Source organism: Lonchura striata, chromosome 1A (assembly GCF_050655825.1).
Source record: "Lonchura striata isolate lonStrDom1 chromosome 1A, ASM5065582v1, whole genome shotgun sequence".
Taxonomy (NCBI): domain Eukaryota; kingdom Metazoa; phylum Chordata; class Aves; order Passeriformes; family Estrildidae; genus Lonchura; species Lonchura striata.
In genome coordinates, this window is record NC_140741.1 from 34,842,373 (window position 1) to 34,962,429 (window position 120,057).

The window sequence follows — 120,057 nt, forward strand, 5'->3', positions numbered from 1 at the left end:
GACTTCCCTCCATGGCCTAGTCCACTCCAATTTTTGAAGAAATTGCAGGGAGGTACATGTGGAATGCTCTGAAACATCAAATATCCTTCTACTCTAAGGTCAGAATCACAATACGTATGGCCTTTTCTGGACTACCTGCTTTGGTGCTTTACAACATTCCTCTTTCCTACGTACAAAAATGATGGGATTGCTCCTTGCCAATGCAACAAAGGTCAATAAGACAGTCAGACTTTGTTCACACACCTCACCTCTCTGTCTTTCTCTCTTTAAACTTTTAATCCACTTTAGGTCTCCTAGAGTCTTTGACATAAATCTTGCCCCTGGGGTCAACTACTTTGTGCTTCTGGGTGCAATGAAAGTGATGGATTGGAGTTGAATTCTTGAAATTAAGCAGAGAAGACTTGGGGGATATGCCTTTTCTGAGCATCTATATATACACTCAAGATGACACCACACATTTGAATCTTGGCAGCCTGGAGTTTTGCACCTTCCCTTGTGCCTGGAGTATATCTTTCACCTGACCTTCATCCTGGAAAGAAGGAGCAATGCAGCAAATTTAAAACTGGTGGCATTTTCTTTTCTCCCCTTTTTCAAATGAATCAGCTTTTACATCTGCAGTGCTTGCGTGTCTGTTTCCGTGTGCATCAGGGGGTGTTTGTGTGACTTGACAACTGTGTAATTGACAACTGCTTCCAAAAACACAGACAAATAGAGAGCTACACAGGGGAAGAGCTGGCAACATGGCTTATAAAATTATTTTAACCCACCCAAACTGAATTTGTGCATTTGCATCTGGCAGATGGGACATAATAACATAACTTATCCTCACAGCCTGTCTGGGCACTCATAAGATGCGAATCCTCAGTAAAAAAAAAAAAAAATCCACAAACAAACAAACAAAAAACCAACCAAACAAAAAACCACCAGAACAAAAAACCCGCCCTAAACTAAGCAGCCTATTTCCAGGAATAAAAGCCGCTACCAGGTTAATTTTCTTTCTCTTCCTCCTTCCCTTGCTACAGTGCATGCCATTGCATGCTGTCCTGGCTCTGCTCCTCACCACCCACAAACCAAAAGATTAAATTCATTTGCTTTGGTTCCCCATGAATCTGTTTGAATTATCAGGCAACTTCAGTTACCCCTTCTGCATTATTTTTCACTGGAGTTTTGAGTTGCTAGAGCAACAAAAAATCTTTAGTTCATTTCTTTCTATATCCCCTTGTTGCTTGCAGGGTCAGACAAAGGGAACCTCCAGCCCCACCAAACAGAAACTACTCTCAAAATTACATATGCCCAAGGCATGAACATCCCGGCACACTCAGGTATTATAACTGGATCAGCCAAGATGCCAATAAGACAAAGCAGACTTCTGGCTTGTTCATTCAGGTGAAAAAAATAGATGGTTCTAAAAAAAAATCTATATTGATCTGTGGACATTCTTGACAGTAATTAAGTATGAAATACTTCCGATTCCTCTTATAAAGTCTGTTAATTTTTTTCAGTAGCAGGAAGGCATATCCCTCCCTGCATTTCAAGCAGCAGCAGTCCCAGAACAACAAGGAGGTATTTATGTGCATGTAAAAGATCTCCCAGTGTATTATAGGGAATGACATTTCAAACACTAAATTCTTTATATCCAAAGTAAATCAAAAATTACTCTAAACTACACCATGTTTTCAGATCTGCCCCAGTTGTCACAGCACTGGGGCCCTCTAACTCAAGCCAGGGCATCTCCACTCAGTTTCATTCCTGTTCTGCACTGTCCCAAGGCATTCATGCAAATGACATTTACTCACGGGTATACTTCTGTAAATCAAATGTCTCTGATATATCCATTCAATATTCCAGTCAAAAATAAATTATCTGTGCTAACTACACTCGCCTGAAGAAATGCAGAGAGCAAGAAGAGAAAGTTCATTTTCTAACTGTGGTGGCTGTTTATGAAACAGCAGTTACTTCACTGTGTTATAGCGGGCACATGTTATATTGGGCAAACACCTTTACTGCACAAATCCCAGGGTAACAATTGGCTGCACATTTTTAGCACAGCTCTCCATGCAGCATCAGTGGCAACTGTGCTCCTTGACAGAGAACTTGTAAATCTTCTTAAGAAGTGAAAATGCTTCACCAGGTCACTTAAAGAATATGCAGGAAGTCATTCAAGCATGACTGCTGGTCATAGAAGAATTTTGCATTGGAGCATCGTCCTTGCATGTCACTGCCCTAATTTATTCTAAGGACTGGGTGTGACCTCCTTTAGAGGATGCAAGAGCTTTCCCTTCAAAATGGACTTAAACTGAGAGCAAACACCCTCAGCAGAGTACGGCTGTACTTCAAAGTAGCAGAACTATGGCAAGCAGTAAACTAAAAGCCTGACTCCTATATCTCTTCTTTTCTTTGCCATAGGAAAGCTTTTCCATACAGAAATAGTCAAGAATGGAAGTTGTCCCTATCTCTGAAGACATTCTTCTTCCTAGCATCTAACAGACAGAGAAAACAACTGATATGAAAAGATGTGAAGAGTTCAAGGAAAGAAGCAGCCAATAGCAGAACCAGAAACATATCCTAAGTTTGTAATACTCTCTAAAAGAGACAGAAAACAAACTTCTGCCTGTAGTCTCCTTCTTTGGCAATGAAGTTCAAAGAAATTCTTAGATGTTATAGTTTGCAAACTATGTGTGCTCACAAATTTGGGTGCTAAAGAATCTCCTTTTAAAGCAACATAATCACAGTTAAGCAATTGTAACCTTAACCATGCACTGTATTTACACATATTTATAGCATATTAGATTGGACCTAATAGCTAGGCAGAGGACTCTAGCAGGGATGCAACAATTTTCTGCAAAGTCATTTGCAATATCAAATTAAGCCAATCTACACCTTTCCCAAGTGACAGCTGGGAGTTTTCTCAGTCAAGAACCTGAGAATTAATCACAACTTACTGAGCAAATAAGAATTCATGGCACTAATGGAACTGTAAGGGAAGAGATGAGAGTGTGTGATTGGGTTTTAGCAGGTATGGGCAGAGATCAGCCCTGTGGTAATAGAGTGAACTTAGATCAGCTTCAACTTCTGGTAAACTTGACCATAAGGAAAAAAAAAGGCAGAACTCCACTCCAAAGGAGATTAATTGGATGTAAAATGGGTGGTTTAGGATGACTAAGAGAATTGTTTTCTTGTTTTGATTCATCTTTAATTAGGTGAAAGACAAATATTGCATCACCTGCTGTTAGGGCTCAACACCAGGCAATCAGCAATATAAAGTTCAATGTTATTTACATTTGTTTTCTCTACCCCTCACTCCAAAAGCTATTCTGTTCTTCACACTCATTAATTAGTCACTTACAGAACTGGTTTTGGTTTATTAAAATGAAAATAAAATTTCTCCCTATATTCTTTACACAAAATCCTATTAAAATTTTAGGCTTTACCCAACCCAGTATTATTTGGTATCGCTCAATGTCATCAACATCATCAGTGCATTGACTCTCAAGTTGGCTTATTGCTCCAGTAACATGAGAGGAAAGAGGTATTCACCATCATTACTCATGAGATACAGGATGCATTCTCTGCTCTGTCTGTAGCAGCCTATTTCAGACATGAAGTACCTAAGATGCACATAAAATTAATCATTTTACCCTGAGATGCAGAGCCCAGAGTTAATCGAAGCTCTGTGTCCAAAAACCAAATGGCAAATTCCACTCAGGCAAAATTCCCTAAGTGGGAATAAAATTATTTTACATTTATCTCCTAAGGCATATATTTTACAAGGAAATAAAACAAAGACAGTAAAACAGTTTCCCCTGGACTGATGCCAGCAGTCTGGCAGAGAATCTCTTGGTATATTTTGGATATGGATAGGAAATCTTTAATGTTATTAGAGAGAAAATTATTACCCAGAAATGTTCCAGAGAAAAGGTTAGTAGAAACAGCTTGGAAAATATTTTCTTGGGTGTGATAGAGGATGTCTTCATCATGGTCACTGAAATAAGGAAAAGGATGGTGTTTAGACTTGATTTTATTAAGAAATAAGACATTTCAGGAGCTTGTTGTAGAAAACAATCTTGGATTGTGAAGTAAAAGGTTATTTCTGCTCAAGTAAAATCAAAAAATAAAAACAAAGGTCTGCAGCTAAATTTTTTAAATAAAAAGTTTTCACAAGTCAAAGAAATTTCATAGTGAAATCAAACAGATGAAGGCACACAAAAACACTTGAAAGTGGTCTTTCTTCAGATCAAAGAACCTAACATGATCCAGAGTGTGTATTTCTCAGTGAATGAAAACCTTGAACAAAGATCTGCATGATTCACTGGAATATTAAGGAAATATGTATGAGAATAAGGAGGATATTAAAAATAAGAACAGAATCAAAGAAAAATCACAGACATCTATATACTGGATGCCAAGCTAGGCAAAGTTTGCTATGGATATAACCAAAAATAATCAAGCTGAATTCAGCTTTCTGAAGGAGGGCGAGGAGAAAATTTTCCCAGCTGTATAAATAAATTATTATAGAAGAGGGACACAAGAATGCTAAAAAGCTAAAGCACAATATAATGGTGGTGTAGTCCAAAGCTAAATGTACTTTGGTTAGCGTCCAAGATGGATGATGTAGAAAACTAGAGAAAAATGAAACCAGATAATGAAAATGCATGTTTAAAACTAGAAATTGTCACTAATGCAAAGGAGAAAAAGCATAATAAACATAGGGCAGATAGTGAGATAATTTGCTCAGAATTGGTACTGAATTTGTAAATTCCACAGCAAGTATTTTAGCAAATCCTTCTGCATAACTGAAAGTAAAAAATGAGATATCTATATTTAGGAAAGTTATGTGAGCAATTTCAGTCTAAACACCAACCTAGCAAGCTGGAGAATAGACACTGAAGGAAGGAATGACTAAAAGCATAGAGGTAGCTGAGGTGAATTCCAACATATTTGCTATGGAGACTTATTAAGAGATTGATTTGGGAGCCTTCTTTGATGGTCTTTGGCCAAACTAAGTAATCTCATGTATATATATTTTAGTAAATATTTTATGTTCTTCTGTAAATACGTAAACACTAGTTCAGCTGGAAAACTTAGAGATTAATAAAGGCATACATTCAAAGTATCACAGCATGTGACTGGTTTTAATTGTTCTTCTTTATGGTATAGTCTATTAAAAGAGTGAGGAAGCAAGGTATAACACATGGGAAGAGCAGAGGCTTGTCCCTTCTCTTGGAGGCAAATAGATTTACCTGAAGGTCAGCAGCTTTGAGAGACTGCTGTGAGTGACAGGCCAAGGAATGAGAGAGAAAATAGGCAGGGCTGGGAGCTGGAGCTCAAGATAAGAATCTCAAATATTCCTGTAAGGACAGGAGTGGACAGGGAGGTGTCAGAGGGGACAGAAGGAGTTTTCAGCCAGCCAGAGACAGCTGGCCAGTTTCCTGCAACTCAGAAGTCATTGAGCTAACTGAGGGTAAACACAAAAGGATAAAGTTTTCCACAAGAGCCAAGTGGGCACCAGGTAAATATCAGGCAACACTTTTTTACTAATGTCCCTTGCCTGTGTACATTGTATTTTCTCTGTTTTGGGAGTTAATTATTCATACTCTAATTAAAGCTTATTTTTTAAGTTCAAAATTTTGGGGAATTTTGCAACAAATATGTCATACCTAACTGATTTTAAAGATGTAGGTGACTCAGGGTCTTGTCAAGTCAGGGAGGAAAATGGCATAAGCAGTAAATGAAAATTGGTAGAGTGGAAGGGAGGGGTATTTGGCAAAAAAGAAGTAACCAGTGCAGTTCATCAGGAGTCAAAATTTACATTAGTGACTATAAAACACTGCATGCTCATGAAACCATCCCTGGCACAACACTGAAAATATCAAGGCAGGGACAGTTCAAGTATTATACATAAAGACATAATTAAAGGAGTATAAAATATAAAGTAATTAAATAATATAAAACAAATTAGCAATATCAATTCTGAACACATAGGAAAAATCACATTAAGTTAGGAGTTCTTCATTTTGAAACAGCAGAGAAAGATAATCTGGTTTTGAACTCAAGGCTAACTCAGTAACACATGGGATGCAACGACAGTAATGTAAAAGTGTCTTCCTGATGTTTTAAAAGAGTGGTTTCTAGCAGAACAGCAAAACTGCTGATATCTGTCTCATACAAGGCACTACTAAACACTTGCCAAAATACAGAGAACTTGTCTGATCATCTGTATTAAACAATCATAGAATCAAAGAGTGCCCTGGGATGGAAAGAACCTGGAAGATCATCTAGTCCAAATCCTGCCATGGGCAAGAACATCTAACAGACCAGGCTGCTCAATGCCCCATCCAACCTGACCTCACAAAGATAATATGAGGTCAAACAGCAAGAGAACAGGAGGAAAAATATAGGGCTCTGTGAGAAGAATCAAAGTAAGCATAGCAAATTGAAGCCTGAGAGGGAAATTTATTACTTTCTATAAATACATGAGTCAAGTAAATAAGCATTACAAAAAAACTCAGCAAAGGGATAAAAGCAAGTCAGAAGTGAGGGTTATGTCCAGAGTGTTCCCACTAACACATTTACAGAAATCAGGAGGTTTCTAACAGAGCAAAAAAATGTAATTTGGCTCCTCTTTAATTGATTCAACATCTTCCCTGTCTCACTGTAGGAGATAACATGGAATTATGCAGCAGGTGCTAAATTATATCTACATGAAAGTCTGAGGAAAGTAAAAGTGTCTTGGCTTAATGGTATAATTTTCCAAATATCAGCAACATTGAAGAACAATGGTAAACAAAAGGCTCCATAATAGCAATGAACATGACTATGTGGAAAAGAAATACAGCTAAATTTTCATACTCTCTTAGCTGCTTTCCCAAGTATTTTTGCTTTAATAAGAACATTATCCATGACCAAATCTATTAGGTATCAGATGTAGTACCAAGAGCAGTTATAAAATCCTGTAGTTTGCCACTTTTTCATTCTCAGATTCTTGATTAGCAGAACATCCCCAAGTTCATGTCCTCCAAAGGCAAGACACATTCCTCAGCTGGGTTTTGGCTTGCAGTTGGAAGTATATTTAAAAAAAAAAAAAAAACGGCTATGAAAAATCAGTTCTTTTACTGCATGCATGAGAGGATGAGGAAAAGAATTTACCACATGAAACAGATGGTTGTCAAGCTGCTTAATCAACTACTACAAAGTCATGAGATATTATGAAGGGGGAAATATAAGAAAAGTTATCCCAAATGGCCAGGACTGCTATTTAATGCTGAAATAAGAGATTAGTTACTATCTTGAGCACATATACATTTCATTGCACTTTAAAATATGCCTTGTAAATTCCACATACAGCATTATGGCCTAACAGTATTCAATAAAATAATGGTGTGTTATCATCTTTGGGCTGTCAAATCTGAATCTGCAGCATCAAACAGTACCACAAGCTTCACCTAAATTATGGACTGTAAAACAAACCATGATTGATTCCCTAATTTCCATTTTAATGGCACTACAAATGGTAATATTTACACCCTTTTTGGCATTACAGCTCATTTTGGCACCACACAGACTGATAAATAGTATTTTATGCCCATTACCAAGGACATAGATTGTTTACAATTTACTTATTCTTGACAGTTTAGATTTACATGTAGTAGGCAGAGAATAAATTTATCTTAAACCTAATATCTATTTTCTGCTGGAATTCCATCTCCAAAATGGTACTTGGATCACAAAAGTAAATAACCAAGGAAGAAAAAGTAGATTACATTTTTAGGGGTCCAATTCTGCTGTTTGCTGAAGCAGAAATAGCACCAAATCCTACAAGAGAAGATTTATATACAAAATAGAAGACAACAATGAACTTCTGTTAATGTTTACTTCTGAATGTCTATTTTTACTACTTTGTGGAGACAGAGGATCCAAAAGAGATATGGGCACACGGAACAAAAGGGCAATGCTTCTGAATTTTTTAATTAGTGATACTGACTTTGATCTAAGTTTTCAAGACAGCTCTTTTACAAAGTGAGTAAATTAAATATTACATAAGCCAGAAACTGTGATGGTGAAGAAAGGAGGATTCAATGGCAAGGACTCTTCCAAGGGTTTCTTTGTCAAACGAGAACTCAACCTAGAACAACCAACTATGCAAATCTAGGCGTTGCTTTAATATCTCTTATGCTCTAGGTACTAAAGGCTTAGAGATTCATAGAACGTACTGAGCTGGAAGGGACGCATTGGGACAATTCAGTCCAACTCCTGGCCCTGCACAGAACACCCCAAGAATGACACCATCTGCCTGAAAGCATCATCCAAACACTTTTTGAGCTGTCAGGCTGGTGCTCTGACTGGAGGCCGTCCCCACTTCCCTGGGGAGCTGTTCCAGTGCCCAACAACCCTCTGAGTGAAGAAACGTTTTCTAATATCCAATCCAAACCTCCCTGACAGAACTTCAGGCCATTTCCTTGTGTCCTGTCACTGATCACCAGAGAGAAGAGATTAGTGCCAGCCTCTTCCCTTCCCCTTGTGAGGATATTGAAGACCACAATGAGGTCTCCTCTCAGTCTCCTCCAGCCTGAACAAATCAAGTGACCACAGCCACTCTTCATACAGCTTCCTCTCAAGGGGAACCCTCATGGCCCTTGTCTGGGTGTTTTCCAACAGTTTAATGTCTTTTTTATATTGTAGCACCCAAATCTGCCCCCAGCACTGGAGGTGAGGCTGTCCCAGCTCAGAGCGGAGCAGGACAATCCCCTCCCTTGCCCAGCTGGAGATGCTGTGCCTGATGCACCCCAGGACAGGGCTGGCCCTCCTGGCTGCCAGGGCACTGCTGGCTGACATTCAGCTTGCCAGGACCTTCAGGTGCCTTTCCACAGTGTTGCTCTCCAGCCTCTCATTCTCCAGTGTTACATACAACAACAGCAAGGTGCAGAATCCAGGACTTGCCCTTGCAAAAAGGTTAAAGTAAGCAGCTGAGCACCATGCTAAAGATGATTATTCACATAACAAAAACAAAAACAAACAAATAAACAAAAAAGGCAAAATCTCGGGTTTTTTCCCTTTTTCCAATCATAACCATTACTATAAAGATGCAATAGCTTAAAGGCTACTCAAATGGAACTGAAAACCTTCCAGTCTAATGTTTTTGTTTTCTTGTTCCATTGTGCTTTTCTAAATTAGCCTCCTTAAAAGCTGTTCTTAGACTGGTCATGTCTCACTGAAAAATGCTTCTCTGTGTGACATGATCTTCATGGTTAATGCCTTTTTCTTCTTCTGTATTTTCTTAGGGAAGATGACCATAAATGGTATTAAGAAGAGTAATTTTCCATTATTTCTCCATAGAAATTATTAGTTTATTTTTATACATTAAAATGTCCTTGATTTAGAATTACAATGGAGAAAAGATATTCAAGCACTTGGTTCTTCATGTAAAGTTTTAATAAGAATTTAATAAGAGTCCCTGAACTCATTAGGAAACAAATAAAAACAATTCTAGCTACAGTATGAAGGTCCCTTGCATTGCTTTGACTATCAAACAAATACCTTCAGGTTTATAGAACAGCCAGTAACACATAAGGGTTTTCCATATTGCTGCATGATTGAAATATCAGAACATCTGAAAGGGAGAAAAATAACATGACAAATAAAGATAAAAAGGAGCCTGTTATCTAGAACCAGTATACTGTATATAGGGGATTCAAAATGTGGAGCAATAACAGCTTCTGGGAGGCTTGCATGCTGAAGTACTGCACAGGCACCTGTTAATCTTCATAACACCCACCAGGCAAGAGGGCAAAGACAGCTATTACCATTTGACAGATGAGAAAAATTGAGTCCTACCTTGCTGATGACTCTGTGATGGGAAAGAGACAGAGTGGGTGTAGACTAAGGACCAGAAGACCTATGTGCCCTATTGTGCCTCATAGCAAGTCCATGAAATAGATAATTAGCAGCCAGGCTGTAATAGCACTGACAATGAATGGTTCTGCCTGTGCTGTAACTGGACTTTCTCATATTATTTAGCTCCCATAGCAATCCCTGTAGGACCTTTAAAAATAGACTTTGTTGAGGAAAGTGGGAATGCCTGTAGGCTGATCCAAAATCCTTTAGAGGGTACATTGCCTGAAGTCTGCCTTCAGCTAATCCATCAAACCTGTTATTTTCTCCTGAAAAATAAACATGCATTACCAGCAGGGTTGGTCAAACCTAGGTAAGTGTGGCACCCAAATTTTACCTGTCCACTCAAATCATGGTATGTTGAAGCTGACGCAACTGCATTAGTGGGCTCCAAAGAGCACAGCCTGCCCACATTTGAACAGCTGAACTCAGCTGAATGTTTTCAGCTATTTGGCTCAAGCAACATTGCTTTCACTCCCCTTTCACTCCCCTGGCTATTACCAGCCTGAGACTGTGTGGAAGATGATGTTGTGCTATGCCCTGGTATTGCTACTAAGGCACGTCTTCAGAGACTTACCCCACTGAGACATAGGAAGAGTAAATTTATTACCAAAAAAAAAAAAAAAAAAAAAAAAAAAACCACACAACCAACCAACCAACCAACCAACCAAAAACCCAAAAGCCCAAACCCAAAAATATTTTCCCCAAACTCCCTAAAACAAAGAAGATATTTTCTCCTCTGTAAAGGTAATCAGAAGAAATCCCAGCTCTGTGAAAGAAAGTAAAATTACAAGCTCTCTCAAGGTAACATAGGAACCCTCATCAATTCTTGGACTAGATGATTTTTAGAAGCTCCTTCCAAACCTAACTATTCTCTGATCCTGTGAAAGAAACAGGTATACATATTTACACAACACTGCCCAGCTCAAATCCCTGTAAAGAATGCTTTGCCTTGCAGAACTGTCTGCCCTACTGATATCAAGGGAGAGAAAGAAAGCAAATGAGAATAAAACAACAATGAAAAATTTAGAATGGCCTATTAATTTAGTAAAGCCATAAAAGCTGTCATTTTTTCTGAATCGTTGGACATATAGGATTTGGTTAAGTTCTTATTCTTATGATTGTTTTTAGAGCATCAGTTGCATCTGGTGTAGGCTCCCCAACACTTTCTTTGTCTAAATTCATTACTATGAATGAGGTGTTGCTCTGTGTATATTGTCAAAAATGCATATAAAGCTTGAAGTATCAGTATGGAACATTTGGCTTTATTGCTTTGGCTTTGCTCACTGTTCTCTAACTACTCTGAAGTGCTGGGCCTTGGCAGGTTTGCCACAACTGTTTATCACTGAAGTATACAATAGTACTTTTAACTTCTCTGCTTTCAGTATATTCACATTTATGGCATTTGTAAAATACTATAATTCAATTGAAAATGGGATTTTATTGTTCAGAACAGACAGAATTTACCTCACATGAAACTAGAATTTGTACAAGTCTGTGAGTATCTGATTTTTGTGCTTTTGTTTCTCCTTTTTTCTTTTTGTTTTCCTTTTAACATTATAGCTATTGTTAGGGAATAGAATTAGGAAGCTATGTAACTGGGCAACATATTTATCAGGTGTTACATTAGAAATAGTGTGTTTGTGTTTGAAAGCATTGCATTAATCTATCTGTCCTATCTTTTAAAACTAGCAGCAAGTATTAGCACCACGGACTGGCTGGTTTTTCTGATATGTGACATCTCCAGAAGTGGAAATTGCTTTTTCTTGGTTTTGTTGCATGCAAACTTTGAGCCTCTATTGCCCTGGCCCGCAGTGGTGGACGATTCACATATGTCCCTTACCTCCTTTTGTTTTCATTTAAGACACTGATCTGAACCATTTAATACATCTTTACTTTAGACAACCCCTTGGGTGCAAAGTCCTTTGGGGGCCAATTCTGGGGACTGGAGCCCACCACACTACCTATTTTCCTTCTGCATGCAGCTCCCTGCTGAGGGCAGCAGCCCTGCCCACCTGAGGGCACGTTGGGCTGCAGCCTCCCGGTCTGCTGTGCTGGTGGGACAGACAGATGGACAACATCTGCAGCAAGTCAGCACGGGGGCCATGAGAGGAGCATGGCAGCATTACCTTCTGCTGTCCTGTGCATCAAGTAGCTGCACATAATAAGAGAATCAGGATGCAAACCAGATACAAAAAGAGGCAGTAACATCCAGAATCTCTTACCTGCCAGCTCTGAGAATGAAGAGTGTGAAGGAAGGGCATATATTCCCCAGGATATAATCAGTGAAGGTGTACATGTCAACAGTGGTTAAAATCAGCAGAAATACATTTTCCTTTTCCATTTCTTATATTGATTCTTATTGCTTAAACAGTGAAAATTTCCATTTTCTACAGTTTGAAGAAATACATTGTAAAAATTGACCTGCCCATGGGAGTAACTCTCTGCTGTTAAAGGGTTTTTTCCTTTGGTTGTTAGTAGCTACAGTTCTTTAAAAGTATCAAAAATAAAAAGTTCTCATTATAACATTAGCAAAAAAATATGGAACATGTACCACTGTACTTTGGACAGGCACCCGAGACATTGCTCATTCCATCACTGTTATTCAGTGAATATGATTCAGAAAATCAGTGGAAATGAGTTTTTCCCCTTTCCAGAGTAATTTATGTCTTGGAAGTGGGCTTTTCTGCTTCTCCATGAAACAGTAAAACTCCCAAAATAACCAGATAACTTGCTTTCTATCACACCTCAGAACCCACTGAGAGTTCCCACTGGGCCTACCATAAATTAATTTAAAATTGAAAAATTTTCTTGTTGACCCATAATTTACATTGCAATGTGTGAAAAGCTAGAAATCCCGGAGGGCAAAGCCATATCTCCTGTCAGTTTCGATACATTCTCACTGATCTTGTGAGTCTCTGGGATTTGACACTGCATGCCTGAAGGTAAACAGAAGGAAAAAAATAAAATTAAAACAAAACAAAACAAAAAAAAAACTCACAAAAAAACCCCAACAAACTAAAAAATCCCAAACAAACAAACAAAACAAACCAAATAAAAACAGGCAAATTTCATTATGTCTGCAACATAGGTACAGCGATGTCTCTTCTATAGGAATTTTGGATTTTCACAGACACCAAGCAGACACATCAGACTTTGGATAAGCCTTTCTGCCCAGCACCAGAAAAATCCCTCTATGAGAAATTTGAGAATATTAGAGGCAGTATATGTGTATTAGAACAAGGAATTTAAATGGCCTCTACTCTCTCACTCCTGCACTTTAGCAGATGAACAACAATAGAACTAACTCCTTATAATAACAAGTAGATGGAGTTTTAGATCTTCATTTCCCCCATTCTCCACATAATTTTATCATAAATGAAGCCAAAGTGACAATGATGGACATGGAAGAGAAAAACTGACATGCCATGGTTACCAACAGCACAGGTTGTCCCTACTGCTTCATCCACATAGTTCAGAGGTGGAATGCAGTAACCACTTTTCTAACATAGGAGTCTATTCCATCTTTTTTCCTCTATGTTTAGATGTCTCAAAAGCACTGCTGATCAGGTCCTGGTGAGAAAGGCTTGTCTTACACAAAAACTTGCACTTAGAAGGCAGTTTTCAGGCCACCAAAAGATTTTAAATAGCATTTAAGCACAGGAATTGACAGGATGCTGTGGTAACGGCTTTTTGTTAGAGAAGTATATATTTCAGGAGTTCTGCACAGGACAGTAATTGGCTCTGAATCATTCAATATTTTCATTGCTGGTCTACAGTCATACAGGGTATAATTGTTGATAGAGAGTACTGATGCTGCACTGCACTGGGGAAGAGATCTGTGATGATGGAGAAAGGAAGACTCATATGCAGTCATGTGAATCATTTATCAAGATATAGCCCTGAAACCAAACACTTTTGACAGAGAAAAAAAATGAGATCCTGCATGCAACTGTTTCATGTTCATACTTGCTTATAATTTTTATGTAATTAATTTTGCATTGAAAAAAAATGGCTTCTTTCAAAATAAATTCTTCATTAACTTGGTCTAATTTCTCTAAATATCTGTAAATGTTTAAGGGAATGGTGTTATTACCATTCCTTTTCATCCACTAGCTCAGGCACTTGCTCATTGCTTGAGAGACCAGGGATCAAACCTTTCTGCCTGAAGGGATCTGAACTCACATCTGCCACACACCAATAAAGTACTAGCAGTCTGTTAGTGCTGCTATGCTTGGTGTAAACTATTTAAAATTCAGTGAACCATCATGTGAAGGAGTGAATTATTTCACTACCTAGCTGGATCTGCTGGGCACTCTCATAGGATGTTGGGCATTTTAATTCCAGTCCCTGCTCCAGTGAGCCTTTCTGTATTAATATGAAACAACATATGACCAACAAGACAGAGGAAGGAAACTTCAGAGTAGAATGATGCTATTTATACTATCATGGTTTGTATTTAGGGCAGCTTCCTAGATATACTGGTTCAAATCTGCACAAGTATAACAGAGAAATGAACATGAGCCTTGGTCTTGCTAAGGATTTTGCTAGCCCTTAGAAATTGGATAAAATAAATCAATGGTTAAAATATAATTAATTCTAGCTTCTCATTTTATTATTTGTCATTTAAGTGTCTGAAAATCAAATATTCTGTTATGTCCAATGTAATGCTTCAGTAAACACATGACTATTTCTCACTTGTTTTCTAATTTGGCATAGACAAAACAAACCAAAAAAGAAAATTTGTTTGAACTAAATGAATTTTCATTGATTACTTTATTCATCTGGTGAAGAGAAAATAAATGTTCAATGATCTTTAATTGGATTAATTTTTGGGTGCAAAATCCTTAGTGACGGATTCAATTGTCACCTAAAAACTTTATCAAGCCTTTAATGTGCATTTACTGAAGTCTGAATAATTGCTTTGGTGGTGACTGAAAACTTAATAGGTGATTTTAATTACTGAGAGGACAATCAATCTATGTTCCCTGCAGCTATAACTGTGCAAATTTCTATTTAGTGCCCATTTGCTGCATTTTCTCTTTGGGTAAAGGAAAATTGACTAGCATGAGTTTTTCCTCTACTGGTAAAAATACCTATATTTCATTTTGGTATTTACTTCGATTTGTCTTACATAAGCAAGAAGAGTACCTAAATGCAGTGCATTATCCAATACCAGTTTAAGGAATAACATTTGGCAATAGCTCTGTATTTGCTTGTTCCAAGCTTTGTTTTGAACAAGCAGGTTCACTGGCTGGGTGGCTTCTTGCATAGTTGATTTTTGCAACCAGATAATCTAACATCAAAAGGGTGTTGCTCACTGTGACCTATCTGGGCAGGCAGAGGCAGGGAGATGACTGTTTTTTCAGTTGTAGATTCTGAAAAGCTTATCCCCTTTACCAACTAGTCATCTACAGCTGAGGATGCCAACAGGAAAAGGATGGGAAGGCTGGAAGTCATCATAAATCTCTGACAAAATGATACGTGCTGTATGACTGTAAAGCAAATATAAACTGAAAGTTTTATTTTTTCAGTTCTATTCCAAGTCACTCTGGTGTAAATGAAATCAGAGCCCAAGATAACCCAACTCTTTCCCTACATCATACTCTTGTTACCACTTATTCTTTCATCTCCCTATTCTGCAACCACTTTCATAAATGCCTGAGTTCACTGTGACCACTCTTGCCTAAATTCCCTTTTTTGGTAATCCTCAGCTAAACCAGGATCAAAAGATCATACAACTAACTCCCTTTGAAGTACTATCTTACTGGCTGGAAATAACGTATCCAAATCTGCTGTCTAAGCTGATTTCTGGTAGTTATTTGACATGTTCATTTTTTGTAAGATCGTGTAGCCTTTAGACCACCAACCAATTCATTTAATCTGAGCAAGTTTCACTGTTCCCACTGTAGTTAATGAGGGAGAGTAGCAGTGAAAGTCTTTCCATTTGGACACTTTCTCTGGGCTATGATCATAAAGAGAATCTAGCTGATTTGCTTAGACCTTTAGAAATAGGCTTCATTAATTCAAATGCCATATGGAAGCTCAACTTGTATTAGTTATTTAATCAGAATTATGGTTTAGAAATTTTGCCATTCTTCAGGCTTCATGATCTGGCCATTTTTACATTCCTATGTATTAATGAAAATATTTCACTAATACCTGGCATGGCTGCATTTAAATTATATGCATTTGATTTTAGGGATAACAATATTTTAAACAATTCCAAAGGCCATAATTTATTCTTTCTCTCTAGGGGATTACTTGTGCAGTAATGAATGAATGAAGTATAAAATGAACACAAGGATGTTTAATTTTTCCATACTGGGAAATCTCTATTGCCAATTTTATATGTCTTGCACCTCTATTTTTATCAAACCAACACATAAAATCTGTTGAAAGGCAAAAATAGATCAAAGGCCATTTTGGCTTAGGAGTCTCATCAGCACATTTCTGGCTTCATTTTATTATATAGAATGTTTTGACAAGCAGGACAATGCAAAATCCTATTAAAAGTTTTGTGGAGTTTTAAGTGTTACCAAAGTTAGTCCTGGCATCACTAAGATTCATTCCTTGTTGGTACTATTTGCCTTTACAAGGAATGATTACTTAAAAATACTTCCATAGTAAAAAAAATGCAGTTACTGATGTTCATTTCTTGTGAACAGAAGAAGAGAAAAAAATTATGAAGAATCAAGAAAAATATGCAAAAAATTATTCTGCAGATTCTGACCTTTCTGCATTAACGGACAACTTTTTGGAGGATACTTTATATACTGCACTAGCACACACTTTTTCATTTGTATTCTTACTGGCTGTAATATCATGGTTTTTCCAGTTGCATCTCACTGATTTTCATTTCAAGGTCTTGCAGCTGAGCTTATTTGAGAGTAAGAGAGGAGGAAAGAGAAAAGACTGTGTAGAAAAAAAATCGGCCTGTGAGAAAGTGCAGGAACATAATCTGAAAATATAATCCAAGCTGTCACCATGATTAATATTTCTGACCTTACTCTCATCTTCTACTCATCAAGGCTCCTTTTGCCCGTGGTCTTGAAGCTAGCAATAGCACTTACTGTTTATTTACTTCTCCTCCAGGGCTTTCACCCTTTTGCTCCATTGTTTCAAAATTTAACTGTGCTCTTTCTTTGCTTTTATACTCTCTCCCTTTCCCTTTCCATTACCCACAGGCTATCCTGGCAAATTTGTTATCAACTCCATCCACCTGAGAGAGGAAGGGGGATTGAGTAAACCACTCCCTGTCACCAGAGGCTCTCTGCTCAGCTCAGCCTCAGGTGATGATTTCCTCCTTATGCACAAACCCCACACCACTTTCCCAGACATCGTTTCTGCAGAAGGCCCTGAAAGTCTCACCCTGCTCTGAGTAAATCATCCAAAATACACTCAAGACTAAACACAAAGCTGAACAGACACTTGGGGGAGGGGGTTAAATCTAATTTATCTGATTTTTATCTAATTATTTCTACTTTGGTAAATAAGGAAGATTATAGAGAAAGGAAGATTCCAAGCAAATGTAAGTAAGTTGCAGATCTGCTCTACAGATAAAACCCAAATCAGCTTTATGGAAAAACAATAGCAAAGTTCAGACCTGCTCTAAGCACAGCACAAGAATATAGAATAGCTTGACTGACAGAATATTTCCTAATGCAAATTTTTAAGTTTGATCAGTTGTAGCATTTATGTTAGAATGGTATGTCAGAGTTTTGACATAAAGGCGTCTCAACTGATTATTGCATTCCAAACAGCAGAGTGGAGAAATGCCATCTGAAGGAATTACTTTTAAAATTTACTACTTTTACTAGTTTTCTTAAGTTATTTCAATATTTAAAGCATGAAACTCAGCAATATGCCAGTCTGTCCCCCATCAGCTGTTGTACTCTAGAATAATTTCTGATCAAGCATGCTACTACACAGCGAAAAATGTGAATGATCTAAAAATTTCATCTACTTGAATCCATAATTAGTAAGTAAGGAATTAATCTCTTAAAGTAATTCAACCTATAGATACACATAAACACTTATCAGAATTCACTATTGCTGCCAATTGCTACGGGGACTAGGAAAAAAAAAAACAGTGGAACAACATAGATAAAGGACAGAAATGATGATAAAAATAAACTTCTGTTCATACTGTGTGCTTCACACAATCAATTTTTGCTTTATCTCTGAGAGATTTTCTTCTTGAAAAATCTGAATTGTAGCAAGTGCTAGTTTATGTCCTACAGCTGAATCAGCTGTGTCACCAATTCATCACATCTGGACGACTGTTCATATCATTTATTTGCTTGCTAAAGTAGCTAAAACCCAAGTTTTTACTTGAAGGGATTATCTACAGATGTTCCCTCTGATACAAAACCTGTATGTGTTCCCAGGAGCCATCTCATGACTTAAACAGGGCCATATCGAAAGCTGTGCATTGAAATCTGAGTGCTCAGCCATAGGCTGTCATGTCATTCTGGCTGGAAGAAAATGCTACCAGCTGTGCTGAATAAGACTCCAACTGAATACTAAGTAATAGAAGAAAACAGGAATTGGATTTTCCTTTTTTGTTGCTTTGGGTTTGGTTTTGGAATTGATTTTTTTTTAATAGAAGTCCAGCCAAAATAAATTTCTTATATTTCCCTATATTAAAGAGCTTTCCTTGACACTAGAACAACAAATAACTTGACTGATTCCACAATGTAGTATTTTCTTTGTGTTCCAGGAAGATACTCTATTCCGTGAAATCATGGCACAGTTCATACAGCACATCCATCTCTCTCCATACTTCTGTGACCCAGTGGGTACACTGAACTCAGCCCTAGCTGGCATCCCCTGACAGGGTGGGAGCCAGCAGAAGATATTGTCTGCAGTGCCATTTCTGTTACAGAGCTTTAAGTCAGGGAGAAAAAATTAGGCATAGGATTCTATTTGAGTAGCTCAAGTCTTTCAGTGTGGCTCCATGTTAGGCTGGATGAGGGGAATCAGAGAAGCTGTTTTCCAGCCCTCCTCATGTAACTGCCCAAATTCTTGCCTAGTTAATGGAGAAAAAATTTAGCCAATCTGCCTTGCTGACATGGTGCTTAGGGACATGATTTTGTGGTGGAGCTAAGATTGTTAGGTATATGGTTGGACTTGATTATCTTAAAGATCATTTCCAACCTAAATGAGTCTGTGATTCTGTGAAAAGGATCTCTCTTCTCCAATGAGTTACACAACAGAAGAGAACAAGTTTTTTTGCTTAGATTTGCAAACTACCACACTCAATAAGAGTACAAGGTAATTCAAATGGAAATACTAGACCTTCATCTGCCCAGCATCCCATTTGAAGGTCTTTCTTACAAAGATAACTGGAAAAGATCAAAGGGGATGATGGTAGCACAGACACATTAATTGAAGTCTCCCCAAAGAAAGAATACCTCTGATCAGGCTGAGGAAAATTGTGTCCATGTGTCTCCAGTTCCACATGGCCTTCACCTCTGAGGCACAGGATTCCCAGGGTGGGAGCAATCATTCCCTGTATCCCTCAGGAGGCACCACTAGACAGGGAGGATCCCATGCCATGACAGCAAAATTCCAGAGAGAAGGGGGTCAAACTCAGTACTAGGGAATGTGTATACGGTTACAAAAACCTTCAAATGTTTTTAGAAATAATAATTAAAAAAAAAAAAAAACACAAAAAAAACCCACCAAAAAACCTTTTTCTTTAAAAGCAAGAATAATCTTTATAAAGGAAGGGAAATCTCCTTTCAACTTCTCCATCCCTCTCCAATTGAGTCTTAAACCAGCATTGTTTTAACTCAGCTGGCCTTCCTTTGCCCTGGCATTGCCATGCTTTTCAGTGTACATTAAAGGATGAGAGAAATATAAAGTGTAGGAGAAAGGAACTTCAGCCTGTAAAATCTGCCTGGCAGAAACACCTAGAGACAAATTTTCGGAAAGTAGAAGAGTACCTGTGGTACATCTGAGCTAGAAGAAGAGAAAAGAAGTTGTTAATGGTTTGCTTCACACTAGTGCTGACACCTCTGGCCAAAACAGAGCTGAAGGGGTGCCTCTTCTTTAGCAGGTTACCCATCTTTTCGCTATGAGTATGCAGCTACATGCATGCTTGGTTATAAATGGATGGTCATGTTTTGATTCCTTTGCAGTTTTTCATTCTTGACCTCTTGACTAGTTATTTGAAACAAATATGTTTATGGTTGTCATAACTCCCAGAAGCAAAATATCCTCTGACATCTAAAATTTTTTAGAACTCACAGAGCAGGAAATGGCAGTGGTTCACACTTTCTGACTAAACTACAATGAATGAAAGAGTAATAATCCTTTAAAAAGTGCAAAGATCAAGTGTACACACTACAGAAGTGAAAACTCTCTCTATTAATATGATATTCAATTTCCTTTCTCCTTTGGTTAGCTGAAATTATCACCCACTTAGCTTTCATGTTCAGATAAATAAAAATCCAGCTATTCACCTTGCGGTATCAAGGGAGATCTGCAGGCCAATGAAAACTGACAAAGAAGAAGAAGAAAAGAGAAGAAAAAAGTCTAAATGGCCTTTAATAGGACTAAAAAAAGTATTTATGAGTGAAGAAGCTTTTGAGCTGCTTTCATTCAGCATGACAAGACAATTGGGAACTTTAAATTTCAGCTGCCTTTGGATTATAGCCCTTGGCTCTGCTATCATGTAACATGGGGTAGTCTTATGCCAGTAGGGTTAAAAATGTCAGTTCAATCACTTGTGCCCTAATGATTTCTGATGTATAATCTATAGGCCTAAAATGCTCCATACTGCACACTTCTTCCCCTATTCTTTGCTTTCTCCTCAGAGGGTGGGTACTTGGGGGGTAGAGGGGGGAGAGGGTGGAATTATACAGATAGGCTGGCAGATAAAAAGAAGAAAACTTAAGGGGTATTAAAACAAATCACAGTGGTTTTATGGAGCAATTTCCCTCTTTTTCTTATGGAATTATAAATCTCACATAATAGTTAAATAGTAAAGTGAAGCCAAAGAATCAAAATTGCACAGAATATATTAAAATTCTGATCTGAAGGCAGTAAAGGCACACATGAATGCACATTGATTTCAGGTTAAATGAAACAAAAAATCAAGCGACAAAGACATTTCGAGAACTTCCAGATTTGAAATGCTCCTTCAAACTTCCTCAAACTCTTCAGTCCCATGCACATTCAGCTCATGGATGTTGTGGAAAAAAGTGTCCCTTAGATGATGTGTTTTTTTTTCTGAGAAGGTTATGAGATCTGCTTTTCTGTTCTGCTACAGATGGTGGAAATATTGGTCATTCCTCTCCTGGCAAAACAAATCCAGCAGAATGCCATCACCCTTTCTTGCTTCTTTAATATGATGATGAAGAATCTTCATAAAGGTTTCTTCTGCCACTTAGATTATAGCTTTACTGCCATAACCCAAATCCAATAATTTTGTGAATCTAACATTGTTCTTCATTCTCCTATCTGTTAATCAGAAAAGGATTTAATAAACCCCTAGATTTTTTAATCATGCTATTTTATTAATATCATACAAAAAGTATTCTTGTGAGATTTGGGTGACTTTTCTTCACTGAATAATATGAGCAGAGGAGATAAGTGGTATCAAGCAGTTTGTATTGGGTTCTAGAAGATGAACTTTTCAGTTTCTTCAAGTAAAGAGTTGAATTTCAGCTAATTCATTGGAAACAGGTATTCCAACCAGTAGCTAACTAAATCAATAGTTGAGCAAAACCAGTTTGACAACAGCTGAATAAAATACTTATGCTCCCTCAGTAATGATAAATTCAGCTTTGTCTTTATTGCCAATGTAAGAAGTACTTGGAAGCAAAACATTGAAGGGGAGAGCTGACTGAACAGAGTATTTAATCCAGCATGAATTAGTAGATTATTGTATTTTTTAGGTTTTTTGCAAGGAAAAAAATTTCTTTTTTTCAATTCAATTGGAATGGAATCACTCACTTTCTCTTCTCCATTAAATACAAAAAAAAAAAAAAATCACATAGAAGGTATTATTTAATGGGTTTATAGCACTAAAAAATTAGGATCTTTTTTAAAAATTACCAAGGGATAAAAAACACTGGTCAGGCATAAGGGGAGTGAAGTCCAGAACAAGCACATCAGGGGGAAGGAACATAGTCTGTGAGGATTTGAAGAAGATATGTGTAGCATAAGACTGAAGTGAGGTATTGTGGGATTGTATAAATTCCTGAGCATTTTGCAAATAGTCTGAGAAAGGACAGAAATGGCATGATATCTGAAGAAGAAGCAATTACCAAAAGCTGTACAAATGTAAGGAAAACCAAGACAAAGACATCAATGTTTTCAATGGGTTGATGATCTTATTACAGACTCTAATTTGTGTTTTTGTTAGAATAACTTGGCCACTCATTTCAGTATTTTCAAGGTCTGTGAAGATATAACTTTGTTACAATTTAGCTATGACAAATTGCTACTTTCCTCACATTATACATTGCTATCTACTAATACAAGAGAAAATGCAGGTTCTTTAATTTTTTAAAAGGCATTCCATATGACTAATTTATTTTATTATTTATCACAAAATGTAAGAACCTCTTCTGCAGTGCCACTGTTTAATTGGGTACCCCAAAAGCCATACCTGTCTATTGACCCATAGTAATCCCTTGTGAAATTTTCAGAAGGAACAATTTCTCTGCTGAGGTACTGGTATGAGACAGATGATCACGCAGATGATGGGAGTTAGAAAATAATTATAAGTTAAACTTTACCTTGAATGCAATTCCTCTAAGTCTCTTCTGATTTCCTTTCTTTCCCCAGCTTTACCTGACACTCGAGCAGTATGGTTATGTATATCGATGTACACTTTTAAAGCTCAGGGAAGTCATGAAACTCTCCTCTAGCTGAAGTGGGCATTGGATCAGGATTCACATGGGTCAGCATAACATCACCAAGGGATTATTCTCTTATATGGTGGCTTCCACCTCATGATCTGCCAAGAAAAATGAAGAATAGCACTTATGGGGTAAAGTTTTCCCTGCAAAGGAGATTAATACTTCTATAAAACATGGTGCTAATAACACCAAGGTTGTGCATTCAGTCCCTGTCTGAGCCATTTCCTTAAGAGCTGGCTTGATGATTCTTGTGGGTCCCTTCCATCTCAAAATATTCTGTGAATCTGTGAATCTGCTGAAGCTTTATTTTTAATGGAGACAGCACGTGTAATCCAGCATAAATAACATGGAGAAAATGTATTTAAAACACTCCGTTAACAGTCTTTCCCCTCTTTTGCAAAGGTTTTTTGTATGTCTCTACAGAAAAGTGGAAATGGAAAATACCCAAAGTGCTTAATGGTACTGGGAAGGAGCTAGGACTGACTGGTAGCTGCACACAGTATCTGTGCATAAAAGAGGCTGAAGGCTGGCAGCTATAGGAATGGCATCCTATAAGCCATAAATGTTTCTATTCTATTTTTTTTTTTTCACATGGTTCCTTATTCTCAAGACAGTTGTGTACTCATTCTACTGGGAGTGCATGATGCTCTCTGTCAATTCTAGAACTGGCCCAACTCGCTGTCCCAAAAGAATGGGCAGTACAAACAGATAGATGAAGTGCCTGGCCAGAAATCACCAGAAGGCTGGTCATGGGATTCAGGTTCTCTCAATCCTACACCACTGCCCAATATATTGTACTGTTTTGCCTTTCAACATTTATGCTCCCAAATCTTCAACCTTTTTAAAAAAATGCTGTTTATCTAACAAATTACCACAGTGTAGGCTGCACGATCCTTAGTGCCTTTACATACACTTCCCTCTAGTGTTAAAAGGTAGCAACTCAACATGTTCCCAGGAGCTATTAGCTTGCCTTTGATTGTCCAACTGTAAACATCAAATTCCTCTCTGCAGTAAAATAACATCAAGATAAATAGCACCTTAAGTATTACAGGAAAAAAAAAAAAACAACAAACCTATCATATTCTGTCCTTCAAGAGATAGTGCAAGTCATGAGAAGAATCACAAAGTCAAGGTAAAAGATTCATAGCCATAACATATTCATTAAATTATGTCAGGTGTTTGTGCTCTACAGCTGTGTGTTAATATTGGACCTGACTTTCAATCATTACCTTAGACAGTACTGCTGATATTAGGAGTATTACAAAGTAGAATATGTTTTTTGTCTGGATATGTGAAAGGACATACTGACAAGTAGTGCCCTTCAGCATAATAACTGTGTCAAGCCAAATTAAGAGAGCATGCTCTGAAAGTCTCTTATTCTAGCCATGGTCAAGGAAGTCACTGAGTTTATTAAGCCATATATTGGCTTAAAATTTGGAATACTGTAGGATAGTTATGCTAAATTATAAACATGAAGAAAAAAAATCCTTGTTAACTAGACCACACATTTAGAGAAATTTGAATATTGTGAATAGAGCCGTTAAGATAAAGGAGAATCCATCTGAAAGCAGACAAATCTTCTTGTGGGTTAAAAAAAAATCATTCAACAAGAACAAAATTTTCACAATATACATTAAACAAAAGAAGTCTTTTTGCCTGAACAAGTGGGTATATTTTGGCTGGTCAATTCCTGAAGCCATTTCTACTTGGTAATCATATTTCAATTAACTAGCAAGAGAAAGGTATCATCTTAGCTACACTAAACACTATCCTGATGCAGCTTGTCCTATCTTTTAATGTGTTAATAATAAAGAAAAAATAGTTCTAGATAAACCCTTTAAAACTGTTCATGGGTGCCTTTAGAAGCAATAGGAAGGCTCCTGAAACTTGCCACAGTAACATTAGCATGAATTTTTCCAATGTTCTCTTGCTCCTTCCTAAGTAATCATTTTCAGCACCTATTTGGATCCCCCATCATCCTTCATCCCTGCAGACGAAGGTGTGGATGCAAATGACTGCAAGCTGTTACTGCTCTCGTGCTTGCTCCAATTACCTCAGTGAGGGTAAACATTCAAAGGAGACCAAAAACACAAGAGATTTAGCTTCCCTATTCACAGGGCTGTGCTATGTTGTATTCAGGAACCTGAACAAAACAGGTGACTAACACGGTCACAGAAAATGTCTTCTGGGATTAATTTAATGAATAAAGCTGTGACCCTGAAATTCTCCCTGCTTGGATGTGCTTGCTCCAGCTTTAACATTTTGGTAAGTCACATACATAAGATTTATTTGGTTCACAGTTGCAATTGGGCAATGAAACACACAGGACCAAGCTCCAAGTTCAGATGATTTAACCCCTGAAAAGCTGAAATAAGTAACAGCTTAATACATATGTTCTGAAGAAAGACTGACTAAACTTTCTTGGACTGCTAAACTTTTGCAAAAAATTGAATTCAGAGAAGCTGAGTCTGGTAGGATTTAATTAAGCAAATATTTTTTTTTATAAAAATGAGGGAAGAGAGTTGAAATATTCCTTTTTAAGAATTCCTGAGTTAAACATCTTAACACTAACATGCGTCACAGTTGGATGCCTTTAAAAAAATAAAGCCAAAAGCTGAAACCTTATTATCTCCCTGTCCCTTTTCCAGATTTTTCCTTTAATCTCAGAGCCAAAATGACATCCTGAGCTGTAACTATACCACTCCTCCTGTTTCTCACTTTCTTCCTTTCATGTGGCCCTCTAGACTTCTTTTGGTATCTCCAAACAGGTAGTCTGCCGTTTTCTTTGCGTGAATCAAAAAAGAAAAAGTTTCTCTTGAATACTGCAATTGAAGAATGGTGGTTAGAGAAAGGTGGTAGAACTAGAAAGACTCATAAGAGACATTTATACTTGCATATGCATATTTATACATGAAAGTGGAAAGGAACTAGTTGACTAACATAGGAGCTGAAGGAACATGAAGATGTTCCCTTCTAAGCCACTTTTATAAATGATGTCTGAAAATGCTGCTATCATATCATAGCTTGCTCTCCTTATTCAAATTGTGTGGCATTTTACTTCTTGAGTAATTATCTTCAGAGAGGTATAACTTAGATTGAAGCACTCAGCAATATGACCCAAAGCAAAACTTAGTGACCCACTGCACATACACATTGACAATCTGCCAAGAAATCTCCGACAAGTAAATCTCCTGCACAGTTGAAGTCTCTAATTTTAAGTTTAGTAATTAATAAAAAACAATTTGTGTGGGATTAATGCATGATACCCAAAGGCCTTTAACAGTTGTGTATTGAATCCTTGCTCCCCACCCTTTGCTCTGTGTAGCAAATAGAGTGAAAGAGCTCCAGGAGATGATTCCTGTGTCCTGTCTTCTTATGAGAGTTGGATAAAATTACTTTCTAGATGTTAACATTTCTCTACACTGCATATAAAAATATTTAAGGGTAAAAAATTCAGATATGCAGTCTAATTGTTAGATGGCTACTTTAGGGCCAGTGAATCCTTTCATTAGCTCTGGAAGGACAGTAGCTATCTCAGACAGGGCAGAGACTACTCAGAAAGGCAACATGCCTTCCCTGAGATGTATCAGTGAGTTTGAACATTGTACAAATGGTCAGTCTATCTGGGGAGTTAAGTCACAAGACACCTCATAAATCCCAATAAACAAATAAATAATGAAATTATAAATTAAACTGACAATTTGAATGCTTTTTGATGGCTAGGGTTGCCATCTAGTTAACTTACTCTTTTTTGCATGTGGGTTTGGGATTAGGGATAAACTATTGGTTTTTAACAATCTAAAAATGAGTTTGAATAGAAACAAATATAGAAAACAAACTTCACTATACTCTGATTGTGACGTGAGTAAGAAAGCTGATAATACAATTTTCTTCTCTGTTCATCTGAACTGAGGAGCAGAGAGTGTTGCCCTGTTAATATAATTACTATTCAGATCTTCTTTTCCAGTTAACCATGAAAGTTGTGGCCTTCACTGTAACTGCCTGACTTTTATGTGATATACTCTGAATTTTTAATTTGTGAACTGCTGAATATAATTGAGGTCATCAAAACTCCAAAATACATTTGATGCATCTCAGAAAAGCTGTTTTTTTATCTTTTTTTTTTTTAATTACATTCAGTAGAGGTTCAGAGAAGTTAGCTGTCATTCCATTTTTATCAAACTTGTTCAGATCATGTCTACAGCTGCATTTTGCTTAAGACATTAGTATGCCAAAAGTAAGGGATGCATCTGTGTAACAGAGTATAAAAGTAGGTCAGTATACAAAGACATCCTCTCAGTGACAGTTTTATGTCTTAAAGCAGTAGAGCATCCCAGGCTACTTGTGTTTTGAATTCTAATATTGAATTTTCAAGTAAAGATATGAAATTAATGTATGGTCCTTTAGCATTCTGTTTTATTCATTGAAATCTGTCCATGGAAATTTCAGTTCTAGGTAATATCTCTCCTAAAAGGTCAAATTTAGCAGAGTCAATGAATTGTCTTATTCCTTCTTTCCTCTTAAGCAAAGTTCTTGCACACTGGCATTGTCCTGAGTCATGCTCTGCCTACAATAGCCAAAGCTGAAAAAGTTTAAGTATCTCTGCAAAAATTGTCAGAGGTATAATTGTTAGGCTGTGGTATTCACAGTTAGGCAGTTAGTGAGTAGCTTAATATTAACTATTGTAAACTCATATGGATGTTTGAAAAGGAAATATAAGTTCCAAGTCAATTAATCTGTTTCTAAAGCCTGAAATAGCTTCAGCAATACAAACACTTAAAACCAGGGACTAATGGACAACCAAATGGTTAGTTCTTTTTAAAGACTGATGGGTTTGATTTCACTCTTCTTTTTTTTTTCCCCCATAAAATTTGGAATGCAATCTCTTCGCAATACCTATGGCTTATTTGGAAGCATTACTAAGGGACTAGATTTTGAATTTGTTGACTGAAATTATTCATTTTAATTATACATTATGCTAACCAAGCCTGTTGGTATTGTTCTTGTTTTCTGCCTGTGACCAAATTTTTTTCATGTTGAATAATGAATAATGAATGACAGGCACAAGTCCAAGATTTTAATCACTAGCAGAAAAATAACACTGAAATATTTGAGGGAATCTCAGCCATTTGCACACAATAAACTCTATTCATAGTGATATTTATGCATAAAGGACCACATGGACCCCACAAAAAAGCCACAGACTTAGCACCTCATATTATTGGAAAACTGCAGTCTCAGCTACTTCTTAGGAAAAATATGGTTATTGACATATTTAGGGAGTGTTAGTCTTCTTGGCCAATGCTACCTTTTGGATATTTTCAGACCAGTGAATAGTATGAATGAAAATATCAGTAGCAGAGTATCATTCTTTTTCTTTCAAACCTCTAATTTAAAAGAGGTTTTCTTCCACAGTATGAGAAAACTAAAACCTCAAGAAGAAATTATTGTCATTTTAATGGTTATTTCTTACATTGCACCTGGGTCATGCAACTAGAATGATCTGTTCTCATTCATTATCTGTAGTACAGTAAGTTCTCAAGGCTTGGAATAGAGCATGAGGCCAGGGAGCAAGGCATAGCACAGAAACAGAAGACAACTGTTCCACTATAGAGCTTACAATATAGAAAGGAATGTAATTGTAAAAATATCCTCTATGAAGTATGATACAGTCAGGCTTGGTAAAATGAAATAATGAAAACTCTTGGCAGCTCAGACAACATAAAATCATGGAGACATCAAGTTTTGAGTTCTGTGTTCTATGATACACAAATATCTTTCGATTTCCCGTATTAAAATCAGTGGTCAGATATTCCCCTACTGAGAATCTTAAAACTCTAATGCATATAAATTTTACTCAAAAAACCAAAACAAATAAAGAAATAGACAAACTCAAAAGTTGTTGCCCTGTTTTTTGGGAGTTTTAAAGTTCTTCTAAAAGTTCCTATGCCTTCTGATATTTACATATTTCAATTGAGTTTTCTCATGCATGTTCATGTAAATAATGATTGTTTTGTATTCTTGTTTGTGGGTGGAGAGAATTGATGGACTGTTGGTTTGACGTGTAGTTGGAGAGGTGGCAGTTTCACCCTCCAATCCACTGTCATTTCTGCTATTGTATGTATAGTGGAGTCAGGAAATAAAGTTTGTTTTTTGGGTTGTTTTTCTTTCCTTTTACATCCAGCCTGCTTCTGTGAGTTATTTCCTGCCACAGCGTGACAAAAAAAAAACATTAATAAACCATACTACAGGCCATAATGTGTTATTTTTCACAAAAAGAAATGTAAAAAGGTGGACTCTCTATTACTGGCACAATGATGCCACAGAAAACTGAGTCCAGCTATGAGCAGTCAACATGAAAAAAATGTCTAGAAAATATTTTAGGTAAGCGAATGTGTTTAAATTTACACTGATAATCATTTGTACTGTCAAGACACAAGAAATTCCTTTGTGAATTACACAGAGGGAAACATACCATGCCTTATATAGTGACCTCCTCAGATTGAGAGAGTGCAATGAAATAAATGCATATAAGAGAAGATCAGGAGGGCAGGAAGGCAGCAAGTTGTTTCTTTTCAGAAGAGAAGGAATAGGCAAACATGTTGTGAAATCCTAGTGGCTCAGCTTGGCTGCCTGAGAAATGGAGGAACAGGCTCTGGAATAACCTTCCTAAAAAATGCATTGAACTCTGATACCACAAGAGATGAAATTGGAAAAATATTAAAAAGCAGAGGCCAATAGTAAAAAGTTTTGTTGCCTGGTAGTCATTGATGAGAACATACTCTGGTAAATTGAAAGTCTATAAATTCCAAATGTACTTTTCCTGCAGAATCATGTACATCCTATGCTGAATCAGACAATGATAACTGATCGATAGAATAAAGGCAGCAAAGTAATTAGGTTGTTTGCAAATTTGAGTTTCTTCTGAAAATGGAAGAAGGCAGTCAATATGAGGAGAGTCTGAACAGTCTAGAATTTGGGCAGCGCCATCTGAGGCTGAAAGATTTCTTTCTGAATATTTTGCTGAGAATGCTCTTGGGTGAAGAATTACAGAAAACCAACACTGGAAGGGACCTTGGATGGTCATTTAATTTTCCTTCTGTCATGTTTGATGGCAGGTTTCACAATATCTTGTTCCTTGTAGACATTGGTATAATCTGTTCTTTAAAACCCTCAACAAACAGTGATTTCACAAACTCCTTACACATTTTATTGTGTTCTTAACTCTCCTGTGTGTTAGAAGATTTTGCTGAGTATCCATCCCAAATTTTCTTTGGTCCAGCTCAAGTTTCTCAGATTTTCTTCCAGCTGCAGTATGTATGAGGACAGTTTATTTACTTCCCTTTAAAAATCTTTTAAAAACTTTGATATTATAGCTGTGTCTCCTGAGTTAGTCACTGCTCCATATTAAACAAATCTACCTCCTTCATTCTTTGCCCACAAATTTTGTTTTCCTTATTTTTCTGATGTTTGGCTCTAAAATTCAATCTACCTTGTCCATATTTGTCTTGACATGCAATACTCCACATGGACATGATATTTCCTTAGAGGTGCTATTTCCTACTGGCTATAATGAAAGAAATGCTAAATAAGATCTACCCTTCTTCTTATTTATGCATCTTACTGAAAATCTCTGATTCTTTTCCTGTCTTGATTTTGTGCTAGCCATTATTCCTATGCATAAATAGTATTTTCCACTTCTTCCTGTTTAGCAGCCTACTATTTTTTTAAGAACGTATTCTGAATTTATTGATATCTTGTGGAATTCTAGACCTCAACTCAAAAGTAGAGGACCTTCCCAGATTGAATTCATCTGCAGATTTAATAGAATACTACAATTCCCACTTCCAGGACTTTAAAATATTGAATGGACTCATGACAAAGTTTCATAGTACTCTACTCAGTGTGAAACTTGCCAGTCTGACAGTTAAGTACTGATAGCTGCTCTCGATGACCTAAATAATTTTATTTTACTACAATTGTCAGAGTCCTGCCATTAGAGAAAGAATTAATAAGCAAATCCATTGAGGAAAATACTAGCCCAAAATTTTGAAGATACGAGAATAAAGTTTTAACAAGGAACATGAAATTTTACTTATAATGTTCTGTAATTCTCATTTTACCTCCCTAAGGTGTATTATTTACATTACAGTTAATACACAGCATTTTTAAATACAATGTCTGAAATGCTGTTAAGTAACCATAAATTTTATGCATTTGTGCATTTTTATGCATATGATAACCAGATATTTTTTACTATTGGCCTTTTCTTTGCTGAGAACAATGGCCAATGACTCTCCTGTTAGTGTCCTCTCTGTCACATGTGTCCCCTGCACCCCAGACTGCAGTTCTGACTGGTCATTTGGAAGGCTGCAATAAGTTTATGCAGTAGGAATGTAACATTTTGTAGAGAGTGATTTCTACATAGCCACAGTCTTTACCTGGCTCTCTAACTCATATGGGAATCTCTCTGCCTTGTTACAGTTTGACAAATTGAAGGATGCAAAATGAATGGACACAAAAATGGTGGACATAAAAAAGCATGAGTAAAGTCTTTCAGTGCCAGTTGAGAACATTCAGCCTAGAAGGCACTACTTTCCACAGGCTCCAAAGTGGAGTGCTCAGTACCCCTCTCCTCCCCAGCATAACAGCCCACTCAGAGCATCAGAACTTTGAACCTCAAAACTTTATGCTCAGAAAAGGCCCACAGGAAAATGCAACTCAGATAAATGTGGGGTTTTGAGCATGTATTATACTTCTGTGAGGTTTTTGTTTCCCCTAGGAGAGAGGATGGCTGAACATAGCTGACCAGGATTCAGGTTAATCTATTACAAGTCCTACCCAACTACTCTTTCCTTCATATGGCTTCCTTTGCTGCAGCATCTGACAACCAGATATCCTTTTTTAAGTGTATCTGTCTGACTACTCCTCCCAGACAAATACTGTTGCTCCCACTAAGAGATGGGAACTGAAATAACTATCTGGAAATGGGCTTAGGAAATGCAATGCTGAAAGTTCCAAAGCTCTTGCAAGGTGCCTAAATCTCAGACAGGAATTTGCTGCCCAGAAATGCCTGAGAATTGCATGGGGAAGTCAAGCATGTCCAAATATTATTGACAATATTTCATTAAACTGAACAGCGTATCTTAGGAGCTACCTAAGATAGCTATTAGGAAATTCTAAAAAGAAAGGTTTAGATAAACTCCATCTCCAACTTTCTTTCACCAGGCTCATGGTAAAGACACAAAGCCCCTTCAAAATAAAGTATCTATGTCAGAAAAGCATTTTGCATCTGGAGTTTCAAGAGACAATCTTGTGCATAAGACAAGGGAGAGATGTATTTAATATCCTCCTCAACAAAGGCACCTTTGGTTTGGGATGAGTGCCTGCTAGAGCAGGACTGGACAGCAGTAGCTTGGGAAAATTACCAACTGAAATCTGAACTTCTGAGAACTTACCTAAAAGTTTTGTGGCTCACACCATTAGACTAATACAGGTGTTTCTGGATTTATGTGAGTTTCTTAATGCTGAGCAGCACAACCAGAGTGGATTGAAGTGGGTGTTGTAAGGCCAGCAGTAGTCCACCACCCTGGCTGATGTTTTTTATACCAGATAGCTTTTTCTGGGCAGACTGTAAGAGCAGTGACACATCCAGCACCTTCCATGTCAGCACTGAAACAGGCAGGGTCCTGGGCTGTGTAGCACCAAGCTGTGCACCAGAGATGGAGAGAATGAGGAATTTTCACAGGTCTCATTTAATAAGATTGCTCTCTGTTAATGGGGTTAGTTTGCTTACAGATGCTTTTGAAGACCAATTAACTAAATAACAAAAGGTTCATATATGAAACATAAAGGTGAATAATATCAGTACAGTTCATGCAGCACCAATTAATGTGAACACAGCATCCACAATGCATGGCTTAACACTGGCACACCTCTGAAAACTCACGTTGGTTATCTATCTCCAGGTAATTCTCCTTAATTATCAATATAAAGTACAGTGAGATATATGAAAGTACTTCTAATGTCCAAATAGATTCTTGGTGGCTAGGTGAAGGTTAAAACTGTTGGTTAATTCCCTCAATTTAATACTGTTAGCAGATGCATTTATAGTTTTAAAACCCCTTTTATGATGTCTAAGTAATTGCATCAATTTGGCAACCATCTACTGAATTTTACACAGTTTTAACAGAATGCCTACAGTTGAAAACAATTCTTGTCAATGCTTACATAAATTGGCTCATTTAAGCTGCTTTTTTTGGTATAAGGGGGCAATTTGAACAATTACTCTGCATGGAAAACAGCTTTTGTCACTGCTAAATTGAGCCACTTGAACTGTTATTTATATGTGTTATAAAATTTTATTTACTGCCAAAGGAATTTTCCTGCAATTGAATTTTCATTGTGATTCTTAGATTTTGTTTAGACTGAAATGGTTAATTTATTGACTTCCATTATGCACTCACAGTTGGCAAAAAAGTGATCAAAACCTGACTTACTAAAGTACAATTAGTCTCCATCTAGCATTACTGAGGTTAAAAAAAAAAAAAACACTTTATTCACTTGTAGTATTAAAAGGACTTTTATTGAAAGATAAGAGATAAGAGACACTGATTGAGTTTTCATCATCTTCCATCTCAAAGCTCAGCTTCTCTCAGAATTTTGTAGCTGCTTCTATTACACAGCATATCCTTATACGCCAAAGTAAGTGTAGATGCAGCACCTAACCCCAGAAAAGATGCAAAATGTTCAGTGCTGATTAGCAAGTAGTTGGTCCATGAGAAAAAACAGCCCCAGCACTACTGACATCAGTTATGCCACTGATATCTCCCAGTTTCATGAATTCAAGTGGTTGCCAGAAGAGCCAACTTTGGTGAGTTTAGGCTTATTTGACCAGATAAAGATGTGACACAAGCTGTGTTTCCTGCTCTGCCCTTTCAGCCTGATTTATGGGTTGGTAGAGAGCTCACCTGAGATGAATGATTTGACCTCTGACCGCTTGCAAAGTCCAGTCCTCTGACAGAAGGAATCAGCTCATGTAACTCACAGAGGGGTTGTACATGGGGGTTATCCACATTAGGAATGGACATTTGTCTGTTGAGCAGTTATTTTTGCCTGAGCTCAGGGCTGCTGATGAATTGATAATTCACAAAGTGAAAGGTCTTAATGAAGAGAGGGACTGCAGTGGCTGTTTGACATTTTAAAATACCAACTAGTCTCCACCACTGCAATGCAAAATGATCTTACTTTGGCCAGTGGAGTTGGGATTTCCTTGCCATTTCAGCAACCTCATCCCCACTATAACAAGGATTTTGTTGCTTTTTCTGGATGATGATGGGACAAAAGTTTGGTGTGCCTTGGGCTAGTGAGTGAATTTAGTGGGACATCTCTATTTCCCCTTCAATCTGATTTTCTCTGATTCTTCAGATTATTCTACTTCCATCTTCTGTATCACACCCTGTCTTTCAACTTTTCCTCAGTTGTAGGAGTGCATTACCCACTCTGCCCTGGGTGTGCTGAAAGCCCTAGCACACACATACTCCACCTCCTCTGCTTCTGGTTGCGGTGCCTCCGTTTGTTTCTTGCAGACCTGCGGTCTGTTTCGTTGGTTTTCTGATCACACACACAATATTTTCACTCATCCTATAGGTGCAGCTGGTGGAGGGTATTGTCAAGGTCTTTTGTCCTCATCTTCTTGAGGCTGTTGTCTCAGGATTCCACTACAAATTAACTACAGATCTCTGTTTGTTTTCTTGGTATGAATGATTCTCTTGTGCTAATGGCAGAACTGCCGCAGGCCAAGAATCTTTTGTGTTTACTCAACAGCAGTGGTAGCAAACAGCTATTATTCAGGACAATTTTACATTTCTTTAATGCCATTATTTCTTTTGCTTCCAGAATTCCAAATGGCTTTTTATTTTGCTTCCAAGAACTTCTTGACCTTCTTTTGACTTCTTTTTTTGTTGTTGATTTTACAACTCTGGCATCAGGAAAATCAGATGCCATCTCTTCCTTTTAGTTTAAATGGTTACACCTTTTTCCCCAGCATGTGCCTATGCACACTCACTAGTAGGCATTCAGAGACAGGTGGTTATATATACAACAATCTAATTACTTGCTCGGCACATCTGGGCATTTAAAAATTAGTCAGAATTATATAAGTGAGTTGTTTTTTTGTTAAATCTCTGTTTACTAACAGTTCAGACCTCAGTCTTTAGCTCTGTTACTCATTTAAGAAAATGTTCTCTTTATAGTCATCCACACAAGCCACCCAACACCACAGAGGGAAGCTAGTCAAAATGGTAAACCAATGCATTAATTCTGAGTACTTAAAATGTTTTGCTTTTTGTTAATGAGTTTTAGACTTCTTTCCAATTTGATTGAAATATGGTGAATATTTGGAGATCCTTCCTATACATCACAAGTCTGCTGTCTATCTGCAGATATTGTTCAGATTCTCAGTGCAGCATACATACAGATCCTCTAAAAATAGGATCCTGTCCTGTAATGCAAAGACTGAACCATGATATCCCTGAGCAAGTGAGGGATGTATGGGTACTCTTGACATTAGCCACTTTGGAGTGCTTAGTTTTGTAGCTTAACACTACCCAGAGTATTTCTTTGTCTTTTATGATTAGATCTAATGTAGATAAGACTCTTGAGGTGTTTTTATTATGAGATGCTATGGTTATTTAAAATTCCTAAATCTTTTGTGGCTTGTATATTTGTAGCAGGTGCACAATTTTCAATCTTGGCAACTGAGCATGGAGCCCTTGTCAGAGTCATGAGACTGCATTTCAAAAACTATAGATAGCTGAGAGATGGGAAATGAAGGACTTTGATTATTGAGTGGTTTCTCTGCAAGCATTTTGCTTTGGAGCATCTATATTCGACAGCCACTTTAGTCAAACAGGTAATCTAAGAATATATTTAAAATTCAGATAGGCACTGAAAAGCCCAAAGTACAGGACAAAAAATGTTACAGTAATAGAAGTCCTCTCTCTGTCCTTTTCATGGTATCCTTAAATGGTAAATGTTTTTACATCTGCATGAATTTATTTTAATTAAATGTATTCATAAATAGAATACTGAGATTACACATTTTATTGCAAATACAATCTGTCAGCAAACAGCATCTGGAAGAGATGGTGCTCTGTCAGCTAAAGCAGATAAAGGACCGTGAGCCCACCTCTGTTCTCTGATGATGATCCTCGTGGACCCTTATTTCTCAGAGTTACAGGATTGATCTCTGATCATAGAGTCACCCTCAGTGTTTCCTGTAACAAATTTATGATACTCACTCCATGAGTATCCGAGAGATACTCGGCTCCAAGAGACCGACCATCTATAAGCATCCAACAGCAGAGGTAGGAAGGCTATTCTTCCTTCATTGCCCACTAGAAATATCTTCATGGCAAATAAAAGAAGATGCAGATCTATGCCAACAAAAAACTAATGCAGGCATCATTTGTGGGCCTACTTGCATTTTCATATCATGGGCACCTGTTAAAGCATAGGATAATTCTGAATTATAAATTTGAACAAATGAAAGGGTGGCACAAAAGAAGGTTGGGCTGTGTGCCAGTGCCATCACCGACTGCCATACTGCACACAGCCACCTGCCATGTTTGATGGGCTTCTTTTAAGCTGTGCCAGAAGCAAACTTGTTTTCAATATTTTTAAAATATTCTTTCATGCAATAATTTCCTTTTACTGACTGCTTTAAATTATCTACAAAATGTAGAGCAAAACACTGAAGGTCATTAATTCTGAAGCACAAATACTTCAGTGAGATTTTTCCTCTGTTTACAGATCTGAGACAAAGTCAGTTCACACATCAGTGGCTATAGATACTCACCTTGGTGCCTGGTGTGATCAAAAGTGCACATTATCACAAGTCATGCAAACTGAGGTCTCTGAACCCTACTGCCCTGCAAGGATAGCATACCACATATGCACAAGTATGGGAGAAGGGAAGAAAAGCATAAACATGGATCCAGCTGGAATACGGCAGGGTTTTTTCACAGATACTAAGAAACCACTAGTGACATAAGGGTTTCAGAGCTTACTTTGGAAATAAAATAACTGCAGCTTTTGGTAGGTATACTTAATTAGCACAAGGTGACACAGGCCATTTTCCAGGAGACATCTAGGCACACCAACTGTTTCACATTACACTGAATCTAAGACAAAGTTGTTTAGACTCAGTGTTCCACTCCTGCATTAAGACAAAACAAGGCCCTTTTTGAAATCTGACTACTTTTCAGCAGTTCCTTTCTTCCCAAGACAGTGAGTTTGTTACTTTGTTAACCTCTCCTAAACCCTTTCAGATTCAGATTTTATTTAGCTGCCCAGCTTTTTGGAATTTGTTTCTTAACAAAAAAAAAAAAAAAAAAAAAAGTAACAAAAATACACCATACATCCAGACCTTGAAAAGACTGCCAAATATTTTTGAAAACATACACAGACTAATTAAATTAAAACCAAATACTTAGAGAAGGGATGGGAGCTCTCATGTTGTTGTCAGTGTCAGGAGAGATGAAACATAATCCTTAAATTTGTCATGCATTTTAAGGAAGAGCACTTCTTAACACTTACAATGCTTGGCTCTTAGTCCGTTATTAATCTTTTGTTATCCACCTGGAGTGCTGATTACTTGTAACATTACATTATTTCTTAAATAATTTCAGCTTCTCTGTCTCAGAACATATTCTTAAACAAAAAGAATCAGAAAAAAGCAAAACTGGGGACACTGAGGACACTAGGAACATGTGAGAGTGGTTATGTGTGGTTGTGTTGTCTCCAACCTTGAAGTCTGGTACGGTGCAACTTAATGCTAGAGTGAAATGCAAGAGTATGTGCTGTAACTTTGATATGCATCACTGCTTAGGCCCTGCATTGCAGAGCTACTGACCACATGAAAATGCTGAACTCAGCTACAGATCCAGTATTTATGAAAACTCAGCTAGAGAATGCATTGTTATTCCTAGATATCTAGGCACATCCTTGGGGAAATGGCATTTTTTTATATTCTTTGTTCATCTGGTGAGCTGCCAATTAAGCTTCTGGCTCCTATTAGCAATTGCTAAGTGGGATATGTGATGTTTCTCATGGAAAAGATTGCAGCAAATACAGACTGAACAGAGTGGTTCCTTCCCTCAAGTTTTACATTCTGCTAGAAGCCACAGATTTGCAATCATCTATTTCTGTTGTCTTTCATTAAAGGCACAAAAAAGACATCGTGGAACAAAACTTTTTTTGGGCAATAACAGAGGGCACAGCAAAGACAAGCTGAGGGGTTTGAAGGGGTTCAGTCCAATGCTGGCACCAGCATTATCAGAGGCACATCAGTTTCTTAATGTTTACAAAATTACACAGCTTCCATGCAGAGAGTTGTCATTTCCATTTCAGAGATGGAGAACACCCACACAGTGAACCTTAGTTGCATTCCACCCTACCCTGAGCATATGTCCAAACTAAGCTCATCTTAAAGTCAGGCAACTGTCCTTTTATACGTAGTGCAAGCTGTGCAGGAAACGTGCCCAACTGCTTTAAATGCACAACAGACAGGACAAGACAGCTCTGAACACCTCCAGAGAGCAATGTAGAGAGCCTAAATTAGGAGTTTGCATCTCTCAACTTCTCAGTGTATGCAGAGACTCAAAGGGCCACTTGTCCCTGCACAGCTGAGCAGGCAGCCAGCTTGAGCCGATCAATAGCCAGCACTTAGCACGGGCTCTCAGCCCTGCTCTTGCCATCTGAAGCCCAGCAGTGCTGCTGCCTGGCTTCCTGCACAGCTCTCTACTCTGCAGGGACCCCTGCCAAGCAAGAGCCAGCCCTGAATCTGGGCTGTCCACAGCCTGGAATGGTTGCTGCTCGCAAGCTCCCTGGTCCAGGAAGGGTAGCCAAGCACCAGAAGAGAGGGGATTCATTTGGGAACACTCCACCATTTCCCTGCTCAGTCCATACCACTATAAAGCTGGGGAACATAAGATTTGTACTGGGAGAATGGTAGCCCAGACAAAATCTGGTTTTTACCTAGAGGATTATGTTTGTATTAGAAGATGGCAAAGTCATGTAATATTTTTGTGTTATTTCTACTTTTGTCAGACAGGTATCACATGCATAAACAATCCTATGGGTGGGTAGGACTGACTGGCAAGCAGAGGCATCAAGAAGCATTTCACATCTACTTGTTTCTGCCCGATAGTTTAATAATATTCCTCAACATGCAGCATGATTGCATTAGGTGAACATTTGCAGTCTGGGACTCTGTGTCTAAATAAGTTTTTTTCTTTGTCTCTGCTGTGGTACAGCAAGACCAAAAAGGGCAAACAAATCTAAGGACAATTGAGAAACTTGGCTTTACAATCAACAGTAGATGAGATAAAGGTCCTCTCTTGCAGGACTCCAGATTTTACTATATCAGCAGCTATTATAAAACTAGTGAGTGGAGACATGCTTTTCCTGTTCCGAAAATTGTGGTTCTACTACTGATGTGATTATCCCAATAAATGGACACAAAAAGGAAACCAATACTTTTCCCCAGACTTCCACTGAATTGTGTTCTTCCCTTTACAATAGAGCAGAAAGCAATTTGGCTCTTTCAGAGGCTGCATTGGCTTTGTTTTCTTTTTTTACACACAGCCACAGAAAAATGTCAAGTTTTAGTAGAAGATGCTCTCTGTTTAACTTGTAGCTATAATGTTTCTCTGGCAATATTTCCTGAATGCAATAGAGCATTTGACTTGGTTTTTTAGAAGCTCCACTGAAGAGGGAATTGAAAAGAAAGTCACTTTGATTAAGCCAACTGTCATTTTCTTATGATTACTGCTGTTAAAGAGAAAAAAAATCATCCAGCTGTGATTATCACAGAGGAGCAAGGATGGATAACCAGCCACTGCTTAAAAAGCAAAGATACAAAATAAAATTTTCTGGGCATCTTCAGCATCAGGTGAAAAGGAATCTGGTTGCTTTTCACAGGAAAATCAGTGTATTTTAATTTGAGGGGATTATATCTGTATCTATTGATTGATCAATTGATAGATAGATATTTAGAAGTCTACAGCATGGCAAAAACTTACCAAAGAACATGACTAACTTATCCAATGATATAAAAATGCATTTATAACTACTTTATTATTATAATAAGACTGGAGAACTTAATTTATCCTTGTAGTTCTGTAATGGTATTAGTTTACATAATTAATGGAAAACCTGTGAACTTTGGTGTGTACATTTTTGAAATCAGATTTCTCCCTTTTTGGAACATTAACTCAGTGTTGCTGAGTTAATGTTAAGAAGGCAGAAAAGTTACTTACTTATAGGACTTTAAAATAAAATATGATGTCTGTTGCATTGCATCAACTGGCATTGCCAGTTAATCTCAGCCAAAATTAACAGTGGTATATACTGTATTTTGTGTATTAGAGCTCAAGTTTTTGGAAACCTGAAAGGCTCAAGTCCTATCTTCTAAACTTAATTGTTCTATAAAATATTAGATTATATTAATTAATTGTAAAGAGCAGCTTAGCTCAATACCTACAGACTGAAGTACAGATTAAAGAAAAAAGGGGCATGGTGATACTTCAATAAAAGTCAAAATTCCAGCAGTATTTCTGACAATGACAGACTAGCTGATTTTATATCATAGTCTGAGTACTGGACATACCCACCAGGAGGATTGTTTTTCCTTCCTTGTTAATTAGCTGTGGAAGACAGGAAACATATTTTTATATACATGGAAGACTAACTGAAGATGTTTCCCAGATGGAAGCTTCTCAAATTCCCTGATGTCTCTTAGTTACTGGCAACTTGTCCATTTTCAATTTTAGAACAATTTCATGTCTTCCCACTCACAGCAAAGAACTGATCTAATTTTTACACAGATTATTAAAGATGTTGTGGATTAAATCCTTGCTTTATTGAAGTCAGCAGACATTTTGCCAGTGATTTAAGCAGAGTCAGGATATTACCTGGCTGTCTATAATGCCTGGAGCTTTACAGAAAAACTAAAGTTGTTAATTTCTCCCACAAGAGATAAATTTGCTGCCCCACTCAACAGTATAGGCCTTTGAACCATACAGTAGCTTTTGAGATAAAACCTCCCATGACAGGAGAGAGACCTACAGGTTTTTAAGTGCCCTCACACACATACCATAAGTTTGTGGAACTTAACCTTATAAGGCTTCGCTGAACTTAAGGAAATCACCAAAAATTAAAGAGTTAGTTAAAATATAATAATTTCAGTTAAATATGAAAAAGTTGGAAGATTCTAAGTTTTTGGGTTGTGGATTACAAATATTTTCAAGGGTTATTTGATCACAGTATAATGCTATGTTTATGATATTCCCATTATTATTCCTAAAAATATATTTTTGACTCCTACCCTGATTAAAGCATAAGGAGATAGAAAAACTCTTGATCTGTAGGGGAAATCATCAAGTAGGGCAGTTGGAAAATGGTTGACTGAAGCAACAAAAGAAATCACTCCAAAGACAGCTGGGATCTCATCACAGTCTACAATTTCCTCACGAGGGGAAGAGAAGGAGCAGGCACTGATCTCTTCTCTGTGGTAATCAGTGGCAGGACCTGAGGGAATGGCCTGAAGTCCTGTCAGGAAGGTTTAGGTTGGATCTTAGAAAAAAGGTTCTCCACCCAGAGGGTGGCTGTGCACTGGAACAGCTCTCCAGGGAAGTGGTCACAGCACCAGCCTGACAGAGCTCAGGAAGTGTTTGGAAAATGCTCTCAGCATATGGTGTGACTATTTGGCACGGTGCTGTGCAGGGCAGGAGTTGGACTGGATGATCCTTGTGGGGCTCTTTCAACTCAACATATTCTGTTATTTTGTGATTCTTCAGTCTGTTAATTAGACTGAATATCTCCAGCAAGATCACTGGGAAAAAACTTGCTGAGACACTGAGACCAGGCTCCTATGACCAGGTAACCTTCAAGAATGAATGTAAGTTAGTATTTCCCTCTATGTTGAAAATACCTGTGAAGCTGGCTCAGGGTGCCTATTGATGCTCAAGCCCATATAGGCAGATAACAGAGTGCTAATGTCATCTGTCAGTATCAGGACGAAAGCCTGCTTGGAATGGTCACAGGACACATTTATCAGTACTGGAACGGCTGTTCAGCCCAGCTAGCATCTTACATGTTCCATGGCCATAGTGACTGTGCTGTGTCTCAGAAGCTGCTGGTGCTGCACATGAACAGATAAATCACCCTGTTCATTCCATCTGTGTGGGCAGACAGTTGTTGCTGTGCCATATGTTCAAAGACTCTGGCTGGATTTTACTGTGCATGTCATCTAACCAGCCTGTGCACATATAGTACCTCTCTGGGATGATGGAGACCTCTCTGGAAGTACTGCCCCCATGTTCTCCAAGATCCTGAATGTAGTCTATTCAGAGAATTTGCAGCTCTCCGGGGTAGAAAGCTGAATTTTAAAAAAGCAATGGAATTTAACAGAAAAAGAAATCTTTGCCCAATTTCTTATATAGTTTTATCATGATACAATTAAGCAGAAGGAAGGTTGTAGCTTGAATATAACATTGATTTAGTCTGCAAAATAGCAATAAACAAGATACCAAACAGTTTTATTTGCATTTACCCAACACATGCCAGAGATATCTAAATTACAGCTTTGTCTGAAATGGCATGAGCAGAGACAGTACTGATCCATCCCAAACCTGTGGGGTCTTTCGTCCTGCTGCACCTGAAGTGCCAGCAGGTCTGCCTCGTGCTTACTCTGTGAAGTCTGTCTCACAATCAGTGACGTACTACACCAAACTTGTGTGTCTCTGTCACACTGAAAACAAAGTCACTCTATTGAAAGCTGTTCCCTTCCTTTGGGTACTGCATGATCCTTGTTCATGTTGCAAGGCACAATTTCATTTTATAAAGGTATTACCTAAAAGCCACCATTCTAATATTATGTATTAAAAGAAAAAATCTAGTGTTTTCAAGGAAGAGTGAAGAACTAAGAAAGTCCCTTCTTTCCCTGCATTTATCCAATTCAGTTACGATAGGAACAGAATTTCCATGGAGCAAACAGCATTCTCAGTAGCTGTATATTTCTCAGTAATATATTCTCAGTAGTAGTATATTTCTCAGTAGCTCCCAAACTATGGAGTGATGGTTGCTGTTCTTTTCAGTGAAGAGGCTGCATTTCAGCAAATTCACTGCTATGACCAATAATGAACATAGAATTCACTCTAACACACAGCCAAGCAGGTTCCAGGAAAGCCTACAGGAAAAGAAAAAAGAAATAAAGAAAGCAGCCCCAAGTCTTATCAGTGATTTATCTTGGTTTAAATAGATTTATCTTGTTGCAATCCCTTGAATTCAGCTCAGGGTCTGTCACACACACAAAGACAATAGAAAATATCACTATTACTCTCAGGGGAGAATGATGAAGGAACATCAGCTGGTGGCAAGCAGAACATGTGAATGATTCTGGATAACCAATATATCTTTCTGTCACTTAACCCTCCTAGACTGCAAATATATAGCTGTAGTACCCAGCCTGAATGCTTACTCCATTATCAAAAGCAGGATGAAGTTTGCTTTGAGCAACTACTGTATTCTGGCACCAATATGTATCTATCCCAAAATACCTTCGTTTATTTTTCCTCTCCTGAAAAGAGAATGGGGAGCACATTGCATTGCTTATTGTTTTTGGCATAGTGCATTTCTGAGGGAATTTCTTCCAATTAAGTTTTACATTATATTTTTTAAATATTCAGCTTAAAAAAGAGATTAAAAAAGAAAAACAAGTAATAAAATTAGCAGTGTGCTTCATTTCTATGTAACTGCAAAAGAATAAACATTGAGTTTTCTTTAATTCACTGTCTCTACATGTAACCTCAGCTAAAGCAATCTCATGGTAAAAAATTATTGTTGGTACATACATATCCCCCTATCACCCCAAAGCTATCTATTTCAGCAACATCTAGGCTAGCAGTTTAATAAACACAGCAGGATACAAATGTCTGAAAGTGTCAAAGAAAAGAAATTTCTCCCAGAGACAGAAAGGAATTCTTGGCTATATCAACTCCATGTTATATGTATATTAAAAGGATCATCACTTGTTGCAAAAGAGATGGAGCTGTTAGGTTTCCTAATGTCCTGTTTCAAAAGAAGACAATGTAAGCAGGAAAGGGATCCCTTGACATCTGAAAGTGACTTTAAAAATAGCTTTATATCATAAGATGAAATCTTTAAAAATAGCTTTATTTCATAATATGATCTCATATACCTTAATATGAAAGCAAAAAAATTGCTTATTTGCTAAACACAAGGCAGAAGACAAATTTGCAAAATATAAAGCCACAAATGTGCAGAAATGAAAGTAAATGAGCATTTATCTGTAATAGTTTTCCCATACTTGAGTAAGGAATTTAGCAAGTTATCAAATGCTGATGGGTTTTTACCAAAACAGCCCTTCACACTGTGCTGTGAAAAGCTCAAACTTCAGACCAAAGCTCATTAACACATTATATCATATATTTAAATAAAAAGTGCATCAGCTATCTTACTATACAGGCATGTGTACATGTGTGTGTGCGTACCTACACATGTATATTGTACATATATTCTGCCACTTTTGATTAAGAGCAGATACAACAGTGAGCCAACTATTTTACAACAACTTTCAAGGTGAGCTGTTCCTGGCTTTGAGGAACAAGGAGTCAACAAAGTGGTTTTCCTCAGTTCTCCTCCCTTTCCCTCCATTCTGTTCATATACAGACTCTGCTCAATATCACTATCTTCAGAGGAACCCACCATGCATCTCACTTCATCAAGGAGGCCACCTCTTGCCAGCTGCCTCTCTCTCAGGAGATAGCTGATAGTTCCATTCCCAGAAGGAAGGGAAAAGACCTAGGATTAATTACTCTCCAGCTAAGTGCAGAAAACAGATTTTCCATTACACATTTATCATATCACAGCATTCCAAAAAGTCTAACATCTTGCACTTTAAATGGAAAGCCAGGGACTTTGTTCCAAGAAGCCAGAATTTAATTTCAGATGCATCAGAGCAGAGACAGTAGAGAGGGACTATAAGAAGGAAGGTGGAAGTAGAGAAAGGTAACTGCATTATTTTTCAGCTGAATTTGGGTGCAATATGGTAGGACCAAAATGAGAGCTTTACTCGTGTTTTGCTCAAGTGGATCTCCTAACTCTTTGTAAAAGTCACAGCAGGATTGAGTCTTGTGGGTAATCTAAAGCCAGTGTACTATTTTCATTGAAAGTAGTAGGAATCTTCCTGCTGATCTGCATGGGCTTGGGCTGCTGCCTCAGCAGCCCAGCTCTGCCTCACTGCTTCTGTCAGCCTGAAGCCTGGCAGGCAGAGGTTAACCAAGGAGGCAGTAAACCAACTCTCTCCTAGCTCAGCAGCTCACAGACTGCTAACTAACACAGCAGCAAGGCTGTGACCTGCTGCAGTGCAGGGCTGCAGCCCGTCCCAGCACCTGCACTGCGAGGAGATCAACTCTGGCAGCGAAGTGGCACGAAGAGATGGGCTAAGGAGCTTCCTCAGCTGCTACAGCTCGACTGCCACCAAGAGCACCTCAGTTGGTGAGAGGCCAGGAAGAGGCAGCCCCATGTACTCCAGCAGTAATGGAGTGCCACGGGAGGAGGGGGAGGCAGCAGTAAGAGAAGCAGACAAATGAGCATCATTAGGGAGCAGCACAAACAAAGGAAGCCAGATGAAAGGGATGCGGGAAACAGCCACAGAAATCTTCACCTCCTTTGTGTATCATATTCATTTGCATGGTTGTTATTTTTGTGAGGAGATTTTTTTTTTTCCTGAGGACTAATCTGTCAGTTTTCATTAGCCCCTGGACCAGCAAGCCTCAGTCAGCAATGATGACCTCCAACTCTCCTCCCCAAAAGATGCCATTCCCACTTCAGGTTTCACACAGCATGTTTTGCTTTTTGCAATGTTTGGTAGTGCGGATTGGCTGCACTTGATGCAAAATAAGGGACTTGAGCCTCAGCGTATCTGTGACTCCACTGACTTCACTGATTTATACCAGCTCAGCATCCGGCATTAAAGTTTATTGCACTGAAAACTAATGACAAAAATTTTACAGTGCCCATTAAAACCCTCTGTTTAAGACTTAAAGTACAGCGATTAAATGCCATTAAAAATATCCACAAAAATTATTAATACTTTTTGTTCTGTGCAGTGTGAAAATATCTCTTGCTGTTCCCTCATCCTTCATCTCATCTTAAAGACATTGATTTATTAGTTCACAGCTCAAGTAAATTGAGAAATTCTGATGCTGAGATTTCTTACATGTGACTTTGGAGTCTCCTTTCTCAAATGTATTGCACAGTTATTTTGACAGTTATGCCAGATTTAATTAGCAATCAGTTTCCCAACAGTTTGACTACTGCAGCATTATTTTGTTTGTGTTTTCTTCTTTTATGTTTAGTTCAACATAGACTGAACTACAACTTTGTTTTGTAAGGCAGTGTGGCAGCTTGACTTTCTTTTCAATGAAAATCAATTAATACATACCAGTCAGAAAATTAGTAGAAAAACAAAGTTCTTATGAATTATAATCACTCTCTTCAATAAAACTTGCCTTGTTTCTCAATTCTTTTAATTTGTTGGTTTATGCTTATAGAAGTCTATAAAGCCACTCATAAAATATTTCCACATGATCATATAACCATAAAGGAAAAAAAGAGGCTTCAGTGACCTTACTACAATGTGATTTCAAAGAAATGCTCCAAGCAATGAAACTGCAAATTTGTATGGGATTAATTGCTAATTTCACTAGCAATATCTTTTAAATATAAGTCATAAGTGTATTCCATTCGCTTTCTACATTCCTACATTTCCAAAGCACAGGATTTTCAGAGAGAATGGTTGGTGCTAGCATGGTAGATCTTTCTGAGTAGTCTTTATTAAATATTGCTTTCTTGAAGCGCTAAAGGTATCATTCTACCCCCACTTACAGGCCATTCAGCTCTGATTTTTGTGTAATTGATGCAAATGAAGCATGCAATAGTATTTTGTCAAATGCATGAAAAACAGCTTTAGGGATTCCTAGTTATTGGAGAAATGTGAATGAAGAGAATCTGAGAAGTTAAAGAAGGTTAAGAACACATTAGATTATTTCATTCTTCCACTGATCAAAATGCCTTCTAATTCCTCTTCTGCCTCCAAGCCTGAATGGGTCCTGCACCTGGGAAAGAAAAAACCCAGGTTACCAGTACTGACTGGGAACAACCTACTGGAAAGCAGCTCTGCAGAGAGGGATCTGGAGGTTGGACAGCAAACTGCCAATGCCACAGCGATGTGTCCTTGTAGCCAAGGTGGCCAATGGAATCCCAGGGTGCATTGACAGATATCAAGGGAGATGATCCTGCCTCTTTACTCAGCCCTGGTGAGGCCACAGTGTTCAAGCCTGGGCTTCTCAGGACAAGAGAAATGGAGCCCCTGGAGTGGGTCCAGCAGAGAGCAACAAAGATAATTAAGGGACTGGGGCATGTCTATTAAGAGGAAAGGCTGAGGTAGCTGAGCCTGTTCAGTCTCTAGAAGAGAGAGCTGAGAGGAGGCCTCATCAAATGCCTGTAAATATCTGAAGGGAGGTTGCCAAGGGAATGGAGCCAGGTTCTTCTCAGTAGTGCTGAGCAACAGGACAAGAGGCAAAGGGCAGAAACTGATGCACAGAAAGTTCCACTTGACTATGAGGAAGAACTTTACTGCGTGGGTGACCAAACACCAGAACAGGTTGATGAGAGACGCTGTGGAGTCTCCCTAACTGAAGACATTCAAGAAGTGTTCAAACACAAATCTCATGCAATGTGGTCTGGGATGTCCCTGCTTGAGCAGGGAGATTGGACCAGATGATCCACTGTGGTCCCTTCCAACGTGACCCATGCTGTGTGATATGCTAACTTAACTTTTCACAGATAAAATACCTCGACTTTCAAGACCATGCAGCAAACAGACCAAGGAGATTAGCAGCAATATGAATGGTATGTAGAGTAAGTCATGTGCATTTGCTGATGGTCATGGGCAAAACATAAAGGACTTCTGGATGTTAGGCACCTATGAAGTTATCACTATACTAACTAAAATAGTATCTTCAAACAGAGGTATTTTGTATTCTATCAATTTTTTTTTTTTTTTGGCACTCAGTGCATGTACAAAAAAGATAGCTGCTAACCCAGAGGCTGAAACTCACAACTAATAACATTTCAGAAGTCCAATACAGGCTGGGTCATAAACACTGAAAAAATCTCAGAATGCAGAGAAGACTGTGCAGAATCAAAGAAATAGGGTCTGAGGTGATAAAAAAGTTAAAAGGCTCACTACCTGGTATAGCTGGCTTCCTCACAAGCAAAACTAACAAAATCAAACTCTCAAGTCCTGAAAATAGAAGACAGCCCTCCTGAGAATTTTATATGAAGAGCATATTCTCTTCCATTTCATTTCATGGGAGACTTGCTCTACAGTGACAGTAATTCATCTTTCTGAAAGTTGATGCAATTTTTCAAGACAAATGAAACTTTTGACCAACCAATTTCTCCACTCTTCAGGAGGTCCTCAAGAAAACCAGTGGAGTTTCTGTATAGCACAAGGGGATAAATCATCTAATAAATAGGTGCATGATAAAAATTGTTTCCTTCACTCAGCATGGAAGCTGAGGTTGTAGAAACTTGAAAGTTGTCTTAATGTGGCAGGCATCAGATTAACAGTCAGACGCAGAGTGCTCAGGGCATTTTCCAGCTGCTGCATACCAAGAAAATGGGCAGAGTGATAGTTTGGGAGCTCAACTCTGGGGTGCTGAGGAATGATCCAAGATGGCAAGTACTGAAGGCTGTCAGATGTAGAGTGGTATTACAGGCTCTTAATTAATCTGATCTTAAAGCTGAATTAAGTGGCACAATGTATAATAAATATCAAAAGTAACATGGAATATCTTGATAGATTCTTTCTGGAGCAGTTAAAGATCTCCATGCACCATAAATATACCAAAAATGCTCACAGATAATACACATTAATTTCTACAGAAGAGAGGCCATGTACCTCTTTCTTCCTTGTGACTGATGACCTCTCCTTCCAAATATCTGGTTAATTTTGACCTTAATCAAGTGGGCAGGTAGCCAGCTACCCATCTGCATGTACAACTACATGTAAAATACATGGATATACAATTTTATATCCCATCAAAGTTGCTGCATGTGTGTTTGGGGTTGCAAATGGATCAAGACCTAGGGTGAGGGTTTAGATTAAAGGGCCTAAGCCTTCAAAATACAATTTACAGCTTTCTAGGGACTGAAAAGGGCGACTGTTTTCCTAAAAGTCTCATTTTTGCTATTCTTTAAATACTACACTTACATATTATCCAACAGATGTCAAGAAATCCTCCTTGTCTATGTCTGATATGCATTCAACCACTCCATGCATTAATACATGCATACATATATATATATATATATGTGTGTATATATATATATATGTGTGTATATATATATATATATATATATATATATATATAATATATATACACATGTCTATGCTGTGTTCTGAACTATAGAGGCATCAGATCACCCCTTTTTTAGCCAGAAAGTTGCCTTTCTGGATACAGAAGCACAAGTTTACTCTGTGAGATCTACTCATCCATATAGTTTCTGTGTCTATATGCCAGCAGAAAGGGGAAGCTGACACACTGTATCTCACCACTAGACTTCACCTGCCAAAAATAAAGAAAAAAATACAGCTATTTGGGTGTTTTAAAGCACTCCATTGAAGTCCTAATGTTATAAACTTTGGGAAGAAAAAAGAGATGAAGGAAGGTACAAGATGCTGCATAAATGGTCTTGGCTGCTTTAGGATTTACTCCAGTCTCTTTTTCAGACTACAGGACACTTTCTCCATAGCATAAAAGGAGGATAGTCTTACTTATGTAATGGTGTGAACATTACAAGGAACAGGCTGTTCAAAAACATGGGAGATCTTTTATTATTGGATCTTTGCAACACAGTTTTTGATCCAGTGTGGCTGTACCATGCTACCTCCAAATCAAGTGACATGCTGCAAACTTGGATTTCTTGTCCTTTAATTGGTAAATAACTTTAAATACCAGCAGTGCACATGTCTGGTTTTACATTGAGGGATGGATTAGGGAAATATATTGACTTGCTTTCCACTGTAGTGAAAATACTTTCCCTGAAATCTATAGATAACAATGAGCAAAGAGTCAGGCAATGCTGCTTAAGAAATGCACTTACTTCAAGTGCACTTATCTGTAAATAACTTACCCTGACAAAATATACTGCCTATATAGATGCATAATGGTGCTTCAGTTTTTGAAACTCAAAGGTAGACAAGCTACCCTCCTTGGGGATCATTTTGCAAAATTATATGCACTAGGTGCAATCTGGTCCAACTCGACAAAAAACAAAAGCATTTTCTAAATTACTACCTTTGAGTCCCAGGAACAAATTGCCTCCATTAGCAAGGATTAGGGCTTCAAAGATTACAGAGAAATCACTTGCTTATTTCTTCAACTCAGTGGAGTTTTGATTCCATCACAGGATGTGCTGGTAACGTGAAAAGCCCATGAAAAGTAGACCCATCTAGTGCAGCAGCTCTCAAACCAAAATATTAAAAGGGTGGACACCTTGTCTACATTATCATGGCCCTGGAGAGATATTGGGAAAATCTATACAGATGGATAACCTTTCTCCATGTTTTATTTCAGTGCAAATCCAAATGCTTCTGCTGGCTGACAGTCATCTCTAGAGGGACCAAGGTCACCAGCACATCCCAGCAGCAGCTGGACAAAGTCTGTTCCATGGGATGTCACAGGACTGCCTGTCCACTCTGTTAAAAGCTGTGCTTCTTCAAAATTTCTCAGACACAGTATATGATCCTATATTTCATCACAATGAGTGCACTTCCAGGTGCAAGGAGGGAGGATTACCTAATCATGTCACAAAGAGTCTGGCACCCAACAGGTCCTAGAGAAACTGTACAGCAGGGCAGTAGTCTTCCTTAGCTTGCTCCCTCCTTTTTAAGTAGAGAGCAAAGACTTAGAGATGGCTGCCAGGAGCTGCACATCTCCTGTCCTTTTTCATTTCCAAGCCATCAGGCCTGCAAGGCTCAGGAAGCATTGAGCCTTGAGGAGGGTGATGGCCAACCCCCTCAGTTGCCACAGCCCCATGGTGGCATCAGCTTCCTGCCCTTCCTCAGGAGCTGGTGAAGACCTGCTCAGCAGTCACACCTGAAAAGGCAAGAGGCAATACTGAAAGGGACAGAAAAATATAACCACACAGGTAGAGAAAAGGTTGGGATAAATGAGGGGCTTGGACACTGTCCAAGCATGCAGCACTCAAGGGCTGCCATTGTCTTCTGCTTGGCTCTGTCCCAGCTCTTTGCAGAACTGGGACCTGGTGAAGGGACTATCCCTGATGGTAGCACACCATAAACTCTTGTTTTCTCACATTGCCCATACACGTTGGACTGCATTTCCTCTTCAGCTTTTCTTGTTAGTCCAGTTCCAGATTCCCTTTTATTCTTGGGGTCCTGTATGTGATGCTGCAATGAAGACAGTGTTCTCAAGAAATGGGATATGATGCTTTCTTTCAAGATTATTTTAAGCACTGAGAAGACTCTTTGGATTATGCCCATTTTACCAGGAAGCAAAGTGTAGAGAGACTGGAAATAAACAGCAGCTCCTGAAAAGGGTTACAGCCAGGATGGACTGTCAGGTCACTTGAGTTGCAGAAGTAAAATGCCTGTCGTGGCAAGGGGCCAACCGAGAAAGGCAGAGCTTGCTGCTTTTGAGGGTAACACCATTGCCAGTATGTTACAAGTAATCTGGAAAGGCTTCTGCTGAAAGCATCCAATCTGCAGTCTGTCGTGGAGTCCTTGTATCTGCTGAGGGAACAGACTATGACTCCTCACAGATTTCTCATTCCTTCTGCAGTGGAGGAAAACAAAAGTAGTTTACCCTGTCCCTGAGGCTTCTAGATGACTGTATCTTCTGAGAGCCTGGAATACCGTGTTCTTTTAGTTTACTAGTGATGGGTAGTTCACAATGACATGAATCATTTGATTTGCATAGTGCAACACCATCTCTTGCCAGGGATAAAATTTGATCATATCATATTTGATGTCACCTGATGATTGTTCTTATTCATTGCTCCGCAGATCTCAAATCCATCCTTCTCCAGAAGTAAGGAGGATGTAAGGACACCTCATACTTACTTGATTTCAATACCTTGTCCTTCACCAACCACTCTGTGCTGTTGACCTCTAGATCTAGACTGGATTCACAAGCACTCCCCATAAAAGAGTATGTCTGTTTCTTAGGTCCCAAGCATAAACAGATAATGAAGACATACTAGGGCTCCAGCCAGAGTACCCTGGGATCTTTAAAGGGAAATGTACAAATGTGTCCTGCTCTTTGAAGGCATTTGAGTAAGACAAATCCATAGGAACAAATGCTGCACAGGTGTACTGTATAGATAGATAGTAACTGACTCCAAGGCATGAACTGGCTTGGAAACCACAGTGCAGAAAACAGCCAGAAGCCAGCCCTTCTCCCAAACCCCACTCCCTTACAGGCTTCCAAGTGATGATAGTGTGGTCTGAGTCAGGCAGTGTTTGCTAAGCTGGCCCTTTCAGATCACAGTGTGCATGACACTGACCAGGCTGGGGCACAGCCAGAGGCAAAAGAGGCTTGCTGGAGACTTGAGCCAAAAGAACAGTCTGTTCTGTTGCACAAACTTTAAAATTTTGGGGTCACTATACACAATTCTTGTATATATTCCATCACTTGCTCAAAAGTCTTGTGACAGCTGCTATGTACACACTGTGCTAAAGCACAGAACAGAGGCATTCAATTTAACATGCTGCTCAGGTGACTGAAAAAACAACATCTTACAAAATAGCTTATTCAGGAACAAATTATCTATGTGTCACTGCTCCCTGCAATAAATGTTGAAGTTTTATAGTGCATTTTTTAAAAACTTGACTTTGAGGTTTTCTTTAAGTATCATTTAACTAAAATTTTATGTTCATGATTGTCTCCTACAATATACAATGCAAATGGAGAAGAAATATGGGGGGAATTACATTGCTAGCAGAAAAAAACTCACAAATAAAATGTGCTGGAAGTAAAACAGATGGCTGGCACCTGGTGGTCCTTTATAACCCTGGGTGACAGAACTATTCCTATACTTGGAGAAGGAAATAAAGGAAGTGAAACTTGTATCCCTGTTACACTTGTGCTGCTTTAGGGTTGTTGACATTGTAGAGTGTGGGATTTCTAGCAGTGCCTTAACTGAAGGTCACTCCTAGCTCCTCAGCTGTCCACATCCCCCAGTGCTGCTCTTTTCCCAGAGCCTGGAGGATGCTGTGCATGTAGATCAGACTACCAGCACCACACATGCTGGGTGGGCACAGTAGGGTACTCACCACCTCCCAGGCAGAGCCAGAGCACAACATCAGCCTCTGCTGCTCTGTCTTGCAGTCACCTTCTTGGAATGCTGAGAAGCAGAAAGCAGTGTGCTCACTCCTTGTCTCTGCATGCCCTCCCTGCTTCTGAAACACCGAGTGTGGATCCATGCAAGGCACTGCATTAGGTGTTGCTGCCTGAGCAAGTGACATTCCCTGACAGAGGCTCCCTCGCTGGCATATTTGTGACCTCTCCAAACAATTTTGGTGCAATGATGTGTCCAGTGGTCTACATATCTGTAACCCTTCCTAGCAATATAGTCTCAGAAATAAGATGTCACAGCCATCAGTCATCAACAATTCATCTTTCCCATAAAGCTATTGGATGTGACAGTAAACAGGCACCTTCAGCCAAGTCCATTCTGAAAAATTACTTGAGGGCAAACTGTTGAAAAACAGACAGACTATTGCAAACGGGAACAGTGAGACCTGGGCTGATTTGCCTTAGGTATGGATACAAGGTCACATAGTAGGACAATTGAGGAAAAACATCAGCATATGGTGCATAACAGGAAAATTTTAATAACAAAATTGCTAATTTTCACCTCTTACTCCCAAAGATTAATTTGGCCTATCTGGAACCTGACCTCTTCCCTCCACGGGTTGTTCTTAGGTTGCATTGGTACTTGATGATACCTCACACAGGAAGGTTTCTTCACTGGTCACCTCCCAAAGAAATACCACACTGAGCAAAGCAAGGGAAGGATTGGAGCCAGCACTGCTTTTCTTACCAACAGCAATAAACTTGCAAAGAATTCGTGCCCACTCCCACAAACCTTCTGCAGCAAGGGGTGAGAGAAGGGGTTCAGATTAAGGAGTGATTCAGTGAGGTGGAGTTCTTATGCCAGAAGCATGAATTTCCATGCCAGGATAGTTCTGAAGGATGAGGCACTACCACCAAAAAGCATGACAACAGGGAAGATATTGAGATCACTGGTGCAGAAGTAGCTCTTCTCATGTGTTGTATGCATAGTGAGTACAATTCCAGTGTATTTTACAATGGCTCTACTACTTCAAAAGTCCATGAGCAACAAGAGCATTTGAAATTCACCACCTTTGCCACTGAGTGCTGTTTTTACACCATACAAATTGCCACTAGATGGATTACATGTCAGGTTTTGGAAGGTTATATGCATCATCCCCTTTCAAAAGCATCCACCACTTATTTATGCACTGAGCACTCAGCACTTAGTCAAATTATTTTCATGTTACCACAGAACAATGAGCCCCTGTAGCCACATTTCTACAGGAAAGACTGCAACTATTATCAGCAAGTGCCATAACGTTTACCATGTCTGCGGTAGCATTCCTGTAACACTCAAGAAAGATTTTATCAAGTCTATGCTGTATGCTCTTAGCAGCTTATCAGAGCCACTAGCCTAAAAGTATTCTCAAACAGAAGTGACAAAAAAAGTTCCTATTTCTGTAGTTCATGTACTTAAGTGCAAGAACTGCACACATGACTTACAGCCCTTTCAATACTATAGCAATCAATTGATTTACAGCATCTTTAGAACACCATGCCTGAACTTCTCCCTCTGAGATCTGCAAGTGTCCTTGAAACACTTGGCCATTGAGTGTCTGTCTACTGGTTCTTGATATGAACTTTCCATTTGTAATAAAATTTCCATACTCACAGAAAAGTTCCCATCAGAGTGCTTTTTAAGTGAAGCACTTGGAAGAAGGTATCTGTAGGATCTTAGGAAAACATCAAAATTTAAAAAGTGAATTGCTTCTTTAGTTTGTTTCCAAAGGACTACTCCTACTTCAGATCCCAGCTATTTTATGCTGTATACTTGAAAATTCTAAAGGTTCAGGAATGGACAGAGTATTCCAAAAACACCATTTCATTTACAGTAACAATGGTTAGGAAATCCACGAGTTTGGGGGTTAATAACGTCAGAGAAGATGCACAGGATCTCACCTGCTCTCTATTTCACTCTCTGTTTAAGAAAGAAAAATACCCACTACAATTCCAGACTCTTTCCTTTCCCAATAAAGAAGGACAAGATTGTCTAGAATATTTTATTTTTCAATTCCAAAAGAATATTCAAATGAATAATTCATATTAGTGACTGGAAAAACTAAGTAACTACAGATACATAACTTCATAAATAACTTTTCTCCAGAGTATGTGAAAGTGTTCTGAATATCAGCATTTTTTTCAAATAAGAAGCACTTAATTATAGTTTTAATTAATTGATTTAATTGATAGAATGTACTTAACTACATGTGTTCAGAGGGAAGACAATCTGTATAATTATATGCTACATTCACAAAGACCAGTCATTTGTTTCCACTGCACAATTTATTCAGTTTCAAATTAGAAAAAAAGTACTATGTATTTGACAATTTGCATGCATAAACTCAAAACACTTCAGCTCAAAAAATTATTGATTTCTTCCAGTCTTGTATTAAGGCGTTCAGGAATTTCACCTAGGCAGACAAATGTCAGGATTAAAAAAAAAAAAAAGAATCAAAACAGACAGACAAGTTACAAGTCAGATTTACTTCTGTTAACAAATATGACCACAGTGAGTCCTGGTAGTAGACAGTTGCATTCCTTATCTTTTCAGTGTGTATAGCTGATAGGAGTCAAAGTGATTGGGGAAGAGTTATCTTCAGCAAAAGTTTCTTCAACAGTTTCTTGATTTGGAGTGCTGAATGAGCCATTGTAATGTTATGTCTGCCAGGATAGATAAAACAAAATGAAAAACTCAACAGCTGTTTGCAGACTGTAGAAGCACAACAGAACACCAGCAAGTTAATACAAATACAAAAACCCCAACCAAACAAAACCCAGAAACCACAGGTTCTCATTCGCACATAATTAAAGTTCATTCAGGTCAACCTCCAGGTGGCACTTTCCTAGCTATGTTTGTATGTTTATAAATCATGTGCATTTTGTATTTTTGAAGTATAATGACTGACATCAAGTTCTCTAAGCCATAGATAGGGAACTGTTGAAGAAGCAAAGATTTAAGATGACCATAAAACAAACTGTAAAATCCAGACTAGAATGAAATGCTGAGTGAGAACAAAGGCAAATACACAAACAGAAGGAATGAGAAGGGCAAAAATCTGTCAACACATTAAGAAGCTATTTAGGTAGGTTGTAGGAGTCCAAGGTCTCTGAAAGACATGCAACATTGGACTAAAATTTGATAGCTGGAATTGGCACCCCTCCTGATGCAATCCAATGAATTGAGCTGAAAACTGCAGCAGTTCACAAACTGATTCATGAGCAGATTAGATTTTTTTGCCTCAAGGCAGTAACATCTGTCAGGAGGGCAGGAAGGATGTCAGGGGGCAGCAGCAGCTCTAGCCCTCAAATTGAAATTTGTTGCCATATTTGTCTTAAGTTCAAGACAGCACTCCATGAATATCCTTACAGACCAGCTTAGGTTTTGAGACTGCAGAAAACAGCAACCCACTGCACTTATATCAAAGCTATTAACTTTATAATTATCTTCCACAGTCTCTCAGGACACAGTAACTGGCAGCCTTACACATATAGCTCCTGATAAGACCAGTTAGCTAGGCTGCAGATCACACTCAAAAACCAGTATCATCTCATTCAACTGCACTGACATCAGTCAAAAGCACAGAGGAAGACGACAGCTGCCAATCTTGTCTTTAACAGATTAGTAGATTAATCTCTTTAATAAGCTAGTATAACAGTCTTTATAAATGGTACTTGCCACCCCTTTAGTCTCCCTAGCTTCTCACCCAACCTCTTCTCTCAAGGTCTTCTTCAAAATATGGCACATGGTGCTCCAACAATGCCTACAGTCCAAAATGCTATACAGAGTGTGCTCCCATTTTTTATTTTGTTTTTGGCAAACATTCAAGAACCTGGCTAGTCTTTCTAGGTACAATATTACACTGGAAGATACCTGACCAAGTCTCAGCTAGGATTTAAATCTTTTTTATCACTACTCCCAGAACTTCCACAAGTAAGTAATCTATACTGTTCTACATGAATGATCATTGTTTCATTCAAATTTTAGCATGCCTTTTGTTGCATATTTTTCTCCTCCAGGGCATCCAGATAAATGGACTGGGATCAAAATCTATTTTCTCCATGATTCTTACAGAAATTAAACTGTTTTTACTAGTTTCCAGTCACAATGCCACTTCTAATTGGCAGCTTTACCAATTCGATGAGGATCAAGCACAGCATTTCAAAAACTTCAATCATATTCACTGCCCTTCAACTACTGAGATTATCCTGTGTTGTCTTCTATGGCCCTTATCTCCTGAAGTCTAATCTTCCCCAGTGTAGCAGCACCTTCTGTGCATCTCCCTCACTCAGGTAATAGCTGCACTCTAAGCTGCAGCAAACATGGGTCTGGTCTCCTCCAAACTAACACACCCGAGTCATGTACACCACTTCCAGGAGAAGCCCTTACTGCCTAACATATCTCTGCACACAGCTGAACTATCCCCCAGCTCACTGAAGTCCAGGTGTCACGGTACAGTCTCCTCACCATCTCCACTACCTGGTTCTCTCTGTGTAGGATGGAAATTTCCCCTGCTGCTGAAAGTGCCTTTCTTCCCATTCCCACTCTCACAGTTTCTCACTCAGCTAAACCTTACAGAGCTGCCCAACTCTTCTATCTGGCTTCCTCACGTAGCAGCTATAAATATCTAGCCAGGCTAGATCCCATCCCATCCCATCCAGCACCACTTGTTTCAGCAGCATGCAGAGGAGGGTGGTACAGAGGTAGCATGGCCCCAGACAACTGCAGCTGCTGCTAGCTTCATCCCTTCCTCCTGCCCTGAGGAGGGAAGGGAATGGGAGAAAATGACAGAGGAAAGGGACAGGAAAGTGGAAGACAGGAAAGTGGAAGACAGGAGAGAGAGGAAAAGGCAAAAAGCAAAGGCAGATGGAAGACAAGTTGGTGGGGATATATCTTCACTGACTACAGGATACACTCATTGCATTTCCACTTGGAAAAAGCACCCATCCCTCAGTTTGAGGAACTGCTACATGCTCATAAAACTTCCTTACTGAATAAAACCATGTATGGAGTAAAACACTAACATTTTTTTGGGATCACTTAATAACTGAAAGGCCTTCATATGCAGCTATTGTTTTTTTCAAAAGTAACACAGGTTTCTTGTAAAGGATTCAATTACTCCAGGCTTTATATACACTTTTCCATGGTCCCTGTCAATTTAACTTCTCATGGAACTAAATGCTTCTACAAATTTATTTTTTAATTACACAAAGCTCTGTGTTGAAACAAATACAGTGGCATACAATATTTGCAAAGCATCTTTCAATGCAACTTGAGATCTATTGAGATCTTCAATAATACAGTGGAGGTAGATGTTCAGACCTGATGTAATCCAAAGTACAAACCACATACTGATGACACTAAAAGAAGCTTACCTATGTTATCCTTCTCTTTACAGGAAATAGAATAGCAACAGATTTCTCTGTCTTGAATAGCTGAAAGGTTTCTACAGAAACAAAAAGAATAAGTACTGTTATAACCCCATAAACACTGAGAACAGAAATTTCCATTAAATTATATGTTTTCTGCTTTTAACTCAGTGGGTTCAATTCTGTTCTCAGATGTTAATTTCTTAAAATATGCTACTGCACACAGAAAATCACACATTTCTTAAACTTTTAAGGATTAAAAAGTTATAAAGTCATTTCACAAAAATTTGAATTTTTCATTAGGCCAGTGTAATAGTGAAAAATATAATCACATAAGTCCATAAGCTAAAAATAATGTTTTGTGGTCACAACCAAGTATTACCCATGTCTTATCATTCACCTTCTACTCTTTTCACTTAGAATTCTTAGTTTTTTTCTCCAGTAAATCATAATAAAATATCAGTGCTCAAATGATCACACCATTTATCTTCAGGGTGTTTACTATATCATACTTTATATATCACATCTGACTCCTACTGAAAGGATGCCTCTACATTTAGGACGAAACTGATTCTTAATCAACTTCTTTCAGGGAATTCTCCAACCCCCTTCAGAGCTTCTGAACACTTTGTTATTTTTTCATTTATTTATCCTCATACAAGTGACACTGACATGCACAAATTTTTTCCTGAAGCAGATGGGAAGTGAAGGCACTGAGAAGTCTGAAGACTGCACAAGAGTAGTAAAGAGAACTGAATATGGACCTTCCTCGACTTCAGGAGAGCAGACCTGGCCTCTTCAGGGATCTGCTTGGGAAAGTCCCATGTAGTTAGGCCCTGTATCAAAGAAGGGCTAAAGAAAGCCAGTTAATATTCAAAGTTAATCTCCAAATTTAAGAATAATCTATCCTAACTAGCCTGAAAAAAAGCTGAAAGACATTAAGTGGATGAACAATAAGCTCTTGGCAAAACCCAGTAATTAAAAGGAAGCATACAGAAGGTCGAAGCAGAGACAGGTAACCTGGGAGGAATAAAGAAGCATTGTCCAAGAATGCAGAGACACCGGAAGGTCAGCCAAAGCCCAGGTGAAATTGGATCTCATGAGGGATGTCAAAGAAAACTAGAAAGTGACAAATGGAAGACAACAGAATATGTGCACCCATTGCTCAATGAGACAGGGGACCTGGTTACACAGGACATGAAAATGCTGCCTTTGCTAGCAAGACTAGCCTTCAGAAACACCAGGCCTCAGAGATGACGAGTAAAAGCAAAGAAGTTGTACCCTTGATGGAAGAAGATCTGATCAGGGAATAAATAAGCAAACTTCACATGGTGAAATCCATCAGCCCTGGTGGGATGCACCTACAAGTGATAAAGGAACTAGCTGGTGTCATTGTGAGGCCACTTTGAGCAACCATGTCAGCTGGGAGTAGTTGAAGAGGAAGAGCAGAGGAAGGCAAAAGTCATTCTTCAGAAAAAGGATGACCCTGGGAAGTACATGACAGTCAGCCTCACCTTGATTCCTGGGAACGTGACAATGCAACTAATCCTATCAGCAACTAATCCATGTCAGGCATATGACTGACAAGAAGGTGACCAGGAATAGTCAGCATGGATTCATACAAGGGAAATGTTTGATTAACTCAATAACCTTCTACAATGAGATCTACAGTTTGGTAGATGACGGGAGAACAACAGATATTGTGCACCTTGACTTGATTAAGGCATTGACAGTGCCTTCCATAATATCTCCTCAGACAAGCTGAGGGAGTATGGGTTGGATGCAGAGATGGCAAGGTGGACTGAAAACTGGCTGAACACTGCGTGACCAGTGGCACAAAGACAAGCTGAAGCAGTGACCACCAGTGTACACCAGAACCAATACTGGTGCAATCCTGTTCTACATCTTTATTTGTTGCAAATGATGGGGCAAAACACAAGTTTGCTGATGACAGAAAACTGGGAGGAGTGGTTGATACACCAGAGGGTCGTGCTGCCACCCAGAGGGACCACCACAAGCTGGAGAAAAGAGCTGGCAGGGAACCTCATGCAGTTCAACAAAGGAAAGTGCAAAGTCCTGCAGCTGGTGAGAAACAGCCCCAGGCACCAGGATATGTCAGATGCCAACTGTCTGGAAAAGTAGCTTTGCAGGAAAGGATCTGGGAGTCTTGGCAGGTCACCAGGTTGAACATGACCAAGCAGTGTGGTAAAAATGCTAATAGTATTCTGGGGTGCACTAGGAGTGCTGCCAGAAGGCTGAAGGAGGTGATCTTTCCCTTTTACTCAGTACCAGTAAGGCTGTACCTGATCAGCTGTGGACCATTAGTACAAGAGGGATAAGAATTTATGGAATAGGGCCCAATAAAGGACAACTAAAATAATGAGCAACTCACATACTAAGAAAGGCTGAAGAGCTGGGACTGTTTAACCTAGAGAAGAAAAGGCTTAGGGAACTTCTTATTAATGTGTACAAAAATCTGAAGGGAGCCTGTAAAGAAGATGGAGCCCAGTGATGGAACAAGAGGCAATGGCCATGAATTGAAACACAGGAAGCTCTCTCTGAACACACAGAAACACTTTTCACCTCTGAGAGTGACCAAGCACTAGCAAAGGCTGCCCAGAGAGGCTGCAAAGTCTCTCTCCTTGGAGATGTTCAAAAGCTGTCTGGACATGGTCCAGAGCAATCAGCTCCAAGGGGCAAAAGTCACTGCTTGAGCAGGTAGATGACCTCAAGGTTCCTTCCAACCTCATCCATTCTGTGAGCCCCACTTTAGTAACCCAGTCTTTGGACCACCCTTACTAGAGCAAAATCTCACTTCACTTTCTACTAATTGAAATTATGTGACTTGTGAATGAGTCCTATTCACAAAATTAGTGCTATACTGGTCATTTTTACAAAATTGTGTATTTTCTTTACAATTACATTTACTGTGCATCAATTTGTTAGTTTCAGTAATCCCTAAATTGTGCTTTGGATATATGCCAAAAATAACTTAAATTACTTGCTTAAATTTACCAGCACTAGATCGATATGGCTCTGTTCTAATGCCATTCAAGCATTAAACTGACAATGCATTGTACTGCAAGAAGTCAAAATGACCCTTTCACTATCCACAGCAGTTCTAGCCTCAGTGATGGGAAAACAGGATTATCTGAAATAACTTCACACGGCCAAGCAACAATTAAGAGAAATTAAAATCTACTGCAGTCAGTTATCAGCCTAGATTACGACGTCAGGCGCCAGGAGAGCTCAAAGTGGAATATCTGAGAATGCAAAATAGCATCTTTTATAGCCAGTTACTGCCATAGAACACCAATAATTTTGACTTATATATTGAACTTCACAGTGTCTCTTAGCTTTTTACAAAACCCAGCTACTTACAATTTCTCAATTAACTGCTTCTCATCCAGTGCACCTGGGAGGTCTCGTTTATTTCCAAGAACTAACACCTGAAAGAAACAATTCATATGCTTATTAAATCTAGGAGCAACAAAAGTTTATTTTTGTCTGTAACTTTTTGTTGGCATTATTCTGGATCTTGCAGCTATTTAGAATGTAACAGATGACACATTCAAAATTACCAATGACTTTGGGAACATCATGGAAATCCTGCTCTTAGTCAGGACCAGATGCTGGATGAATACCCTCTGAAAACTGGATCAATTTATTTCTGGGTATGCTAGTATTAGAAGTCTCCTCTGGAAGTGAATGTCTCCATTCTGGGTGGCATTACAGGATGGTGCCAGATTAAATTCAAAGAAATGTGGAAGAGAGCACGCATCAGGTGCACTCAAACCACCAAAGGATATTCAATTCAGAGGACCACTGATGTTAATCAAAAGTAGGACCCCAGCAGCAGAGGCTGGTCCTAAAGACCCAGACAAAATTTTCTCTACATTTTTTTGCTCCCTTGCTTCTTAACACCGATGCACTGATCAGCTCAGCCTCTGAAACAAGTATCACCTAAGCACCAGCCACCTCTCTCTCCAATTTGAGCATCCATGGTAGAAATCTGAAAGGCAGCCATTAGGAATTAAGTCCAAGAAACGCAGAAAATCTACTGAATAGATTCTGGATCTTCAGACTTCTTTTTTAAGGCTTCAAGTATAAATGATGGTCAGATAAATGGGTTGAGCACATTCTAAGATAAAGTAAGCAGTGTAAGGTTTTTCCAGTTATGACTGCATTATTGTTTTCCAGATGTGCTACAATTCTAAGTCAAGACTTTATATCCCATGAATCTGGAACATGTTAAACTCATTACTTGCAGTAATTTAGAGTCCAGATTAATAAAGTTGCTCTAAAATCTATAGTGCCAAATCCTGAGCACAATAAATTGAAGGAAGTTCAATACTAATTATTACATATGAAATAAAAGTAAGTAAAAAATACATCACTGCACCTTGGAAATTACTGTGTGGGTCTGCCTGGGCATTTGGAATCTGATATTATAACATATAAGAGGCAAGGAACTTAATTAAATACTACTGAAGATATGAGTAACCAAGCATTTCAGTAACAGTGAGAAGCAAAAAAGCATGCAAAGAGAGTGCAAAGGACAGGCAATGTCACTCCCAATGAACAGCAAAACTGTCGACTTCTGTAGGATTTATTCAATAGATAATTAACATACAAAATCACCACAAAAATAGCAAACCTTATAAAAAAGATGGTGAATCACTTGAAAAACTCTCCTTTGAGAATAGTGGGAGGAAAGGAGGGAGAGAAAGAGGAAGATGACTGCATACTGGAGGTACCATTTTTATAGAGACCAAGTCCCAGGTATCCATGGGGTGTAGATGCCACTCCCATAACTCATGGCATGTGTACAAACAATTCCTTTCCCGCAGTCTGCCATAGTGGCAATGTCTGGATGGCTAGCATGTCCAGATGCTAACTAAACCTTCAGCTCCATTAGGCCTGGAATGATCTCCTGCCTACTGTGGCAATGTCTCAAGTTCCTGATGTGGTGGCTTATCTTATGAAAGTTCCTTCTGTGGCTTTGACAGTGTTTTGACACACTTCAGTTGTGTTCTTTAAGTCCTTACACTGTCCACTCACCCTCAGGTAACTACTCACTTGTAGAGGCCAAGTGTCCAAATTACTGCTTACAAAAAAGGGGACAAGGAAGAGCCATCAAGTTGAGTAACTTCTTCCGCATTTGTATTTAAGACTGTTTTCTTTCTTATAATCAAGATATGAACTCTTGTTTGGTGGTGTCAACAGAAAGACCAAAGACAACCTGATTCCTAAATTGGCAGATTACATTTAAATAAACAACATTAGTCTTCACCTTCATATTCCTCATTATAATTTCAACTGAATACACTATTCTTTGACACTTCCAACTGGAGAACAGATGCATATTTGCATTTTTTCCACACAATTTAGTTTGAAATACTAAGTCAAGAAAAAGTCAGGACAAATAAAAAAAGCTTCTACACAATCTGTGGAGGCAGAGGACACTACTTGATGTTACACTCTGCCAATTTGCAGAAATACTGACCTCACATGCCATAAGATAACTGCCAGAAACATACCTGGGTCACTGGCTGAAACCCAGCCAACAAGGGAGTGACTGAAAGCAGTTACTGTCTGATAATGCCACATGTGAAAACACAATTTTTCGAAATCTAGTCTGACTTTCAGACAAGAAAATGTACAAACACAAAGCAGTGCTCCTGAGTTGCTGACTACTATGAAAAAAAAATCACAGTAATTTTTCTAAGAGTGCTCAATGTATCAAGGCTGCATCATATATATAACCTAGCATTTTTAAGAGCCCAGAGAAACCAACTCAGGAGGATTTAGACCACACTGTCAACATTGAGGTAAGAATAATAATGAAAGTACTTACTGGAATTCCATGCAGTTGTGGCTTATCTATCAAACTGTGAAGCTCATTCTTTGAAGCTTCTACTTTTTCTAAGTCTGCTGCATCCACCATGTAACTGCAACAAAGAAGAGTAATTTATGGTATTGACCATTAGCTGCAGAAATTTGCATTAAAACATCCGAAATGTGACAAACGTGTTGATATTGACAAGAGCATTAGAAAAATCCAAAATTGTATAAGCCCTGCATTTATTGATATAGGAAGATAACAGATTTGGGCTATTAAATATAGCCTGTAGGGAAAAAATGGCCTGGAATATGCAATTACTTAGATGCCTGGGTTGCTGCATGTGCAAAACACTACTTTAATTGTACTGGGTCTTCTTATGTGATGAAGGTGGACAGAAGACAAAAATCGATTTTCTTTGTGTATAATATAATGTAACACCTAATTTTATAGTAATATATATTACAAAGTACATTTTCTATGGACATACATAAGAAAACTTACACAACTGCATTGACTCCTCTGCAATAACGCTCCCACATGCTTCGAAACCTTGGCTGTCCTCCAATATCCCACACCTGAAAAGGTAAGAACACTACAATCTCTTAATGTTAAAATAGTTTTTAACTGCATAGCCCTAACTCAACAGAATAAATTTATTCTTACATGCAGCATGGAGGTGGTATTGCCAATTCCAAAATTTTATTAAAAGGTCTTCTTGGCCCCTTCTACCTAATGGACAGGGACATGTACATTCACAGAGTATGTCAGGCCTGTGACACTAAAAGCTCCAAATGTTCTTTTGGAGAATGCTACTCTTTCCCACTCACTGAAAGAAAAGTCTTACTCAGATACTGAAGTGAATTATTGCAAGTGCACAGTCTCAAAACAAAAAATAGTAGAATCATTGTATGAAACAGTTATGCAGGTTAATATTTAAAGTGGCTAGGGACACCTAAGTTAAAAAGGTATCAGATTTTCAATCAGATAAAGACAGATAATAAATAGACAGAGTTGGTCAGAGAGCACACTGAATCCACATAAGGGATGATACTCCCCACTCCAAGGAGCTTCAGTACCTCCACAGTTCTCCCACTGGTTCAACAAATGTGCTTTAAAAGACACATGGATAAATTAATCAGAAAGGAAACACTAGTATAGGTAGGCCTGAAGTGATTAAGCAATGTTTCTTGAAGAAAGAAAGCTCAAATTCTGCTTATCATGTTACAAAAGTTCAAATCCTATAAATACTTAGACATATGATTAGTGCCCAGCAATCCCATGGAATTCCTGAATGTGTTAAAACATCAACACATTATTTTTTGGTAGAGTTATGTAGTCTGCTTTACTTCCAAAAAAACTGGCATTTTTGGTGGATGACAGTATCTTTGTTTCCAAACTGTTTCTCAGATCTAAGTACCAGGTAACATATATACATCATGCAGGTCAGGGCTGCATGATAATGTATCTTTTACAGCTACATCCAAAGACAGCTTTGTTACATGTGACAGTGTAACACAGTGATGAATACTGAAAAATAAAAGTAATGGAATTGTCCTCTGCCAAGGACAAAGAGAAGTAATTATTTCTTATTTTAAGAAGATTTAGCTATCAAAACAATATATACTGTATACCAGATCTAGGAGGCATATGTATAACAGAAGAAACTAAATTTGGAAGTAATATATACAGAAATAAAATTTTTTAAGTCTTGTCTTCACATTTACACTATAAATCCAAATTAAGCCTTCTATGGCAACAAAGCTTTGCACAAAAGAGCAAGACTTCAGCTACCCATGGAATAAGGCCTTTTTCAATTAATATCCACTTTTTTTTACATTTCACAGCCTGTAAATCATTTTTATGTATCAATTTTTATATAATTTTTAATATCTTATATTCATATTTTAGAAATAAGTATTTCCTAATTCACCATTAAAATCATTCCCTGATTGTTATCTTAACACTCCTTCCGACATAAAACTATTCTATCACCTAAATGTAGAGTACCTTTTGATGCCCTGAATAAGATCAAAAATTTTACACATGAAAGAGCTTCTCACCATGAAGTGGGTATCAGTTAATATCTGTACTGACATTTGAAGCACTGTGTCAAAGGTCTTGGTAAAATAAATCTTTATACTTTAAAAGCTTGAACTTAAGGAGTATTCAGCATTATCGTTCTGTGACAAAACTTACACCAATAATAATTACTCCAATAACTCATCAAGACCTTGAAACTATCCAAAGCCATCTGGTGCACATCTGCGTGTCTTGAAAAAGAAACTAAATTATTGTCTTGGTAGACCAGAAGAAAAAAAAGGGAAAGATGATAGGGCAGGCTAGTAGTCAGATTAGATTTTTGGAATGTTGATAGCCATGAAAATCTAAAAGATGATGTAGCCTGGACTAATCACAAAATAAACAATACAAGATAAAAAATACTGAGTTTGTCCTTGCTCGATGATATACTGTATCTTGCGGTATTAAATTGCACTGCAGAACAAGATTACTCTCATTAGGAGAAAAAGTCACCTTGAAACAATGGAAAGATAAGTCATTTCCAGTCAGTTTCCCTAATCAGGCTTACAGCTATTCATTAAAGTACAACATGAAGGACACAATATAGACTAGGTGTTTTTAACAGTGCTTTAGAACCTAGTTTATATCAATACAGTAATAATTATCTGAAATATGAAAACAAATAAATGCATTAAATGCAAAAGAAATACTCACCTCTTTCCCTCTGAAATCAAAATGGTTTTAATAGTAACTTTCTAATACTCTTTATTATAGTGAATAGCCAATGAATGAGTTAACTACTTAATTCAAAACACAAATTGCTGCAACAAACCATTTTCACAGAACACAACTGAACAGACAGAACTGTGAGAATACAAGAGGTACCCATGAAGGAAAGGCAAGAGATCTTAGTGTTAAAGAAGTTTTCTTGCATGAGCCTTGCATGTTTTGTGCATCAACTATTTTTGCATCCCAGTATTTAATACACAAGCATGTTCTGGGTATGAATGGAGACAGGCAGGAGACTAAACCTTAACAGCTGAACATACAGCTAGCTAAAAAAAGTTTACTTTGTCTGGTTGTTTTTAAAAAGAGGCTGGTATTCAAATTTCTCCCATGGCTTTTACTGGCCCTTCAGGAATAAAAGTTTCATAATATTTAAAAGGTAATTTTATCCTAATTGATAAAATTGTGATTTTAAGAATTAGGAAAAGATTACAGAATGACCAGACTGAGAAAGTTTCTTTGATACCCAGTACCACTGCCTCACAGGAGATTAAAATCTCAAGGGTTTTATGTTCATGCTCAATCTCAAAGACACACATCTTGTTGGTACTGCATTTTAATCTGTTTTATTCATTCCTATCTACTTCTATAGTGTAGTAATTTTTATTGTGCTTGCAGGTCTACGCTGTCATTAATCAGTGCAATGTGTTAATCTGTAAACTAGATCACCACTGTTAACCATGTACTTACATGCGATATATCAAATTCTTCTAAAAGTGGAAACTTTGGATTTATTTTTTTCCAATTTTCTAGGAAGACCTAAGGCTCCATCTTAAGACCATCTGTGTTTAAGGAGCAGATCCTTTTATTTTGCACAGAGCTCTATCATGAGAGTTGAGCAAAAATGCACATTAATAGATTCAAAGATTTTTTAAAGTTTTCAATTACAAGAAGGTTCATTAACAGTCTAGCTGTGTTTCTTCAAATTAGTTAATATTGTAGGAAGGCTTGATGGTTCATGAGAAACTTGCAGAAAGTGTTTTCTACATATCACGTTACATGGCTTTTTCTCAGACATGCTGGGAGGAGACTTCTTGTGGACAGAGATTACAATGACAAATTTCTATCTTGATGTCAGTGTGTGGGCTCAGTACCTACAATCTGACAATAGTAAGCAAAGTCTAGACAGCCTTTCAGCTGATCACATATAACATCTTATTTAGGATGACAGAATTATGCTCTGGGCTTGACAGTACTGACTACAGCTCCTCTGACTATTATTACAAGAGCTGAAGCCTCACTGCAGACATAGCTGTTTACATGCAGATATCTTAACCTGCAAGATGAATCCAACACTACAAATATTTGAACTCAACAAACAGTTGAGGAATTTGTTAAGCAAAGAGGAGTATTTGGAGAGAATAAGGCAGCACCAGTAACATCTACTACCACAGTGTACACAGAGAAGCCCAAGATGTGACCAATGAGTTTGCACATACACAGCAGTAATTGCACTCATAGCCAACTCGGTGTGTAATAGGGAGCAACTGGAAGGCATGGGACAACTTCAAATATCTAACATTTATTAATTTAATCCAGATGACCAAAATTTCTCTTTGCCTACTGAAGTGCTCAGAGGGTACCAACAGCAATAAATTGTTCTGTTTGTTTCAACCACCTTGCATACCTGGGGAAGCATTCTTGCAAAGCACCCACTGCTCCCCAGCAAGTTCAGACAACTGGCTCAGGCTGGGTTACTCACCAGCTGGCTGAGCTCATGAGGCACAAATCCTAAACAATCACTTATTCTAGACTGACATCTCCAACCAAAAATAACCACCTTTTTTACCTAATAAACAGAAGAATAAAAAACCTAATAACCTTAAACTTTTTAATAAATTGCACTGTATATCCAAATCTACACAGCCTAACCTGTAGTACCTACCAGCCATGTAACTTAATATGGAAGTTAGAATATCTTACTACTTTAGAATACTTACTACTTATTATCCTATATATTGGATATTGGCCTTCATAGTTGCTCTTAAGAGTCAAAAAAGTGTGCAATGTGGTGACACATTATTTTCTGCAGGCAGTATTTCTGAGAACAGTATGTTCTTTGAAATCAGCCTTGGCCCTTTAAAGAACTCTGCTCTCCCTCCTCACTGGTGATAAAGTCCAACTTTTAAACATGGCATTTAGGCATTTTAATCACATCAGATAAAAGAAAAAAGCTTTATGTGCATTCCAATGTTCACAATTTAATCATAATACTTTCACTGAAGAACTGGAAATAGAATTGCAACAGAAATTGTTCACAAAGTATCTTCAACTCTTGAAAACAAGCACAGAGGCATTTCAAAGGGAAGGAGTATTTCTAAGTGACCAGGGGCTACTTGCTATTTTATTGGAGACACAAAATACAATGCTAGAAGGATCAACGGGTGGATTTTGAACAGGACACAAAGCCAAAGTCTTTATACTTCCTTAACATCCTAAGGGTCCTACCAATCCATTTCTCTAGCTTGTCAAGATCCTTCTGAATGGCAGCAGAACCCTCTGCTGCACCAGCCACTCTTCCCAGTTTTGTACTACCAGCAAATTTGTTGAAGGTACACCCTGCCCCACCACCCAGGTCACTAATGAACACACTAAACACACTAATCCCTGGGATTTAGGACTAGTAACTGGGCTTCCTGCTGTGGATCACAGCCCTTTTGAACCACCAGTACAGCTCTTCCTTACCTATAACTATCATTAGCACTGGGACATCCAGCAAAAATTCTTTTTTTACAGAAATAACCACTTTGACTTGAAATCAGGCCAGACACAGCACAGCTTCTTCAGAGTGATCCAAGTCATACAGAATAGCTAGCATGTGCTGAAACACTGCTGGAGCTACACTCAGAGAACACCCATAGGCTTGTAATACTGCGTGACATTTGAAATTACAATATGACAGGTAATATAACCTGAATAGTAGGAGGAAACATTACAAAGCAGGAGGATTCTGATTCTATGAGGATGTGTAGAGATCTGAAAACACTACTGTCCACAGCAGGAGTGCTGCAACAAAGGAAGCTGGCAGAGGAATGCACAGAGCTGGCATCCTTCTCCTGCCTCTCTGCCACATCAGAGCAAAGTGCAAGCAGCCAGAAGCTCAGCTTTGCTCTCCTGCAGCCAGGCTGTGCAGGGTGTGGTGGAGGGACACCGGCATCTAGTGGTGACAGCTGGGGTGACCACAGGCCACTCCGCCAGCTCCAGTCCCGCGAGCACCTGCTCTCCACTCCTAAGACCATCTCTGCATAAATCAAAGGTTGCTTAGCTGGAGGTTCCAAATCACTTCAAATAGCAGTTCATGATTCAAATCTTCTGAGGTTCTTGAAACTTGGCTTCTTAAAGTAAATTTTATTAACTGCGGTCTAGCTTGTTGAACAGTAAATCTGACCTAAGCAAAAGGACAGCTAATACTAAGCAGATCCAAAAAATGGAAAAACTGTCAAAATCAAATCACTCACCAAACAGCAAAGCTTGTTTAGAATTAAAATCTCAAAGCAATTCAGTCAGATATTTTTGTCAGGGGAAAAAAAAAAGATCAGTTTTGTAATGAACTTCAACAGAATGGTTCTAGCAGATCCCTACATTGTAGTACATAAAATACTTTGATGCTGGAAATCATCCTGCACTTTAATACCTCAACCACAACCTCAAAATATACAGCTCCCTGCTTAGATTTCAAACACCATGTGGTAAAATCTTTCCTTTATTGCCATCTCTTCTTGGAAATAACAGATGACAGGTTATTAAACATATTGGTAAGTCAAAAATTGACAATTCATAGTTAAAGCTGACAGCCTTACCTTTCTAAACAGGTTTAGCTTCAATTCAAGAACATCTGAAACTGGCATCTTCCTACAAAATGTTTTGGCTTGAATAAATAATCAGTGTTTTTCTTTTAGTGTGGTTCAGATAAATTCACATACACACACACATGCCAATGACCATACATTTACACATTAAGATCAGAGACTAAAAATGAGAATAAATCTATCAGCCTTTGGAAATGACTGCCAAAATCAGAAGAAAGGAAAGAATACCATGGGTTTCAGCTCTTTCTGCCTTCTGGAACTGTATGGAATCTGCAGATGGAACTGAAGAATACAGGCATTGACACTGCCCTAGCATAGTACTTTCTACTCAGTGGCCTACCCCAAAATAGGGCAAAGGATTAGTATCACCTAATTGCTGGGTTTTCAACTTACTTTTCCAAAAGTGATCAATCTTATTACTTCTAGAATGCAAATTTTTCACTTGATGACTTTTTGACCCAGATGATTTCTCAGCCTCAACTTTATAGTAAGTTTAATTTATTCTGTTTTGTAGTGTCCCCTGAAATCTCTGAAAAAGGTCAGACATAATGTCAGGTCTTTGCTTAGCATAAACATCATTCCTGTCATGTTTTACAAACTTAATGGATTTAGTACAATACCACTTTATCTATTAATTTTAATAGCTGACAATTGAATATAATAATATTTCTATGATAATGGTTACCTGTTTTGTTGGGATAAAAAAGCCAAAGAAAATTTTACTGTGTGTTCTTGTTACTGTGCTGCAAATAGTTTATAAAAGGATTCTAGCAAGAGGCACCTCATCATTCTTGAGTCATCAATTTATCAAAAGATTGTCATTTTCCTCAAAGTAAAAAAATTTTGGAAACCTTATCTAGCAATAACCTGTAAGATTTTAACCTAGATACAGGAATAGTGACATACAAGTAGTTTACCCTGACATGCTCTTAAGGAAATAAGCATCTATGCCTAAGAGTCATATTCCCCAACACCCCTTCCTTGCACTGAATGCTGTTGTAGCAGAGGGACTGTCAGAATGAGTCAAGATTTCTTCCTATGCAGACTGGCTTCCAAATTAAGTATGGTTTTTGAAACTAATAACATATGAATTATGTTAGCATTATCTCCTTATTCTTAAAAATTCTATTATGGTAACTATACATAAAATACTTTCGAGATCAAAGAGTAAAACAAGGCACAGTTCCACAGAAACTTACCTACACCCACTCTGCACAACTTAACCTTGCAACATCATTTGCTCAGACATCCCTGGTATAAACTATTACTCAGTTCCTTCTTAAACTATCCTGGCTCAAAAAATACTTTATCTTGACTACTGCTTACTAGTAAAAGGTTTATGTCTAGCTTAATGAACCATCAACAACTTTTCTGTTTTCTTCTACATCTGACAATTCTGCAGCAGCACTGGTGCACCCCTCCAACTATGCCGACGTTTTCTCTCTAACAATCATGGCCTCATTGCTCCTGTGCAGAATACAAAAAACAACGAAAATTCCTATTCCTGTGGATTATTTATCAGCTATGGTTGAATGCAGTAACTTTTTTATTGACTGTGGCACCTCGGGAATTTGATCAGTGGTTTAGGAGTCATACCAAACCAGCGGAAGAGTAACTATAGAACTGAGGGAGAAAAGAACTCACATATTTTGGAAAAGGAGGGAAAAGTCAAAGTAAAGACAAAAATCTAGATTCTCTTGATCTAATTTTATCTAGAAGTTGTGAATTTCATCGAGACTAATCAAACACGCTCCCTTCATAATCAAACAACAGACAGTGCCCTAATGCTACCAGAACCAGAGATGGTTCTCTGATAACTGATTTAAGCTAGATGTTTTATTTCAGCATAGCTAATGTGTGAACTAAACCACACTCTCCATCGAGATACCAAAGTCAGGAGTCAAGTTGCTCTAGATTTCACTTACAGTTGGGAGGAGAGGGGAACAAGAAGAGAGAAGACAGATACACCCTCAGGAGTCAATCCAGCTACCTCAGTATCACCACATTTTATGACCTTCCTAAATCAAAAAAGTGCAAAAAAGCTTGTGCCTGGCATGAAATACAATGCAATCAAACAGATTAATGTAACAGAGAAATATATTACTAATCCTTTAAAAGAATTTAGTCTGGAGCTAGAAAAACAGGTAAGGAACCCTATAAGCTTAAAATAAATTTCCTGTCTTCCATATTTCCAAGTGAAATCACTCTATTATTAATTCACTTTATATTAATTCAAACCTACCTTTATGGTGACATTTCCTTTTGTTATTTTTCTCATATTGAAGCCTACTGTAGGAATCATATCTTCTGTGAACTGCCCCGACTAGAATATAAAACCAAAATTATATTGATTAGAAAACAGCTGATACATACAAGAAAGGTTTTCATTTGTAATCTAAAAAACGTTATTTTACAATACTGTAAAATATCACATTAATTTTCAGCAAGAGCACTGGCCAGCAGTTCAATTACTGCATTGTCACATCCAGGAAGACTGTTCATTTCAGTCCCTTTAAATGACCTTTTATTCTCTTCAGCAACAAAGACCACCCCAGAAACCACAAGACTTCAGATAATTCTTTATCTGATCCTTTGGCAGCACAGCCAAAATATAAAACTGTAGGATGATTTGAGTTGAAAGAAACCTTCAAAGGTGACCTAGTCCTACCCCCAGTATGATAAAAACATTATAAAACTGGCTACACTATGATTTTTCCTGTAGTTTCTCACTGTTACCAGTAGTTTAACTCCAAATATAAAAACAGTGAAAGACTACACATGCAGACAATACTGCATGCAGACTTGCTCCTTCTGCACAGGTGACAGCACAGGAATCCTGCTTCAGAGCTACGAGAATGCCATTAAGGCAGAAAAGTACAAGGTACTAACTCAGTGTACCATAAACCCCCAGCACAAAAATGCTGCCTCCTCCCCCAGTTCAGAAAATATTTTCACAACAGAGACTTCTCATCAAACCAATGGGAATCTTACAGACTTCTACACACTACAGAAGACTCCTTTTGAGGATAAAGACAGAACTCAGATCTGAGTAGGTAACTCATCACTCATTCTTCCTTTTGAAAATGCACCATTAACAAGCTGTTATGTCTCCTGGACACAATACAACAAGATAGGCATTCATTACTTATGTTCACACAGAGGGCCCAGGTGCTCTCTGCAACAGACACAGCAATTCTCATGTTCCAATCATCCAGCAAGGAAAGCAGCACCTTCTGGGTCTGCCACCACCCTTCTGCATCTATCTGCCCATATTTACCTATCACCCCTTGTGCCCTGGCTTGTTGATTTTTTCTTTTTTTTTTTTTTTGGAAGAAAATATGGGTACATATGGACAAGGCAGGATGGATGCAGTCATGTTCCATAAGTTCCCTCTCATCTGAGAAATGGAGGATCAGAGCTTGGGGGTGCACTGCAACAGCAATGTATCTTAGTCTACCCCTCCAGGGCTACTCCTGGGCTCTGTACAATTTCTGAAACTTTTTTCTGTTTGTGGTAGAGTGAGAATACACTCTGTCTCCAGTTTGCATTTACAATTAAAGGTTAACAATTCTTAATCTGGGGCATTAAAAGCTGCATAACTTTTGACAGCTACATGACTGTCCCACAAGGACTTGGAATTAGATCCTTCAGGAAAGAAACAATTTCCATCAGTTCTTTTTTCAACCTTACTTATGTGAATCTTCTTGCTAAATTCTGTACTATATATCTTCACCATCCTTTGTCTTTTTTTTTCCTTTTCTTCCCTGCTTCAGTAACTTATCAACAGCAGAACGAAAAACAAAGTGAAAAAAAATGTCCCTGCAGTTTTATACAGACACACATATCCAGCACTCACAGAAGTTTTTAACCGTAGTAAGACAAAGCCAACCAGTAAATCCTCTTGTGTATTGGGTACTGATCTGCCCAGGAAAAGGGTGGAGTCACCACCCCTGGAGGTGTTCAAGAATGGACTGGATGTGGCACTTTGTGCTATAGGTTAGTTGACAGGATGGTGTACAGTCAAATGTTGGCCTTAATGATGTCTGGGCTCTTTTCCAATCTTAATGATTCTATAATTATATGAATTTTTAAAAATATGTAGTACCTATATTTGTGAAGGACTGATGTATAAACACATATGAACACGTATAACACTGAAAATGTAGCATCATTTCTCAAGGACAAGAATGCTGGGAAAAGCAGACAGTTGACTCAGGAGGCTGTAGAAAGTCGGAATTCTACTTCTGTCAGCAAATTATACACCACCTGTAATATGCTAAACTGGAAGACAAAAATAAATAAAAAAACCAAACCACCCTAAGCCCTCTAGTATTGGGGATAGAATGTAAAGAATTAGCATCTTCTTCATTGGTCTTCCGTCTTTTTCTCTAAAAATTCCTCATTCTGGTTGAATGTAATCATAATACAAATAAAGTATTATGTCTACAGTTTATTTTCCCACACAGTGCAGAAAAGAATGGAATAGGTTCAATCGTTTGCTCATATTGGTCCAAGAGCTGTTTACTGTGTTGTAATGACCTGATCACCATAAAGTAAAAAGTCTGTACTACTGTGCTTGGGAAGGAAGGCTTACATTACAAATTGCCTATTCTTGTGAAGATTTAAGAAGTGCAAAGAATTTTATTGTCATAGGTCAATAAAAAACAGATTACTCCCAACACATATGAAAAATAACTGGTGCTAAGAAGTTTATAATGCCCTCTAAAAGTTTCAGACTACTGAACTGATAATGAACACTCATTACCCTGTACCATATCAACAACCATGGACCAGATTCTACTCTATTATCAATGCAAATCCACAGTACAAGGCAGTGACTTTATCCAACGTTTCCACCGGATAACAAATATGCCTCAAACTCTGAAGAGCAGAGACTGTCTCAAAGGGTGTATATTCATGATATTCAGGGTGTATATTAGCACAATAGGATCTCTGAGTGCTCTTGCAAAGTGAAAAAAATTGTAATTTCCAATGCTTTTTCACTGCAGCTTACATTTTAAGTAGCCACTATTTTGCAACAGCTATTTTCATTGTCACACTCTAGCCACATATTCACAAACATAACAGAGTTCCCAATCTGTTTGCCCTTACACATCAACAGTATTCAAGAGAAAACTATTATTAATATTCTAATAAAAATACTGGTTTATAGTTATTAAATATATACTTATTATGTACAATATTAGTTAGCCTTATCCTATTTTTTTTTTCAAAATTCTCCAACCACTTACCATGGCATGTCATCTCCAGACTGGAAGATCCAAAATCTACAAAACCTGCAATGTGTGACCCTCCCTAAGTTACAAAACATGAATGCCTTGTAGAATACTCTTAAGAAATAACATTTACAGGGAAAATCAGACCTGCAGTAACAGGAGTGCTCTGGTGTTGAAGATAACATCCCAGAGACAAACACCTACAACACCATTTCATTGGTAGTACAAGGGAGTGAACAAAGAGTTAGACACACAAAGTCTGACACCACACACTACTGAGGTCTCTGAGCCACTGTGTTCTTCTTCACTCTGTTCATGAAAACAATCCAGGAAGCAAGGAAATTTGTCATGCCTTTTCCCTGTTCCACGGCATGGCCCTCCCTTGGGAAATGAACACTTTCAGTGGGCGTTAAGAAGCACTGAGGCCTATCTCAGCAAGATTACCCGAGAGCCTGACAAACCAACTAAAATACCAGCTACAGGTATATTCCATTGATTGCTAATGTCACCCAAAACACACTTTTTGGGCACCTTTTTCTCCTGCTCTCTCTCCACTTCTTCATTCACACTAATGCATAATGTCTTATTTTTCCCTTAATCCATAATCTTATACAAAAGCAAGTAACAAATATCATATACTCAATCCCTCTGACTTTAACCCATACACCTCCCAGTATGGTTTTTAGCTTTTCACGTTAAGGACTGCAGAACATCTAGAAATCTTTTTCTTCTAGCAGCTGAAGCTGCAATACAGCTCACAAGAGATGCCACCTTGCAGAAAAGCTTCACTAAGCTTCATGATTAGCAGTAAGTAAATATAACATATACTCATGTTTATTTCCATCCTCTGATGGAAAGCAAATCTTTGGGACGGACCCAAATGCAGTTTGGAGGGTGCAACAAAGAAAGACGAGAAATGTATTTCAGCATGGTGACGAAAGAAAATGTCATGGTAGGTGTCCACATTAGAGAGGCTGCAAGGCCATCACCAGAGCAGGAACTGAATGCTGGAATCAGACTTGGATGCTGGGGAAGAGCTATGGAGGATTTGTGGGAGGCATTAGCATTGTTGCAACTGCTGGGAGGAGAGAATTCAGTAACACACAATTCACGGCCTTGAGGGATGCACAGTGTATTATTCTGGGATACACTGACCATGGAAAGCCAATCTGAACCACGGCAAGAGCCCATGCCCACGAATCTGCTCCAAAATGGCACACTTTGCAGCCAGACCCAGAGGACATCTTCCTCCTCCATCTGCAAACACCTTACACACATTAGCCTCCTGCTGTGAAATTCTCGAGGTTGCAAACGATGCAAACGCTGCCTCATGCTCTCTCCCGCCTGGCCCCCCTCCCTCCCTCCCTCCCTCCGCATCCCACCGCATCGCCGCGGGGCCTCCCGGCAGCGCGGCATCCCCGCCGCGGCGCGGCCCGCACTTGTTGCCGGGGAAAGGCCGCGGGGCGGCGGCCCCGGGCGGGCGGGGGCCCCGCAGCCCCGCAGCCCCGCCGGCCGCACCCCGCGGCCCTGCCCGCCGGCGGGCTCCGCTCCGCCCCGCCCCGGGCCGGGGCCGCGTACCGCCAGCACGGTGAGCAGCGTGGTCTTGCCCGAGTACTGCAGCCCCACCAGCGTGAGCTCCATCTCCTCCTTCCAGAACAGCGAGCGCAGCCACTCCAGCAGCCGCGCCACCAGCGACAGCATCCCTCCCAGCGCCCCCGACCTGCGGCAGGCGCCCAGCCCCAGCGGCACCGCTTCGCTGCTGGGCATGGAGGCGCCGGAGGAGCCGAGGCCAGGCGAGGCGAGGCGGCGGCGGGGCTCGGGCCGGGCTGGCGGCGGCGGGGCTGCGCGGGGACCGAGCGCCAGGCAGCGCCTGACGTGACGGCGCCGCGCCCTTCTCCGCCTCCCGCCGCTGCAGACCGGGGCGGGGCCGGGCTCGGCGCCCTGCCCGGGGCCGGTGCTGGCCCTGAGCTCCAGCGAGGGCATGCGGCCGCGGGGCAGCAGCGCAGGGCGGCTCCGGCCACCGCGGGGATGCTGTGCGGGAACAGCTGGTCCCTGCGGTGTGGAGGCATGGGACGGCCCGGCACAATCCTGCTGTCATGGGCGGCGTTACAGCATCCCACACCCGAGAAGGGGGCCGAGGCCGCCCTGGCAGCGCTGCCTTACGAGAGTTGGTGGGCTAGGGCTGCTTGACATCGATTTTGTAGGTTCATCACATCTACTGGTGGCAGTTCTCACACCCCTAGGCTAGGGCTTCCACTGTTCCCAGGAAACTCTGCTTGAATTCTTTATTGTGTAGTGACAGGCTTCCAGATCCAGGACCTACCATGGTTTTATTTTGTTTCTCCCATGATGGTTTTTGGAAAATCACCCGTAAAATGACTCCTTGCCTCAAGAGATGCTTGTGATGGTGCTTTTGCGTTGTGATTAATGATGAGAGATGCCATTTCACCAAGGTCTTCTGCCTGCACTGAATAAGCGACTTGCCACATAGTCTTGCCATAGAGCATTAAGGAGAGGCTTGTTTTACCCGTACACACGGGGCTAACCTTTCTGGATCCATCTGCCAGTCTCAGAGCTTGCAACTGAAATGTGATGCTCTGGAAAGTGCTGGTGGTATTGCTTGATGAACGACATTCATACAGGTATAAAGGCACATACATATTTACTGTGGATACCTTTTCTATTAAACATGACACAATCATCAAAGCATTTTGAAAATTCGGCTTTCTTGGGTTTTCTAGAGACATAATTCAGCAATCTAGAGGATGCAGTTTGTGACAAAACTTTACTGGTTATGTCAGTTGGACCACAAAATCATGAAGCTCCCAAGAGCAGTTTGTTGTGGGCTAGCTGTAGAGGTGAAAAACTTTTTCATGCCCAGGTTTTGGTTACTGTCAACAGGACTTTTAGTGTAATTCTTAAAGTACTGAGTTATTACTCTTGTAAAATTAATTGCACATTTCCAAAATGACATTGGGTACTGGAGCTGGTCCTGACACCCAATGGTAATGTTGGGAAATAATTTTTCATTTCTTCTCTTAAATCTGATTGCTTTAGTCCAGATTTTATATTCAGCGGCAACTCTCAAACAAACAAGAGGGCGCTTCCTTTTTTTTTCTTTTTTTTTTTAATCATGTTTTGTCTTGGTTAAAGGTAGCCCATTTCTCCTAATGCTGTTCCCTAGCATTGGTATTTTGGGTGGAGTCAGAATTTTGAATGCCACTCTTAAAACTCTGACAGTGATAGTGTCTTCATCAGTTTCAAATCATGATACAGCTCTTGAAGTTGCTTGAAAATTGGTGGCAGAGTAAAAGGAACCAGGTCAGATCCTGCACGGAGGGAGAGCATAGCAGACCAATGCTGGTTTACTTGTCTCTGAGTAGCAGGCAGATGGCTGCTCCATACCTAGGTGCATCCTCACCAGCAGTCACAAATGTTTCAGCCAGTTCACCGTTTACACTACAACTAAATGGGGAAATCACTGGGGGAATGGCTGGAAAAGTTGATGAAGTGATTTATTCTGGTTGGATATGTAAAGGAACTGGGAAATAATTCACAGGCAAATCACTAAACTTTTATTTTTCTGCTATGTATCTTGCAATTTTTAAAAACTTGTTTTGGCTAAAGCAGTTACTGAATTTTGGGTGAATAGGTGAAAGGTTTTTGGCTGCCCTAAAACTGATTATAAGAATTTCCCCCATCTCCCCTCATCTGGTGACATGTAAAATAAAGACAGTCCATTAGTGAGAGTGATTTCTGGAAATGAAGTGGTTCTGATTATGGCATGGGGACAACACATAAAATTGAGCAGTCTCTCTCTTTTTGCAAGAAATACTAAATTTTAAGTAGTGCTTGAGTCTCATAGTGCTGGAACACTAACATTTACTTAACAATACATTGTAGGTATAGTAAAACTGAAAAAATACATTTCAGGCATATCCTCAAAACAATCTAGCAGAAGATGCACAGATAAATTCTAAAGCATTAATTCAGTTGTAGACTGAAGTCTTTTATAGTGTCTCAGGGGTTTTGCCAAGTTTAAAGTTCTGTTATATTGTTCTAAAATCTGTTCTATCTTTGCAAAACTGTATGATTATAAAAGGCATTCTTCATTTTACATACTGTTTGGTAATAGAATATTGTATGTGAACATATTAACAGCTCAAAGGACATTTGTTTTCGTAGCTAAAAGCTATCCTGTTATCCTGTGTGGCTGCAGACAGACAAGCCACTTAAACTTTCTAGGAAACATTTAACCACTAATAAAGTATTTTACTTTTCTGTCTTTTCTACTGTGTTTTGCACACTGCAGGACCAGTTTAGCAGAGTTATGGGACCATGCAGTGCCAGCTTGTTGAGTCTTCCAAGCTCTGAAGGGATAGCAAAGAAGCTTACTCCTTTGCAGAGACTTATTTGTGCTATAAAAATTTCTAAAAATTATCTTATGTTTCAGGTAACAATGCTGGGGATGCAATAAGCACATGGTCAGCAAAATGACTTCAACCAGCACTGCATATCCAGATCTTTCACATTTGGGGAGAAGGTATTTGAGACTCAGATTTGTAGTTCAGAACACTACCATTATCTGTATTTTAAGAACACATTTTAGTGACAGCTGAAGATCACAGAATTATTATGATTGGAAAAGACATCCAAGATCCAAGATTGAGTCCAACCTTTGAATGATCACCACCTTGTAAACTAGACCATAGCACTAAGTGGCACTTTCAGTTGTTTCTTGAATGCTTCCAGGGATGGTGATTTAGCCACCTCCCTGGGCAAATGTTAAGGAGAGGAAGCTTTCAGCTGAATGAAATCTTCGGAGAAGAGAGCAGGACAAAAGGTAGTATCTCACTGGCATATTCAGGTTTGTCCTGATATACCAGATGTTTGGTGAAAAAACATTTAGAATCAGTCATTTCTGCTAGAGAGGCTCTACATTAGGGAATGACTAGACATCTTTTCTGTTTGTAGGCCAGAGTCAAGCAGCTCTTGCTGAAGGGAACAGAAAACTGTGTTGAACTTTTTAGTGAGATACCCACCAGCGTCTGCATGTGTCATTTGTGCCCTCTGCTGGCTACAGCCCCAGAAGCTCTAGTATGTGCCCTAAATTCTTGTCATGCTCTGGTGAGGAAAAAGGTGAAGAAGGATTTCTGTAAGGACTGTTGAAGTGGCAGATTAAGGTTGTTAACTCAAAAATGCTGTGATTTGGATACTTAAACTTGGTATATGCAGTTCTTGCTGAAATAGTACATAGGATTTAGAGGCAGCCTAAGTCTGTTATTAGTCCAATGCCCTTAATTACTGGCTGTCCCAGCTACAAGGTACTTTCTACTCTGTTGTGACGTTAACATATTATTACTGGGGGACTTCAGGGTGCCCTTAGCCTCCCTTTAAATGGGTGGTTGTTTTGTCCCTGCCTCAGGAAATCATCACTTGACACAGGCAAGCTGTCTCTTGTCTCAACCTGCTGGTAGCCTGAGGGAACAGTGTGGTCCATGAGACTGCTAACATATGGTATATTTCTTCTGCAAAGATCCTGAAGACTTCTGTTGAATAAATATATTTCCTGATATGAAAACAAAAGCAGAGACTGGTGATTGCATATTGTCTAGAGTCCACATATATATATGGTGCTTAACACCACCCTCTGGAATTGTGTGCAGAGCCAAGATGTCAGTTGAATATATAAACTAATGATTCACATTAATTTTCATGCTGTCTGTGTCTGATTACTACTCAGTAAAATATCTTATCAGTTATAAACTAAGGCTTATACAAGTATACACTGAAAAATATCATCTAATTACTACTGACCAAGGAGAACTGTAATCAATATACCATGGTGGTGGTAACACATTAGTGAACATAATTAAATCCAAAGTTATTCCCTTAAGGATATTAATACTGATAGGTGTCCCTTACCTTATTGCCCTTTACTTTCTTATATATAACAAGGGGACAACAAATGTAGGAAGCTTTTGTAGTCCTGAGTGTCAGGGAAGACAGGAGTAGCTGCAAGAGCATTGAAACAGCTACATGAAAGAACTATTATGTAAAGACCCTGATCCTTGACTGGTATACACAAAAGCTTAGAATTTATCTTGAGTGCAGCATGTTTACGTCATCATCATCATCATGAAGAATAATGTGAAGCAGGATTAATTTTCAATGAAGTACTTTCAGAAGAACAGGGAGGTCTGGAATAGCTGGACTTTGGGAATAATTTAGAACTGGAAAGGGATGAAGTTAGACTAGTAAACTTTTTGCATCTGTTTCCAGCCATCTATACAATGGCTTTCAGTAGCACAGGAGAAAAATTTACAAAAACTAATAACAAAAAAAAGTCTTTAGGAAAGATGAAATAATTAAATAAAGCAGTATTTTTTTAAGACACACAATAAACTTTTTTTTTGTATCAATGTTATTTTTTTGAAATGAACTTCATTACTCCAACTTGAAGTCTCAGGCCCTAATTTTCCTGGCTATCTGCCAGTGCAAAAAAGCTGGCACAAGCACAGTGTGAAAAAATCTTTCAAGTAAGTTTTTTGTGTGTATGCTTAAAGAATGGAATTTAGTTGTCATCTTAAAAAGGTCATCAGTGCTCCATAATTGAATGTGTTTTAAAATTATATAACTGTCTCTGCTGCCTTGTTGTTTGTACTGAAAAGTGATGGATAGGTACATGTAGAAATCTGTCTGGAAGTTGTCTAGAACATATTGCACAGGTCTGAAATCTTCCATACAATTATTTGCTGATATATATATATTTACAACAGGATATGTGATGCAGGGAATAAAGCAAATTCTGCTGAACTCTTCAGGATTCTAGTCACATCCTAGGCTGTCTACAAAGTGATCTTACTGGCCTCTCAAAACATCTCTCCCTGTTGTCATTTTTACCAAAAAAAAACCAAAAAAAAAAAAAACCCTGTAAGGTAATGATTAGACTATGTTTTTATTCTGTTCAGATTCTTTAATTGCCAATTGCTATCTCCCTTTGAAGTAGGAATATCTTTGTATGTACCAGAATAAGCAACACGAGAAACTAGATCCAGGTTATTCAGATAGAGAAGCAGAATTTCAATTGAAATTCTAGCATAATGTCAACACATTGAAAGAGGGTATTTTAACAGTTTTCACTTAAACAGACTCTTTCATCAAACCCAGTTTGCATCTCCCTGTTCCTAAGTATTGCCAGCCTGAGGTTTCTCTAGAAAGGAGAAATACAAAATAATGAATGGCAATCAAAGTGAACTGTTCCTCTAGTGTTTAATGTTTTCAAAATTACAAGAATGCAAGAAATTAAAACTATAAGGCTAACTTATGATTACAGGCAATACAGTGAATAGAAGAAAGGGGTCTTTGGAAAAGAGAAAATAAATTTGGCTTTGAACATATGACAGCACCAGCAATGCAAAGCATAGCATCCCTTTCCTTCTTTTTTCCTTTTACTCTGTGGATACTCATTGACTCCATGTTGACTCTTTATCATAGAATACAGGTAAGACAAATATAATAAGAGAAAAAAAGAAAAATAATATATTTGGAAAATACTGTAATTTAACACATAGCAGGCCTAAATCCTGAAGTCTGTAGGATTGAAAGCATGAATTGCAGGTACATGTAGGTAATTTAAATAATCCTGAATGAATATTTGAAAGGTGGTAGGCAAACCATTGTGTATCAGAGCACAAGGTAGATAGCTACTTACACATGCAGCTTAGGAAGGCACAGTTCATTGCAATAGACTGCTTTCCTTTCATCTTCCTTGTACTTTTCTGGTCCTGGCTGTTCTCAAGAAAAAAAATAATATGGGATTGGATGAATAGGTCTAATATATCAGTTAGTGTGTTCCTTTATCTTTACAACGAGCCTTAAGCAAAGGTTGTCAATATTAAGTAACAGGTAGATAAAAATGTTGAATGGGAAGAGGTTGGTCTGTCCACATTCCCTACTGCTTCACTCTTTCATTTCTGCAGTTCACTTCCTCTGCATCCATTGGGAGGTCCTGGGGGCTCTGTTTCAACTCTTTTGTGATTTTGTCTTCTCATTCCTCCTTCTTGGTGATTTCCTGCTTGAATCATCAGAAATGTTCTGCTTGCTATTACCTGGCTGATAATCAAAAGTATTCATAGCAAGACTTGTAGATATTTTGAACCTGCAAGCTGTCTTACCACAAAGTGCTAAAGATCCAGTATCTTTCAGTTTAGCCATGTCAAAATGTTGTGAAAAAAATATAATTTCATATAAGTAATACAAGTTTTGCTAAGGTATTACCAGTGATGTTTCCAATTTTTAGAAACCATTTGATAGTTACCACAAATGCAGTGAAGGGAGTTCAGGCACAGGAGTTTTGATACCATGCCTTTTCTTTGCCCAAGATGAAATAACCAAAATCAAAGCTGCAGTGGAAAAAAAACATGTTTTGCACGAGTGATCAAAACCAAATAGATTATTTTTTGCTGAACAATCTTCTGCATATATATATTTTTATTCATGATTCCACTTGGAACATTAATGGCAGAAACAGCTTTGACTCGTGGACTTATCACTGTAACTGGGATGAGAAAATTGTTACTTCCTCTTGATAACTTGTTGTTCAAAAGCCAGAAAACATTATTTCTCCATGTTAGGTTTAAAGGCTTCATCTATTTTTCTGCATCTTTGCTATGACCAACAACCTGCAAATTCAAAGAAAATGGATATAATAATATGTGTTTTCTGCTAGATTAAGGAATGAACTTTTTATAAGTAAATGGCCACTATATTGAAGTCCTGGTTATTTTCATTAGTGAGGCAGGCTATATCTGTGAGAGGTGGTGAATTATTTATGCAGATCATGCCTGGCTCTAGGGAGATTTTTAGTGTATTCATACCAGCAGCCACTCTTCACCCATCAGAAGGCCAACTGTCTATTAAGTATCTGACATAATAACTTGAAAAGGTTATTTTATCAAATAAACTGCAGCTAATTGCTTCTAAATGCTTAAACTGACAATATGTTAATCATAACTAGACTCCTGATATGATACCGGGAGTAGTTTTCTTCTGAGGTATCTCTGCTACTTTCACACATTGCTTTTGGCAATGGAATAGTATAAAGCAAATATTTTAAGTTCTGTCAGCAAACTGAATGGGAAGGGTGGTCCTGAGATTGCCTAAGGTCCCAAGTGACACTTATCTTTCTGCCTCCACTGCTGGGTTTTCCTAAGGAGCAAAATGGTTTTCACCAAAGAGACTCCTCAGGAATAACGAAGCATACAGTCCCATGCACAGACTTTTGTCCAAATGGCACATACAGCCCTATCCAGTTCCTAGGGATGACTGGATGGAGAAACTAGGACTGGTGACCTGTGCTGGCAGGGAATGCACAGGCAGAGCAGATGAGTTGTGAGTATTTGCAAGACAAAAAACTGGAAACCGAGAAAGGGACATTTAAAGTAAGGAGGAGGGTTTGTGAGAAGAAAGGATAAACCTACAGCTCAATTTTTAAATAATGAAGCTGTAATATTCAAAGTCAACACTGACACTTAAATTAGAACTTTTTGAAGAATTACAACTATATTTAATTAAAAGAAAAGCTATAGCATCCCTAAAGGTTCTGTGAAAAGTGGAGGAACATTACATTCATCAGATAAATTTTATGCTGCAAAGTTCCACAGATCTAAAGTTAAGGCAAATACTTTAAAAGATAATTCCATTCATATGGAGTGAAATTAATTCTTGCATAGATCATCAAACCTGATGACTTATTTTATATATTATATGTTTAACTGTCTTAACTTGAAGTACACAAAACAGCATTGTCAACCATTTTTACTTTTTTCCAAATATAATGGTCAAAAATGTAAACTGTAAAAAATGTTTCTTATTCTGGATTATCCTCTCATATAGTATAGTCAGTATATACAGACCAATATATTTTTGGCACAGATAATAGTTTATAGAACTAAACTGAAGAAATACATTCAAGCTGAAGTGGCACCCATGGATTAGAAAAGGTTACCTGATACAGATAAGATCATAAGCCTTTCTGGAATTATTTTGGTTGTTTGTTTTGTAAACAAAACCTTTAGAATTTCAAATATAGTCAGGAAAAAGGATATTCTCACTTTCATGGATCATTTGTATTAAGGCTCTCAAAAGGAGAATTAAGTGAAACAGATTAAACATCCTTATCTTATAGGATGAAGAACTACTGAAAGTACGAGTATCATTTTCTTCTAAATCATAGCTACTGGCAGCTGTAGCAGTGTTATATTCTGCAGTTGTTATATTAAGTATATTATTTCCAGAGGTAGATTGGAAATCTTCTACTTCAGGATGTGTAGATAATGTCGCCTTACTCTCAGAGGTAAATGAAAATGCTGTTCTGTTAGACAGGATCTTTTCTTCAGAGGCTTCTATGTTAGAAAGTGAATTTGAGGATATCTGAATGCAAATATCTTCTGAAATGCAAGCATGGAGGTAATGGATGTCATTTATATCAGCTCTAGGTTCACAGCTGTGCCCTGCATAACAATGACAATCAAATTTTTCTATGAATGTTTGCAGATCCTGATATGATGGCTGCCCTTGTAAAGTGTATTTTCCATCCTTTGTCATTTGAATTGCAATATTTTCAGGGTTCAAGTGAAGATAGTCACTGGAATTCCATTTTTTTCGTGCACAAGCACCAGAGTCTTGGCATAAAACTTGGCTACATATTCTGGCTGCCATTGTGACGTTGATGAGGTATGGGGTCAAAGTCCTCCTAAGGTAGTTGTCCAGAGTTCTACAGGTGTTCTGTGAAAAGAGCATTATATCTCCACATTTTAGTACGGAAACCATTAAAATGCTGTCATTCTAATAACAGTACCACAGCATATGTCTATAAATGTTTCCCCTGAGGATTTGGTAATAGCTATAAGTTGTTGTTTGAAGCAATTTTATCTGAGAAGCTTTTATAAAATTCAAGGATCTTAGCAAATTTATGTTGTGTAGTTTCTGGAGTTGTTACAGAAAGCAGTTAGATCAGAAAGCAATTGTCTTTAAGTTTTCATTTTATCTCTATATTTCATGTAGCTTTTTTAATCAGATGCATTTAAAGATGTTTCATGAAGACTTGAAGTTCCTTTTTAAGTCTTAAATAGTTTGAATGGGTCTCGGAAAAAAACTCTCACTTCTTCAGTCTGAACAAATACTTTGTCTATCAAGTCGTCTCTGAGATTTTTCAGCTTTCCCCTGACCTGAATAGCTTAGCTACAGGGCAGGGACCTATCATGGCATTTTTAAATTAAAAGAATTGTGGTTGGATGGTCAAATTGAAGGTATGCTAAGACCATCTAACTAATCATGCAACTGGCATATGTTCTGTGCATTCTTGGCACAGTTTAATAACCAGAAGGTTTGGGAGTTCTCTCTGTTCCTGACATTATGGGCATTTGCCCAATGCCACATGTAGATACTCCCAGCATTTATACCCATGGAGATCACTTTGATGAGTCTAAGATATATGTAGGGTTTTTTTGGCTTTCTTTTAGGTATATGTAAAAATGCTTTCAAGAGATTTTGGTTGTTGCAAAAGTGAGGCTTACAGTAACATTTAATTGCTGAAATGCTAGTGACTGTGAAAGCTGTAAAAAATCAGATACAATTAATATACAAATACATAGTCTGACTGAGCTGTGGAGACTTTTTTTTTCTCACAAAAATCTCAAAATTAAGACAACAAAAGTTGTTGCTCATTTATGTTCTGATATTGACATAATGGACAGAAAACTTCCAGGTGCTACTGATATCCTTTCTCAAAAGCAGGCACATACAAAAATAGTCAAGGTCGGATGTTTTCGGGGGAAAACAACCTTACAGAGCTGTGGAGGTGTATTTGGCCATGCTTTCTGTGACAGAAGGTCTGGCAGGGATGATTTTGGTTCTTTGCACTCAGAAGACTCCACAAGAGTCTTCCCATACAATAGTTTTTAAATCTAACTTTCCTGGAAGTTAGAACTACCTGGAAAGAATAATGAGAACATCCTTGTAACAGTTTCTCAAACTATGTATTTCCCTTCCTAAAACAAACTAGAGTTTTTTCTTCTGACTCAGATGTTTCATACAATGAAATTAATCAAAGTAGTATTTGCAACACACAGAAAAGGCTAGGGATAAACTTTTACAGACTGACTTCTCCTATTGTTGCCAAGTTCACCACTCCAAAAAGCAGAAGGGTTTTCTAAAACTTGTTCTGGGCAAGCCTATATAATTTTTTATTTACCTCCCAGCTAAAATAAAATGAAGATATAGGAGACTAAAATAAAATTAAGATATAGGAATTCTTTCTTATACTAATTAAACAAGTTCTAACTTGACTATGGTTATCATAGTAAGTTGTCCAGTTACCCAGAGTCAACAGAACTGAGACACTGAAAGACTGAACTCTTGTTCTGCATAGCCAATGATGACTTTAATATGCCTCAGATATGCTTGGGATTTGACAACAAGAAACTGCTGGCAATATGGAGTCATCATTTCAAAAGTAGAAGATGTAGGTGATCATAATGTTTTAAATCCTTTTCACTTTATTTCTCCTTTAAAGTTTCATATGATAATTGATCTAGCATACCTTATTTTGTGTTAAATTCATATCACCCCAGATCACAATTCCAGAAGCACCCAGAGCAGCAGATTCTCCAATGGTATTTACCAGGTCATCCTGAAGGAAAATATGCAAAGAATCATACAAATGTAAGTACCTATAACATAAGGGCAAATAAAAAAATGCATATAGTAAATGACATATCCAAAATAATTACTTTGAAGATGACAAGCAATGATACAGAATCCGAATGTCTTGCTCTCAGTTGCACAATTTTATCCTAAAATTGGATTGCACAGGTGATACCAGAAAATGATGCCAACAATATCCAATTTATATATGTCGTCTGGTTAAAAAAACAAGGCTGTAAAACTGAGCCAATGCTTAGGCATATCACATACACTCCTCCAGCCATGTTATGGCTTATTTTGCTGCATTGCCTCCTGGCTGCTCAGAGTTGGTAGCAACTGGTTTCAGTAATGCCGTGGGATAAAGATACTGGAAAGCACAGCTTTGGGGTTTTTTTTGTTTTTTTTTTTTTTTTTAACTTAATTTCTGTTACCACAAAGTGCTAAAACAGAAAGGTAGCAAGAGAAGGAGTTTTCAACAGTAGGAATCTCCCTTTTCCAGAGAATGTCTCTGGTCTTTTACATAGATTGATTTTGAAAATTTATTTCTGTTCAGTTTGCCTTTTAGGGTCAACTAAGCCCAGTCCTAGCAAAATGTTAAGGTCTATTTGGGATGGGAGAGGATTATGATAATGAAAAAACAATTAAAAAGTAAGTTACTGTAGGGCACAACACACACACACACACAAAAAAAAACCCCAAGAATTAATTTAAAGATTATACAATTTATTAATTAAGATCCCAGCAGGGCCCCTGACAGCACCCCTTGCTCCCTGAATATATCTACAGAGCTGAGGACAACACTTGCTTATGCTCTGTCCAGAATGTGGGAGGACACCAGATAGAATGCCATCACCAGGACTCTAACTTCCCCTTCACCATGGGCTGGAACAACAAGAAGAGATTCCTCAGAATGGTGATATCTCTGATAGGGTGGGTGTCTATAAAAATGTGAAGGGAAAAGTATGGCCAGAACTGCAATAACATGATTAGATTTTAATCAGAGCCTAACCTTAATTAAGTCATGACATGCTGAAATACCACTTTTGTGCTTGAGTACAACTGAGGGCAGATTTTTTTTTTTGCCAGCTTTAAATAATTTTTAAGGAAAGAAAGACTCAGTTTTACTATACTTTTTTTCTTATAACCTAAAAATTGGGTAGTATGTGAGCCCAGTATTACTACTTCTCTTTGAAACTACATCTCTTTCTCCTCTTTCACTTGTATTTCTTTCTTCTGACCAAGTGTGTTAAATATGTTTTCTTAGTGTTGTGATATTTTGTTCCATGTGGGAACAACTCAGAGAGTAAAACACTATTTGATAAATATAATGAGAAAGGTTTGAAAATTGACCTCTTATTGTTTCATTTGATCAAATTTCTTTGGTGGATTAATTTAATTTTTTAGACAAAATTGCACACTTCTTTCTGATGCAAGTTAGTATATTCACTAAATAAGTGTCACCTGGTAATTTCTTGCCATATAAAGTTGAATTATTTAAGGTCTAGTTTCACTCACCTCAGAGAGATATTCCTCATAGACATCTGTGAATACTGGCCGTGTATATACAAAAACTGGAAGGGGATGACTAGAGTTAGAGACATAGGAAGTTCTAATGGCTTCTTGAACTCTGTTGCGAACAAAGAGTTGAGCATTTCTGGAAGATTTTAAGGCTGTCTCTAGATAAATAGATGGATAAAGTGCTGTGCTTTTCTCCCACAACCAGTTAAGCTCATTATTTCTTTCTATTTCAATATCTAAACATGCTCCTGTATAATTGTGTGGGTTTTGTTTGTAATCATAGTTATAACAGTCTGGATAAAGGTAATATCCCCACAGGCGATTTGGTTTCATTTCTATGCCCAGCTTCAAAGTTTCCAACATAAATGATTTTGCTGCAAATTCAAATTCCATTTTAGCTATAGTTCTGGATTCAGCTTCGGATATACTGAGATCTCTCTGCTGAACTAGCTCAATGGATTCTTGTCTATAAATATCTTTTGATCCCCAGTTCCTTATCCACACAGGTCTCCAGTTTTCCCAGTCAATGACAGCCAATCCAAGCTGTTCATCTGAAGGAATGTAGAACTGGATGTCCTCTCTGGCTTTTTTTAAATGATTCTCCAGCAGTGAGAGTTGAGGGAGTCCTCCATTGAATGCCTCTCCTGTGACTTCATTTTTGTAAGGATAGTAGCCAATCCTGTCTGGATAGAAGAGAGTGATGTTTTGCCCCACAGATGTCTTTAGTGTGCTTCCAATTAGAGGAAAAAAATTCATGTCCAGCTGCACTCCAGTCCTTTCAGTACAAAGTTCTGTAGGAGCATTCCAGATAGAAAGGAAAGGTGAATTAGAAAGAAGTGGACGAGCTCTTATGTTCAGAGATGAGCAGCAAGAAACTAGAAGAGTGGCAAACACCACACCAGATGTTACAGGATAAGTACAGGTAACACAGATGCCAAAACTTTGCAGTCTTACAGTTTCCATTGCAGCATGTGCAGTGACATTAGGTGCTTCTGATCAGACTGAAATTAAATACTCTCTGAGTGTTCAGAAGGTTGGTAGTCTGTCAAAAACTTTATAGTAAAATATATTTCTTCAGATTAATACCTATTAAGCACTATTCCTTGGGTGTAAAATAGGGGTGTCCTTTTTTGGAGGCTCTCTGTCATTTCAGGCTGCAGGAAACTTTCCAACAACTTCTCAGACCTAATACAGAAAAAAAAAAAAAACAAATGTGAAGTAAGAAATTATAAATATTTCATTTTAACCTTGAATCAAGTACCATTTCTGATTTTGAATATATTGTAATGCTTGAATACAATTACCCTTTGAAGGAAAATAACAATGTACATAGAGAAATAAACTGTACTATTCCACTGTCAGTTTTATGCCTCAAACTTAGATTTTAAAAAATTAGATTTAAAACAGGCAGTGGAACAGTATACAGTTACTCATAGATCAAAGCGGTCAGAAGTAGTCCAGACTGTGTCAATTACTGATGTCTGTAAAAATGAGCAGTTTCACGGTGATTTCTCTTAATCAACAGCATTGTATATATAATATTTCTCACCTACATAAAAATAAAGTTCTGATCCCTCATTTGTTAATTTTATAGAGTCCTTAAGGGAAAATACAAGATAATATAAAACAAACCTTGGCTGGTTTACACTTGCAAAAAACCAATTGATGGATACTTATTTAGCTCAGTGAGGTATCTGAAATATTGTAGGCACTCTATCTTCTGTCCAGGCCTCTTTTAAACAGGCTCAAACATCTGTGAATCACTTTGGTATATGGCTGGCTATATGTTATTTCAGGCCATTTGAGATGTACAGATTAAGTGGCCCTGAGTCAAAGTCTGCCCAGGGGTGCAGTTCATTAGGAAAGCTGGGGCTGTCTATACACCCACAGTGTAATCACATTTAGTGGTGATAGCCTCAGTACAGACATCAGCTTTTACATAGAATCTCACTAGCTAAAGCATTCTCTGTGCAGTAACTCCTAAATCTACATTCCTTCTGATTTTGAAATGGTTCAGACATGAATCTGTCACTTTCTGTGATGAGGCAATAGAGTATGTAAGGATACAGATAAGAGTGTACACAGAATTATAGGGGTCACCATGAAGTTGGCCATGGAGTGGCTGGCAATGTAAAATCTCTAAGGACAAATTCAAGAAAAAAAGAAAATAGTATTTTAGTTTGTATTTATTGAATTCATCCAGAAGTGGAATATACACATTTTCGTATAGAATCAGCGGATGGACTGAAATCTAACCAATCATGCAGATATTTCATCATTCCACAGCTGCTGATGTGATAACTAAAGAAACTCTGCCAAGAGTCAGTTTTATAAACTAGACTTAGATTGTAAATACAATTACCAGGAAAAAAGGTGTGTCTCTGTTAATTTAAATTGCTTATAAATCAGTACCTAATTTGCATGGCATCTGCTTGATGAAACTTGTAGAAAAGCTGTCTGCATGCATTTCCCACAGCTGCCCAGAGGTGTCAGCAGGAAAAAGCTATCTCTCCGCTGAGCTAAATAATTTTGGCTATTTCATGTCTCCTCATATGACAAATGCTATAATCCCTTATTCATCTTTGTAGCTAGATTTGCTGCAGTATGACCATTGCTTTGTTGTACTGTGAAGCTCAGAGGTGGACACAACATTCGAGATGTGGTATCATCAGTGATAGAATAAATAAACACATTGCTTGACCTGCTGGTGGTGTATACTCTTGTTAATGGCATCCAAAAAGCTGTTGGTGTTCATTGCTGCAAAGATTCATTATTCAATCCAATCAATTTTGTAGAGCCTACTCTACAACTTCATTCCAGCCATTCAGCTCACAAGCCTGTACTGGTGCATGGGGTGATTCCTCTCCAGTTGTAGGGCTCAATGTTTTCAAATGTTGGACTTCATGATGTTCCTGTCAGCCTCTTTCTCTGTGGAGGTCCCTCTAAATGGCAGCATGATCCTATGGCATATCAACCATTCCCAAGTCTGGATTATCTGTATACTTGCCACAGGAACACTCTTCCATTGTTCAGATAATTAATCAGGATGTTATATAATATTGGACTTAGTATGAAGCTTTAGTGTACATTACTAGAAAGAGATTTCCAGCTGGACTTTGATGGGCCTCCAGCTGTACATCCTGGACTGATGTTAACCCTTTGAGCCTGACAGTTTGGCCAGTTTTCAGTTTCACTGTCCAATTATCTAGCTTGTACTTAATCAGTGAGAATGTTACAGAAGACTGTTGAAAGCCTTTCTAAAATCAAGATCAACAGTATCCAATGTCTCCCCTTGTCCACCAAGCCAGTCGTCCCTTTAGAGAAGGCTGCCACATTGGACAGGCCTAATTTTCTCTTTGTTAATCCTTGCTGACTATTTGCAATCGCATTCTTGTTCCTAATGTAAATGTTTTCCAGGATTATGTGCTCTCTCAGCCTCCCAGGGTTTAGGTGAGGCTGGTCTGACCACCTTATAGTTCTTTGGATCTTCTTTTTTTAACCTTTTTAAGAAAGGAGTTACATTTGCTTTCTTGTAGTCTTTGGAAACTCCCCCAATCACTGTGACTATTCAAAGATTATCAAGAGTGACCTTACAATGACATCAGCAGCTTCTTCAGCACATACCCTCCTTGCAGGCACATACCATTATGTCCCATAAACCTGTGTGTGTCCAGTCTGCATAAGTGTTCCTGACCCTGAATGTCCTTTGCTACTGGATCTCCTGCCAGCTCCACTCAGCACTAGACCCATATTTTCTCTTGTCTTCTGCTGCTGCTATACCTCTAGAAGCCCTTCACGTTGGCCTTCACGCATCTTGCCAGATCCACCTCCAGGTGGGCTCTGGATTTCTTAACCACATCCCAACAGCTCAAATAGTGCTTCTTGTTCACTTGTCCCTGCTAGTACCTCATGTGTGCTTTCTTTTTATGACTGAGCTTTGCCAGGAGCTCATTCTGCCATTTCTTGATTTCCTGAATGTGGAGATTTTCGAGCTTGGAAAAGGTGATTCTTTAAGATCAGCCAGCTCCTGGACCCTTCTCTCCAGGGCCATCTCCCAAGGAATTTCTCCAAGCAGATGCCTCGAGAGATCTAGATGCCAAAATGTGCTTTCCTGAAGGCAGTGGTTATGATCTTACCATTTCCTTTGTTGCCTCTTTTCAAGATCCTGAACTCCACCATCTCATAATCACTACAGCCAAGACCCAGCCTTCACATTTCCTGTTTGTAACTATGAGGTACACCAGAGCATCTCTCTTCCTGGCTCCTGCATTATCCTAAGTGACTCTTCCTGAGAGAATACAGAGGGAGACTTCTAGAACAAACTTAAAGAATTCTGTACTGAAATGCTACAGAAACCTTTTTCCATTTATGCAAATACATCTTATTCAAATTAAATAAATTTTCACACATAACCAGCTGATACACACCAGCATCTGCCAGGACAGTGATCTTTTATGTTATTGGTTTGATCATAAGAAAGTGGGAAAGCCTCACAAAGAAGCTGTAGGAATAGTTTGGATTTACTGTTCCTCCTTTGTTTACAAGACATTTCTTGCTCCCGTTGAAGTCAGAAAACTGCAGAACATAAATTTTATTATTTGTTCCTGTAAGGTTTTTTTAATGAGTGGATTTCAGTAAGAGGCTGACGATGTAAAGGAAAAGAGGAAAACATTGTTTGGAATGTTACATATACTGGTTTTGCTAGAATTTGTTTATTGTCGGCTAATCATGCAAAGTTAAATCTAACAGTTTGTTGGGAAATGGTTTTCCTGCAAATCTTACTGTGATGTACTCTACTGGGTATGAGTTAACAGATTATTTTATGTGATAGTTAAAAGGATTGCCTTCATCCCAGCCTAACAATGACAGCTCTGATAAATGTTACTCTCTTCAGTCTCCTTGATGGTGGTCTAAATGAGTTGAGTCAGAAAGCTGCCCTTCTTCTTCTCAAAAAGTCAATTACTTGACAATATATTAACAGTAATTGTTCATGGGATCCCTGACTGGAAGTACATATTGATGGAGCCTTTTGTCTAGGGAAAAAGCTTTGACTTCAGATTTTCCCAAATCTGGCATTTCTAAAGGTTAAGCATTACAGGAAATCATATTAATTTTCTTGGCTTAATTATTGCATCATTTTTCACAGCATAGACTGCACTGCAGAAATCCACATGGTTGAAAGTGCAAGTGTGCTCTTGTGTTTTGGTAACTACACAGTCATAGATTCGGGCCATGCCACATGTCCCTGAAAAGGTGGACTCTGAAAAGGTTCCACTAGACCAAAGACAGTCTGAGAACAAAAAGGGAAAGAAGTGTTATAGATACCCTTGAACTTCACACAAATCCATGTTTGTTGCCCCACAAGTGGATGGTGTATTGCATCAAAATCACTGTTCATACTGTTTGGCTTATGTTCAAAACTTGCCACTAAACATTAAAATCAGATCTGCTAATATTAAACTTAAGCCAATAAACAAAAAGAGTATCTGATATTCTTATGTTAATAGTGTTAGTTACACTTACTGAATTTCAATCAAAAGTCTGTAAAATCTTGCACTTTCACTGTTTTAGTTTGAACACACAAAGGCAGGCGTGCTCTTTGTGACTTCTGAGGCAGAAGGTGTCACTGAACTGTGCTATCTTCTTGAACAACAGCATGTAATTACACTTGCAGTGCCACTATCATTAGTGTAGTTATCATTTTAGATTACAGATTGCATACCTCTCATGTGTTTATTAACTGTTTTTTTCACCAATTGCCTATTAATTAATGGCATAATAACAAAAAAAATACTGGTGTGAAAATTGGCTGGTCTTTTCCCTATGCCAAAGAAAATATAGATATAGAAGTCAGCATGTAGAACTGCAGGGTTTTTATGGGACAGAAGAATCTAGCTCTTTAAATCTTTGCATTTAAGTCTTTAAATGCCTGAGGCTGTGATGTAAGGTATACGGCCAAGCATGCAGATAGAACCAGAATATTTAAGGATTTATTCCTTATTCTTTTGTTTTCATATAAACACTAGCTACTTCAGTGTAGAAATAACTCTTGATGTTACAGACAAAATAAGGTATTAGACAGCATAACTTAAGTTCTCAGGAAAAGTTGTTTTGTATTGTCCTTTATGTGAAGGTTACAAAATGTAAAGTTGTACAGATGTCTAAGGACTCAATTCTAGTTTCTTTGAAGATGTCAGCACTGATTAAGTCCTAAGGAGAGATAGAACATACTTCTGAGGAGCTGACTAAGTATATATTAAATGTCAACATATTTCAACTTGGAAGAAACCTGAAGGAGAATCCAAAGCACTTTTTAAAGTTACCAACAATACTGATACAACCATACACAGTTTCTCTAAATAGGCTCTAATCAGCCCACACTGCTGGGAAAGGGCTGACCGAGGTCACACATATTCTTTATAGATCAGTGGAAAACAATCAATGTGTCTGGCATCTGTTCTGCTGTCCTTGGATGCCCCAGTGGTGCTCCTGTGGGAAATGGCCCTGTTCCCTTCCATTCTATTCTGGAGGGGTCTTTCTTCTGGATGAAGGGAACAGTATCACTCTTACAACCTCAAATTAAACCCTCCTGCTCTTTTTATAGATGCATGTTCTGGCTAGAGGCTATTTGTTCATTACAAACAAGGATCAGAGTCATGAAACATCCACGGAAGAAAGGGAAGAATAATGTTGTAGTTGTATTGCATTCCCCGTTTGTGTAATTTTGGCATTTATTAAAGAGGCAATGACATTCAGTTAATACAAACACACACGAATATTGTGATGATAACATGAACATTTCTGAGGAATAGAAAGCTGCACAGAAAGAAGGTCCACCTCTGGAAGTATGCACCATCTGTGCTACACAGCTGATGGCAGGTTTAACCTGTGAAGGGTGATATTTGCATAGAGGATGGCCTCATTGTTACAAGTGCATTAAGCTTCACATCTCTGCAAAGTCAGAATTTGGTAAGCACTGATCTTGACAGTGGTTTTAAAACTCCGCTCTAATTTCAGCAGATTCTTCTCAGCTGGGCTAAAGCAACTGTTAATGAGGTCACATAATGAATTGTTGAGGTTGAAAATACTTCAGCTGATATAGAGGAGAGGAAGGGGTTTTTATAATTAGGTACATGAACCAGCAAAACGGGCTAGTTTAGTCAGCATGTCTGATTTAAGAGATGCTTGTCAAACTACACCCCAATGCTGTGGCTGTCCTTATCATCAGAACTGCCAAATCATCTCTTTCATCATTGGTTACTCCCATTCCTGAGTACAGGCCAATGAGTACAGGAGGAGCTGAAAAAACCTCTTGAAAATTTCTGCAAGCATTCCTGACTGTTGCCTGTGGAAAAAAAATTAAAACATGCTCATGATGTAAAGATCAGGAACTGAGTATCCACATTGTAGACAACCCTCTTTAAAAATACCTATGCAAAAGTATTCAAACAACTTTTTAATTATTTAAATGAGTTAAAGATATGGTTTTAACTCATTTTATTTAAATTAGTTAAAATTTTTTACTAAATTTACCCAATTATTTTCATACTCTTTTGATGACTGCTGCAGTGTTCCAGGATTACTTTCATGTATTTAGTAAAACCTTTTATTCTCTTTTTTATTCTCTTTCCTCTTAATTGATGTTCCAATTTGGTTTTTAGCAAGTTAGTCAAATAAACTACCTGAACACATTTCCAAGAGTACTTAGAAAAATTTCCTTTGCTGCATTCTGTATAAATAGATGTGGTAGAACTTGGATTTTATAATGACAGTTTTCATTGCAGAGGAATCAGGGACAAAATAAAGAGTTAATCATATGTGGCTATAAAGTAATTTATCTCACTAAGACTATCCTGAAAAATGTTAAATGTCTGCTGAATCTCTTGTATTTTGTGGCAAAACAAGCCCAAACATTCTCTATAGCAAGAAAAATGCATTATCAGTCAATATAGAATTTAAAAATGTACTTTGATATTTACCATAAATATAGATTATTAATATATAGCTAATTAAAGGCAAGAATAACCTGGAAGCATATTTGGATCAGTGTACTACACCACTGCTATCCTAATTTAGAATACTGGGCAAATCACAGCTCAGTTTTTAAAAGCATCTAGTGGTTTTACTTGGGGTTTTTTTTAGTCAAACATATTTTTACTTTATTACACTGAAACCTCTTGAATAATTTTAATTAGAAGCCTTAAAAAAAAAAAAAAATGAATCACAAACAAAAGGCCCAAACGGAATTTTCTTTGGGTTTGTATATTCAGCCTATTCTTTGTTCTGACTATTTCTCAAAGTAGGAGGTCAAATTTTCATAGTCATAGAATGGTTTGAGTTATGGAGGGACCTTTACAGGTCACCTGGTCCAACACCCACTAGGGATATTTAAGGATCCCACTAGGGATACTTAAGATGCCTAGTGTCATATTTTCTTCAGCATCATGTATTCCAGCATAATTTTAAAATCTTTTGGACAGCAACATTTACAAAGGGCTGTAGTGTAGATCACCGTGCATGCTGCAGTACAAGAACAACCTTCCTCAGCACTTTACTAGATCTTCTCAGGGAGCTCTACCAAACAAAACAATGTTATACCTACAAGTGTGTAGATAGTATCAAAAGGGGGCCATAATACAGAGAATTATAATCCACTATTAGTAAGCATTTAATTATATTAATCTCCCTTATGAGTACTATTTTGAAAATCAGAAGTCTGAACCAAACATAAAAATATATATTCTTGCCTTCTAAGCCAACATGCAGCACAGGAATAACTGCAGTACTTTTTTATACAAAACTGGTATCATTTCACATCTGTGTTAAAAATGTATTTCCCCTTCAAGAAACTATTACCCTCATCTAGGATTTATGAAAAAAAAAAAAAATGTCCACTGTACAAAACTATGCCTTTACAAAGATGAGACTGCTCTGGAGAAGAGACCAGGACAGACTTCTGCATAATCCTGCGAAGTACTGCAGTATTGAAATTAACACAGCAGTCAATTCTGTATCTGAAACTGTTTGAGTCACAAAATTGTGCTGTCCTTCTTAGAAAAAATAGAATCTTCAAGAAAGACGTTAATGCTGTTCCCTTTCAAATAAAGGGAGCAGAAACACCCCTGGGGTAAATGAAACCTGCATGGATGAAATTGTTTCTGGATATTCAGTAGCCATACTCTATAGAGTGTGTTGCTAGAGCAACAGGAGATGGGGGTTGCAGGGGAAGGGGTCCTCAAAGCAAATTATTTGTGGAAATAAATATGTATTAGTAACCTCATATCAGTTTGTACATTAACATATGTCTTCACGGTATGACATTTCAAGTTCTCTTCTGCAATACCTGAATGCTCTCTTTTTTAATCTTCCTCTCCTGGGATGCAATTCATTCCATATTCCTTTCTCCCATGATTGCATATAAATAAATACAATCTCACAAAAATATGAAACTGCAGTAAAGAAATAAGCCTTGCCTCAAGAGTAATTTCTCTTTCGTACTGTGTTCTTTTTCACCTGCTGTTCCTTCACAGCCCTCACATAGCCTTTTGTTATTTTGATAAACCTACTAATACCTAGAAGCCTGTCTAATTGCCACCCATCCCTGGAGATAAGTGGGAGAGATGGGTAAACAGATGTCAAAATCTCAAAACAAAAGTGAGTACAAAGCTATGCAGAAAACCGGTGATTTATTAAGGAGGCATTAGCATTTATCGAGCATTGTTCTGGGAAACGGGTATGCAGAGAATTAACAGTTCAACTGAAAAGAAGAAAGGAGTGCAGTTGGGCCTGCCTGAGCAAGAACATTAGCATAACCCTTGGAGAAAGCCTTAGGAAAAGGATTTACAGCACGGCAACTGAAAGCAGGGGCTTGTGGCTCTGAGCTGAGAAAATTAGTTCTTTTTGTTTGGGCCTGCCACTGGTTAGGGTGGCAAAGTTGGTACTTTCTCTACCGACAACTGGGACACCTGATCCCACCATCTCATCTTCTCTCTGAGACAACCTGCAAACCTTCATAAACTGACTAAACAGCAAAGCTAAGAAGCACAGTGGTGTCTACTGGTTTTAAGAGACCTTAACATCTAGGATGTTGGGAGAGTGAGTTTGGAGCACTCACTTGGGAACTGGGACTTGGACAGTGTTTGGCAGTCAGGCCTGGCTCTCACTGCCCACATCCTCACTCCCTCTCAGATTTTCCATCCTGGGAGGCTTTAGTGGATGCCCCTGCCAGCCCTCACCTGTGTGAGATTACCCAGCACATGCTCCATTGCTTACATGCAACTCTGATTCAAACCTCTTGCCACAGCTGTTTTGTGGGTTGTCATGCCTGCCTGTGGCTTAATGTAAAAAATAACTATTACACTGCACCATATCATTTACCTGAGTTCAAAGGCTGAAAACGTGCAGGTAACTTTTCTTTCAACCCTGATTAGAAGCATTCGCTAGGGAGAAGCAACTTCATATTGAATTTTCCCAAGTGTAAGTTCATACCGATAAACTTTAGATTCCTGAAGAAACAGAAATCCCTATGAGCATACTCATACCTGTAAAGGAAGCCTATTCCCACCTCCTAAGAAAAATTGCCTAGTCTAAGGACTTAGCCTTAAAAGCTTGAAAAATGACTTATTTAGAATAAATAAGGTTGTTTTAGCAATTTTGTTTGTCTGGGGACATAGATTTTACTCAATATATCTCACAGCTATATATGTGCAGTTAATAATTTTTTGTGTGTGTAATAGTTCAATGAATCACTAGTATTGAAAAAAGGAAGTTAAAATACACTGAGAGAAAACCAGCTGATAGTGTCAGTTCAGCTGATATATACAGTTCAATGTGTGTAACACAAGTAAGTGGTTGTTCCACCTCACAAATCCTGACAATCTTTCCAGAAAGTCCTATTAAATTTTACCCTCCCTCTGTGAGATTTGAATTTTAAAATAGTAAAAATTTAAACAGCATAAAAATAATCAGTAAATACTCACCTCAACGAGTCCACAGGTCAGGACTTGCTGAAATGAATTAACAGGTGAGTGGACAAAATTATTATTCTTGTCTAGAAAGGCAGGGCTCTGGCCTGGCCAATTGGGATTTGTCTTTTGGTGAAAGCCTTAGCATAATTATAGGGTAGATGATGAAAGGTGTCTCCTGACACAGCTGATTGAAGTTGAGTAGTACAACAACACATTACTTGTCAGAGGTCTTACACCATGTTCTCTAGTTTACTGAACAAATTCTTTGAAATAGTCTGTTTTCTTCCTAAAATAAAGAAATACAGTTTGACTTAATTTTGCTTTTCAATGTAGCAGGGATATTTCTAATGGAGGTTAAAAAAAATGGGGTGGGGAGAGCAAAACTGTGTTCTGCTTTGCCAGAATCTAGAGTACCCCCAGGTGATGCATTCATACAGAGTGTGAAACAAGGTCACAGAAGAGATCCTGTGCTGGAGAGCAGATACCAAGATTGCCATGCTTGGAGATCACTGAGCTGAGTGCTACGTTGGACTCTCTGATTGCTCTCACAGGAATTCAGGCAGGACCCTTGGAGCTGTATAATTAAACAACAAACCACTCTCTGTCATTAAACTCCCAGTTTTGATTTTGCTCACACAGCACCATGGGTTGATTGAGGGCTTCCTTCACCACAGGGATGGCAGCCAGTGCCACACGTTAGAGTCATTTGGAGCTGTGGACCCTCTGCTATACTTACAGTATTGCAATTTACTTTCAATATTGCAATTTAAAAACTATTTTTTATCTTCCCTGGTAAAAAACCAATTTTGCCTTTGGAATAAATTTCAGTTTCAAGGCAGTCATTTCTATAAGTTTTTGTCATTTTAGATGTCATACGTAAGTGTATATAATGATAAATCATCCAAATCAGAAAAAAAAATCAGAATATTCAGCTGTCTACTTAGTTTTTAAAGGTCGACTGTAGAATAACAATTTAAAATAATTCTTTCTTTAAAAAAATGTTTAAAAATTAGTTTATAAAATTATTTTAAATTTATGAGAAAATATATTCTAAAGCAGTCTGCTATGATGAAGAAAGAAGATGGAATGGAACTTTTCAAATTACACATTTTCACATTATCATTCTTCAGTAACATGCTAGTATATCCGTTGCTCTTTTTTTGCATAAGAACTTTAAATCAATATTGTTTGGTTAAAGTTAAAAAAATAAACTAAAATTAAGTTTTGGAATTTTCAAATTCAGTGCTAAAATATGTTTTAGTGCTGAATTCTTCCACCTGCTGTTTTTTCAGGGAAAATAGGCAGCCAGATTTATGTGCCAGAAAAACAAGGAAAATAAGATCAACAGTAATTAAACTATGTAGGTCAAATTGATGCAGAGACACTCATGGTAGCAGTTGCTGTTTCAGCCCAAGCCATGGATTACAAGGCTGTACTACTTCACAAGTAGCAGTGTTTTTCTCTCCTGTAATGTGGCATCTTTATGATGCAGGATCCATTCCACAGTATTCTTACAGTCAGCATCACCATCCAGCATCTTTACCACTCGTCTGCTGGTCTAGCATTCACTTCCCTAGTCAAATAGGAATTTCCTCCCAGAATAAGCATCTCTTCTGGGTGCAGTATTAAATAATAAAGGGAATTAATTCTCAATGTTTGAATGAACCATTGAATCATTACTGTACTTGGTGCAGAATAGAATAAAGCCAAGGAGCCTGAGGAGTTACAAAAATGGTCCTGCAGAGATATGGGAAACAAAATGAAAAGAGGCGCACAATAGTTAAAGCACTCTCACACCTCGTTAAAACCTACCAGTTTGTCTCCAATGTCTCCAATCCCCTTGGCTTTTATCATCAAAATATTTAATATAATCAATATGTTCAATATATTTCTTTCAAAACAAGACTTAGAGTTGGTGGTAGAGAAGGTTCCTATCCCCACAACAAGCCTCACAGAGGGGTAGCCTGCAAATTGTTCACTCCAGTGCTCTTGGGGGTTTTTTTGTGGATACTGCTCGGTGTAAGAACAGCCTCACTTCCCACTCGATGTGTCCCTGCTGAGGCTGCCCGCAACAGTCCTAGCTTTTGTTTGGGGTTTTATGAGGTGGACATCTGTCCATTAGCAGCTGGAGAAGAGCCACCAGTATCACGCCCCACAGCTGCCAGCCTGTCAGCAGGCATTAACAATTTCCAGTTGCTGCTGAATGAGCTGGATTCAGCCCAATAACCTTGTGCTAAACATGTCTGTGCTCCTTCAAATCATAAGAGTATGGCTGTTGGGTGGCTCCTGATTTCACTTTGATATAACACAAGTTAAGTGTTCCTGCTGGCTGTGAGGCAGCAGGAAAGATTAAATAATAGAACAGCCACAACTATCAACTAAGAGAAGCTGGTAAAGATCTTCAAATACTACAATACACTATAAATAAAAAGTAGGATGCATAATGTGCAAAGGCAAAGCTGGTGGAAAGCTTCCAAGCAGTGTAAGCAAGGGTTGAACTCACTTGATCCAAGAATAAAACATGGAGAAACTAATCCCATTATTAATGAGCAGCAAAAATCAACATTGTGATTTTGGCAGAATGAATTGCAAGGCTGAGGGTACATGGAGTGGAGTGATGGGAGTCAGGGGACTTATCTGAAGAGATGGGATCTCACTTCCCTTCTTACCACACATCACCTGCTCTTCTGCCAGTCTGATTCCACTGAGATGAATCTCACCTCCTTGGCACCAGCCACTTCATCTCTCAGCAGAGCAAGTCATTAAGGCACCTGTAACCTGTTTCTCAGCAGCTGTCCCCTGAGCCTCAGTCACATATGTCAGATCCTACCCTGCACACACCAAATCCCCTTTTCCTAAGCCCACCTTTCATTCAGGTCCTTTTCTCTTTCTCAATTCCAGCACATCCCCATCTCCAACCCTCATTTGTCCAAAGTACCATCCTAACCTCCACAAACCCCAGGCATGTACCTGTATCCTGCTTACCCACCATGGCCATGGGACAGAACCCATCCTCCAATTTACATCACTCTGGGCACTCTTTTCCTTCAGCCCTTTAGATGGGGCTGACTTCCCCAGCTTGCTCCCAGGATTCTTGCCACTGGTGAGCATTGCCTTCCCATGAAATCAGACCTGGGCAGTGTTGTGTCTCTTGCAGGTAAATTATGGAAGCTCAAGTTGCACTGATAGTTCTGGTTAGCACCAAATGCATTTGGCATGCCCTGTGCACATCTAAGATTTGCTTTCCTCATTTAGGAATGACTGTCAATTGCCTTTGTCTTGATTTACCACTTATTCCTCTTTAGTCAAGATTTTCTAAATATTTTCCATAGTTCTTTGCCAGCTCCAGCCTAAATAATTCAAACTCTTTTTTTGGAGAACTATGGCTAAACTCCATCCAGTCCCCCACATCTGAGGTTCAACTGCCTATACAGATGGGACATTATAAACAACTATCACTTGTTTCCTCTTTTGTTTGAAAAAGCACTAGCACTTTAGGTGCTAGTGAGGTTGTAAATCTTTTTCTAGGACTGGAGTCTGCAAGAGATCTGACCAAAAAGTACATACTATAGACATCCTCAAATCTTATTGTCTGAGCATCTGTGTGGGGGAACTGATCTGAATACACGTGCTCTCATTCTGGCCTTCCTCACCAGGTTTCTGTGCTATGGAAACCAGGGCACTGGGGAAGAGACATGGAAGTCAGTGAGCTCCTCCTGAGGATGTACATGAAGCATACAAGAAAACCAGGGAGTTTGGGGGGATCCTGTTGTTTAGCCTGAGAGAGTATTTTCCTTCCTACATGTGCATAAACTTTCCAGGTGGACGTATGTCCTGAATGCACCAGAGTCCTCTTCTGTATTACAGGAGTTCAAGCCACTGACAGATCCTGCTGTCCTCTGGGGCATCTGAGGCTCTGCGGGCAAGTCTGTATTATGCAATGGGGACCAAATAAGTGTTTACCTTCTTTCCAAATAAAGCAGTTTACCTGCAGGGTACAATGAAATACAGAGACACCAGCCTGGATTTTTAAACTGTAAAGAATGTAAAATTGCAGCATTGTTCAGTATAGGACATTTTTAGTTTGCTTGGCCAATTTTTGGGACCTGAGACGCTCTCAGTGTGGAATAGTTCTCCACTGCACCTTCTAAGCCCTAAAGCTGCCTTTGACCAAACAGGGAGGTTTCAGTCCCACACCTCATTTGCAGAGTAGTTCTGCTGCTGTTGTCTCTGCAGACCCTTTAGTTTGGACAGGGCATCACATTCCTGCAGTTACAAATTTTTGCTCTTCTGGCATATTTGCATATGCAAGGCTACCTCTGACTTGTGCTTCTCTGTGCAAGCTAAGAAAATACTAAGAGGAGCAGCAGAACTCCCCTGGGAGGCCTCCTACAATGTGGCTTGCATTCAGTGCTTTCCAGGGCTCAGATCTAAGCTCTTAAAGGCAACAAAAAAGGCTCTTTTGCCTTTTCTTTTTTTTTATCCCCTACAATTTTGAATAACTAGCTTGTTTTCATTTTGAGAATGACAGATCTAATTTATATTTAAATCTTTCTAATCCCTTGCCAAGCCACCATAACAATAGGCATTGAAAAAATCAGTAAATAACAATTTTCCTAATTACCTGATGACCATTCATGTTTCATTGTCTTTTATGTCATTCTATGCCAATGCACTTTAAAGTTATATCTTCTAATGTGAAAGCTAAAATCAATCTGAAATAGGTTTAATTCAAGAAAGATATATTCCTGTTTATTACATGTACGTAATGAAAACAGCAGCTTCAACAAATGAGCAGAGGGAGAGACTCTCTTCCTCAAAGAGCCAAAGTGAAAAAAGGTTTGGGAACATAAACTCCAGTTTAAACCAACAGCAATAGCACAGGATGCTTTTGAATCTTATCTCATCCCGAAGTGTCATCAGGGAAAACCCAAACAATAGAGATAATTAACTGGTGCATGTCTGCAGATTTATTCCAATGAACCCACATTCCTTAACACAGTTGACATTTGGAATCATGCCGTTAGCAAGAGTAAGCCAACTGGCCTATTCGTGTACACTGATGTGGTCATCTGGGAAAGGATTCTTTCCATGTGGACAGGTTCAAAGCACACTTGAGAAGAAGAGAGAGAAGCACACATCCTCACCACAACAGCAGAGAACAGGAAGTTAACCAACTTTGCCGCTGTAAATATTGGAGAGTACAAGAGGCACTTACCAGCATTCCCTGGACTCCTTAATTCTTGTCATTTAGGATACAAGGAGCATTGGATCTCAGAAAAATCTGTCTTCCTGGTCTCAGATGATAGACTTTACTTTTTTGTACCAGAATGTGTCTTACAGGTCAGAACACTTATTTTCTGTTAAGGAAATATAATCCACCTGGCTGTTATTCATGTGGTAGACATGCAAATTCCATGCTAATGTTCTCCAACCCACTTTTTTTTCTAAAATAATGATGTTTTTATGAGCCGTTATAGGGTATAATACAGGGTAGAGAATATGACAGCATAGCAAAAACTATCTTTGGTTCAGAGTCTTGGCCTTTACCCCAAACACAGAAACATATCTCTGCCCCATGCAAAGGTATGCACAAGTCTCACGGGGTAGGAGGCTTTGTTTCCTGGTTATTCCTGCACAACACGTTGTGCAAAAGGAGGCAGATGAGAACAAGGAAGGAGAAAGGAGGAAGGAGAGTACCTGGGAATAAGCTCTGCCACCTGTGTCTGGAGTGACTGGAGGAGTTACAGTCCCCTGGCATCTTTCAGCTGGAAGATCTCTACAAGGGCAGCGAGACAGGTAGCACAGATGTGGGCAGCCAAAAGCACCTTCAGCTGTCTTTTACTGGAGCACAGCAAACAGAAGCAGGGAGATCAGTGCCTCTTCTATTTCCAGCTTTGAGAAACACAATTTGAGTCATCAGTGTGGACTAGATTCATTTCTTAAGGATTGCTATATTCCCTACTAGTTTCTGATAGGTGTTTTTAATTTTTTAGAACAGATTGGTGATTTCTCTTAAAAAAATATTTGCTCTCCACAGGTGTAGTTGATTTACTGGGGTTTTGTCCTCATCACCTTTGCTTGTATCAAATTGATTCAGACTGATTTCAAGGATTTGATTCCAAGACCTTCTTAGAGTAGAATCTGTTCTATTTCATGAGCATTCAAAACTTGTCTGGTGAGTCTGTCTTCCCTCCTAGCCTGCTTGTAAAGCCAAGGAGAGTTAAAACTCGTTATGGCTTTGCTATAACTATTAGTACACAGGAAGAAAATTTTGGAGTGTAGATACTAAAAGGTTATGACCAATATTTACCCTGTATTGCAAAAAAAATCCAAGGGTTCCAAAAGCCTTTTTTGTTTATTTTCTTTTCCTATTACTGGCTTACATATCACTTCTGAAGAAATCAGGAATAGACCAGTATCCATTTCTAATTAGATCTATCTAGAAGTGGTTTGTCCCTCATGCAAAAACTATTAGAAGATTCTTCTTACTTCTTTCTTCTAGAGTGAGAAATCAGATCCAGATTTGCTTGTGATTTCCATATTGAGAACAATAATACAAGTCATTTTAAGTCCAGTCTGACAAAGCTTTTATGCACTTTATGCATTATTTAAATAAATAAGAATCTCAGTTTAAATGAATGCTTGAAGCAACAGACCCTATTGTCTGTTACCTTTAAAAAATAAGTGTCCAATTTACTAATCCTGCTGAGAAAAGTGCCCATTAAAGTAGGCCATAAATGTTCTGTGTGAAAATGATGACTACCTGAATTTGAATTTTAAAAAAAAAAAAAAAAAAAAAAGACTTTTCAGAGGGACTGGGGTAGGAGGTTGCTTACCTGCTAGCTCCCAAACCAGTAAGTTTCCACATCTAACACAGCTGGAATGCAGGCTTAAAGAAAATCTGCATTATAAACTGCCTTGGAACTGCTTCTCCTGCTTGGGGAACTAATTTAAATGACTTCTGAAAGGTACAAAAGTAGCAGTTCATTTGGATTGCAAAGCAGTGTAGAAAAGGTAAGTGTTTTCCCAGGCTAGCAATCTACATGTTAAAGACATGAAAAGAACTAGCTGGAGTCATAAAGGCTAGTGCCAAAATATATTCAGGAAGAACCATGGTAAGTGAAATGGTGATTCTATGCAGCAGTGACAGCGTTCATGGGTTATATATCTTGCATTGTCTTAAAATGTTGTTGTATGCTATAGAAATTGCACTACACTTCAAGACAGAAGTATGCAATATTTGTAGAACCTAAAGGAATAGCTTTAGGAAATGGCAATTTCTACAAGAATTTCATGTCTAGACTAAATTTGATTTCAAATAGCTTAATTCTTTGCAATATAGAAGCAGAATTTCTGGAGGGTATTTTTTATACTCTTCAACTAGTCATTTGAGAACCATTAGAGTTTCTTCTAAGCTTGAATTTACTTGCAAACTGTCTATATAAAGATGATATATCGTCTTCTGGAATGCCTCTATAAAACAGTGAATTACTTATTTCCAATATCACTTTTCAAACCATACAGATATTTGAACTTGGTAACAAAAACACCTATAATCAGATCATTATGAAACAAACAGAACATGAGTGTGAGATAGAGATTAAAAAATTCAAAAGCTTTATGTAGGATTGTTTCAGGTAGTGGGTTTTTGCTATTTCTTGCTTCTGTGTTGAGCAAACCATCTAGGACAGGTGTTTCTCTGAACATAAAGGAAATTATCACTTGACTGAGGAAAAGGGAAAGATCTTGCAACTGGTGAAATATGCAAATATAGGAACCCTGTTCTAAATATCATCAGCAAAAAAAATGTTAAGAAGCACCTTTTTCTCTGCTATATTAATTCTGAATCCATATGGTCTCAGATAAAATAATTTAACAATGGGTTAGACAATAGTTAGAGTTTTCTATTTCATAAAGAGGGATTTTTGCATACTAATTTTTAAAGAAAAGCTTATGGAAGTAATAATTAACTTTCAAATAAGTAAATCACTTCCGATTACCACAGGATACACAACTGTTTTGCAACCCTATTTAGTAGACCATCTTTTATGGCCTACAGCTCTACCAGGGCTCTGGCCTAGGATGCAAAAAAAATTATTTCTCACTTTTAAGGAATGACCAGGAAAAAAGTTGGATTCTACTGACTAGAGACATATGCAAAAATCTATCCTGAGGCTGAAGTAATCAGCTAAGTAGCACAACAAAGACACAGCATGAGATGGAAATCAATGGAAATCTAGGAGAAACAGCATGATATGGGGGGAAGGGAAGGGAAGGGAAGGGAAGGGAAGGGAAGGGAAGGGAAGGGAAGGGAAGGGAAGGGAAGGGAAGGGAAGGGAAGGGAAGGGAAGGGAAGGGAAGGGAAGGGAAGGGAAGGGAAGGGAAGGGAAGGGAAGGGAAGGGAAGGGAAGGGAAGGGAAGGGAAGGGAAGGGAAGGGAAGGGAAGGATACTTAAAAGGAGATTATTAGGAAAATATGGTAATCATTTTTATTGTTATGCAATGGAAAAAATATTAAAAGGGATGAAGCAACATTTACATTCTCCCTGTCCACTAGGGTTTAGACAAGGACTAAGAAAGCAAGGGATAATCAGATCATCTGCAGACTCTTTCAGATGATCAAGACTTGAGGACATTAAAATCTTCCTTAACCTGTCCTCTTTATCCCATAGTTAAACAATACTGGCCCTTTCTCCGTCTCTTCTCTTAATGGGCTCAAAGTATCTACAGTTAAATATATTTTTTTCCTTTATCATGGCATCACAATTAAATTGAAATTTCAGTTCCAATCTATTCAGTTAGTATCTAATCTACCTGTTTCATCACATAAAATTTGTATAGTGAATGTTCAGTGCTCTGGCATAAAATCTGTGGTACAGCTGGAAGTAATTGAGTTAATGGCAATGAAGACTGAGCTATTTTCCCACTCTTCAGGCAAATTGGAGCCTAATAACTTCAAATGACACTCACATAACATTACAGTGAAGTTTTCATCCTGCTGCCTATTTTATCCTTCTGGGCAAAAAGATGACTGTTAAGCTGCCAAATTGATACTTTCCTTTATGGTTTAGTATTGGATTTCTCTCATACATCTAAAAGTTATGTCCCTGCTCTGAGCTGGTTATTCCAGACACTCTATCACTGACAGAAAAAGACAGAAACCCCTAAAGCATGACCCATCCCATCCCTGTACAGCACCTATCTAGTAGATTTAGCCTTGCCAGGAGATACGTTCTCCTTCTAATAATGAGTGAGTAAATCATGGGCACATAACTGGGCCCACAGACATAAATTGTTGAAGTTGTATCAACTGGATGCCACAGAGCTCTTTCCAGGTAATTTCAGGCATTTAGCTGAGATGCTTGTTTTAGGAATGCAGTTGTCAAAGACTATCTCTGCAGGAACCTCCCAAGTCCTTCTCAAATCCTCAACAGTGTGTGAGGGGGGAGCAATCAAATCACCCTGCAGGGACAGTGCCTGTCTCTCTAAGTTGCCTGCAAATGGTACCTATTAGAGCAGGGTTCTAATTAGCAAACGAAAGGTAAGGTAGATGAATTCAAGACCTAAATAGTCAGTTATTCACACAGAGAATGAAAAGTAATTTCTCTCCCTAGGAGATGGAAGTGCTTTCTGCACTGTATTGCACTACTCAGGATGTGATAAAGGACAATGAATACCATCACACAAAATTGCTCAATTTGAGAGTCAGTGCACGGTCTGAAGATGTGCTGAGGACCCACTGGGGCAGCAACTCTGGTGTAGTGGCTCATCTATTTCTTCTCCAAGGTACTGCATAACTGAATACTAGATGTTTAGCCTATTAGTCAATAAACTTATATAAATTCTAATAATCACCTACTTAAAAGGAAAAAAAGGACAAAAAGTGAAATGAAAACACGTATATTGATAACTTTTCCAAAGAGCATACTGTGTGAGACAGTTAAATCAAAGTACAGCATTGCCTGTACCAAGTTAGCTCCAAAGATGCCCATTATATAAGCAATTGTAATCATCCAAAATAATTCAGGCAATGAAAATGTGCATATTAATTATTTATTTTTTTTGTGTACAGGAGCAAGGTGTCAGATTAACTTCTTTTATTGCAAAGTATTGATGATATTGAAGTTAATGACATCTCATTCCTGGATATATTTGTCAGAATCTTCCAAGTGAGATAAATTTTAATAGGCCACTTGGTCACTTCTTTGAAAATTTATATATATCCCCAAAATTCACATATTCTTTTCAAATACTTCCCACAGAGTAAAATAATCGTACAACTTTTATTTTACTCTAATAGTCACCATACCATTCATAACCTTTGACATCATACAAGATAGATCCTCCCTTTTCTGGTACCTACAGAAATTTTTATTATAGCCTATGATTTTGTCCTTTTACCAGGAATCATTGTATAATCAGTCATTTTATATATATACATACATATATATCTATATATATAATCATGTAGAGGGCTCTTTCATTCCTGTTCATATTCTTTTTCCCTAAATTGCTTATAATGTTTAACATGTTTTTGAGGGAGGGTTCTATTCAGATCAGTGTGCAATATTGCGAGTGCAGGGATGTCCCACTACTACACCAAATTCAATTGTTTGGGGTTTTTTTTGCAGTTAGATGAAGCTACTTGTTTTTTAGCCACTGATATTTGTTATGCTCTTCTAGCATTTCTTTTCCTAGGTACACCTCTTTCAGTGAGCAAATGTTTTTTGTTATTTATCTCTATCTCCCTTTCCTTGAGGGAGACAAATCTTCCCTTCTCTGGTTGTTACCACTGTTTTCCCCATACCCAGTGCCCTGTGAAACTTGAACAATTTACTACAACTAATTCCCTGAGAACTGCCACTAATTCAGAAAATGTACTCTGATTCTCAGTGAATACAATTTATTTATTCACTGGCTCTTCTTGTCTCTGAGGGAAAAATTAAGCAAACACAGATATTTTCTTGCTTTTACTTGTGAATAAATCTGAATTTGTTCATGCAAAGTAAAACTAAAATACTGCAGAATGGAAATACAGGTTGAAGATAATCAGGACCTTCTTATAACACAGTTTTGTTTGGTAACTGGGAGGAAGAAGAACTTGGTCTTGCATAAGAGCACTAAGGAGCAATTCAGAAATAGGACAGGAGGATAAAAAAGGTGATCAGATTCTAAAATATTACAGGCCACTAATACAAAGGAACAAAGAAAAGAGAATAAGTGTATATTGTCAGGAAGGGGAGGGGCACAAGTAAATATATTTATTTGTTGCATTCATCACCAGTTTTTAAAAATTGCTTGTAAAATGCCTTGCCTTAGGATCTGACCCTGTGCCATCAAAATCAAAGCACTTTTGTCTTTGTTTATTGTGCTAGAGTAGTACTAGCCTCTAGAGATAGCCAAAAATTTAGAATGTGAAGAAATTAGTGGAATATTCTGAAGAGCTGGGGGAGAGGAGTATTTTGTAAATGGAACACAGGAACTACTGCTCTTTTTATGTAGAAACTTGGACTGAAAATATTTCCAGGAGCCACAGGAAGGCAGTGTGTAGCAATTTCATTGTAGTTTTGGAGGCTACATGCCTGATATCTGAGGAAAGTATGATAAATATCAATTTTGCTACTTCAACTCAGCTTAGTTGAATATTTTTCAATGGAACATTAGTTTCAGGCAGAAAATGTTGACTCTTGACCTTTTGCTTAATTCTGACCTTATCGTTTAGATTGCTATAATGTAAATGACTGATATGGTGTAAATTTGCATGTAAATAACTACAAGGTTGTTTGGTATTTACAACATTTCCATCTTCAAAGTGGAGTTGGCCTTCTGTGAATGACCTAAAGTGTGCAAAAAAAAGTGAGTTTAGGGCAGCAAAAGATGAGATGTGTCAGGAAGAAAAATGCCTAAAGCCACAAACACACAAGCATCTTTCAGAGCCTGTGCCAGCCAGCTGGCCCCAGGTGGGCAGACAGATTTCTTTGTGAAGTTCCCTTACCTCAATGATGAGGCTACCCAGGACTCAAAAATCCCAATTTCGGAGACAACTAATGTAGGCAGAAGTCAAAGAACCCCTCAGACTCTCTTTTGGGGGCCAGGGTTTAAAGGCCCAGGTGCTTAGGTCAGGTAATCAGAGTGTAATTACAGTGTGGCCCACCCTGTAATTTCACTCCTTTACACCCCTCCAGAGGAACTGGCAGGTGGAGGGGGTAAACCCACAGCTCTTCTCATGTTCACAGACAAAATGGCTGCAGACAAAAGTCTCTGTTTTCCTGCTCTTCCAGAGTCCAAAAAATAAGATATTTTGAAGGGAATCATCCCAAACTTGCTTGAACTTCTCCTTTCTGGTTCCTTGCAGACAATTGCAAGAATCATAGCAACTATTAATCCAGAGGAATGGGTTAATAATCCAGTGTATGACTGACATTTATGGAGGGGAGGGTTGGGGCACTGGTGTATAAAATCCCCTGAATACTGGTACCCAGTGTCTGGCATGTGTCCTGGTGCGAGGGATTCATCCAGTTGGCCTCTCCCCAGTGCTCATTCTCTGCTATCCCCATCTTTGGGATCTGGCTGTACCAGCCTGGGAGCTTGGATAAACTGAATTCCCTGCAGAGCTGATAACAAAGTCTCTGATGTGTCTGTGTGGAAAACAACAGTTTAAACATTTCTGGAAAAGAATTCACAATCCTATTGGATCCTATGTAAAAATTTCCGATTTGACCTACATTTTTCTTTTAGATCACCATATTTTCTAACACAGTAGTTTTTTCCCCACGCCTAGTCTGATACTCAGTCTTTTTGGTAATAATTCAGTCATATGAACTTTCTACATATTTTACTATATTTCAAAGGGAAGAACATATTTTCTTTCAAAAGTCATTTTTCCAAGTTAATTACTTAGTATTAATACAGATTTTTCATTATGCAAATCACCTTATAAGCCCATTAGCTATTGTGGCTGTCTTTGCTATTCTTGACTAGTTTAATTCTGTAGAACAGTGTGCAGCAGCCCCACACAAAGGGTTCACTACAGGAACGAAAACCTTATTATCTCTCTCACCTCACAGGGATATATTTCAGCCAAGAAGAATTTCAGAGCAGCTTTGTTTGCCGATGGGTGAACGTCTGTCACTGAACTTGGCTGTTGATAGGGGATATAGAGAATTCTTGCAGAAAGGAAGCAGAAGATTGAGAGGGAAGAATAGTTTTGTAGAAGTAATATAAAGTGTAATAATAGAGGAGGAAAGCGATATGCTGGTGAGTTTTGCAGTTTATATGTAGGAAGGAACAGCTGGCTTGTGACCCTTTGAGAAGTTTTTTAAGGTATTTGCTCCTTGCAGTGTGGAAAACTGACAACATTCAAGCCCCAAAGGGAAGAACCTTCAATTCTGCCCAAAGCCAGTAAATTCAGTGTCTTGTTTTCTGACCTTTCTACATGCTAAACTTTCTGTTTTGCCTAAACTGCTAGTTAAAGTATAAAAGTCTGATTTTATATGCAGAAGTATAAACATTGAAACCAAAGTTTTCATCAATAAGAGGAAATTAAGAGACCTGAGTATTCAGAAGTTTTATTCAGCTTGCAAAAAGCTGTCCAGCTGTAACTGAAACTCATCAAAGTCTCCTGAACCAGACAAATTTCCTAGATGAGGTTTTTGAATGCAATTTTCAGTAATTTCTCTATTCTTAATATTGGTAAGACCATCAGAATAGGATATATGTGGCATTTTTGTGCCACTTATATTTTTAATTTTAAAAAACATTTTCAAGAAGCATAGACTGTGGCAGACTGGAAGAAAACTGTCCACTTTTTTCCCTGGGAGTTTGGACTTAGTTTGCTTTGGGAAAGGATTGCTGAAAGGTGCAGGTGGCTGTTACTGAACCTCAGTTCAGTCAGTCTAGCCTCAGTTTTTACTCAAATTTGAGTGGTATTTCTTGTTCCTATTTTCAGTGCTGTAATCCCTGAATTACCATTATCACTGTACATTAGACCAGAAGGAGTAAGATTTAGGTCCACAGAGCCAGTTAAGTATTTAAAGCTTTTCAAAGCATGAATTCTATTTGAATCAGTTGGAGCTGGTTGGTAAAATACATTCTTGAACACAGAACATAGAGCCTGCAGTGTAATGTTAGAAAAAATATATCCCTATCACCTGTTTATTTACATTCTAAATATCTCAGGCTTTAAAATGTTAAACACTTTCTGCAGGGGTGCAGAAGCAAATGTTTCAAAGAGTCTTTTGACTTTAGTATTTAAAGCACAGGAGGTAAAGCTGCTAGGAAAGCTGTTTCACATTCAAATGGGGAGCTTTTTCATTAAATTTATTTCTGATATAAATGAAATAGTTTCTTTTTTCTCTAACAAAAAACCTCACTGAAAAGGGGAGAGGAAGTTGCAACAATATCAAAATGTTCTTGGAAGAAATGTTTGCAATTACTTTTCATTTTCACTTTATATTTAGTTAGAAGTTAAAAATCTGAAGGCAAAATTATTTGTTAAAACTAATCAGCTATAAAAGGATTTTGTCATTTCCTGACTGAAAAAAAAAAAAAAAAAAAAAAAAAAAAAAAGGGGTTTTAAAGCGATAGCCAGAGAGAGCATCTGGACTGCATTATCTGTATCCCTTGGAAATAAGAGGACATAAGTGCTGGAAAATGCAATTGAAAATAAAGATCTCTGACATTTGTTCCAAGCTGTCGTTTCTTTGATTTTTTTCCTACAAGACTTGCCTTTTGCCTGCAGGTTTGTTTCAGAAGCCCTGGCATTGCCCTGGCTCTGAAGGTCAAATGTGGCCCAGGGCACCGAGACCTCCCTTCAGGAGGAGCAGGATTATCTCCTCCTCTGGGCTGCTCCTGTGCACCTCTGGGTGCCCTGAGCTGGGCTCCTGCTGTGGCTGGAGCCCTTTCCTGCAGGACATTAGTCCAGGGAAAAGATAACAAGCTTCCTAAGCCATTGCCCTCATTTCTGTCCTACCTGTTTCAGTTTTGGCTTTTTGCTGCTCTTTAGGAGAAGGAAAAGGAAGATGTATGTTTTGACAGGTGAAACTTCAATAAAAATAAACCTTTTGCATGCTCACTTCTAAACTCTTCCTGTGTTGATTTGTCTTACAGGCTGTTTTATGCTGCTTAGTAGGTGAACTAATGGTAAAAATAAATTTATCAGAATGTATGACGTCTCAATGTGGAGATAAACAGGGATACAGCAAGCCCTGTCTAAGCTGTAGGATGTTCTCTTACATAAAAAATGGATGGTGGAATAACAGTCAAAAAATTATTCTATTTAGTATACTGCTCCTCTGCCTAAAAGCTTATTATAGTACCTTGATAGAAATAATTCCAAGTGACAAGTCTTTCTTTATTGCCATTACCATGTGCAAACACAATGAGCTAACAAAGATTAACAAGCTCTACCATTTTGTACTGATGGAGTTTGTCCACCTGCCAGCATCACTTTTTTTCACTACGTGGGTCTGTCTAAGAGAAGGTGATTTTTGGAATCTCACTACCATTACTATTGCCATAAAACGAGTAGGAAGATGTCTTGAGTATGTGTCAATTCTCAGTTAATTTTGATATTGTAGCCCCAGGTTCTGCCTGTTAAGAGTTATTTTACTTTTTACAGTGCCAGACTGGTAGGAATTAATGTACACACTGAAAATCAAACACACAGTCTTGTTGTCAACACTAACACTGTGAAGAGCAGCAACCAATGCTGTAATGTTTATAACAGGTCTGTCTGTGTACATGCAAATAAATTTGACAGATTGTGCAATATATTAATGAAATGGTGCTCAGTATCCTCAAAAAACAGATTTTAGTAGATACTACTCACAGAGTTCAGCTATTTTTTTTCCAAAGGAAGAAATGCATATTTTAAGTAATTTTCTATTCTGTGTGTAAAGCTTTTTTTTTTTTTTTTTTCTGGCTCATTAGGATATTAGAAACTTTGTGCTCAAAATGAGGGGACTGTGCTCTTAAGATGTTAGGTGATTTGGAGAGGTTTTCAAATTTGCCATCAGAGAATCTGTATGGTAGAGATATTACTTTGTTACTCCTAACTTGTAAAAGAGGTTCACTTGTGTCTGCCTTAGTTTTCCTCGTATTTCTAGTTCTCTGAATTACTGACCTGTCTCTATTCATTTCTAAGGTTAAATGAAACAGACAATGCTTTAAAAATATAAAATGGCAGTCAGGAAAAAAATTATATTAGGAGTAGTTAGTAATGGATATTTCCAGATCAGATCCCACGAAAATGATGAATTAAGAAGCTTTTTGAAGGTGAGAAAAAGCCAGACTTCATATGGTCACAAAGTATGTTAAGGACAGAAGGCAGGGCAGCTCTGACAGGCCTTGTCTTTGCCCATAGCCTACAGAGCTCTCACCTGACAGGGAGGGATCTGGTTTTAAATATTTCACCTGTAGGCTTCAGAAAACTCTTTTCCCCTACCTTTCTCAGGGAACCTGCTGATGGTTTAGGGAACTTGAGACTTCTTCCTGCTGCACCTAGGTGTTAGGAGAGGTACCTATGTGGAAGTGTCCAAAGTTTCTCCTGGATGTAGTTCCTCTCATGCCTGCAGGTCACATCTTCAATGTGCTCTTGCTGACTGACAAAAGAGGATCAAACGGTTCCCTGCTGTGACCCTGAGGGCATTGATGACTTTTCTGTCCTTCCCTCCAGCCCAGGTCCCAGGAGCCCCAGTTCAATCCAGCCTGGGGCTATTGGTCCCTGCCCCAGAGATGTTGCTGACATGCCAGTCTCCAGACATGTCTCTGTGTGGATGCCTTGGACCCATGCTGTCAGCTGAACAAATGTACATGTCCCAGAAAACACTTATCCCACTCAACCAGGCTTCAGGGGGTCAGGCTGCAGTGCAGGAAAGCAACATTCAGTAAAAATTCTACTATATAACAGTCTGTCTGTCTCCAGGAAATCAAAGGTATAACAAAACTCAAGTCATTCCTACTTATTAATCATATTATTCCAAATACCTTCCCAACTTTATTAGACCCTTTATTGGTTTCCAATCCTGAAACTACAGTTCTAGGCTGTTGAATAAAATGAGATAGAGTTGGGGTTTATCAGCATCATCTGGTTCTCCCTCAGATATTCGGAAGATATATTCTAAGGACACCTAACAAATCACTCTCTGTTGGTCACATAGCTGAGAATTCCAGAGAATGGCACCAAAATCATAGATGTGAAATAGATCTTGAGTTAGCCAGATGGCAAGCGGGTCAAGTGCTGATGAGACATTGCTAGGAAAACTGGCTGTGTTGAAGGAATGTAACAGTCTAGAGTGCTAGGAAGCACCTAAGCAGAAGATTTTAGGGCTATGGTAACATTTACAGGCTAGGTGGAAGAATCTTGGTTCATTGTGGTTGCTACCATTCTGCATTTATTAGCAGAATGAAACAGTGAAATAAGCCATCTTTGTGAATGTTCCCACATTTCTTTTATAAACACGAATTTATGGAGACTAAAACTACAAAACCCCAGAGCAATCAGTTTTAAAAACACTTGGTGATGATCTACTTGTCTATATACAATATATTATAAGTATTGTGTTCTGTCCTAGGTATCTCCACAGAGTTGGTAGGTATGACACAGGGTGCACAGGAGTTCCATGTCCATCTAGGACAGTAGGTGAAGGTCAGGTGATGTATACCTGAATCCCACCCTTCACTTAGGAATGACCCAGCTCAAAGAGTAGCAGGCTTAAACCAAAATAAGTAAATTCATACAGAGGTTTTTTACCTGGTTCTGCTGAGGTCTGCTGCTTACAAGGCTTTGCAGGAGAGAGCTATCAGAACTGTCTGTTCCCAGGCTACCTTACCTTTATACTGGCTGGCAGACATTCAGTTCTTCCAGTCCTTCCCTAAGTGGCACGGAGTGAAGTTTGTGGCACACCACTTATGCCCACATTCACTTGTTACAGCATGTACTCTTTGGCACAGTAAACAAAGCAATCCCAACCTCCTCCCAGCATTTGAGATCAGGAGGGGTGAGGGCCCTTGGAATGCAGACGGAAGCATGTGGTGCTTTGTGAAAACTGAAGTCCCTGATCATAGATATGAAGAGAATGAAAACCAGCCATTGGAAAATCTGCAAGCTCCTGAAACGGCACAAGTCAGAAATGTGATAGACAGGTGGAGGCTTGAAGTGAGCGTGTTTGTGCTTTTGACTGACTCCTCTTGACCTCGTGCTCCTCAGTGGAGCTGCACATAACCCACTGACACGCAGCGCTGCGCAGCAGTGGCTGCGGGGGTGCTGGGGCAGCCCCAGCACATTTGTGAAACCTCTGTGCGTATGACAGACGCAGGAAGCCCGGAGGGCAGAGCTGCCAAGGAACGGTACAAATCCTGCTCCTCGTGAGGGGGAGCAAAGCAAGGGGGTGCCCAGCTCTGCCAGGGTACACAGGCTGCGTTTCTGATTCCCCCTCCCTGTGTGGCCCAGCTAATCACACCGAGGAGTTTGGTTTGCTGACCCTGTTGCTGTGCTGCTTCACCAGCTGTGTGGGCTCCTG

The 120,057-nt window shown here is 38.5% G+C and overlaps 2 protein-coding genes across 17 annotated transcripts; both read right to left on the reverse strand.

The window, feature by feature from the left end:
• Positions 1–55,264: 55,264 nt before the first annotated feature.
• LOC110483492 (ADP-ribosylation factor-like protein 8B) lies at positions 55,265–78,239 on the reverse strand. Its single transcript, XM_021553448.3, has 7 exons — positions 77,920–78,239; positions 73,347–73,427; positions 64,992–65,065; positions 64,503–64,596; positions 62,027–62,094; positions 58,652–58,722; positions 55,265–55,939 (listed from the first exon to the last, which is right to left on the reverse strand). The coding sequence occupies exons 1-7, from the start codon at positions 78,106–78,108 to the stop codon at positions 55,890–55,892; spliced, it is 627 nt and encodes a 208-aa protein (XP_021409123.1). The 5' UTR covers positions 78,109–78,239; the 3' UTR covers positions 55,265–55,889.
• Positions 78,240–79,449: 1,210 nt separating this feature from the next.
• Positions 79,450–119,709, reverse strand: SPAM1 (sperm adhesion molecule 1). Of its 16 annotated transcripts, none has more exons than XM_085569735.1 (8): positions 119,368–119,709; positions 107,235–118,133; positions 101,547–106,894; positions 100,945–101,072; positions 94,704–97,912; positions 90,565–91,752; positions 88,946–89,035; positions 79,450–87,129 (listed from the first exon to the last, which is right to left on the reverse strand). In XM_085569735.1, exons 6-8 carry the CDS (start codon positions 91,528–91,530, stop codon positions 86,425–86,427), a joined length of 1,761 nt encoding a protein of 586 aa, XP_085425861.1. In that variant the 5' UTR covers positions 91,531–91,752; positions 94,704–97,912; positions 100,945–101,072; positions 101,547–106,894; positions 107,235–118,133; positions 119,368–119,709; the 3' UTR covers positions 79,450–86,424. The 16 variants fall into 16 exon arrangements, with proteins under 16 accessions (XP_085425861.1, XP_085425858.1, XP_085425859.1 ...); XM_085569732.1 differs by having other exon boundaries at positions 107,235–118,137; XM_085569733.1 differs by having other exon boundaries at positions 119,289–119,709.
• Between the last annotated feature and the right edge of the window lie 348 nt (positions 119,710–120,057).

Bases quoted from the DNA above. Each gene is read 5' to 3' on its own strand.
- LOC110483492 (XM_021553448.3), bottom strand. From the start codon at position 78,108: ATGCCCAGCAGCGAAGCGGTGCCGCTGGGGCTGGGCGCCTGCCGCAGG. The intron at 58,723-62,026 runs GTAAGTAGCTGG...TTGTTTCTGTAG, and splicing joins AAGCAGTTAATTGAGAAATT to AAACCTTTCAGCTATTCAAG. The intron at 55,940-58,651 runs GTAAGCTTCTTT...CTATCCTGGCAG, and splicing joins TAAAGAGAAGGATAACATAG to ACATAACATTACAATGGCTC.
- SPAM1 (XM_085569738.1), bottom strand. From the start codon at position 91,530: ATGGAAACTGTAAGACTGCAAAGTTTTGGCATCTGTGTTACCTGTACT. The intron at 89,036-90,564 runs GTGAGTGAAACT...ATTTTCCTTCAG, and splicing joins ATGAGGAATATCTCTCTGAG to GATGACCTGGTAAATACCAT. The intron at 87,130-88,945 runs GTATGCTAGATC...CTCTTTTCACAG, and splicing joins TGAATTTAACACAAAATAAG to AACACCTGTAGAACTCTGGA.